The sequence below is a fragment of the Martes martes genome (assembly GCF_963455335.1).
Source record: "Martes martes genome assembly, chromosome: 3".
Lineage (NCBI taxonomy): Eukaryota > Metazoa > Chordata > Mammalia > Carnivora > Mustelidae > Martes > Martes martes.
This window is the reverse complement of record NC_137890.1, coordinates 168,002,997-168,147,175: the sequence shown is the minus strand read 5'-3', so window position 1 is coordinate 168,147,175 and position 144,179 is coordinate 168,002,997. Positions and strand designations below refer to the sequence as shown.

The 144,179-nt window shown below is 41.9% G+C and overlaps 3 protein-coding genes across 5 annotated transcripts; 2 read left to right on the top strand and 1 right to left on the bottom strand.

The window, feature by feature from the left end:
- Positions 1 to 5,423: 5,423 nt before the first annotated feature.
- On the top strand, positions 5,424 to 24,980 carry VIL1 (villin 1; the record flags this gene model as incomplete). Its single annotated transcript, XM_080799311.1, has 19 exons — positions 5,424 to 5,498; positions 5,818 to 5,892; positions 6,733 to 6,929; positions 8,245 to 8,353; positions 8,531 to 8,641; positions 10,033 to 10,235; positions 10,342 to 10,420; positions 10,593 to 10,691; positions 11,359 to 11,512; positions 12,063 to 12,163; positions 12,252 to 12,389; positions 12,987 to 13,145; positions 14,085 to 14,264; positions 14,767 to 14,912; positions 15,593 to 15,737; positions 16,206 to 16,394; positions 18,801 to 18,869; positions 19,937 to 20,077; positions 24,048 to 24,980. The coding sequence occupies 19 exons, from the start codon at positions 5,424 to 5,426 to the stop codon at positions 24,159 to 24,161; spliced, it is 2,484 nt and encodes an 827-aa protein (XP_080655437.1). The 3' UTR covers positions 24,162 to 24,980.
- Positions 24,981 to 28,781: 3,801 nt separating this feature from the next.
- USP37 (ubiquitin specific peptidase 37) lies at positions 28,782 to 105,189 on the bottom strand. Its single transcript, XM_080799310.1, has 24 exons — positions 105,049 to 105,189; positions 100,277 to 100,500; positions 96,764 to 96,935; positions 94,711 to 94,811; positions 91,741 to 91,919; positions 91,090 to 91,164; positions 82,448 to 82,545; positions 81,063 to 81,147; positions 73,919 to 74,080; positions 67,581 to 67,712; positions 67,297 to 67,420; positions 66,441 to 66,631; positions 60,107 to 60,224; positions 58,740 to 58,819; positions 55,754 to 55,918; positions 54,057 to 54,122; positions 51,202 to 51,343; positions 48,159 to 48,414; positions 37,618 to 37,784; positions 34,830 to 34,890; positions 32,689 to 32,804; positions 30,576 to 30,645; positions 30,177 to 30,315; positions 28,782 to 29,651 (listed from the first exon to the last, which is right to left on the bottom strand). Exons 2-24 carry the CDS (start codon positions 100,430 to 100,432, stop codon positions 29,564 to 29,566), a joined length of 2,943 nt encoding a protein of 980 aa, XP_080655436.1. The 5' UTR covers positions 100,433 to 100,500; positions 105,049 to 105,189; the 3' UTR covers positions 28,782 to 29,563.
- A 5,144-nt stretch (positions 105,190 to 110,333) lies between these two features.
- CNOT9 (CCR4-NOT transcription complex subunit 9) lies at positions 110,334 to 141,660 on the top strand. Of its 3 annotated transcripts, none has more exons than XM_080798932.1 (8): positions 110,334 to 110,757; positions 122,515 to 122,694; positions 124,258 to 124,373; positions 126,591 to 126,700; positions 131,907 to 132,016; positions 138,898 to 138,996; positions 139,186 to 139,277; positions 140,886 to 141,660. In XM_080798932.1, the coding sequence occupies exons 1-8, from the start codon at positions 110,734 to 110,736 to the stop codon at positions 141,052 to 141,054; spliced, it is 900 nt and encodes a 299-aa protein (XP_080655058.1). In that variant the 5' UTR covers positions 110,334 to 110,733; the 3' UTR covers positions 141,055 to 141,660. The 3 variants fall into 3 exon arrangements, with proteins under 3 accessions (XP_080655058.1, XP_080655060.1, XP_080655059.1); XM_080798934.1 differs by lacking the exon at positions 140,886 to 141,660 and adding an exon at positions 139,964 to 140,627 and having other exon boundaries at positions 110,350 to 110,757; XM_080798933.1 differs by lacking the exon at positions 138,898 to 138,996 and having other exon boundaries at positions 110,364 to 110,757.
- The last annotated feature ends 2,519 nt before the right edge of the window (positions 141,661 to 144,179 follow it).

Sequence of the window (144,179 nt, the reverse complement as noted above, 5' to 3'; positions counted from 1 at the left end):
GCGTTTGGAGGGGACAGGAGGATTTCTGCACAGGTGAGGGTTGGGGGCCGCTGCTCAAGGTGCCGATTTGTCGGCTTTTGTGGACTTCAGAGAAAAGACCCACCCCTGAAAGACTGCCCTGGTTTCCGCTCTTCAGTAAGGATCAGGGCTTGGAAATGGAAGCCTTGGCTTCTGGGAGAAAGTGGCAGAGTCCAAAGGCACTGATTTATGGCAGCTAATAAACACGCCAGGTGGAGTCAGTGCCCCGGAAGGGGGTGGGCAAGAAGAGCACCCATGCCCCCGTTGAGTAAGTGGCACGCCGAGTGAAGGAGACCTGTACCAGCGCCAGGGTCCCTTCCATCTCGGAGGGGTGGCAGGTGTGAATCCCTGGGCCTTCCTCCCTAAGTCCTGCCCTAGGAGCCTTTCTCCCAGGGAATGAGGGAGGACTGCCGAGCCAACTCATCTGCGCTGGGAGGAGGAAGGGTCCAGGCTCCCCTGCCTTCCCTGGCCACTCGTGCCAGCCACGCGCAGTGAGGCCATGAGCCTTGGGCAGAAATGTACCCTATTCCTGGCAGCTTGCTCACGCCCAGCCAAGGGTGGGGCCTGTTGGCTCTGGCTGTCAGGCTGTCGCTGGGCTCCACCAGCTCCCAGGGACCTGGCTGGCACCTGTCTCCCCACCCCCTCACCCATTCTCTCTCTCTCTCTCTCTCTCTCTCTGGGGCCCTATCTTCCCTTATATGGTGAAGGCAGTTCCTGGGGGTGGGGGTGGGGACAAAGGTCGCTCTCCTGCAGCCAGCTTGCCACAACTCCCTGAGACCTCCCAGGTGGCAGCTGCCTCCCCTGGACAGGTAAGGCAACCCTGTGGGACACTGGGACAGCAGGCTGTGGGAGACGACAGGACAGGGGTCCTGGCTTCTCCCTGGCAATGTAGGGCCTCCTTAGCACCTTGGAGCGGAGGTGAGGGAGGGGCTTGGCTTTCTGGAGCGTCTGGAAAGAGCAGGAAGCAGTGAGGCTTCCTGGGCCTCCAATGAAAGAATTTTTCAGTTTCCACTCTAGACAACTGCTCATTCAGAGGCGCACCTGATGCTAGCTTCACCTCAGGTGTCCAGCCATCCCGATTGCTCTGAATGGGGACAATCTGGAGACACAGGACTTTGAGACTTAAAATTTGGACACTCCTGGGCAAACTAGGACCAGTCACCCCGACCTCACTCTGCCTCCCTTTCCCCTGCCCCACCCCGTTTCTCTGCCCATTTGTTCTTTATCTGAAACCATTTATTTCTTTGTGCTGCCATTCCCTGTGATACTGCTGGGGCCTTGGCACCCTTGGGTCCTCAGGTGTGAGCAGCAGCCATCAGGAATTGAATGGACAAAGGCAGAGAGAGGCAGGGGGCTGGTGACTGGCAGGGCCCTTCTGGCCCTGATCCATGCCTGGCCCCCCAGGCATGCACTTCTGTCCCATCTCCCCTCCACCAGGACCCGCCATCTGGCCTTGCCAGCCACGGTGGCCGAAATGGGTGGGTGGGTGGGGGAGGTAGGAGCTAAGTCCAGACCAGAATCCTGGGACATCTGGTCCACCCCTTCCCAGAAAGCCTGTGAAGGCATCCCAGGTCTGCGAGGGACAGAGTCTGCAGGCTGGGATGCTGGGATGTGTCCTCTCTCCCCGCTCTCCTGGGCTTGGGGAAGCAGGAGGCTGTCCTGGGTTTTAGGGCCTGCCGCATCCCTGTCTAGCTCATAAGAGCATGACTGGGGACTGAGAGCAGTGACAGCTCCCCACAGGCCTCTGAAGCTGGAACACTGAAGACAACGGGGCAGCAGTTAAGCAAGGAAAGATGGGACCTGGGGGAGCAGGAGCCCTATCTCCCGATGGTCCACCCCTTCCGTTCCACCGTTCTGACTTTAAGCTCTGGGAACCTTTGTTGAGCATCTACTATGTGCTAAGAGCTGGGGAACTACACAGATGACACTGTTTAGGTCCTTGACCTTGGAGACCTCAGACTTAGAAACAGATCCTTTCATCACCATGTGGTCAAGGGGTCAAGAGAGGCATGGGTCCAGGGTGCCTTGGAGCCCGCGGGAGGGGCCCTTGGTCTAGCCTGAGGATTCTGGGAAGGTCTCCTGGAAGAAATAAGAACTAAACTGAGTCTAGAGGAGCATGTAGCATTTAGCCATGTGAGGAAAGGTGGGGAGGGCATTTGGTAAAGGGAAGAGCAGGGGTAAGGACATGGGGGCGGGCAGCCTGGGAGGACAAAGGCCAGCAAGCTGTCCAGCACCAGTAGAAGGCAGCGAGTGAGCAGAGAGAGGCAGGGGGTGTGACGGGGGCAGGCTGGAGAAACATTGAGGTGGACAGAGGGGCAGGAGAGGAAGGGGTCCAGGGTGTTGCACAGGTAACTGACTTTGGGGCCTGGGAGGAATGGTGCCTTTCCTCAAGTAGAAGGCAGAGAATAATGGGGACCAGAAGGGAGGGGGGCAGCCAGCAAACTCCAGTTGAGGGACCAGGCAGTGCATACCCAAACCTGGGGCCATGCTGTGGGCATGGGGGACGTGAGGAGCCCATAATCCTCCTACCAGATCAGAAGCAACAGCCTCTCAGGGGAGGGCTCACCCGGGGTGGGGTGCAGGGGCATCTGCTCGGACCAACACGGATGAAAGCAGGAGCTGTTGGAGAGTATCTGGGAGGGTACCTTTGGAGTATGAGCTCACCTCTCAGGGCCGCCCCCCTCAGGATCCCCTTGCCCCCTGCCCCAGTGGACGCTCCCCCTTCCCAGTCCAGGTTGCGGGAGGTCCCGAATCCTGATTTTCCTCTAGGGAGGGAGGCTTATCCAAGTCCCTGCTCCCCCAAATCTCCACTCATCTGATGGGTGAGAAGTGCCTCCTCTTGTCTACTGTCCGTTCCTCTTGCTGCTCACTCCCAGGATCAGAGCGTGTCCCTAGGGGTCATCTAGTTAACCTGACCCTCCCCCCCACCCCTAGATGAAGAACTGGGACTCATGTTCATTCAGCCAGGGAGTGCCAAAGAGTCTGTCTCGGAGAAAGGAAGATGTAGACCAAAGTGGAAAATGAAGTAACACAGAAAACTTTTTTCTCCTTTGTACCCAAACTGGTCCTACTGGCCCAGGAGTCCTGGGAACCTGCGGTCTCTGTGGGTTGAGAAATGCCTCAGAGAGGGGCCATGGCCCACAGTGGCATTGGACAGGACCCAGGCACCAGGGGTTCCAATAAACACAGTGCTGGTGACTGGACTTGGCCCCCTGAGCTGCCAGAGGGGGTACTAAGCAGAGGCTGGGCAGGGAGACCTTGCCCCAAACTCCAGAATGCCAGGGAGAGAGGTCACCCCTCAGGACTCAGAAGAGGGTGTTTCCCAGCAGTAAAGGACCAGGTCATTGTTCTGAGAGGTGACTCAGAGTCAAGGTGCCATGAGAGATTAGATAGGGAAGTTCCAGGCTGTCAGCACGTGAAGCCTGACCCTTGGGGCCCCATGACCTTTCATTTGCTGGTCATCAATCCAAGGAGCATTCAAGGAGTCTTCTTGGAGGGCAAGAAGGCTGGGAGGTGGGCTTGGTGGGGAGTGGGAGTGACCTTCAGCTTGATAGGGAAAGGCAGGAAACCAGGGATGAGAGTAATGGGGGACAAGCGGATCTCCACCTTGGCTAATATCAGAGTCTCTGGGAAGTCTTTGTTTTAAAGATTTTACTGTATATTTTAAAGAGAGACCAACCAAGCAGGAGGGTTAGGGGAGAGGGGGAGAGAGAAAGAGAGAGAGAATCTCAAGCAGACTTTGCACTGAGCATGGAGCCCAACATGGGGGAGATCATGACCTGGGCCCAACCAAGGTTGGACCCTTAACCGACTGAGCCACCCAGGCACCCCTCTCTGGGAAGTTTTGAAAACACCCATGACCCGCTTCCCAAAAGGCAGAAAATAAAGTACCCGTGCCTGGGCCCCACCCAGCCTAATTAAATCAGAGTCCCTGGGGATAGACCCAAGCATCATCAAAGCACTGATATTGTTTAAAAGCTCTGTAGGTGATTCTGGCGAGTTCCCGCAGCAGGGCACAGAGCCACAGGTGAAAACAGAATGAGCCGTAAAAGATACCATAAAAGAAGCTTGGGGAGGAAGGTTTCTTTCAGCTCAGTGGGTGAAGGCTGGTTCACACAGGGAGAGTTCACTCTGTCAACCACCCATCCATCCATCATCCATCCACCCATCCATCCATCATCCATCCATCCAACCATCCATCCATCCATCCATCCACCCATCCATCCATCATCCATCCATCCAACCATCCATCATCCATCCATCCATCCATCCATCCATCCATTTACCTACTCTGCAAAGTGCCCACATGGTGTTAGATGCTGGGGGTTCAGTACTGAGCAATATGGTCTCTACCTTGTGGGGCACAACCACAACAGTGACTGAGGGGTGTTTGGGGATAGCTAGGAAGGAACATGAAACTGCTACACTTTTTCCTATCATGGTAAAATACACATAAGATTCATCATTTTGACCATCTTAATGGACACAGTCCAGGGGCATTCAAGACATTCACGATGTAAGATACAACCAGCACCACTGTCTAGTTCCAGAATTTTTTCATCATTCCGAATGGAAACTCTATGCCCACTAGCAGGCCCTCCTCTGCCCCTCCCTCCAGCCCCTGACAGCCACTGATCCACTCGCTGTGGGCATGGATTTGCCTGTGCTGGATCATTCATATAAAGGGACTCATACAACACATGGCCTTTTGTGTCCATTTTCTTTCATGAAGCCTAATGTTCCCAAGGGTCATTAGTGTTGCAGCCTATATTAGCGCTTCGTTCCTTTTTATGACAGAATAATATTCCATTGTGGGAGCACCATATATATATATATATATATATATATATATATATATACATATACACCACCTTTTGTTGATGGATATTTGCGTGTTTCTACCTTTTGGTTATTGTAAACAGAGCTGCTATGAATCCCAAGTACAAGTTTTGTTTGAACACCTGTTTTTTCTTTTGGGTGAATATCCTTTTGGGCCCTTATTTATTTATTCTTTGCTTTCCTTTTCTTTAAGCCTGCATGATTTTTCTTCCCCCCAGTCAAAGGATTAGAAAAACTGTTTGGGGCTAAAGAAGGGCCTTGAACGGCAGGCTGAAGAGTGGGGGTTTAATCAGTTAGGCAATAGGGAGTCAGATAGGGGTTTGAGCAAAAGAGTGACAAGATCAGAGTGTGGTGGGGGGAAGACTGGAGGCTCTGCCCTCACCCAGCTGGGGGCCGGGGTGGAGCACCAAGCCCTCGCCTCCCCAAGTCCCTGAGCCCTGGCCTCCCGCTGGAGCTGTCGGGAGCTCTCCAGGCCTGGGCTGGAAGGGCAGCGCCAGACGCACCGACGCACCAGAACCACTCCCGGCTTCTCAGCCCTTGCTCCCCGTCCCCTAGGCTCCTCCGCCATGACCAAACTGAGTGCCCAGGTCAAAGGCTCCCTCAACGTCACCACCCCGGGGGTGCAGATATGGAGGATCGAGGTAAGCCCTGCCTGGGTGCTGGGGGCTCTGCGGGCTGGGGTGGACCGAGGGAAGGAAGGAGTCTGAGGTTACTCTGCCTTCCTGAGGTGCAAGCCCCTGGTGCCTATCCCCAAGGCTGTCTTCCTCTCTTCTCAGACGTCCTCCTACTGTCCTCCTTTTCCTCCTCCCATTGTCACATCCATTCTTCGGGTCAGCTTCCTCAGGCCCCCCTCCTGCTGGTTCTCTGCCTCTCCCAGCTCTCCCTGGGGTCAAGGGCAGCAGGGCAGCTGGGGGTTCTGGGGTGCCAAGATGGCCCCTCTGAGCTCCCTCCTCTCCCTAGGCCATGAAGATGGTGCCTGTTCCTTCCAGCACCTTCGGTAGCTTCTACGATGGCGACTGCTACATAGTCCTGGCTGTGAGTAGGGGAGGGCGGGCACGGGAGAAGCTGAGCCGAGAGCAAAGGCCTCTGTGGCATCAGGGAGGAGATTTGAGGCTGGGGGTGGGGGGAGAGGAGGGCTGACTGGGCTTTACCCCTCGCCAGCATTCCCCGGGTGTGCCCAGGGGCCCCGGCCTTTGGTAGTCCTGCAGGGTCAGAAATGGAAGAGGGTCTCCCTGCCCTTGGTTCCCTGAGCTCCCACCAGAGGTGAACTTCTTTGAATTTATAGCCCTGGGGACCGTCTGAGCCAGTAGGACGTCACCCTGCCACATTTCCCACATCCACAGTCCCCTTCGTCTCACCTTCTGGGTTTTTGCCACAACCTATACTATTGAAGGCATTTCTATTTGTCCTTATATTGCCTCACTTTTCACATTTAAATCCATTTGTTCAAAAATGTAACTCCCCATCATGATCCTGATGAGTGAAAGGCAGGGTCCCAGGTCACAAACGGAAAGTAGCTCTAGAATATTTACTTAATCCTTTCCTATGTGCATTTGTACGCCCCCCAAATCGCCTCACAGGCCTCTGACCCCCCACGCACCTCACCTTGGGAAATGCTGCTCCATGAAACCAACTTATTTCCAAGATGAGAGGAGCAAGACCTTGAGGGTCTCAGAGAGTCTGTGGCGGGGCGGGGGGCGGTCGTTCAGGTTCCTGACCACCAGCGCCCCCCCCACCCAGCTTCCCCGCCTGCCAAGCTCACCCCTGCCCCTGGGACCCATGTATGTGCGAAACCTGTCAGAGCAGGGAGGCGGCGAGCGGGCGGGCGTGTGAGCCCAGGGCCTCGGGCACACCGTGCATCCCCTCTCCTCCCAGATCCACAAGACGGGCAGCAGCCTGTCCTATGACATCCACTACTGGATCGGTCAGGCCTCGTCCCAGGATGAGCAAGGGGCAGCTGCCATCTACACCACACAGATGGACGACTTCCTGAAGGGCCGGGCTGTCCAGCACCGCGAGGTCCAGGGCAACGAGAGCGAGGCCTTCCGAGGCTACTTCAAACAGGGCCTGGTGTACGGATGGGCGGGGAGGGGCCAGGGCGCGGGAGGGGACCAGCTGGGGCCTTTGGGGAGCCTCTGAGGGAGACCTACCATGGGCCTTTGGAGACTTCTGCTCTGCCTGCTTCCCCACTCCCATTTCTGCTGCTGCCTCGTCCTGGGTCTATCCCTCTGAGTGTCTTTAGCTGCCCCAGAGGTTGTTGTGAGTCTGTGCACCATGAATTTTTGCAAAAACCCCTATTTGAACATTCTGGAGAGCTCAGTGCCGAAGGAGGCCTTCCAGGGCATCACAGCAAGTCTCGCTTCTGGCCCATGGGCAGTTGACCTGCTCCTCCATTCCCTAAAGCAGCACTTTCCACTAAACACTCCAATTGCTAGCTTTTCTTGAAAAGCCTAAAGTTCTGGACTCTGGGCTTTTCCTGTGGAAACACACAGTCAAGATCAAGTTGCTACTGACCAGTAGGATAGGCCAGAAGCTCTCTGCTGAGCCACAGTCCCCACTCCTCCCTTTTATCTTACTCCTCTTCTTCCCATACTTGGAGCAACAGCCCACCCCTTCAGGCAGTGGAGCAGACAGCTCTCTTGTCTGCTTGGGCTGCCCTAACAAAATACCACAGAATAAGTAGTTTAAACAACAGAAATTAATGTTCTCACAGTTCTGGAGGTTGGGAGATCCAAGATCAAGGTGGTCAGGTAATTGGGTTGCTGGTGAGAGCCCCTTGCTGGCTTGCAGACGGCCACCTTCTCGCTGTGTCCTCCCATGGTGAAGACAGTGAGCAAACTCTCCGGTGTCTCTTCCCATAAAGGCACTAACCTCATCACGGAGACCGCACCCTCAGGACCCCTACTAAACTTCATCAAAATCTACCCCCTCCCAAGGGCCCCATCCCCGAATACCACCACACTGGGGTTAAGGCTTCAACAAAGGAGTTTGGGAGGAGACACAACTCAGTCCGCAGCAAGCACGCACACACACACACACACACACACACACACACACACACCCGCCTCTGAATTCTGTCCTGTCCTTCCACAAATCCACATCACCATTTGCCTTTCTTTTCGGGCCCTCTCAGCAGGGCAGGGACTCCATAGGATGGGGAGCGAGGCATCTAGGATACAAACTTTAAGGAGGCACGCACAGGCAGGCGGAACACTGACCTTGCACTCTCATGACCCAGAGAGCGAGAGCCTCAGAGCAGGCAACATAGGCACCTGTGCCCCTCATCCTAATCTGGGGCCCTGCCCTCAGCTGGGCTGAGCCCCAGCACCTGGGCTCTCTCACGCCTCCCAGCCACTCCCTCCCTTAGGTCAACTCCTCTCTTCTCAGGATCCGGAAGGGGGGTGTGGCTTCTGGCATGAAGCACGTGGAGACCAACTCCTACGAGATCCGGAGGCTGCTGCACGTCAAGGGCAAGAGGAATGTGGTGGCCGGAGAGGTGGGCATCGCCCAGGGCCCTGGGGCAGGGCCTCCTGTCTCCCCTCTCAGCCTGGGCGGAGGGCACAGGCCAAGGAGGGGTGTAGGCAGGGAGGAGGAGGGGAGGATGGGAGGTGGGAGTGGGAAGAGACGTGGACTGGGGCAAGTATCTGAGTGGAGGGGTCCTGTGGCCCTGCAGGTGGAGGTGTCTTGGAACAGTTTCAACTGCGGGGATGTTTTTCTCCTGGACCTGGGGAGGATTATCATCCAATGGAATGGGCCGGAGAGCAACCGCATGGAGAGACTCAGGGTGAGCCCCAGCACTAGCCCTCTCCCTAGCCGAGCTCTGCCCTCGCAGGGTCCCACACACCCGCACCTCTCCTGCCGGCCACACTCGCCAGACTTCTGCCACCCCCACATACCCCAGGCCCCTCGCGGCTGACTGCCCTGGACAGTGTGTTCAAAGGTAGATCTGAGTCTCCGTGGGGGTTCGCATGCGTTCCCGTGGCTCACCCAGGAGGTGTAACACGGCCCTGCTGCGGGGTGGGCCCCGTGCCAAGCGTGAATGAGGTAGGCAGAGCCCTGGCGCTGGCCTCCAGCCGGCCCTTGAGTGGGGAGAGGAGCTGAGAAGTGAGGGGTGGGTGTGCAGCTCTGGGGCTTCTAGGAAGGCTTTCAGGAGAAGGTGGGGTGGGGCGGAGAAGGCCCTAAGGCAGGGGAGAAGTGGCTGGGGTGGGGAGGGCGCAGGATGGCGATTGCAGGGAGCTGGGAGAAGAGAGAGGTCTCGCTCTGGCTCTTGGGGCGTGCTCTGTGGCCAGAAGGCCGTAGGAGAGGGCTGGGGTCGTCCTGACTTCTGAGGAGAGAAGGGGTATGGAGGGGCTGCAGGCAGCAGGGAGCCGGCAGCCACCTGTGTTGGGAGAGGATGGGAGAGGTGGCAGGGCCCCTGGGACAGTAAGCGGGGATCTGCTGGCCTTACCTGTGGGGCCGATGGGGCCGAAGAGAGAGAGGCCTTGTGCTTGAGTCCCATGGAGGGGACCCAGTCCCATTTCCCGAAATGGGAAAGGAGACACAGATTGGGGCAGGTGGGGGCAGGGGCGGAGGGGGGGAATCAAGTTCATTCTGGGGCATCTTACAACGGGTTATCATGGAAGTTGGGAAAATGAGAGGAGAGCAAAGACCTGCGCTGGGGACAGAAATAGGAGGAAGCCCCGGGAGGGGGGCTGGGGACTGAAATGCCAGTCCCCAGAGCGGAGGCCATCGGACTGAGAAGGGGGAGCCAGGGTGTGAGTGTGTGTGTGTGTGTGTGCACATGCGTGTGAGCACACTTGAGGCCGTGTAGATGCACGTGTGTGTGTGCCCGTGCACATGCGAGCTCATGCTGGGGCAAAGAGACTGAGACCCCTGAGATCCAGGCTTCCGCTTTAGTCCCCAGCTGTGAAGTAAAATCACAAATTTCAATGTCAAAATGGAAGGCCCAGCAAGTACACCCCAAACAACCACCTGCCAACAAGAAGCCCACTTTCCCCAATGGGGTTCACTTGGTGCCCTTACGGGGGGTGTGCAGGCAGGACAGATGCTTCATCCCTGGGGTGCTGGAGTGGGGGCTGGGCTCTGCAGGCGCGGCTGGCAGGGGGGCAGCCACGGCCCTCCCGCCTGCCTCCCCACCAACCGGGGCCTTCACGGGTCACTGGGCCCTCCCTGCAGGGCATGACCTTGGCCAAGGAGATCCGAGACCAGGAGCGGGGTGGGCGGACTTACGTGGGCGTGGTGGATGGGGAGAATGAGAAGGAGTCACCGAAGCTGATGGAGATCATGAACCATGTGCTGGGCCAGCGGGGGTCCCTGAAGGCGGCGGTGCGCGACGACGTGGTGGAGCCCGCGGTCAAGGCCGCCCTCAAGTTGTACCAGTGAGTGTGTGCCCAACTGGGCTCTTCGTGGCCATGGGGCATCCCTCTGGGGGGCTGGGCTGTAGGACCCCCACACCCCCAACCCTGCTGTGCCTTTGTCCTGCAGCGTGTCTGACTCAGAAGGAAAGCTGGTGGTTAGAGAAGTTGCCACAAGGCCACTCACCCAGGACCTGCTCAGTCATGAGGTGAGAGAATGTGGGGACCCCCAGCCCCAGCTCCCCTCCCACTGCACGCGGCCTGGAATCCCCCCAGCAGGATCACGGCTGGGGGCTGGAGCCACTTTGGTCCCAGCAGCTCTGTGGTTGGACACCGCCCGCAGGCTCGGGCTCCCACACGGCGTCTCTCTCTCCCCCCCAGGACTGTTACATTCTGGACCAGGGGGGACTGAAGATCTACGTGTGGAAGGGGAAGAATGCCAATGCCCAGGAGAGGACGGGAGCCATGAACCAAGCCTTGGTGGGCATGGGGGTCTGGGAGGGGAAGGGAGAGAAGCAGACGCAGCAGGGAGGGGGAAGTGGGGTCAGACTGGGTGTAGCACCAGGCAGAGGCCTTGGAAAGCTCTGGGCCTGACCCAGCTGGGGTGCTAAGGGTCAGTTCCATAGCTGTCTTGAGGGTTCTCTGTATGCCGGGGGTGGAGGGGAAGGCTCCAGGCAACCCGGGGGCCCCCCCTCAGGACATGAGCTCCCACCTCAATTTGGTTCAGAGAAAGGAGGGAGAAATGGCGGCTGGCCTTCCTGCAAGAGGGGACTGGGTTGGCCAGGGGGCTGGGGCCAAGTCAGAGTTTGGGGTCATTATTAGGACTAGACTCAGTAACCCTAGCTGGCTTGGGCTCAGCGTTAGAATGGGGGTTGGGCTCAAGGTTGGAGATGGCAGCTGGGGATTGGGGTTAGAATTGAGGTAGGGTCAAGTTTGGGATCTCTTTGGGGCTTTCGTGTTGGGACCAGAGCAGGGTTTAGCTTTGGGGTCAGCACTGGGACTGGGGCCAGGTTCAAGTTTGGGCTTGGGAACCAGGGGTAGGTTTGCGATTAGGTCTGGTTGGGTTTGAGCTAGGCTGGGCTTGCTTTTGGGGGCCTGTAGGGGTTAAGAGAGGGACACAGCCCCAGCTAGCCCTTTTCCCTCCCAGAACTTCATCAAGGCGAAGCAGTACCCGCCCAGCACGCAGGTGGAGGTGCAGAATGATGGGGCCGAGTCGGCTGTCTTTCAGCAGCTCTTCCAGAAGTGGACTCTGCCGAACCAGACTTCAGGCCTGGGCAAAACCCACACCTTGGGCTCCGTGGGTGAGGACCGGCCCAAGGCAGGAGTGGGGCTCAGAGGGTGCCTGCACCTGCCTCCTCGCCTGCTTTCCAGACACACCCTTTCCATGTGCTTCCCCCCACCCCTGGCTCTGGGCTCCCCCGATAGGGTGGGGACACGAGGGAACACGAGTAAACTCAGCTGTCCCAAAAAGGGAGCTGAGAAGCACCTGTCTGTCCTTTGGAATGGGGTTGTCTCCCTGGAAACCAGACAGCGTCGGTGTCTCACCAGACAATATTTGCTGAAGGCAAGCTCATGGCCAGGCCCCTGGAGGAAGATAAAAGGGCTGTTTCTCTCCTGGCTCCTCAGGGAGGCCATGGTGAAGCCCAAGTCTCAGGGGTGGGAGACGGGGGTTCGCATTGTAACTGCCACTCTCTAGCTCTGTGACCTTGGGAGGACCTCCGATCTCTCTAGCCTCGGCTTCCCCATCTGTGAAATGGATCTAAGAATTGTAGCCATCACTCAGGGCTGTTGTGAGGACCCTGGGGACCTCAGCTGCTGACAGCTGGTGTCCTGATGCCCCTCCCCCTCCAGCCAAAGTGGAGCAGGTGAAGTTTGATGCCACATCCATGCACGTGCAGCCTCAGGTGGCTGCCCAGCAGAAGATGGTGGACGATGGGAGCGGAGAGGTGGAGGTATGGAGAGGGCGGGAGGCCGCGGCTGGGTGGGGTGAGGTTGGCAGAACCCATCCCTGCCCTCTTACCGGCCTGGTAATGGCCCCAGGTGTGGCGCATTGAGGACCTAGAGCTGGTGCCGGTGGATTCCAAGTGGCTAGGCCACTTCTACGGGGGTGACTGCTACCTGCTCCTCTACACCTACCTGATTGGCGAGAAGAAGCACTACCTGCTCTACATTTGGCAGGTAGGGCCTACCCTTCCCTGTCCGGACCAGGGCCAGCTCGGCTCCCACTCCAAGCGGCCCTCACCTTTGAGTTGAATACCTCTGGTGACGGGGAGTTCACCCCTTTCCCATCTTGGAGTGCTTTGGCTATGAGATCCCATGGGCACAGGGTACCCCCATTCACGACCCTTGCCCCTTCTCTGAGTTCTTGGAGTCTCCCTTCCGATTTCCTTGGCTTCCAGAAATTCCCTTCCTCTGCTCAAAGCACTGTGGGTTTCTGGGTCCAGATGTGAGTGCACAGGGAGATGCTTGGGTGCTGGAGGGAGTGGTATGGTAGCCTTGGTGTTCCCCACCAAGGGGAGGAGGTCTGGGGTTAAGGGCCGGGTAGCAGGTGAGCTAGGGTTGGCGGGGGGCTGGGAAAGGATTAGGTGTGGGGCTGGGATCAAACCGGTCTGGGTTACGTTGGGTTTGGGCTATGTCCAGGGCACTCTTTGGTGGGGCAGACTGTTGGGTTTGGGGCCAGGTGAGAATCAGGGATGGAGTTGTAGCTGCAGCCGCGGACGGGCTCAGGGCTAGGGACGACTGCATCTCCCCAACTTCCCTCGTGCTTGTCCCCAGGGTAGCCAGGCCAGCCAGGATGAAATAGCAGCTTCTGCCTATCAAGCCGTCATCCTGGACCAGAAGTACAACAATGAACCGGTCCAGATCCGGGTCCCGATGGGCAAGGAGCCACCGCACCTCTTGGCCATCTTCAAGGGACGAATGGTGGTCTACCAGGTGTGGCTGCTGGCCCGCGGCGCCTGGGAGGACCCACGATTGCGGCGTGGTGGGCATCAGGAGATGGGGAAGGAGGCCTGGGACGGGGGCAGGGGGTGCCCAGGGGTGAAGCGCATCCTCCACAGGCAGGACTGTGTGAGGCCCCATCCCCCATGTGGAACTGGCGGTAGAAACCACCACACCATAGGAACCAGTATGCAGCAGGAACGCCCATCATGGGCAGGTCCCGTTTCTGTCTACACCCCCCTCCACCCACACCCAGTCCTCTGCATGACCAAGGCAGTTCTTTCAGCTAGATTTGCCCAGAGTGAGCCTGTCCCAAGGGCATTGGTGCCTTCCAACATAATGGAGCAGACATCTGCACTCATTTAAGAAATCAGCTGTTTCTCGAATACCCAGGAGCCTGCAGCCCTCTGCAAGGTGCTGGGGCTGGGGAAGGCCTGTGTTCCTGTTGCCAGTCTTGTTGGGAGAGTGGGGGACAGCCAGAGGCACCATGTGGTTCGATGCGGAGTGTAAATACAATAATCTGGGGCAGGCAGGGAGTTTGAGCCCGAGCCTGAGGTGGGATTTGGAGGGGTCTTGACATGAGGGTCAGAGTTGAGGCGCTCGGCAGAGGTAAAATGAGGGCCCACAGGAGGGGATCCACGACACGGAGCAGGGAGAAGCCCAGCTGAGCTAAACAGGAGGGTCTGGAGAGAGCAGAGTGAGTCTGGGAGGGCAGTGTTGAGCTGGTTCTAGCCTATAAGCAATGGGGAGCCATTGAAGGTTTCTGAACAGGGGAGTGCCGTGACCATTTGGAAAGACTAGTCTGGGGATGATGTGGCAGAGGATCTGGGTGCAACCACACCCCACCCAGCCTCTCCTCCACTCTGTTCTCCGTGCCTCTCTCCAGAATCTTCCATGGTCTGTACTAAGTTGCTCCCACTGCTCTCTCTGCAGGGAGGCACCTCCCGGGCCAACCAGCCGGAGCCAGTGCCCTCCACCCGGCTGTTCCAGGTGCAGGGAACCAGCGCCAACAACACCAAGGCCTTTGAGATCCAACCCCGGGCCAGCTCCCTCAACTCCAACGACGTCTTCATCCTTAAGACCCAGTCCTGCTGCTACCTGTGGTGCGGGAAGGTGCGTGCAGGGCCTGGGGGCCTCCCCTCACCAAGTGGGTCTTAGGGGGTCCCCAGGCCTCAGGGGAGCCCCTGGCCCGTAGAACCTTCTGGCTCATTTCCCAGCTGCCCTGAGCCAGTCTCCATCCCCCCTCACATTCACTGCCTCTACGCCTGGTTCAGTCTCTCTCATTCTGTTTGTCTCAGCCACCCCTGTCTGTCCCATTGTTGGTCTCTCTCTGTGTCTGGGGCTCTCTCCATTATCCCCGTACCTGTCACTGCATCTCCGTCCATCTCAGCTTCTTGGATGTCTTCTCTTGCCCTGTAGGGAGAGCACAGACTCCTGTCCCCTCTGCCGTGCTATGGAGTGTCAAGGACAGAGGAAGGATGTGCTTGGGGTCCTGATCCGGGCAGGAGGGGCCCTCTTGGACCCAGGAGCTCTGGGCCAGTAAACATGGTGGAAGTGGGGGTAGCCATGGCCGTAGAGATGGTCTCCCCCAACACAGATGACCCCCTTTCCCCAGGGCTGTAGCGGGGACGAGCGCGAGATGGCCAAGATGGTTTCGGACAACATCTCCAGGACAGAGAAGCAAGTGGTGGTGGAAGGACAGGAGCCGGCCAGCTTCTGGGTAGCCCTGGGGGGAAAGGCTCCCTACGCCAGCACCAAGAGGTAACTATGGGGTGTCTCTGCCTCCAGCTTGCCTTCTGAGGCCGGGGAGCCTCCCAGCACCTCCATGCCTTGGCCCAGAGCCTGCAGTGGGCATGGACTGAGGACTCTGTGTACCAGGTCCCCAGGGCTACAAGATGAAGGAAGAAGGGACAGCCCACTGCGCCCTCAGACCCTTTGAGCCCAGGGACTGCGTCTGTGCTGGGGTGCCTGGGGCCCGGTGCAGGGGCAGGGAGGGCAGTTTCTCAGCAAATGGTGTTCACCAGCTAGGAAGCAACTCAAAGGGCGGGCCGGGGCTTGCCCTTGCAGGAATCTGCCAGAACCCCACTCTTTAGTCCTGACACAGGACCTGGATGCTGTGAAGCCCCAGCCAGAAACACTCTTTCCAGGGGTTTTTCTGGAGAATACGCAGGGTCCACTCTTCCCCCCCTTGGAAGCAAAAGGGCATTCCTGCAGTGGTAGGAGGAGGCCTAGAAGGAAGATAGCAGGATTTCCCAACAGTCCTGCAGAAAGCCCCGGGAACGCCCCTCCTGGAAAGGCAGCGGGATTTCTCCCTCGAAGAGGGGGCCGCTTTTCACGTGATCAGAAAAAAGAGCATTTTCCTAGAAGCTGGGCGGTTTGCATTGGAGTTCTGTGTCCTCCGTTCTTCCTCCTGCCGCCACAATTTTCTCTGCATCCTGTAGGCTGAAGGAGGAGACTCTTGCCATCACCCCCCGACTCTTTGAATGTTCCAACCAGACCGGGCGCTTCCTGGCCACGGAAATCCCTGACTTCAATCAGGATGACTTGGAAGAGGATGATGTGTTCCTGCTCGATGTCTGGGACCAGGTATGGTCGAGGCCTGGGGCCCTCCCTTCCCACCAGCTCAAGCCCCAGGGCCAAGAAATAGTGACTTTATGGACAGGTAAGGTTTGGCCTTCTCTTGGCTCCCTCATTCTTCCTGGGAGTAGTATCCTGGACAAAAAAGCCTAAGGAAGAAGGAGGCAGGTAGAGAGGAATTGTAATTGGCTTTATGTGCAGCGTGTTTTCCCAAAGCCCTGTTTCTTTCACGTGGCAGAAGCATGTTTTTAAGGGTCTGAGGCTCTAGAGAGGTCAGGAGTCCCGCACTGGTGGCGTCTCCAAGTAGAGGGCATCTGTCCAACCTCTTCATGTCCCAAATGCAAAGTCAAGGCCAGATGGGGTCTGCCCAAGGTCACTAAGCTTCACTGTCGGTCACTGGAGCCTGGCGGAACCGAGGTGGAGCGTGGTGGGCCAGGGAGCACGGGAAGGCCTGCCGGAACTCTGGATTCCCCACAGGTCTTCTTCTGGATTGGGAAGCACGCCAACGAGGAGGAGAAGAAAGCCGCAGCCATCACGGCCCAGGAGTACCTCAAGACCCACCCCAGCGGCCGTGACCCCGAGACCCCCATCATTGTGGTGAAGCAGGGACACGAACCCCCCACCTTCACAGGCTGGTTCCTGGCGTGGGATCCCTTCAAGTGGAATGTGAGTGGCTACCCCCCAACCCCAAATCCTTCTAGCCCAGCAGGATCTTCTCCAGGAGGCTGCTCACGGCACACCCCAAGGGCAGGGCAGACTTCCGGGCTCTTCTATTCGTTGTGATAGACGACCAGTGATAGATTTTTTAAAGGAGTCTGAGGGGGCCTCAAATAAAAAGGCAGACTGTGTTAAGACCATGAAGCCCTCTGGTGAGGGAAGAGGGAAGGAAGTCGATCAAAAACCCAGGCTCTGGACGCCTGGGTGGCTCAGTTGGTTAAGCCTTCAGCTCAGGTCATGATCCCAGCATCCTGGGATCGAGTCCGACATCAGGCTCCTTGCTCTGCAGGGAGCCTGCTTCTCCCTCTGCCTCTGCTGCCACTCTGCCTGCCTGTGCTCTCTCTTTCTCTCTCTGACAAATAAATAAAACCTTTTAAAAAAAATGTACCAAACTTAAATAAAAGTTGTAATCAAACTTCATAATCCTTTAAAAAACAAAACAAAACAAAACAAAAAACCCAGGCTCCTGGGTGCCTGGGCGGCTCAGGGGGTTAAAGCCTCTGCCTTGGGTCCCAGTCATGATCCCAGGGTCCTGGGATCGAGCCCCACATAGGGATCTCTGCTCAGCAGGGAGCCTGCTTCCTTCTCTCAATCTCTGCCTGCTTCTCCACCTACTTGTGATCGCTCGCTCTCTGCCAAATAAATAAATATTTATTTTATAAAATAAATAAATAAACAAACATTTATTTATAAATATTTATAAATAAATAAATATTCAAATAAATAATTATTTTATAAAAATTTATTTAAAAAAAGGTCCATCAAAAACCCAGGCTCAGGGCGCCTGGGTGGCTCAGTGGGCTGAGGCCTCTGCCTTCGGCTCAGGTCATGATCTCGGGGTCCTGGGATCGAGCCCCACATCGGGCTCTCTGCACAGCGGGGAGCCTGCTTCCCCCTCTCTCTCTGCCTCTCTGCCTACTTGTGATCTCTCTCTGTTACATAAAGAAATAAAAAAATCTTAAAAAAAAAACCAACAAAAACAAAACAAAAAAACCCCCAGGCTCATGACCGTGCCTTTCTTGAGCACTGGATGTGTCTCAAAGCTGATGGATATTCTTGCTAAGAGCTGTACTGACCACTTGAACTTAAATTAACTAGAGTTAAACAAAATGGGGCACCTGGATGGCTCAGTCGTTAAGCATCTGCCTTTGGCTCAGGTCATGATCCCAGGGTCCTGGGGTGGAGCCCTGCATCAGGCTCCCTGCTCGGCGGGAAGCCTGCTTCTCCCTCTCCCACTCCCCCTGCTTGTGCTCCCTCTCTCACTGTCTCTCTGCCAAATAAATAAATAAAACCTTTCAAATAAATAAAGCTAAAATTAAAGATTCAATTTCTCACAAGCCCCAAGCTAAGTACATCGTACTTCCCTATGGCTAGTGGCCCCAGGTCAGAGAAAGAACATTTCTACCGTTGTAGAAATTTCTTCGGGACAGTGTTGGTGGATCCTCAAGCCAGATGGGGATGACACACGTCAGTTCTAAAGGACAAATGAGTGTCTCTCTGGCACCTGCTTCTAAGCAAAGTGGGTCATACATGTGGACCTTACCTGAGGGACAGTGAGTAAGACTTCCACACGGTTCTCCTGAACTGGCCCTGGACAGAAGCAGAAGGCTGGTCGTCAAGGCGGAAGCCCATGCAAGTTTTCGGAAGGCCAAAGGTGGCTTTGGGTGCACGAAAGTACATAACAGATGATTTGAGGAACTAGAGCTTAGATGAATTTCCTCAAATGCATTTTTTGAAAGCATTTGTTCAGGGCTTGAGGGGCTGGATTAAGTCTTGAGTATAGATTAAACAAGTCTCCAGGCTGCAAATCTGACTGCCAGAACTTCTTAAATTCCTCTCAGGGTCACTGGGCCCAAGCTCTGGTGGCCCTTCCGCCCCTCCAGTCTGTGCTGGCTTCCCTTGCTGGCCGAGCACCATGCTTGGGGCCAGGCCCTGGACATATAGGGACATGCGGTTCCTCATGGAACCAGGGTCCCTCCGACTCCCTTCAGCCCTCTGCGGCAGGGACTCCTCCAGGCTCTGGGAGGAGCCCCCCATTCTCCAGGCCGCCCCTGTGCTCCCCGGAGCCTCCTCGGGGGAGGCAGCGTCTCCAGGCTGCACGGGCCTCTGAAGGTGGATTCCGTCCTCGCGCGGGGCTGAGCGGGGTCTTCCTTACTCTCAGCCCCGTGGGTCCCCACCCTCACCATTCAGCCTCCTTTCTCAGGGTCCCTGCCCCAGCCCCCACCTGAGGCCCCCTCCACCCCTTCCCATCCCCAGGCCTGAGGCCAACCTTCTTTCAACCCCCTGAAAGGAAGAAAATTCTTCCATGCCCTCTGCTGAGAGCCGGGTCTGACTTGTAATTGGGTTTATGTGCAGAACACCAAATCCTATGAGGACTTGAAGGCGGAGCTTGGAAACTCCAAGGACTGGGGTGAGATCACTGTGGTGAGTACGGGGCAGGCGGCTAACTGACACAACCCTGTGGGAGCTGAGAAAGTTCCAGAAAAGACAGCTGGGCCCTGGGCTTCCCTTTCCACGGGGGTCCCCCCGCCCCCACCGGCTCATAGAAGTGCTTCTCCCTGTTGAACTTCAAGGCCTCCAGCTGTTTCTTCTCCGTGTGCTAGTCTGAGCATACATAAGGCCTCTGTCCGGGTGATGGGAGCCAGGAGCAAGGTGGGGACAGCCGGTTAAAACGCGGATCCCAAAGTCCCGCTCAGTCCCCCCAATTCTGGTGCGTGGAATCAGGCTGAGCCCGGGAATATACCTGTTTTAAACGAAGAGCTAGGGGATTTGACACAGTTCGTCCACTTCGAGAAAGAATGATTTGTCTGCTGTGGTCACCCCTGGGGTCCTTTCTCCAGGGGTAAACTGCGGTCTCTCAGTTAGTGACTAGAATGGCACTGAGCCCATGGGCGCAGGATTATGGGACTCTGAAAGCAAAGCCTTTCCTTCAGGAAGTTCACAGGCTTGCAGGGGAGGGAGCCCCAAGCAGACTCTGTGGAAATGTGTCCAGAACACAGTTTCACAAGCACGCGGGGTCATCAGCCGATAAGGCCGCTTCCTCGGCCCCACCCGCAGGCTGAGTACCCCATGTGGCCAATAAACCCTTCTTGCTGGGCAAGGGTGCAGGCAGGAAAGCATGGACGGAAAGGGCAAGGCTGGAGGAATTTACTGATGACAGTGTCATAACAGATAAGAGAAAGAGGGTCATAAATGTCCAAGGTGGACCTTGAACATCTGTGGGAAGCCATGGAGAGAAGTTCATAAGTCATAGAACAAAATAATCATCTCGGGCCCACTGGCTCTGGTTGGATACAAACCACCAAGTTGTAGCTCACAGGTCAAGCAGGTGTTGTGTTCTGAGGAGTATGTGTATGGGCAGGTGGGGGCGGGTATGGAAGGCTTCTCGAAGGAGATGCCCTAGAATCAGTGCTGATTCTGGAGAAAAAAGGCAGCCTGGGAGGGAGCCTGAAACCCGCAGAACGAACCAGTGGTTTCCTTTTCTTTCCTAGGAGATCACCAGCTCTAAGCTGGACACGTTCGATATGAACAGCAACCTCGTTTCTGGGCCTTTACCCATCTTTCCCCTGGAGCAGCTGGTGAACAAGCCTGTGGAGGAGCTCCCCGAGGGGGTGGACCCCAGCAGGAAGGAGGTAGGTCAGCCTCTAGGGGGAGGGTGGAGAGACCTGGCGGGCCGTGGGCTGGACAATACTGCTGTTGGTTAGGTGAGTAGGTGCTGGGGATGTGCTGGGAAACAGAACACATCTGGTCTCCTCCTTCCCGTGAGGGGACCTCTCAGTGGGGACAGAGGGTTCAAAGGACCCCGATTGCACTATGATTTCATTTCAGTGATGATAAGTGCCACAAAGGTGAAGTACAGGTGCAGTGAAGGGTCTTCCAGGAAGGAAGCTGACTCAGTCAGAGGTTTCCTTCTGGAAGGTGACCAGGAACTATTCAGGCAAAATGGATTATTCCCAGAGAAGGGGACAGCATGCGTGGAGCCCGGAGGCAGGGAATGAGCACAGAGGCCAGCATGGCTGTGGCGTGCGGAGCCGGAGAGCAGCAGGCTGAGGGGCTGGGGGCCTAATGGAGCAGGGCCTGCTACGCCCTGTTAGGGAACGAGGTGTCTGTCCTGAAAGTGGACAGGAGCCATCATGGTCGAAGCAGGGGTGCGGGGGAAGCGGCAGTCAGGTTTATGCCTTTAAAAGACCACGATAGGGGCCCCTGGCTGGCTCCATTGGTAGGACGTGTGACCCTTGGATCTTGGGGTTGTCAGTTCGAGCCCCATGTTGGGTGCTGAGATTACTTTTAAAAAGTTTTAAAAACTTAACAAAAAAATAATAAAGATTTTATTTTTTTATTTTATTTTTTAAAAGATTTTATTTCTTTATTTGACAGAGGGAGAGATCACAAGTAGGCAGAGAGGCAGGCAGAGAGAGGGGGAAGCAGGCTCCCTCTTGAGCAGAGAGCCCGATGCGGGACTCGATCCCAGGATCCTGGGATCATGACCTGAGCTGAAGGCAGAGGCTTTAACCCCCTGAGCCACCCAGGTGCCCCATAAAGATTTTATTTTTAAGTAATCTAGAATAGGTAGGTGGTGGCTGGGGGAGTAGAGGAAGGGGGGTGGTTTAGAGGAATTTTAGGGGGTCAAGTCAATGACACTGGAAGAGAAGGGTGTGTGGGTGGGGGAGGAGGTAAGGGCGCCTGGAGATTAAAAAGACCTGGGGTCAGACTGAGCTTAGAGGGGGACGACTGTGAGTTTGGCGGTAGCCATGCCATTTGAGGTACCCGGGGACATCTGGGGTGAGGCATATTTGGTGCCCAGGCTACTCAGAGACCTGCCGGGGCAGAGACCGCCAGCGTGCAGTCCTCCTCGTGGCTGCAGCTGCAGACCCATGTGTGTCACTCGTGCAGAGAGAGTGTGGCAAGAAGAGAGCTTGTGAAACACCCATTTCCAATATTCACTCCCACTACAGGAAAATCCAAAATGGGTGGCAAATCTAGCTTCATGGGGGATGGAGAGACAATGTGCTCTGGGTATGATAAACCATAAACAAATCTTGCTAATGAATTAAGGAATCTGTAGAGGAGAGATGCCCAATTTCTCCAACAAGTCTGTTACGTGTTTGGGCTCCATATATGTTTAAGTGTATTGTTCCCAGAGCATCTGTGTCCTGCCCTTCACCTTGGCGGCCATGTTCATGCATTCTCTCCCTGATGGACCATCCGTGTCCTCACCGGAATGTGGGGATGATCCCAACATATTTTTTGTAACAGTGATGCTATGAATATTGCTTGCCCAGCACCTCGTACGTGGAAGTGCTCCGTAAATGTAAGCTGTTACGACTGCCTGGAAAAACTGGAGGGAGGGCGAGTGACTGGCCTGATGCAACTGACATAGCTACGGGGCAGCCGAGGCAGAGCCAGAGCCCGGTCCTCAGAGTCCTGCCGCTCCCATCGTGTCACGTGGCATGATGTGTTTCTAAAAGGCGGTACAGCCAGTGTCATTGAACCAGGTGACTGAGAGGAGGCTGAACGGATGGTGAATTCTGACCAGGACCAACAGAATCGAGACAACCCCATCATGGTAGACACAGTCTACAAAATCTAAGATCCTTTTTAAGAAGTCAGTAGTCTGTTGCTGATTTTTTTTTTTTTTTAAAGAGATTCATTATTTGAGAGAGAGAAAGAGAGCGAGTGAGTACAGGTGCAAGGAGGGGGAGGGGCAGAGGGTAAGGGAAGGGAATCCCGAGACTCCTCTTCTAGAGCGAAGCCCAAGGAGTGGGACTTGATCTCCAGACCCTGAGATCATGTCCTGAGCCAGAACCAAGAGTTGGATGCTGAACCGACTGCACCACCCAGGCGCCCCAGTACGTTCTTGTGGAAGAGCTGTCGGTCAATGTTAAGTGGAGAGAGTAGGAGGGGTCTTCAGACTTCTCTAGTGCTCCAGACTTGGAAGGGGAGCCAGCGACAGGGGACGGTGGGGTGCTGGGTCTGGCTGCAGGCAGTAGCAAGAGGACAAACTGGGTGTTTGAGCAAACCACAGAGAGGCGGATGTGGGTATGGGTGAGGTCAGTAATCAGCTGGCAGGACCACAGAGTCCAAGAGCAGGACAAGAGGAAAGATACAAGTCCACTGGGATGGGCAGTTCCTGCTATCCACCTTTGGGGTCAGAGTCCAGGAGTCTTAGCCAAGCTGTGGAGCCAGCCTGGCGGGGGCCAGAGACGGACCGCGGCCTCAGCTGTGAGGGACCTGGGCCCGGGCTCTGCTACAAACTGGTTTGGGGCAGTCAGCTCTTCCCCACCCACTGATGCCCAAACCCCTCCCCCTTCTTCTCTTCCCCTCTGCCTGGGGCAGGGCTCTCAGTGGACTTGAGGACAGAATTGGTGGGGGGGGGGGTGTGTGGGAGGCAAACCTAAAGACGGAGCTTGAAGTCCACCTACAGAGGTTGTCTGAGCTGTTCAGTTACGGGCTCTCTGCAGGGCTGGATCAAACACTGTCCTGGGGCGGTGGGAGTGGGGGCTCGCATTGAAAAGAAACCCATGGCTCTAACCACATTCCTGGTGCCTGGGGAGCAGAGATGAAGGCTGGGAGATGCTCTTGGGTGCAGTTTCAGTTTGGGGTTCTCACGTTGAGTGTGCCTTGAGGATACCTGGCTTGCCTGAAGCAGTATCACCTGTTGGGGGGCTAAGGTCATTTCAGGCACTCCCCTGATCTTATGGAGAAAGATACAGATGCCTGGGTTAGAAAGCTGTCCTCCAGTCCTGATCTCTAAGTCAAGAGTAAAAAGGTAGAATTGTGCTAGCTAAGCTTCTGTATCATTCATAGGATGGGAGAAGCTGGTAGAAGTCACCCAAATATTTTGTTTCCTGCTCAGAATGGCCAGGGGTTTTTGCAAGTGCCACAGCTGTACCTGCATGCTAGCTAGGCTGCTGCTTGCTGGGCCCACGGTGCTGGGGCAGGTGCTGGGGTGGCCAGCCTGCTCCCGAGATCCCCAGCAAGGCAGGGCCCAGGAGGGCCAGCCCCTCCCAAGGGTCATGGTTCTCGCTAGCAGAGCTGGGTTCCTTCCTGTGGTGACAGCAACTGGGTCTCAAACATTCAGACCTGGGCAGATTCCCTTCCTGGCTCATCTGCTTACCCTGTGGGCCAGACTTAAAGGAAGAAGGATCCTCTCGCTTAGGGTCACTGTTTACTGAGTAAAGACAGATGAACAAGACACCTTGTTTCCAGTACCCTTTCATGAGTCATACTGTTTTCATCCCCGTAAAAGCATTACAGAGAAGCAAACACTGGCCTTTAAGATTTTTCTCAAAGAGAGGAAAACTAAGACGTTCTCAAAGCTAGCGAATTCCCCAGCCAAGCGAAGCCAAGTGTCCCAATTCCCTTTGCAGAGCTAGGGTGCTCTTGGAGCTCAGTCTATTTTATGCTGACCATGTTCCACATTCAGGGATCACACTTCTTGGACCTCAGCATGCCACCTGGCTCCTCCCCGTCTCTTCCCGGGGTCTCCTGACATTACCCACCCTGTCCTCCATGTGATTGCTGGGCCACACCTACAGGACTCCCTGTAAACTCTGAGGTGGGGAATGTGACCGTTGCCCTCTGGTTCCTCTCTTCTTCTAGGCACACCTGTCCATCGAGGATTTCACCAAAGCCTTTGGGATGACACCCACTGCCTTCTCTGCCCTCCCTCGATGGAAGCAACAAAACCTCAAGAAAGAAAAAGGCCTGTTTTGAGAAGCGGGAGCAGTTGTGGTTGGCGAGCATTTCCCTACCTTGCTTGCAGTTTTGTTGTTTTCATGACTGGTATATTCGTCCTATACTAATTTTGAAGTGAAATTTTACCTGTGAGCAACCTCTCTACTCTTCCAGAGTGGCACCTCCATAAAGAGACTGTTGTCCCAATTTCAGCTCTTGAACAGGTGGTCGCATTGTTTCGACTCTGGCGTGCTAATGTCACTCTTGACCATCCTGTTCTAGAGCCTCCCTTCTTAGAGAAGAGCGAACACGCCACAGGACATCCTAATTCTGAGTCCTCCTCCCTAGGTTTCCCTCCTGTACCTGATGTTTAGCCATGAGAGTGGAAGGAAGCATTTTGCGGTTTCACATCTTTCCCCGAGTAATGGCTTTTCTTTTTCACATACTCTCCTCACTGACTTAGATGAGAAGTTAAAGGGCACTCCTTTGCAAGAGCTGAATGGCCTGGGAAAGGGCCCTGTTAGGAAGTTTCACAACACTAACTGGTCCCCAGCGAGAGCAGCACACCCACTGGGTCTAGAATGGAGATCATTTCACCCCCAGTCTGGTACTAATAAGGCAAAGAGCTTAGCTAAGGCCGATGCCGAGTTTACAAGCTGTTATCCAGAACCTCTGCCACACTCCCCGAAGGGCCATTTGTCGCTTTGCCCTTCCATTTCCTTGAAGGTGGAATGGTGCTGCATGGAAGTCCGAGTCAGAAAGCCAACTGGAAGTGATTTCACAACCTCAACACACGGTGGTTAAGTGTCTGAGAGGATAAGTCCTTTCCAGAAATAACAGTCAAACCAACGCAAGGTTAATAAAGGCTTTAATTTCACACACACAAAAAACTCTATGCATAATTTAAAAAGGAAAACAAAAACAAGGAAAAACCGTAAAGGATACAGAGGAACAGTTCTGCTAAAACACAGATAAAGTGCCGCTCCATACGAACAACATAAAGAATCAGAATCAAGTCACTCTGAACACAAAGAAAGAAAATCACCTCACAAATAATGTGGCCAAAGCTGCCAGCAAATCTGGTAGTGGCTCAATTAGGCAAAGCGTAGGACCTTTCCTTCTGTTTTCCTCTCTATAGCATAAGTGAACAACACTGACAACAGGCCAGAGGAACCGGGATGGAAGGACAAGGTCCGAGAGGGAGGGAAGCCTGGGGACAGGAGGTGTGCGGTCTCACTCCCCGTATCACCTCTGTTCTTGAAACCGGCCAGGTCAGTGGATTGCTCTTGTTTTGGCATCTGACCTTCCGAACCTGGGTCTTGATCCAGACCTGCATCCCCTCTACTGTTTCACCAGTGAACATGCCTATACTTTGAACCTCTTAATGTATTTTAAGAAAAGTTCAATGTTACTAAAATCAACTGCTTTATACTTATACTGGCACACTTTTTATTAAAAACTTCAAAACCTCAGACATATAGCACACATGGAAAGAAAAACTTAACTGTGTATAAATATGCTACAACGTAAGAGACGGCCAGAAGTCCAGTAATCAAGCATGCCCTAAAGGAGTCAATGAGTGCGGTGACAACAGCAAAAGAACGGTCACAAAACTCTCAAGGCCTACCGAACTGTAGTTTTCCAATAAAATATGTATGTTTTCCAGATGTTAATAAGACATACCAACAGAGACAAAATTAGGATTTTGAAGTACTGCATTCAAAAGACATCAGAAGGCAGAAACCCATTAGCTTCTGTACTACTTAGAGAGCATTACTCAGTGGCAAAGCAAGATGGGGAGAAGGAAGAGGACACGCCTGTTTCGTGGGGGATACTCAACGGGACTTGCCCGGTGTACTGGGTTGTTGATTTTTCTAAAAATCTCCAGATATATACAAGATCCAAATGTACTTGGGAGATCTAGCTCTGTTTCCCTGATTTAAAACAAAACTCCACCTATGGGGGTGTCGGGTGGGGGGCTGCCAATTAAAGCAAAGAGAAAAAAAAAGGAAATCTGGATGACTAAGAGCATCCACTGCAGTCATTTCGAGGACAAAGAGTAATATTTTTATTTGTTTTAACATAAAGTCTTTTCATATCAGGAATGAGTTTACAAATTTCTTTCTGTATGTTTCCAAGCCTCACCCCCAAGCTTGCTCTATACTCATAACACTCAACTATATAGACGCTGCCAAAAATCTCTCAGGTGTTTCCAAATAAGTTTTATGACTGTGTCTGTAGCTGTACACGTGCAGAGCTCTGTTTATAGAGTTACATAACGGTAACTGCACTATGAAAGAGTAAGTAAATTCATGAATTCACTTGCTGAGGTTTAAATTCTTAAAGTTTCTCTTTTGGAAGAATTCTACACTTGAACAAGAAAAGAAGTATAGAAATGTAGTCTAGTATTTGCCTCCCAGAGTTAATCAGCTGTTCTGTAAGTATCACTGTATAATTCTAAAAATGTAACCACATTTACATTTATTACATCTGTTACTGAGCCATTAAGTTAGGCCTGAAATTAACAGCCCATGGCAAGTAAACAAATAGCTTTTGGAATCAAAATATAAATAGAAGAACAATTCATGGACTTGCTTCTTCCTATTCTATCCTGCTGAGACAAAGCGCACAAGTGTGCACACACCTGTAAATACATTCCCTGCAAAACAGAGTCTGTCTTCTCACGGGCCTAAATTACAGTCATGGCTACTAATTAGGGACGGCAGCCACCTGGCCACATGCAGCTTCCAATTCTCCATAATACTAGGTGGTAAGAATCAGTAAGTTTGAATTTTAGCTTAGTTTTCCCTTCCAAAAAATTTCAATTAAGATCAGTTGTCTGCACAAGTAAGTGCTGTCAAGTTCCAATTTAATGTCAATTAAAGTAATGTAACCATTTTTGGTATTTTCAGTAGAAAGGTGACTGGGTAGGCTGCCTGGGACTGAAGCACTCTGTCCCTCTCTGACTTGTCCCTTCCCGGCGCCAACACAATCAAATGCCCCATTCCCCCGATTCTGAGCAAACTGATCATACTGTGCAAAAAAATAATATATTATCTACTTACAATTTTTAAATATATACAACCAGCTCAAAAAAACAATAAACCCTTTTAATGCGGTCAGCTAAAACGTCCACCTGTAGTCATGAACCCAAATGAGAACTAAAGCCTAATGAAAGGGGGGATAAAGGAGCACGGGAGGCAGGGACGCTGACACACGCACAACAATGCACGGCTACCAAGAAAAAGTCAAGCTCCAAATTTGCAAGCATATTAGCAGTTAAGATAATTCATCTACCTCAGTAACCTATTTTCAACTAGCAAGTCCAGCCCAAGAAATGAAGATCAAATCCAACCAGGTTTCTGAGCCATGAGTACTTCTAAACCAGACACACACACACACAGGCTACAAAAAGCTCAAATGAGGGCACTTCATGGGCATGGAGCTTATGGCATCATTTCTATTTTTTTTTAATGCCCTAACGCATCCCCACTTCAAAATGTTTCCAGTCATTTTAAGAGCACCTTTCAAAGCTCTCAAATGCAAACACGCAGGAGAAAAGTCCTAACTAGCTATTGAATTTGATCACCACTTCACTCATCTGGGAGAAAACCAGTTATTTTCAAGCAAAAGCTATTGTTTTTAAATCAAGTATCTTCCTCTGCTCTGTACTGCTCACGTGCAGCCAACCAGCACACCCTTTTGCAACATTCACTGTGGTAGTGTATAGGTACACAGCGGGAAGCAGAACATTCATCTGTAGTTAAGCAATGTGCTGGGGCCATTTACAATTTAAAAACCAAGAATTTTAGAACAAGTTACTATGTCAGAACATGTCCAAGTGTGGGGTCTGGAGCTCTCTTAAGGTAATCTTCTAGAAAAGACGTTGCAACCTTCTGTGATGATGGACTTTAACATGTTTCTTCCCCTTGAAAAACTGAGGTGGTTTTTGTCCCTACCTCAGAACTGAACCAAGAATTCCCTCCTTGTTGATAAAAAAAAGTAAAAATGAAAGAAAATACTGAAGGTTTCATTTTGCTACACTTAACTGTGCGAACCTAACGATTCCCGGGCTTACAAAGTTATTCTGTGGACAGAATTTGCCCCTCGAACTCATTCTTTTTGTGGCTTCTCCAGCTCCCCAATATCCACGCTGGTCATGCCAGCTGAGTGACTACTGCGGCACGGACTGCTGCACCGCTGCTTAGCCTCAACTCAGAGCACCTGAAAAGATAAAATATATTATGCACCGTTGTTATCTGTTGGTTCTTGGGATTACCTAAACCAATCTCGTTCTCATTCTCATCCTGTTTTCAAGGGGAAAGACAGACAGCAAATGATTAAATGCTCAAGCTTCATCCTAAGCTCACGTACTTCATTTCCCACTTGCAGAAGGGCTTCTCGTGGTCCCGAGTGTTTAGCTTTCACACAAGAATCCTCCGCCTGACCTCTCCATGTATGAGAGACAGATGCCAGCATTCTTCCTTATCCCCAAGTGTCCTTGCTGGGGAATCCCAACTGGGATATTATTTTCTTACCTCTTAAAATTTTGGTTGCAATCTTTTAGGGCAATGCTTGCTCCATGGAAGAATGACACAGAAGAAAAGGAAAAGATTCTATCTTCACTACCATAATAATATAGATGACATACAATGAATATACTGTGTGAAGGAGATCTCTTTTAAAGAAAATACAAAGTGTACAATGAATACCAAACAGGGGACCATAACCCATTCCAGAGCACCAACAATCCATTTCTTGGGACTGCATGTAAACAGCAAAAGCGTTACAAATCCATGAAGTAATTTTATACAAAAAAAGCTCCTCACGTCAGGTGGCAGAAATGCCTCTCCTTTGCAAGGAGGACAAACTGTCATTAGTGTAACATGGAGAGCTGGCTTTCCAGTGAACTTTACTAATAAGAAACACACATGAAAGATTATAGACTTGAGTGAAACTACTCAAGGAACAGAAAAGCTAAATGCCAACTGATATGTACATCTTTCCACCTCTCGCAGGTGAATAGACTCTGACACCTTCATGTCTTCTCCAAACTGCTGTGCTATTCGTTCTGAGCAGGCATACTGCGGTGGCTCATCCCAACTCTTTAAGGCTCCATTCATTCCACATGTATGTGTGCGCATACGTATGTACATATATATATATATATTTACAACATGTATTCCTAAGACAAAAGGAAGTGCCACTCTTGTAGGAGAAAGAGAGGGTATCAGCTACAGATGTGAGACCAAAGTTTCCATAAAACAATTAGCATGGAGCGTTCCACATAACTGCAATTTTCGTCTTTTGGTTTGGCCCTGAGCTGTTTGTTGCTCCCGCATCAAGTAGAATTCCGAATTCTCCTCCTGCAGAGGTGAGGTGAGGTGGGCAGCAGTAAGAAGGAATACGCAGTGCACACTGCCGACCCAGGAGTCTGTTCCTCACAAGGCCTGACGAGTGGTCTTCCCCACTTCCATGCTAAGTGCCTGAGAATTCTTTTCTGTTTCCAGCAGCTCATCAAAGATCTCCCTTAAAAAAACAAACAAGAAACAAAACAGGATATTCAGTGAGCAAAACCAAAGGACAGACAGAAGATAATGATAAAGCCTGCACAATCCCACTTGGTGCCTAAATTTTATTAAATAAGCAGCTCATTCATTTGATCACTATCTTAACCCCAAGTGCAGACTTTTGAGAACACTGGGGGCACAACGGCACTGGCTACCCCTGGTAACAATGCTATGTAGTTCCCAGCCATCCATGGAACTCAGATCTTCTAGCTGCTGTAACTGGAAGACCAGAAAGGTTTACGAGAGGACAGCTTTATTATAGAACAGTCTCAAGTTCCACACCTCAACACTACTGTGAGATAAGTAATTAACATGGAGTTAAGACATCAACATACAAGCCCTAAGCAAAGATAACAAAAGTCAAAAATTGTCAACTAATAACTGATGGGAAGAATTTGTCCTTACAGGGGGGGAAAAGAAAAAAAGGAAAAAGAAGAGTTTGGGAGATGTTTAGCCCACAGCTCCAGACCTGGCAGTGTCTTACTTGTGCATATAAAAGAAGATATAACCACTCCGGTCCCGATCGCTCTGCACAGAAGCCTCTTGGATTTTAGACACCTCGAGATCATTGTAAGTAAACCACGCCTGCTTCTTAATGTCGTACACATCACTAATGTAGTGACCTAAAATAAATAAAATCAAACTTGTGGTTTTTAAAACACACTGCATTTTTCTCGGGTACGGGAAGTTTTGGAGACAGAGAGAAACAGCCACCCATCCACCCTATCCCCAACAACATTTCTAAGAACCAGTCAGAAAAAATATAAACTTTTTCTTGATGCATTCAACTTCTAGCTCATGGAGACAGGCACAGAGCAAACTAACAGGGAGGAAATGCTGGCTACCTCATTTGTAAAATGCTGAAATCATAATGTCCATTTACCTGAAGAAGAGGTGCTGCCAATGTGACTGACGACACTAATGAGTCGGTAAGAATGAGGAAGATTTCCTGTCTGGAAAACACAAGTGGGCACAACCTTTAACTCTTCATTTGAATAAAAGCAAAACACTAAATTTAAATTTATTATCAAAGCTAACATGGCCGAGTTTGTGTGTGTGTAGTCAAACTCAAAAAAAAATCCAGTGCTTATATTTTTCAAACCTTTTGACCCAAGAATTCTACTTCCAACTAAGAATTCATCCTAGGAAAATAATTCCAAAGGAGAAAAGAGTACATGTATAAAATCATTCACTGTAGCATTATCTCTAATAATGAAAAGTTGGAACTAACTACAGGCCCAAGAGCAGTGGAGTGGTCAGTGGTATATCAACGCAATGCAGTATTATTTAGTGGGTCAGCAACGCGTTCACTTGTTTTTCAAACCCACATGAATGCACACAGTAACCACAGCTCTAGAAAAGCAGGTATGTTAATGATTAAGTACTGGGAAACACAATGAACAAACTGAAAAGAGCTGCAGTGGTGCTGCAGTGGTGCTGCAGGGATTACGGATAAACTTGTACATTCTAAATATTTTTTAAAATGCTATTAAAATACTGTTAGTAGAAAAATTGTAAAAACCTGGAAAGTGACATTCATGCACTGCAGGCAGCACTATAAGGTACAAATTTTGGGAAGGAATATAGATATATGTAAACCAGAAACCATTAAAATGTTTCTCAACTTCGAAGCAGTAATTTACTTTTGAGAGTTTACTCAAAGAAGAAAATCCTAAATACAGAAAATATTACAATCATCCACAGTTCCTCAATGTATTTTTTAAAGATTTTTCTTTTTAAAGTAATCTCTACACTTAACATGGGTCTTGAACCTACAACCCTGAGATCAAAAGTTGCGTGCTCTACTGACTGAGCCAGCCAAGTACCTCCCAATGTACTCTTTATTACAGCAGAACAACAGAAACTTAAATATTTGTGGTTGAAAATTAAATGAAATAAACAGTATGTTGATTTGAGGCAATACAGTACATACAGCCATTAAAAATAAAATGCTTATAAGTAATCTTTTACATCTAAGCAGAATAAAACTGTGCTTATGACGTTCTATTTTTTATTTTTTTAAGATTTATTTATTTGACAGAGAGAGAAACAGCGAGAGAGGGAACACAAGCTGGGGGAGTGGCAGAGGGAGAAGCAGGCTTCCCGCTGAGCAGGGAGCCCGATGTGGGGCTTGATCCCAGGACCCTGGGATCATAACCTGAGCCAAAGGCAGATGCTTAATCACTGAGCCACCCAGGCGTCCCTGTACTTACGACGTTTTAAAAGCACACTTGGAGGTAGGGCTAACAAAATAATATGTAAAAATGCTAACCGTAGTTGCGTTAGGATAGTGGAGTTCTATGTAATTAAAATTATTAAAAAAATTGGTAAATGGTAAAAAAGCAATTTTTCAGGAAAAAGAAGGGCAAAAAAAGTTTATAATGTATTCTAGTTTAATGTCATTAATCCAATAGTTTTTACTAAGTAACAACCAACTAGTTCTGTTATTTCACTTTAAAATACAGTTCTGGCAGAACTATGGGTGAATTCATATATATATATGACATCAAGAGCCATGTTACTCAGTTACTACCTAACACACACAAGAGGGAGTCAGGATATCTTTCTAGTTTTGTTTCACTTTATTTTGAATCTTGTGTATAAGAAATAAGGAGCAGGGCACCTGGCTGGCTCAGCTGGTTAAGTGTCCAATTCTTGGTTTTGGCTCAGGTCATGGTCTCAGGGTCCTGGGATCAAGCCTTGCAGTGGGCTCTGGGTACAGCAAGGAATCTGCTTGGGATTCTCTCTCCCTCTCCCTTTGCCCCTCCCCTCATCCACAGGTTCTTTCTCTCTCTTAAATAAATAAGTAAATAAGTAAATAAAATCTTAAGTGTAAAAAAAAAAAAAAAAAAGGAGGAAATGAGCAAAGGACAAGAGAAAGTGAAGAGCATCTGATGACCGCCACAGCGGACACTGCCAGTGGGGCCTTGGAAGAAAAACAGCAGAAGTAATGCCGGCAGCCTGAGCAATCCTCCTTAGGGAGTTAAGCAGCCTACCTCTGCATTTCTTTTCAGTTCCTCCGCCTCGGCTTCTGTATACTCCATGTCTAAAATATCCTCATTGCCAGAGTCCTCATCGGAACCCAATGAATCCAGAAAAGAGTTGTTAAATTCTGCAGAATACAAAGTATTATGAAAGTTCTTAGAATAGACACAAATGATATGATTAGAAAGAAAAAAAAAAAACCAAACAGCTTGCGCTACTTATTTTATCATCCTAAGGAAACCTAAAACATTATTAGGGTTTCAATTCACCCAGCCTGCTCTGGGGAGTAACAATTCAGGTGCCAAGTATCTAAAACAGAAATGTCCCTTTTCTTTTAAAGAAATTTATATGAAAGGGATATAATGCTAATAAGAAAGGAATACAACTGAAAAAAGGATTATGATTTCACAGATAACCCAATTTCACTAAATGTCACATTATATAAACTGTGTGTTAGATTTCAAGTACTTGGTGTATGTTGTAGGTGCTCCCGGCAAATACAAATGATACAGAAAAGTGACCCTGAAAAAAATCAGTATCTTTTCATGTTCTTCAATATTACATCTCTTGAAACTTAACAAATACAATGGAAATTTAACCTTTTAAAAAAAGATTTTATTTATTTCTTTGAGTGGGGGTAGAGAGAGAGAGGGAGAGAGCACAAGCAGGGGGAGGTAGAAGCGGGCTCCCCTGAGGTCCGGCTCGATCCTAGGATACTGGGATCACAACCCCAGTGGAAGGCAGACACTCAACCGACTAAGCCACCCAGGTCCCCCTGGAAATTTAATCTTTAACTTAAGTTTCACTAAAACACACTACACTAACAACTAAATCCAAGACCTGCTTTTTTCTTTAATAAAGTGTTTCCACTGGCAGAATCCATCTTTATGAATGGCTTTAAATAAAGAATCACGGGGGTGGGAGGGTTGGGTGTGCATTAGGTGGCTCAGTTGGTTAAGAGGCTGACTTCAGCTCAGGTCATGATCTCACAGTCCTGGCATCAAGCCCCACTTTGGGCTTCTTGCTCAGTGGGGAGTCTGCTTGTCCCTCTGCCCCTCCTCCTGCTCATGTTCTAATAAATAAATAAAATCTTAAAACAAACAGAAAAACCCCAGAATCATTTGTACTTAAGTGTCTCTTTGCTTTAAAATACAATTAATTCCACTCAAATCACAGTACAGAGTTATTTATAAGACATGAACACCTAAGAATGGGAAGAACAGAAAAAGAGACTGTAACATCAGAACTCTGGAAGCTGGAAAGTGGATGGTGCCTGACTTAGCAGACCTAGGAAAGCCAAAGCCAAATCCTAAGCCAGTAACAGAAAAGTTGAGAACCAATCCAATTTACATCTCGTTCAAAAGACATACAATTTCGAAGTACCAGGTACCCTTGAAACTGGAGGCTAAGGAGGAGACAAAAATAAGGATTTGATGAAAAGTATTTGAGAAACACACTCCCAGGATCCCCACTTCATGCTGCTGAGCAATGAGAGAAGTTTGAAGTTTTAACCTCTGGAGAGGATGAAATAGTCTCTGGATTAGGGGATGTCAGGCACATACTGAAAACAGCAGAGGCGGCCACAGTTTGCATATGGCAAGATGAATGTGACCTCCAGCCCTAATGCTCTCTTTGGCTCCCAAACTTTGGCAGCCACATTTTTTACCTTTAGGCAAAGGCAAGAGATTAGAAAGCTCTTTTTTACGAATCCGACCAGCCCAAGAGAAAGGCCTAAATAACATTAACATCATCCCCAAAACAGTTCCGCCTTGTAAAAACTCAGAGTTGACAAGCTCTAGCTATCCATGTGCTCAGGGCTTCCAACCAACCTTTTAGTCTCCTTTTCTTAATCATGAACCTACAGCCAAGGACTACTAGGTATCTGAGGAAAGTCTCTAATAAGAAATATAAAGAAAATAACCACACAGGACAGAGCAGCTGGAGGAAACAATCTATTCAGGGAGAAGAAAACTTCAAATAAACAAGCAAAGGAACTATACTTAATATCCTGGATATTTGAGATGGTACTGCTTCTACGATAACCCCCCAAACACTTTAAAAAAATTAAATCATTAAAAATAATATTTCACATGCTTTTCTGAGTGTGATACATTTCACCATTAAAACAATGTAATTAAAATAATTTCCACACCTTGAAGACTTAACTCTGTTGCTCTTTTGAGGTCATCATCTTCTTTCTGTTCCCAAGCTTCCTAAAGAGATAAGAACACAACTAAGGTTTTAAAAGTGTATTGAATAAACTTGTTTAAGGAGTATAAAACCAGCTATTCTGGAAGTATTTTCTAATAATGTTTTCCATAACCTAACGAATGTTTGGAATATGACCTTTTGAGGGGTGTAGAGAAATTCTCTGCTTTTTTCAATGCTGCCCTCTAAAACATAATCTTGGGGGTTAAAAAGGCTTACATGCTATCTTCTCTAGTCAGTGACATTTGACTTGCTAATAACCAAAAGCCATTAACTGTGACGCTGTGATGTAATTCCCGTTCTCCTTCCATGTCTGAAATACCCGTCACACAGCAGGATCTACTTGGCAAATGGCTCTGCCTTCTTTCCTGTAATTTACAGCCTTTGCCAGTTTTCATGGTGTAAACACTCCCACTACATATGGCCAGTCTGAAGCTACCGACCGGATGCTGAGCGTGCAGCTGGGAGGTGGCGCGTATGCTTGAGCTGACGGTGAGCGGGCTCTAGCATGTCACTGGCCCCAAGTCTGGGACAGCATGACAAACAGTATTTCCACAAGACCATTATTCAAACACTTCTATTTTGTTCTTGCTAAAAAAACCAAACAGGCAAAACAGAACAAAACAAAAACGAAAAACAAAAAAACACAAAAGATACATACTAGATACATGGTGAAAACGAAATGAATTTGTTGTCTGTGGACTGTTATTTCTCTAATACATCTGAGGTTCTCTTAGGAAAACAAGTACCTTTGAAAATGTCTCAACTGGATGACTAATTGTGAAAATAAGGAAATGTTGTCTGTAAAAAATTTTTCCCTCTCATCTGCAGAGAAAATATAATTTACAAACTTCATGCATAAATGAAGAAACAATGTAATTTAGGCAGAATACTTTTCTCAAGTCTAGACTTGTTTTTAAAGTTACTAAAGTATATAAGAAGCTTAGAATGAGCTATTCTGCCTTAAAGTCCTGGGAGCAAGAACATTGTATTCAAAAAAGAAACAGATATTCTCTAAGAAGAAATATGATTAAACTTATCCAGCTCTCAAGTCTATGTGGAAACCCAGGTGGTGAAAGAGTCTTCCAGCTGTTAAGAGAATGACGCAGGTATACCAAACTAAAGAAACTTCATCTTATATTTCTCAGCTGTGGAAATAGGTTTATAATTTTAACTGGGTCAGCTGACAAAAAATAGGATCCCCGTCTTTTGTATATGAAGAAGAGGGGTGCTGAATTTTGTCTTTTCTCCACTATAAGGAACTACTGTTAAGAAATCAGACCTTGGTCTTTTAGACTAAAGATAAGTTTTCTAAAACAAATGATCACTATCCATTATTTATAAAATGGGTGACATGAATGCAACTTGATGGCTAGGAGGCTAAGGAGGTACTTCTTGTAAATAAAAGGATACAGAACAGCTGGTTCTGAAATCATTTTAAAGCAGCAGTTCTCAACCTTGCCTGAACACTAGAATCACTGCGGGAAGTTTTAAAAAATGAGGGAAGCAAGTAAGGAGGGAGGGGGGAGTGGGAGAGACAAAGGAAGCAAGAAGGAAGGAGGAAAGTGAGGGACAGGGGAGTGAGGAGAAAGAGAAAGAAAAAAGGAAGGAAATCTAGATGCCCAGAGCACATCCTAGGATCAATTCTATCAGAATTCCTGAGGGGAAGAACAACCCAGGCATCAGTATTTTTTAAAGCTCCCCAGATAATTTTAATGTGTAGTTAAGGTTGAACCCCACCGTTCTAGACAAACTAGATTTTTTTAAAAGATTTTATTTTTCAGTGATCTTTACATCCAACAAGGGGCTCGAACTCACAACTCCAAGATCAAGAGTCACATGTTGACCAACTGAGCCAGGCAGGGGTCCTAAGTCAAAAGCGATTTCTTGACCTGGTTATTTGTAAACATTAAAAATGTGTGTTTATTCTAAGGAGTTCTAGTGAACTTTTCCTACTAACATGACTTGCATTACATTGGATTAGACAACCGTGAAGACATCACCTTTCAGTCAGATACCTCAGGCAAATGCAACCAACCAGGTCTGGCAAATATAAGCGTGAAGAACTAAACGTTTCAGAATAGGTTATTATATGGGGTGCACAGCTGGCTCCGGTGGAGCATGCGACTCTTGATCTCAGGGTTGTGAGTTAGAGCCCCATTTTGGGTGTAGAAACTACTTACAAATAAAATCTTACAAAAAATAGATTACTGTATAAGAACAGATAAATGTTAGTCAATGGCTGAAATATGAAATTTCAGATAATATTCCTGAGAATTTTATGTTCAAATAATTCACAGGAAAGGATTCACATTGTGAGAAAGTGATGAGAACACTTCAATGACTTAAAATATTAGTGACAAAATCATGGTGGTACGCTGGCTGTTTCTATAGCTTGCAAAACAAACTTGGACTGGGGAATGATCTTTATTAACCCACCTTGCTTTTAGCCAGGAATGAACTATAGTAATGGGAGGTTATCAACAATACACTTTATTGCATTTGGATTTTCAAACAAAACCCACAAAACCCAAAAAAACTATCCCTGTTTCTATTTCACACCCAAGGCAAAGCTCCGAACAAAGTTTGTTTGTTTTGATGTATCAATGATTTACTGTATGCAAATCACCTGGAATAATGCTTGGCACACAGTAAGTGCTTAATACACATTAGCTGTTGTTATTACTGGGGAAGACAGGTACGGAGAAAATAGCAGTATAATCATCTCTTACTTGCTCTTGAAGGCTCTGAGCCAGTGCCTGCTGAAGCTCCTGCTCTTCCCTTTCACGCTCCATATCATACTGCTGGAGCCAATCGACCTCTCCTTGAGATCCTTCTGGAGTTTTGTTTTCTTTATTCTCATCACAGTCTTTGGTTATCTCAGTAAAACTGGCAGAATCTGAGGAAGCAGAACAGGACATCACTGGGAAATCCTGGCTAATACACTGAAATCTCTGGACTACAGTGACATCTACTGTTCAGAGAGTAATTTACCTGAGCCTCATACATAACTTGCTTGGGACATACTACTTCATCTTACTACATTTGAATCATGGTTTCTCAGTCTCAGCACTACTGACATTCTGTCTGAGGGGGCTATCGTATGCACTGCAGAATGTTTGGCAACATCCTGGCCTCCATCTACGAGATGCCAGTAGCACCCCTATCCCCGAGTAGTGAGAACCAAAAATGACAGACACTGTCAAATGTTCCTTGGGGGACAAAACTGTTCTTGGATGAGGATCACTGATCTACCACAATGGTTCTGAAATTTAACCAATCAGAAGCATTATCGTTAAGGATGGAGAGAATGAATAGCCATATTCACAGCCAGTCATAAATGTCACATGACCAAGTACTAGGAACAAAGTATTGTTTAGAGTAAATGAAATAAGAATTAGGCTACAATGATTATATTAATACTGAGATTTTTTCCATCATTAAACTGTATGTCAAAAGAGTGCATATTTTCACATTAATAATCAAATAAGCCTTGTACATATTCTAAAGCAAAAAAACTACATGAAATATGTAATAAACACCTTATGTACTGCACAAATATAGGACACAGTATATATGTTTAAAACATTCTTCCAAGCAGGTAAGAAAAAAATTAATCTTTCATTTCTTCTTGTTCCTTCTCAATCTCTAGAACACAGCTAGCTAGGATAAACAGTATAGTCATGATTTTGTTCTGGTGAAACAGATTTTGTTCTGTGAGAACAGCAACATTTCATTATAATTTTAATACAGACAAGAGTGGATAGATATGGGCTTTCTCTTTCTCTAACATTTCACAGAAGCAAAAATTCGCATCTTAATAAGGAAATTCTCATAAAAAGAATTTAATTTATCAACAAGAATTACCTTTACAGATTCATTTTATATGGACTGCTTTAAAATCAATATATGCTTGGGGTGCCTGGATGGCTCAGTCAAACGCTGGGCTCTTGATTTCAGCTTAGGTCATGATCTCAGGGTCTTAAGATCAAGCCCCACATTGGGCTCAACACTGGGCGGGGAGCCTGCCTAGGATTCTCTCTCCCTCTCTTCCTTACTTGTACTCTAAAATAAATAAATATGAAAAAAATAATAAAATTAAAAATAAAAATAAATATGTAAGTAAATAAAATCAGTTTATGTGCTTTACCTGCCCTAATACTGCATTTTAACTACTTAAATGATAGACACTTTTCCACAGCACAGACTATAAAGTCTGAAGTTTACAGCATCTTTTTTTTTTTTTTAAAGATTTTATTTGTCAGAGAGAGCGCGCACAAGCAGGGGGAGCTGCAGGAGACGCAGAGGGAGAAGCAGGCTCCACAATGCACAAGGAGCCCAACAGGGGACTTGATCCCATGGTCCTGAGGTCATGACCTAAGCTGAAGGCAGACACCTAAGTAACAGAGCAACCCAGGCATCCCTGAAGTTTACAGTATCTTGATTTTAGACTCTAAGTAAGTAGTTCATCATTTTTAAATTACATTGAATTGCTGACTGAATATTTACCATTAAAACCAACTCTGAATATTCATTAAAAGAGAAAAACCCTCAGGATATATTAAGGGAAAGAGCAATATGATCCCAATTCTAAAAAATTAATATAGAAGATGTCAGTAATTTCTTTGTTCCTCCATTCTTAGAGAAACAGTCATTTCCATAGTCTGGAAGGGACAGCTCTGAAGTCTATTTGACCCTGCCTGTCCCTCTGGCCTTAGCTTACTGCCCCAGGAATGGATATTTGAGTCAACCAATCAGATTATTTCTGGAAATCTGGAACTGAGGCATTCAAAGTTAGCTGATGTTGAACATTTCAAGTGGAAGAAAGATCTGGGAGTTAAGGCTGCTATTTTAGGGCCCAAGATAAATATTACTTTTATTACCAAAATATACGCAATTAAAAAAAGGTGACAGAGGTAGAATTTTTCTTAATCAATAATTCTCAGCATTCCATTTATCAATGTGCCCCCACACAATCCTAAATTATACTATCCATGTGACAGAGAACCAACAGGAACGTTTCCATTAAAAAAAAAAAAGACTTTATTTATGTGTGTGTGTGAGAGAGATAGAGAGAGAGAACACAAGAGAACACAAGCAGGGCAGAGGGGTAAAGGGAGAAGCAGACTCCCCGCGGAGCAGGGAGCCCAATGTGGGGATCGGGGCTCCATCCCAGGACTCCAGGATCATGACCCGATCTGAAGGCAGACACTTACTTAACCAACTGCGCTACTCAGCACCCCAAGGAAGTTTACTTTGAGATAAACAAGACAGATTTATCTTCAGGACAAGATTATCAGATGTATACAAACATTACTTAAGATCTATGGGAACAAATATAACCATGGAATAATAACACAGCTTTAATACTGGATAGAAGGAAAACCATGTGTTAAAACTCAACATTCTTACACTGAATACAGATTATCTGCCTCTTCCCCTAACCCAAATGAAACCTCCTTTCTTACAGTCTTTATTTCAGTGAATGGGATCACTGCACACATTTTTCTTTTTAAGACAGAAAGCTGGTGTCATTTTTTACTTACCCCCTCATATCAGGTAAGTCATTATTTCCTATCTCTTAAATCCATCAACTTCTTTCAAATGCCAAAACCTTGGCTTAAGGCACCATTAGCTTTTGGTCTAGACACTGCAGTAACTTCCTAACAGGTCTCAAAGGATTACTTTGGGTTCTTTAATTTATGTGCTACATTGCAGCCAGAATCATCTTTTACAAACACAAATCTTTATCAAACACTTGTTTGCTTCAAAATATGCAATAACTTCCTAATGCTTTTGAAATAGAAGTCCAAACTTCTAAACATGGCTTCAGGCCACATAAAAGCTAAAGAATACATATCTTTCTTTTGCTTTTCTTCCTCAACACCACGCTCCAGCCATGCAGATCATTCTGAATTCTTTTTGTTGTGCACTAACTTGCTAGTCTTTCTCACATCTGGGCCTTTGCAAACACTCTTCCTTCCAGTGTCTGGAGACAGCGAAACCTTACTTGGCCAGTTTTCCTGCCCCTCCTGAGTTGATTCACAAGACAATCTGTTGGGCCCCAAATATTTACTGAAAATCTACTATGCACTGGGCATGTTGTAGAAGGTGAGCATATAATGATAATTAAAGGAAGATGGCCCTTGTCCTCAAGGAGTTTAAGTACAAAGGCTCTGAGATGAGAATGAACTTAGCATATTTTGAGGGACAGAGAGAGACAAAGCCACTATGGCTAAGTAGAGTGAAAGAGGGGGAGAGTGGACATAGGTCATGTTGTTTGAGGGGGCTGTTGTATGCACTGCACAATGTTTGGTAACATCCTGGCCTCTATCTATGAGATGCCAGTAGCACTCCTCTTCCTGAGTGGTGAGAACCAAAAATGACAGACACTGTTAAATGTTCCCTGGGGGACAAAAATGTCCTTGGATGAGAATCACTGATCTACTGCAATGGTTCTGAAACTTAACCAATCAGAAGCATTATCGTTAAGGATGGAAAAGAATGAATAGCCATATTCACAGCCAGTCATAATGTCACATCCAAGAAGCTTGGATGAAGTGTAGTGGCAAGTCAAATAAATTTTAAGCAGAACAGTGTGATTTATGCTTCAAAAAGATTACTTTGGCTGCTTTGTTCATCAAAGAAGGTCTGGAGGGACCTGGGTGGCTCAGATGGTTAAACATCTGCCTTCAGCTTAGGTCACGATCTCCAGTTCCTGGGATCAAGCCCCACGTAGGGCCCCTACCTCAACAGGAACTCTGCTTCTCCCTCTCCCTCTGCTTCCCTCCCTGCCTATACTCTCTCAAAGGAATAAATAACATCTTAAAAAAAAAAAAAAAGGTCTGTAGGGGGGCGCAAGAATGGTGGAAGAGGCGTTAGGAATCATTTATAGTGGCCCAGGTGAGAGACAGAAGACTAGAGTTGTAGCTATTAAGATAATAAATGGGTGGATTTAGGACATATTTTGTAGGTACATCTGACCAGATGGACTGAATGTAAGGTGTGAAGTAAAACAGAAAAAATTAAGGGAGATGTGTTTTTTGGCTTGAGTAACTGGTTTTATGATGGTGACATAGGGAAGGCGTATTTGGCTGGAGAGTGGGGAATGAAAAATTAGTCAAATGGACATTTTAAGTAGGCATCTCAATAAAAAATTTAAAGCTCATGAGAGAGATCTGGATTAGAGGTACGAATTTGGTTATGTGAGGCTGTGGTAAAACAAGAGATCACTCAAGGAGAAGCTTCAGCAGAGAAGATAGCTAAGGGTGGTGTCCTGGGAATACTCGAACAGAGTTCTGAGGCGGGGAGGAGTGGATAACCGAAGTGGGTAGCTGGTTTAGCAGGGAGAAAACCCCCTGCCAAGTGTGGTATCATGGAAGCTCAGAGAAAAAAAGCTTATAAAAGTTTTAAATGTTAAGAAGGGAGTGGTGAATTATGTGAAATACTACTAATGTAAACTTGACAAACACCACTTCAGTGGAGTGATGGGGAAGAAAACTCACTTGGAGAGGGTTGACAAGAGAATGGGGAGGTGGTGAGAAAACAAAGAGAATGAATAAAACAACCTTTCAATATTTTGTTGTGAGCAAAGGGGGCAGTAGCAGTAGGGGAATGGAAGGTCACAAGAGGGTTTTTTAAAGATGGTTTTTTTTTTTTTTTTAAGATTTTATTTATTTATTTGACAGACAGAGATCACAAGCAGGCAGAGAGGCAGGCAGGGGCAGGGGGTGGGAAGCAGGCTCCTTGCAGAGCAGAGAGCCCGATGGGCTAGATGCCAGGACCCTGGGATCATGACTTGAGCTGAAGGCAGAGGCTTTAACCCACTGAGCCATCTAGGTGCCCCTAAAGATTTTTTTTTTTTTTAAGATTTTATTTATTCATTTGACAGACAGAGATTACAAGTAGGCAGAGAAGCAGGTGCAGGGTGGGCAGAAGCAGGCTTCCTGCTGAGCAGAGAGCCCGATGTGGGACTCAATCCCAGGACCCTGGGATCATGACCTGAGCCGAAGGCAGCGGCTCAACCGACTGAGCCACCCAGGTGCCCCTAAAGATGGGGTTTTAATCACTTTAAAATTAAGGCAGACAAAGGGTGCCTGGGTCTGGGATCTGGCTCTCTGCTCAGCCCAGAGCCTGCTTCCCCCTCCCCCTCTGCCTGCTTCCCCCTCCCCCTCTGCCCGCTTCTCTGCCTACTTGTGATCTCTCTCTCTCTCTGTGTCAAATAAATTTAAAAAATCTTTTTTTTTCTTTTAAATTAAGACGGACACGAATTATTTATTTATTTGAGAGAGAGAGAGACAGCGAGAGAGGAAACAAAGCAGGGGGAGTGAGAGAGGGTGAAGCGGGCTTCCCACCAAGCAGGGAGCTCCATGCAGGGCTCAATCCCAGAACCCTGGGATCATGATCTGAGCCTAAAGCAGACACTTAATGACTGAGCCACCCAGGTGCCCCAAACAAGAATAACTTAAAAGAGAGGGAAGACCAGATGCAGGAGAGAGTAAAATTTCAAGAGAAAAGGTCTTTAGAAGGCACAGTGGGTAAAATTCTGAATATGAATAGAGGGACTGGCCTTACATAAGAGCCAGGATAGTTCCTCCATAACAAAAGTGAAGGCAGACTTTTCATCTGACTACATCTCTCTTCTTTGAAAAGTACACAGCTTAGCTATAAAGCTAGAGTGTGTGTGGAAAGAGAAATGGAGATTTGAGGAAGACATAACAGAGAATGAGAAAATAAATTTACTAAGGAAGTATGACAGAACTGACTAGTCACATTTAGTACCCACTTAAGAGTGCAGTCATGAATAAGAGGGAAGTCTAGTCAGCACGAAATTGTGATTTTCACCAGTAATCTTCAGCTGCTTGGGTGTAGGTATGGAATACGAAACTAAATGAGCTGGGAGCTAGGCTGTGTCAGGTGACTGTGACAAAAGAAAAGAGAGGAAGGAGAGGAGAGTACCAAGATCCGGCCCACAGGATGGGAAAGTGACAAGAGGTGATCAACAGCAAAAAAGAATTTTTTTTTTTTTTTTTTAAAGTAGGCTCCACACCCAGCATGGAGCCCAACATGGGGCCTGAACTCACAAGCCTGAGATCAACACCTCAGCCAAGATCAAGAGTCACTCAACTGACTGAGTGACTCAAGAGTACACTCAACTGACTGAGCCACCCAGGCAGCCCCCGACTGGAAATTTTAATGAGATCAAATTATCACTGAAAACAGAACATAACACTAAGTAAGCTGGAAGGAGAGAAGGATATATGAAATCAAGATTTCAAAGGCAGCACAGTTACTGATGAAGACAAAGTCAAGGGGATCAGTTCTCTAACTACCATGCATCAGAATCATTTGGAATCAAAACACCAAACGCCGACTCTTACATCCAGAGTTTCTTATTCAGTAAGTCTGGGGTGGGGCCACAGATGCATTTCCAGCAAGTTCCCACATGATACTGATGATCTAGGGACATACTATGAGAACCACTAATTTAGGATAGGACTTCTGTCAGTGATCAAGATGGGGTAGGAAAAAAGATTTAGAATTAAGATCAGGAATTAAGAAACCAGGCTATTGAAAGGACCATTTATGAAGATGCTGAATGCCCTAAGAATGTTGGTAAGAGAGAATGAAAGGTAAAAGACAGCTATAGAAAGAGAAAATAGGAGGCAAAGTTTGAGGTCTTATACTTCAAGGAGCTGGGATTTTTGCAGGATAAAAGGAGACCAAACGGTTGGAGATGGAAGAGGGCAACAAGGAGAAAACCTATCCCATCTCCAGGCTCTGAAGTATCAGGGTATGGGGGAAAAAACAACTTATACTTAAAGAACAGTGGGGCAATCCATAATGGGAGTCTTTCAAAGAAAAACTGGCCTTGACTAAATACTAACGGGACCTAACTACTAAATGCAGTGGGTAAGCTTTGGGTACACACACACACACACACACACACACACACACGAATGAGACAATTGGGGAAATGCATATAGACTTCATACTAGAATTATATATGGAAATACTGTTAGTATTGTTAGGGGCAATAACTTATGTAGGAAAATTTCCATATATTTGGAGATTCAGGCTGAAGTGTTTTAGGGCAAAATATGATACCTGCAATTTCAAACAGTTGCTTTAAAAAAGAAAAGTGCATGTGTCCATGTGTGTAGTCTGCAAAGATGGCTTCCAGTGAACTACAGAGTATTGTCACTGTCGGTATTTGTACTCTTGTGTAGTCACCCCAGAGTGAATCTGGGTAGACTCTCACTGTGAGTGCTTTAAGAACAAAATGTGGTGGAACTGATTCCCTAACTCTGAGCCTAAACATTACATTAAGGAGGCCAGGCAGCTTCATCCCCTTTTATGTTCTGGGAGCCCTGAGCTGTCATGTAAGAAGCTGGCTACCTTGCTGGAAAGATCATGTGGAGAGGGACAGGCCCTGAGATTACGTGGAGATGAAAAGATGAAGAGAAGAGGGGGAAGGGAAGGAAAGAATGGGGAGGATATCCAGCCACCCCAATGGACCTGTCTAGCCAACATCACCAAGGTGCCTAGCTGAGCCATCTTGCATGTTACAACCTAGTCACAACCAGACAATCCAGAGTTACAAGAGATACTACAATGTTTTAAGATACTAATTTTGGGTAACTGCCGTACAACTACATACACAGACACACATACAGTGAGGGGAGAAAGCAAATGTGAAAAAATGTTAAATAATCAATCTATTTAATTTCTCTGTGGACTTGAACACTTTCAAAATAAAAGACTTACAGTGGATTTTGATATTTGATCATTCCTTGGTTTTATTGTTAATTTTTCAGAGTATGATAGTGGGATTGAGGCTATGTTTTTTAAAAAAGAGTTCTTTTAGAGACACCTGGGTGGTTCAATTGGTAAAGCATCTGCCTTCGGCTCAGGTCATGATTCCAGGGTCCTGGGATCAAGTCCTACATCAGGGTCCCTCCTCAGCAGGGAACCCGCTTCTCCCTCTGCCTGCTGCTCCCCCTGCTTGCGAACCCCACCTCTCTCTGACAAAAAAAAAAAAAAAAAAAAAGAATAAAATCTTAAAAAAAAAAGTTCTTTTAAAGATATTAAAATCTTGGGGCACCTGGGTAGCTCAGTGGGTTAAAGCCTCTGCCTTCGGCTCGGGTCATGATCCCAGGGTCCTGGGATCGAGCCCCACATCGGGCTCTCTGCTCGGCAGGGAGCCTGCTTCCTCCTCTCTCTCTGCCTGCCTCTCTGCCTACTTGTGATCTCTGTCTGTCAAATAAATAAATAAAAATCTTAAAAAAAAAAGATATTAAAATCTTTACTGATGAAATTATCTAATATCTGGGATTTACTTCTAAATAATCTAGGGGATGGGGTGAAGGAAGATGGGATATATATGAAACAAGACTGTCTTGTTTATGATAATTACTGTTAAAGTGTTTTAGGGTGAAATATGGTATCTGCAATTTCAAACAGTTGCTTTAAAAATGGACATTATTGTTGATAACGGATATAAGGGGGAAGATTCATTACACTCCTCTCTCTACTTTTGTCCTTGCTCCATATTTCCTGTAAGTTAAAAAAAGAAATGTTGCAGCAGAAGCAATGTCTTTGGGTTTCAGTTACAGTGAGGTGAATGGAACAGTGATATTAAAGAAACAAGAAACAAAAGAAGGCATGCATCCAATTGGGGAAGACAGTCGCTAGAGAACAGGATTTTATTTAAAAAGGCTATAAAGTACTTACTAATAAGTTTGTTCTCCCCAAAGCTGCTATATGGTTGTAAGCCACTGTGGTTATTAATGATTTTGATAACTCAGTGTTCTCCCCCACTGGCACAGAGAATCTAGAACTAACTATACATAAGAATAACTTCCTTTGTTAATTTTAGGGAGATGTAGGACTGGGCAAAGATGTGAAAGGAAGAGCTGAAAGTAGGAATTACTGGCAAAAGGCAAAAGCACTAATGTTAACCAACGATATCTAAGGGCAGTGACTGTAAGTTTAATAAGAGAACGGGATGTCCTAAGGATATTTGCATCAAAAAGGGAGGAAAAAAAGGAATATCTATATCCAAAAACCTTCAGCTCTTTGCATCCAATTAGACTGAGGATATACTAATTCTTACCTTTACTTGCACATAAAGTAATTCACAATTGATGAGGCTTAACCCCAAGAATACAGAAAATAATTGTGATTTACTACTATTCTCTTCACCTCCCAAATTCTAGGCTTGACATACTGAAACACATCAGCTACACAGACAGATAAACATACATATTAGGGATATCTGGAGAAAAATATTAGAGTTGGTTATAGGAAGAGGTAGTAAAAGTTTTCTACCTAAAAGATCTTAAAATACCCACAGTGTACAAGGCAAGGAGGCTCTGTTTTTCCCACTAACAGACTGAAAAATAACAAAACATGAATAATTACCACAAAATAAATTTTTATCTGTATAGCACTTTACACTATATATGTATATAGATGACCTAACATTCTACTCACAATCTTCTGAAGTATGACTGGTATATCCCCGTACAGAGATAAGAAAATGGAGTACCAAAGAGGTTAAATCGCCTGTTTAGAAAATTCACAGCTATGGGCCACCTGGGTGGCTCAGCTGGTTAGGCATCCAACTCTTGATTTCAGCTTAGGTCGTGATCTCAGGGTTGTGAGATCAAGCCCAGCATCAGGTCCATGCTTAGTTTAGTCTGTCTGTCCCTCCCCTGCCCCCTCTGCTCCTCCCCTTGCTCTCTCTCTCTCTATAAATGAATAAATAAAACCTTTAAAAGAAATTCAGAGGTAGTCAGTGGTACAGCCAAGATGAGGGGCTTTAAACCTAACCTCTTAGTTCAGGGGTCTTTCTACCATTATAAAGGGATGAATCCAAAGGAGAATGGAGAACTTGAATTATTTTATACACTAAAACCTGGTACAAATTCAGATACAGAAAAATGAGGAAATAATTACAGAGTTCTGAGAGTAGTGGGGAAAAAAAAAGATGACAAAAAAATGACACATTTACTTAACTGCACAAAAGAACCCTAACTTTTCTTTTGATGTACACTTAAAGGGATACAGCATACTTTACCAACAGCCTCTGGAAGCTACTCACAATATATACTTCTCATTTTTTAAACTGATTTTTTTAAAAAAGCATGAAAATATGATTAGTTCTATTACCCAGATCCATATTACCTCCCATTATTTACAAGCCACTTGTCCCTATAAGGCTTCAGAACACAGTTGTGCCTTAATAGATGTTTATTTTCATTAAACCTACCGGGCTCTGTGACTGTTTTGGGCTTCTCAGTCTCCACAGGGTCTTGATTTTCAGGCATTTCTTGAATATCATCTTCTGCAAATCCAGTATCTGGGCTGCTGGTTGGTTTATCATCATCTTCATGACTCAGAGTTGGTGAAGCTTCTCTCTTACTCATCTCTAAAACAGCTGCTAGAAGCTCTTCTTCGCTCATTCCATCAAATCCGGAGTTTTCCAATTCAGACTTATCAGGATCTACCCTACATGATCTTGAATCCTGAAAAAGAGAGTCGCTTTTAGAGGAAACCTGAATGCCTGAGAGTACAGCAATCTTAAAGTGAGTTTATTTATTTCTAACATTTATTTCTAAAATGTTTCCTCTCTTTGATGTTTTGAATTGACAATCAATAGCCAATATATGAACTCACTGGCAACCCTAACTTTCTTCTAATAAATATATAGGGACACATGTTTATTTTATTGATTACAGTAAGTGTTAAGTAAAGGATTTGGGAAATACATAAAAAATAAAATAAATTCACTCAAAATCCATCACTCAGAAATAATTACAGTAAGTATTTTTGGTGTATTTTCTTCCAGATATATGTGAGTCACACTATGGACACTGTCACCATACCTAGTTATTTTTCTGTTTTTAAAAATTATTTTATATTTTTAAATTTTTTACTTAAATTCGATTTAGTTAATATACAGTGTATTATTAGTTTCGGGGGTAGAATTTAGTGATTCATCAGTTGCATATAACACCCAGTGTTCATAACATCAAGGGTCCTCCTTAATGTCCAATTACCCCATCCCCCCCTTCACCTCTCCTCCAGCAACCCTGTTTGTTCCCTATCATCAAGAGTCTCTAGCAGTTTGCTCCCTGTTTTATTTTATTTTCCTTGCCTTTCCTTATGTTCATCTGTTTTGTTTCTTAAATTTCACCATACGAGTGAAATCATATGGTATGTCTTTCTCTGATTAACTTATTTCACTCAGCAAGATACCCTCTATTTCTATCCACATTATTATGAATGGCAAGATTTCACTCTTTTGATGGCTGAGTAATATTCCATTGTATGTATATACCACATTTTCTTTACCCATTCATCCGTTGATGGGCATCTGGGCACTTTCCATAATTTGGCTATTGTGGACACTGCTGCTGTAAACATTGGGGTGCAGTGCCCCTTCAGATCACTATGTTTGAATCCTTTGGATAAATAGTAGCGTAATTGTTGGGTCACAGGGTGGTTCTATTTTTAACTTTTTTGAGGCACCTCCATAATGTTTTCCAGAATGGCTGCACCAGTCTGCATTCCCACCAACAGTGTAAAAGGGTTCCCCTTTCACCACATCCTCATCAACATCTATTGTTTCCTGAGTTGTTAACTTTAGCCATTCTGACTGTACACCTAATATTTTTTCCCTAATATTTCTATTTAAATGTTGTGAGTCACCATGTTTTTCTTTTTTCCAAATAAATGAGAAAAATAAAAACATCAATATTATATAAATATTCAGAAGTTATTTTCTGATGAACTTTCTCTCGCTTCTGGGAGAACTTCTGACTTTCTACCATTTCTCACTCAAAGTGAACAGCCATAAACTATCTCCAGCTTTGAAATAAGATGGGAAACAAGACCAATAAAAATTAACTACTAAATTGTTATCTTAACAAAAGGGAGATTTATAATCAGTCACATGAAATGATGCAAACTCCTAGGGAAGCTTGTATCTTCAAAGTATTAACTATTGTTAGGTGTCAAGATAGAAAATGATGAAGTTATGCCTTCTCACATTCATTATTTAAACCTCTACATTACCTGCTTGACCTATTGATGTAAAACGTTTACTATAGTCCCCCATACATTAACAATTAGTATTAAATAAAGCAAATGATTACTTCAGGACCCACATGTAAAAGTAGCTCTGAAGATTAACAGGAGAAAGCAATTTACCTGTCACTGCTAAAGTCTCAATCATAGAAACAACCCAAGTGTCCATCAATGGATAAATTAAAATGTGGTATACATATACAATAGGATACTATTCTGCCACAAAAAGACAAAATCTTGCCATTTGCAACAAAATGGATGGACCTTGAAGGTATTAAGCTAAATGAAATAAGTCAGATAGAAAAAGACAAATACCATATAATCTTGCTTACATGTGGAGTCTAACAAAACAAAACAAAACAAAACCCCACCAAGCTCACAGATGTAGAGAACAGACTACTGGTAGTTAGGGGTGGAAGCTGTGTGTGTGTGCGTGTGTGTGTGTGTGTGTGAGAGAGAGAGAGAGACAGAGACAGAGACAGAGAGACAGACAGAAATGGGTAAAGCAGGCCAACTTCCAGTTATAAAATAAGTAAGTCATGAGGATAATGAGGATGTAATGTACAGAATTAGACTACTGTTAATATTTTATTGCAGATCTGAAAGTTGCTTAAGAGAACAGATCTCAGAAGTCCTTCCCACAAGAAAAGAATTTTTTTTTGCTAACTATGCATGGTAATGGCTGTTAACTAGACTTACTGAGGTAATCTTATTGCAAAACATACAAATACTGAATCAATATGCTGTGCATCTGAAACTAAAATGTCAATTATACCTCAATAAAAAAAAGTCCCAATCCATTTTTATTTTTTTAAAAGATTTTATTTATTTTTTTAACAGAGACATAGCAAGAGAGGGAACACAAGCAGGGGGAGTGGGAGAGGGAGAAGCAGGCTCCCTGCTGAGCAGGGAGCATGATGAGGGGCTGGATCCCAGGACTCTGGGATCATGACCTGAGCCGAAGGCAGATGCTTTACAACTAAGCCACCCAGACACCCCGTCCCAGTCCATTTTTTTAAACAGACTGGTTTTGTAGTTATAGAAAGTATACTCTTTAAAACTAGTGTTTCAGCAGACCCATTCAGTTTATGAATTTATGATCTATGCTATTTTATTAAGTTTGCTTAAAAAAAAAGTTTGCCAATTCTCGTTATAAAGGCATTTGTTTGAACAGTAAGAGCTATACAAATATTTGTCAAGTATTTTGATGAGAAATTACTTACTTTTTCCAGGTCTTCCGGCTGCTGTTCGCAGCCTGACATTTCACAGATTCTCTGGCTAAGGGCCACAGAGCGTTTCAGCTCATCCTCACTGTCTGAATCGAGGCATAAAGCCAAGGAGCTCTTGGATTTGAAGGGGAAATTCCTGTAATTTAAGAAAAAAAAAAAACCTCTATGAGTCTGATAAATTAACATTTGTCCTTGTTATTCCCTTGATGTGTAAATACCAAAATAAAAAACTTTTCCATTATGGAAAATGATTTACAGAGAAAAAAAGATATAGCAAAAGTGGTGTATTTAAGCATTACCTTTGCCCCACTCCAAAACAGCCATGCTTTGAAAATTTGACAATTGTTATGCTATAATAAAATCCATCTGTAAACCAATCACTTTGCGCCTTTTTTCTTTTAATGATCAACCCCAAAGAAGTTTTTGTTTTTATAAAGTTCTCTACTGAATGCATGCAAACATAGCAATGAATAAATGTTTTTGACAACACTGTGCATGAGGGCTAATTTTTGATCTTTTAAATTATGATCCATGTATTTTAAAATTAACAGTAACATTCCACTTATCCAATTATATGTAGGTCAGACTTCTGGCAACCTCTACTTTCCAGAACACAGGGATTCAAAAGTAAGAAAAAAGGCTTCGAGGAAAGCAGTAGTTTCAAAGCCAATGTACTTTACTCTTTAGACAGGGACCCTTTCTTTCCCAGGAAATGGTGTATAAAATAACATAGCAAGTTCATCAAGAAATGAGAGCTAGGAAATGAGAGAGAATAACCACAAAAAGGGCAATAAAGAACTATGAAGTCATTTAATACAAACTGTTTTGTAAGAATTAAAAGCCTCTGAGGGCATTATCATATCAAAACACAGGGCAGTAAGTGACACTCATAATGCTGATTCTAACTCATTAAAATATATTTAAATTATCTTCAGTGTTTTATTTAGGAATAGAAGGAATTCTGTAAGGTTACAGAGTATATAACCATCTAAAATGGCTAAGCATCTTAGAGATTAATACTTAAAAAAGCAATATTCAGCTATGTAAAAATTTGTATGTGGAATATCAAATATCATTCTTCAGTGATACCAGATAAGTAAGGTGTTACTGCATTGTCTTCTAAGTGAGCTGAAAATAAACTAAAAGAAAAAGTGGTAAAGGTCAAAGAGCACGAACTTTCTTTGATGGAGGTTAACATAAATTCTTATACTAAACTAAAAAAAAAGTAAAATGGAAAATTGGAAAAATGCAATTAATCTAAATGTAAAAACTGTAAATAAACATATACAATGATGGCACCAAGAAATAAGAGGCCACAATGGAAACCAGGAGGATTGCATAGCAATGTAGATCAAAGAAAAGAGGCAAGTGGTCAGTGATAAGCCCAAACATAGTCTGTGGCTGAGAGCATCCAGGTTATCACTGCACTCCAGCCTATACACTTAAATAGCCTCCCATTATGTGTTCAAAAGGGTTTTCAGTATAACTTAGAAATAGCCAATTAGCCATCTTAATTCCTCATTTCTGATTTCATGCTCACCAAGCAAAGCTGAATGTATTAATTTGTTTACCCATGTAAACACTTTGCTGAAGGACGGTGACACCTGGCTACAAATGTACCAGGGTCAAATGTGACAAAGGACATTGTAGAAGAACCAATGGTATTCTTGTTCGTAACTCAGCCTCTTTTAAGTTTGATCGGCATGACAGGTCTTCTAGGGCCTAATTATCCTTTATTGACCAACTCTCAAATTCTCATACCAGTAGACCCTGGAGAACAGATGACCATGCCAAATATAATGATGCCCAATGAAACCCTCTCCTTCTTGAAACTATAGTGATTTGGTACATAAAGAGTGCATTCCATTAATAATTACTATATTCACAGAAGGCAGCTTGCCTGTAGTAAGGAAAAATATTCATCCTGTAAATGCATCACTTGCTCACTTTCTAAGCAGCCAAGTGGTATTGCTCATTTGTATCTTGAGAACGGGCAAGAGTATTCATATCGGTACCATTTCAGATTTCTAGTCATGTTAGTCATCTGGTTTTAATTGCACTGAAAAATAATTAACAGGAGGAAAAGAAAATAGCAGTTCCCAAATATCATTTTATGGTTATATAAGCCCCCCAAAGCCCTTAAACAACAGAAGTGTCTCTTTTCTAAAAGTACTTTGGGACATCAAATTTTCAGAAAAACTAATTTTAAAGATAAATGACAACCAAGTCATTTAGAACTGTTTAATCAGGAACTGTGGTTCTAGTTAAATCATAGAGGAGCTGTATTTTTTTTAAAAAGTATCTGCTTCCCTTCTTGGACAAATTTTTCCATCTTAAGTAAAAAATATAGAACATTTGTAGAATAGCTACATTTCACTGTGTGTTTGTTTTCTTGTTCCCTTTCAGAATTGCTCCAATTCAGTGTCTAAGATAGGAAGTCCCAGACTGGCTAGCAACAGGTGAAAAGATATTTTGGGAACCCCATGTGCAGCTTTGAGGAACAGTGCTTTATACCAACAGTGGTTATTTATCCCTTCAGGCCTTAAAATCCCTTGTCATCAGCCAATTTCTATAGTTGTAGATTGAAAATATAATGGATTAACAGATGATTTAAGAAGTTTAAAAACAAAATTTTGAGAAGATCATCTGAATGTGCTTCATTCTGTTAAAGATTTGTTATATCCTAGGTTATACTTCAAAGCAGATTCAGGAAAATTACAAAGTATAGTAATACAGAGCAGTTATCATGCAAAGAAAAACAAAGAAAAGGGGAGGGGATAATCTTGGAAATTAGGGTAAGCCAAATCCTTAAAAATACAAATTTTGGGTACACAAGAAATATAACTCACTTTGAAGGTGTAGAAGGGCTGGTGATGCAGGAATTCACCATTTGAGAGGCTTTCAATGGTCTAGAACTATCAGAAAATTAGAAAATATATAATGTATATAATTACATTATTAAAAATATTTAACTTATAAACTGAATTATTCTATACTATAGCTCCTTATATATCCTTTTGAAAACCAAATAATTATAATACGTCTACTAGCAATAGAGGCCAAAAGAGAAAACAAAATACCATCTGTAGGCTCTTCCTGATCCAATGATCTAAAAAAACAGCATTGGAAATGAAGTCAAAGGTAATGCATATGAAAGAACAACTTGGGAAAAATTATCTTGCCTCAGTTCTTTACTTTTAAGCAATAAAATAATAATAGCTCTCATTTATTGAGGACTTACTGGCTCTCAGACACTGGAATAAGAGCTCATGTGTACTACCTCACTTAATGTTCACACCATCCTATTATTTCCCCATACACAGGTCAAAGAACTTGTCCCAAGTATTCAAGCCGTTCCACTGTGGAATCATAGAGCCTGGTTTCAGGCCTGTGATCATAAATCACCCACACTGATGGCCACAAAGAGTAACAGTTCTACCAGCAGAGGGCAGTTTGCATTAAGCAAAAACATCTATTTTGATGAAAGCCCGTAAGAGAAAACCCAGAAACACTTAAGACTCTGGGAAAATATCTTTATTAGTAAGAGTCTTTCAGTGTAAACTTACACACAATGTAGCATATATTTCAATTATTAATCCAAGGGAAATACATTTTATAAAACTGAATCAATTATCGTTAGCAAATATTCATTCAACGTTAGCCAAGAGACCTGGCTCTTCCAGTTACTAACTGCATCATGACCTTAGGAAAATCACTTACTCTCCTTGGATCTTCTCTGTAAAGCTAAAAATTTAGGCAAAATCTCTAAAATCCTTTTCACTTCTAAAGTTGGAGAACTTTGTGATTCTTCCAAATTAGAGTTCAAGTATAAAAAAAACCTACAATACATGGCTCCAAAGTAATGCAACAGAGTAATGCAAGAATGAGCCATGTTCAGAGAAGTCCTAAGGTCTTCCCAGCACACATGATGACGCAAAATCAAAAGTAAAGGTTACTTATTTTATCACAGAAAAATTTCTAGGAACTACAGAAGTTCTTCATTCACATCAGTGATAATACATTTATGAAAACACAATCAATCTGGGGGGGGCACTAAATAAAATTTAGTACACCATTTCTCAAACTTGCATATCCGAAAGAGTCAGCAAAGGCATTTTAAAAAATACTTATTCTCAAGCCCTATCTCAGATCTACTACAACAGAACTATTAGGAAAGAACACAAGAATTAGTATTTTTTAGTGTTCAGTGACTCTTCTGAACAAGCAAATTTGATTTATATTCCCCAAATGTACCAAACTTGTCTTCTAGTGATCTAAAAGATTAAGAGCACTCTCTAAAAAGGTTAACTTATTATGAAAGGCAATTAATGTACTCAGAAAAACTTTGTTTAAGCATTTTATTTAATTACTTTCATCAGGCAGTAATTTGACACAAAATCCCAAAATAAAGCAAAATTAAAAATCTCCTTCTTGGTCTGATTTTACCTGAGAGTCATGTTATCTAGTTCAGTCATTGTTTTGATCAGATACTAAAGCCCTTCTACTTCAAAAGGAATGGTAAAGAAATTCTCTCTCAAGGACTTACATTGCCATATGTGCATTCCAACCAAGGGTGAAGGGTGGTTTTGTATTTTCAGTGCAATGAGAGGATAGGGTCAGGTATCTTGGGATGATGACTTGCTGCCCAATCTTGTTGTTAAGTGAGAGAGTGACATTGAAGCTATATCGTTTCAAATGCAGAATGAGGATCCTGAAAAACAGGAGATGACACAACTAGTTCACACATAACAAAGCTAGCTCTCTTACTAGTAACTAACCATGTTAGACAGCTTTTGACTTAAAGAATACTTTTGGCTAAAGATCCTTCAAAGAATGTTTACTGAATAGCTGCCATGTGCTAGGCATTGTGCTAGGTACTAAGAATATAAATAAAGATAAAACATGGGCATTGGGTGGATAAATGAGGTTTGGGTAAAATATTTATAATGCTCACAGAAAAAAAAAAACACCAAATAAAACACATTTTATTTTAAAATGCTGGTATTGGGGGGCACCTGGGTGACAAAGTCAGTTGAGTATCTGACTCTCAGCTTTCGCTCAGGTCATGATCTCAGAGTCATGAGACTGAGCTCCGAAGTTGGGCTCCACACTCAGCATGGAGTCTGTGTAGTTTCTCTCTTCCTCTGAGCCCCTCCCCCCGATTCTCTCTCTAAAATAAATATATAAATCTTAAAAAAATTTTTTTTAAATTAATAAAATGTTGTTATTGGGTTAAATTCTTAAATTATTTACTTCAATGTTATATAGTTTACCAAAAAATAGGCATTATATAACCATTAATGGTAATTTAAAGTGTTAAATAGCCCTTATGTTTGACGGTGAACATTAAATTTTTCAAGATGATTTTTGACAAGAACTGTTTTGTTTTTTTTTAAAGTAGGCTCCATGCCCAGCATGGAGCCCAACATAGGGCTTGAACTCATGACCCCATAATTAAGACCTGAGCTGAGATCAAGAGTCAAACACTTAACTGACTGAGCAACCCAGGCACCCCTGACAAGAACTGCTCTTATTTCAATGTGTAGCACTTTCTCTGGAAAAAAACTAAGAAAGAAATAGGAAAGTTTTCTCAACTTACAAAAAGTTCTACAAAATTTACATGCCAAATCTGGGTTGCGGGTCTGAAAAGGCTTTTAGCTCTGTAGAAACACTTCTTTTTAGTTACTATTGTGCCAACCTTTTCACCTCTGATACAGACCATAATCTCTGCTTGATGGACTAAATATATTTCACAGCCCACAAGAACACTTTAAAATTTGAATTTCAGAACTCTTATGGCAATAAACCTCAATTCTAGGCAAAATAATGTCTGCATTATGGAGAACGGTTTCCCTTTTTACTGTATATATCTTTATCACAGAAGCCATAAACTAAAAAAATTATAAATTAAAGTTACTATGTTTTTCTTTAGAAAGTATGCTAGAACTCATAATCTTCAAATTCACAACTTGAGGATCTAAATGGTATGAAGAGATTAAAACTAATGTCAAATATTTCCACTAAATTTCCAAATAATCCTACCAAAATAAAAGGTAATATGAAACAGACAGATGATAGTCAAAATCACTTTTCTACAAAGATGAGGTGGACTAAAACTCAACATATTTGATAAAGATACCCGGCCTTTCAAGAATAAAAGTAAACTGGCTTTAATACTGAAATGCAAAAGTCTGACAATCAGGATTAATGATACAAAGGCTTCTAAAGTTTGGAATAAGTAGACCTGTAACACAAGCGACCTACCAGAAAAAAAGGAAAACCAAGGGAAAAAATTTCCCTTGGTTATTTTTTTTTTTTCACTAAAAGAACAAATAGCTAGACACTAGAAAAGGGAACTTGCCAGGTCAAACAAGTACTCCAAATTGTACATGCTTCCCTTAGTTAATGACAGCTGGTAACAATCAATCCTTTGCCTTAAGGTTTGTCTCCTCCATCTCCTGCCTCAAAAACACCCACCAATAGGAAAGAATAAGTCTCTCGAGTAAGAAATGGTCAATATAATACTGCTATGATTCAGAAAGTCATTTCTTTAAAAGAAATTCATTTTCTAGAAAAGAGATAATGGAATGTAAAAGAACTAGTCTCTAGCGGCTAGGTTCCAGAAACTCTACACTTACAGAAAAGTGAAGCTAATAAAAGAAAGTAAAGCACTTTGCAGGCAAAGTGCCACATAAATACTTAATAATAACAACCTTGTTTGTGGTTGAGATCTATTCTTGGAAAGAACTAAAAGCTGCACTATAATCACATCATATTTTGTCTAACTAGTTTGGTTTTATGTGTGTTTACACAGAGCTAATGTAAGTTAATTTCATTCCTAATTCTGAATTTTTTATTTTATTTATTTTTTTATTTTTTTAATTTATTTGACGACAGAGATCACAAGAAGGCAGAGAGGCAGGCACAGAGGAGGAAGAAGGCTCCCCGCTGAGCAGAGAGCCCGATGCGGGGCTCAATCCCAGGACCCTGGGATCATTGCCTGAGCCGAAGGCAGAGGCTTTAACCCACTGAGCCACCCAGGTGCCCCCTGGATTGTTTTGATTATAGGAAACTTACTAACTTACAAGATCCTTTGAATAAAGGAATCAAAAAAAAAAAAAAAAAACCCTGCAGAAAATTACTCTTCTTGTTTTATTTTCACGCACACATGTATGTATTTGTGGCAGATTTTTACTGAAGGTTTTGGAGAAGAGGAGACTAGCTCATAATCAAACTGCAAATTATAACTGAATGTCATACATTACCAAATTAAAAATCTACTACCTAGTCCCTACCATTGGTCCAAAGTCTCACCAGCTACGTCCTTACTGCCATCTTTCAAGGAATCTCAAGTGACTTCCCTTGTTCAGCATTCCAAATCATCTTCCTTTCTTACACAAGAGCACCCTAACTTTCCATCCTCTGCCTTCTCCTACCTCAGCTTTGCTTTCCCAATCCATTCTACTGAGCCACTAACCAGTACTATCTGTGAGTACTTTAAAGAAGAAAAACTGAAGAGCAATTCATTTTACCTGGGTAGCCTGTTAAATTTGTGCCTGACAAGAGCACACTTCCCACCACACTTCTCACAGGAATACTCAAGTTCTTCTGCCTGTAAAGAGACAAGAGGAAAAAATAAAGAAGCATGAAGTTGAATCTGCACTACCCCATTATATGCTAACACTCTTTTCTAGTCAACTAGTTTAGTGCAATGACAACTCCGACCAGTTTAAATTTTGTGTCTAGAGTCACAAGCCTTACTAAATTAAGACCTAATCCTCAAAATAGATATAATATCATGCCCTATTTCAGAACTCCTAATTTCCTTTTTTACCATGGAAACATCTCAATTTATGACAGCAACTAGACTCTACAGTAGCAGATTCTCAACCTTTTCCCCATGGATGCACAAGAACCACTGCCAAGAGTATATCCAGATTGTAACATTTGGCCATAGCAGAGATAAGATCACCTTTGGGTTAGGCGGAGTTCCTGGTCTGTTAGGTGTAACTCTACCCCTTTCTTATAATGGAACTCAATCTTCTGGTGACAGCCCACTAAGAACTGCTCTAAAAGGACCAAAGTTTGGGGTGGATATCATTACCTAGAGAAAACTGAAACAAGAAATCCTTAAAAAATGGGGGTAAAGATACACATTTGAAAAGCTTCAAATTCTATGATAATAACAGGAATAGTAAGGAATGATAAAACAAAAAGAAAAGCAGAGTATTTATATTTGGGTGGAGCTGAATGTTCATCATTTAAAGAACAGAATTTTTTTTTTAAACCTCAGGAAGACAACCCTGCCTATTTGCTACAACAAAACAAGACCCACTGTTAAAGAGACAAAGGCTGATCCTGGCAAATTTCCTCAGTTACAAAGGACTGCTACACAACAGGTCCAATTATGCCCCCAAAACTTGCTGAGTATCTGTGACAGTGTATCACAGAATCATATTTATCCACAGCTTTGACTAAACATGACTTTTCCCTTTTGTTTCTAATAGGTTACATACAACCTAAGGAAAAGAAAAGAGTATTTTTTCATTCCTCAGATCTTAGATACAAACTCATATAGCATCTCTAATTTTTACAAACACTACCAAATTTTAGCACATGCTTCAAGTTAATATTTGTTTACAAATAACTGCATCTAAGGTTGTCTAAAACACCTGCTATTGAATTCATGTATATTCTACTTAACCAATCAACAGTCTTCTTCAATGAGTTAACAATTAGATTTATCAAGCTCTTAAAATTAAATTTTATAAATATTTCTCATTTGTTTTTCCCTTCATGTAATTTGTTGAAATTCTGTCTTAAAGAAACCAATTTCAAATACAATTACCTATGCTATATAAAACTTAGGTATGTGAAGATACCAAAAGATATTACTTACCCTAAAGAAAAGATCAAGAGAATCTTGAATTGAACGAGGAGGGAGTGGCTTTTTCCTTCGAGGAAGGTCAATGGAGAGGTCATTAAACTGTTCTCTCTTGGGAATAATCTCTCCACATCTGTCCGAATAAAAGAAGACAAATGGAAGCATTTAGAAGTCTAACTGTGCAATACAAAATACAAATATACTTCAGAAACACTGTGCCTGCAGAGAGCTTCGCAGGTACTGACAAAGACTATCCTTAGTTGATAAGCAATATACAACACGTGAGTTTTGCAAATTTAAGTACTTTATCAGAATGCTAATTTTTTTTTTTAAAGCCCCAAAAGTTGGGGCCCCTGGGTGGCTCAGTGGGTTAAGCCTCTGCCTTCAGCTCAGGTCATGATCCCAGAGTCCTGGGATGGAGCCCCGCATCGGGCTCTCTGCTCAGCAGGGAGCCTGCTTCCCCCTCTCTCTCTGCCTGCCCCTCTGCCTACTTGTGATCTGTCAAATAAATAAATAAATAAATAAATAAAATCTTAAAAAAAAAAAAAAAGCCCCAAAAGTTAAAAACACTGAAGTACAACATACACATAGAAAAGTGAACCAAAGTTGGACAGTTTCACGAATTATCAGTACAGTTTCACAAATTATCAGTTAACACCACTTACTTAAATCAAGAAATAAAACATTATAAACTCCCTAGAAGCCCTCTCACGTGCCCCTTTCCAGTCACTATCCCTTTCTCCCAAAAGATAACTATTATCCTGACTTCTAACACAACAGACGAGTATTGCCTGTTTTTGAACCTTATATAAATGAAAGCATACAGTACGTTTTCTTCAGTATCTTTTGTTCAACATGCTTGTGAGATTCAAACATGCTTGCTGCATGTGGTTATAGTGCACCTTCAACTGGTGGCTCACATTAAGCTGCTCTGAGCACACCATAATTTATCTACACTACTACTGATGGACATTTGGATTGTTTCCAGTTTCTGATTATACAAACAATGCTTTAAAATTCTATGTGTTCAGCAACTCTTTCTGCTCACAGGTCCTGTACCCATGCTTTAATAATAAGAAACACCTTTTGCACTGAAAATAAAATAAAAATCCTGTGTGTTCTTAGGGTACCTGCGTGGCTTAGTTGGTTAAGCATCCAACTCTTGGTTCCAGCTCAGGTCATGATCTCAGGTCATGAGGTCAGGCTCCATGATCAGCACAAAGTCTGCTTAAGATTCTCTCTCTCCCTCTGCCCCTCCCCAAGCATGCACTCTAAAATAAAATAATCTTTAAAAAAAAATTCTAGGTGTTCTGGTGAATTTCTGTTAGCAGAACTGTTTGATCACTGGATATATTGCCACAGAATTTTAAAAAATGGCTCAGAGATCAAAACACTGTACTTATCTGGAAGCAAATTCACTTTTTTAAAAACAGTTTTAGTTGAGGATTTTCCTTCTCTCTGTATAGCAGCATTTTTTTAAAAAAAGATTTTATTTATTTATTTGACAGAGAGAGATCACAAGTAGGCAGAGGCAGGCAGAGAGAGAGGGGAAGCAGGTTCCCTGCTGAGCAGAGAGCCCGATGCAGGGCTCGATCCCAGGACCCTGAGATCATGACCTGAGCTGAAGGCAGAGGCTTAACCCACTGAGCCACCCAGGCGCCTCTGTATAGCAGCATTTTTAGTAATATTCAATCTCCTGCCCCAGTTGAAGACTGGAGATCTTAAAAATATATCCTTCATTCAACAAATATTTGAGTGCCTCTATCTGATAGGCCGAATTCTAAGATGACCCTTACCCTTTGTATAATTCCATCCCCTTTAAAATTTTTTTTTTTTTTAGATTTTTAAATGTTATTTATATTTTGACAGAGATCTCAAGTAGGCAGAGAGGCAGGCGAGAGAGAGAGGGGGAAGCAGTCTCTCCGCCGAACAGAGAGCCCAACATGGGGCTCGATCCTAGGACCCTGAGATCATGACCTGAGTGGAAAGCAGGTGCTTAACCCACTGAGCCACCCGGGTAACCCTAATTCCATCGCTTTAAAGAGAACTTGTGACCATGATGAGCTTTCACTCCCATGATCAAGTTGCTTTAAGACAAAGGGATTTTGCAGATATGATTAATGTTACTAATCTTGAGTTGATTTTAAAAAAAGGAGATTATCTGAGTGGTCAGACTTAATCACTTGAGCTCTTTAAATCTGGGTCTAGAGGTCTCAAACAGAGGAAGTCAGGGATTCAAACTCAGACATGTACTGCTGACCTGAAAGAAAACCAACAGCACTGCTGTGAACTGCCTCTGGAAGCCATAGAGCATGAACCTACAGGCAGCCTTTTGTAAATGAGTAGTTGCAGCTAACAGCCGGCAAGAAAATGAGGACTTCAGTACCACAATCATAAGGAACAAAATCCTGCCCACAACTTTAATGACTGTGGAGGGGGATCCAGATGAAAACAAGCAATACCTTGACTTCAGTCTTCTGACACCATGAGCAGAGAACTTGGCCACACCCTACCTAGACTTCTGACCTATGGAACTGAGTTAATAAATACTGTTTTGAGCTGATGAATTTGGGCGATTTCTTAGGCATCACTAAACATGCCTTCTATATGCCAGAAACTGTTCTAGTAGTACTGGGGTTACAGCAATGAACAAACTCAAGATAAAATACCTCACTGCACAAAGCTATATTGGAGGGAAAAGACAGTAAAAAACATGTAAGTAGGGGTGCCTGGGTGCCTCAGATGGTTAAGTGTCTGCCTTTGGCTAAGGGCACGATCTCAGGGTCCTGGGATAGAGCCCAGCGCCAGGCTTCCTGCTCAGCAAGGAGCCTGCTTCTCTGTCTCCTCCATGCTCCTGCTCCCGCCCCCCTGCCCCCACTATCTGTATCTCTCAAAATAAATAAATAAAATCTTTAAAAAAAAAACCCAACCACATAATAAATATGTATGGTATGTTAAAGTGACAGTGATAAGTGCTAAGGGAAAAAAATAGTGCAAGATCAGAGTAGATGGTTGGAATTTAAATAGGGTAAATGTCTAGAACATGCGTTACTGAGCAAATGGCTTTTATTTTTTTTATTTTTTTTTAAAAGATTTTATTTATTTATTTGACAAACAGAGATCACAAGTAGGCAGAGAGGCAGGCAGAGAGAGAGGAGGAAGCAGGCTCCCCGCTGAGCAGAAAGCCCGATGCGGGGCTCGATCCCAGGACCCTGGGATCATGACCTGAGCCGAAGGCAGAGGCTTTAACCCACTGAGCCATCCAGGCGCCCCAGCAAATGGCTTTTACATAAAGATATGGCGGGGAATATGGGGAAAGAGAATCTGACATAAAGAGACGACTAAGTTGAAAAGGTCATTAGGTACCAGGATCTGGCATTAAAAAAAAAAAATAAAGGAAGCTAATTTGGTAGGAACAGAATGAGGAAGGCAAAGAGTAGCAGCAGATGAAGTCAGAGTTAACTGGGGGAAGAGAAGCTGCTGAAAAACAGATCATACAGGATTTTGCATATTACAGTAAGAACTTCAGCTTTTATAGGTTAACGAGGAGAGGGCTAACATGATCTAACTTCCACTTTAAATGGATCACTTTGGCTAATGTGTTCAAAAAAGACTAAAGGGAGAGACAGGATAGAAACACAGAGACCAGTTTAGAAGGTATTCTAACAATCCAGCCAAGAGATGATGGTGGCTTTGATCAGAATGGTGGCAAGAGGTCAGATCCTGGGATATACTCTGAAGGATTCCCTGACATATGAGATGGAGGGATGCAAGATAAAGAGAAGAGTTAAACACACCACGTTTTTGGGCTGATAAACTCTGAGTACGGAACTGTTATTACAGAGATTTATTACTGAGATAGGGAAGACTGCAAAAGGTTTTATGGAGAATATCAAACACTTAGTTTTAGATAATTTAAGTTATTTGAATGGAGAATTCTTCATATTCAATAATATACTGCCATACCAAAATACCTTATTAATGTAATTGAAAACAATTTAAACTACAGCATTTAAACTACATTCCGGGGACGCCTGGGTGGCTCAGTTGGTTGAGCGGCTGCCTTCGGCTCAGGTCATGATCCCAGTGTCCTGGGATCGAGTCCCACATCGGGCTCCTTGCTGGGCAGGGAGCCTGCTTCTCCCTCTGCCTCCGTCTGCCAGTGCACGCTCTCTCTCTCTGACAAATAAATAAATAAAATCTTTAAAAAAAAAAAAATAAAAAAAAAATAAACTACATTCCGTTTAAACTACAACAGTTTAAAAAAATAAGTACATCTGGCAAATTGGCCAAACTAACCTATAGTGAGATGGGACAGAGGCTAAACAATGGAAATTACAATCTGAGGTATATGCGATCTTCTGAGAGCCAAAAACTATTTTGTGTTTAAGGAACTGTCTTAAAGAAAATTGCTAATGAAGCAACAAAAGCAAGGTCTTTAAGGAGGTGGTTGTACCACTGCTGCTGTGGCCTCACAGTGTCTTGCTGCCACCCAGACTCGCCACACTCTTGGGCTGCTGCTCAGTCTACCCGCCCGGCATATCTAACATCCCATGTGCTATGTCACTTCATGCACGGTGCACACACTTCAAACATCCACCCAATATCTGGGTGCTGCGTAAGGGGAGTGCCTGACTGATGCCGCTGGCACAGGACAGCAGCCACTACTTTGATATGGCCTTCTTGCTTCTTGTGCTGCCTATAGCCATTTCTGTCAGGGACCACTGAAATTTTCCTATTAAAAAAAATGTGGTTGGCACCCCCACAATTAAGTAACAATAATTAAAACTTTGCCTAACCTGAATAAATTTGTTGGTAAAGTATGTTAGAAGAAAAGGAAAAAATAACTAGCTACCATATTATTAACTGCTGGTGGGCTCTCCAGCTTTTAGGAGCTGGACTACATTTATAAGACGTGGACTTTTTGGGATGCCTGGGTGGCTCAGTTAGTTAAGCCGCTGCCTTCAGCTCGGGTCATGATCCCAGGGTGCTGGGATCGAGTCCCACATCGGGCTCCTTGCTCGGCAGGGAACCTGCTTCTCTGCCTATCACTCTGCCTGCTTGTGGGCGTGCTCTCTCTCTCTCTCATTCTCTTTGACAAATAAATAAGTAAAATCTTAAAAAAAAAAAAAAAAAGTAAAATCTGCCTTTAAAAAAACCAACAAAACCTGGACTTTTTCTTGTAAAAATAATTTATCCACTGGGGGAGCAAAACTGAAGAAATTGTGAAGATAAGAAATGTCACACATACTAGTGATACAACACTCTAGTGTCTATCTGAATGTTCAAACTTCTAGTCACAATTATTAAAATGTTATAGTTGGGAGAGACCTCATGACCAGTCTAAGAAAAACAGAAATATGGAAGACAGAATGGACAGCCAATATATGCGTTTTGAGTATTTCTAAAGAAAATTTCAAAACAAATGGAAGAGAAGTACTATTTACAGAACAGTTTTCTTGAGTGGAAGAAAATCCCGAATCTTTCAGAATGAGAAAGCTCCATCATGTCAAAGGCAAAATTAAACAAAATACTTAGATGCAAACTTGTGAAAATGTAAATTTCAAAATTAAAGAATACCACAGATTTTCAGGAAGAAAAAGATTACCCACAAAATCAGGTTTCTCCCAAATGGCACAGATAAGAAAACACAATGGGATAGTATATGTAAGATATTAAGAGGGAAAGGCTATGTGTGATTCAATAATTCTGTATTAACTCCTGTGTGAGAGCAACACAATTCTTACTTATACAGAAGGATTCCACTCTCTCTGAAAAAACATATTCGGAGATGTACTATCAATAACTGAAAGATAAATCAAAATAGCACCTTTTGATGTGAAATGCATGGTATAGAAGTCTTGGTGATGAGCATGGAAATTATGTAGAAAGTCTGAATAATCAAGAAAAATAAGGTTAAAAAGCACTGCAAAGGTTAAAAATAATTCAGATTTTGATCCTGTAAAAAAATAACAATTTTTAATAAAAATAATTAAGCTTAATAAAATAAGCAATAGGAGGGAGTCTTTTCAGGTAAAAAGAAAAGAACAAGTATTCCCAAAGATCTCGATATTCCACAGAGATTAAAAGAAAAAGCCACAAAAACAAATTCATAGATCAAAATTAAGTGTTTAGTCAGCACTACAGCACATGACAAAATAGTCAAGCTCTCCTTAGTTTTCACCCTACAAAGCATTTTTATAGAAGATATAGAAAAAAAGAGATGTTTGGAAGAATCTACGCATTTATGTGCCCTTATGACAAAGAAAGGAAGAATTAAAACCTTCTAGAAGAATTTTAATCACTTGCCATAAAGAATTAAAGAAGAGTTTTCTTAGAGGTTACTTACGCTTTACAGATGATGGAGTGCTGAACCTCAAACTCCAAGTTAGTAATAACAGGGCAGGTGTACACTCTGGTGGCCGAAATATCTGACGAATTTTCTTCTCCAGGAACAGGTTCGGTCTTCCAAGTTTTATTTAACTTTTCCATGTCCTCTTTCAGCTGGTCTAAGCACTGACTTAAAAATTCATGAGCATCCTAAGAAGGCACAATATCTTTAATCATAAGAGCAAAACATTTCCTATCACAATGATAGCTTGCTAACACTGTGACTTATATAACTAAAGCACCTGGAGGTCAGTACCATATGTGAAAAAGGTCAGATTTACTCTAACAATCTGGGGGTACATATTTTGTGAATAAGAACAAATGACACTGCAACTGGTGAATCACCTAATTTTACCTCTGAAACTAAGAATGCACTATATTATTGTATAGTGTTGTATGTTGTATTACACACACAACACATAGTGTCTTATTACATAGACAACACTATATGTTAACTGAACTGAATTCAAAGAAACATTAAAAAAAAGAATGACAGATTTTATATTCTTAACTACCAGTTGGATTAACATGAATGAATAAATGAATCACTCCTTTAAGATAAAGTGTTTTTTTCTAAAATAGCCTTTGTAGCTAAAAGAGCCTAAGTTCCTATTATGGCAAATGAGATTTTTATTTTTCAAATATAATAAAATACACAGAAGAGTCTTATTAAACCTTAACATAAGTCCTCAGGTCTTTCAACCTGTGATGAACACACGTACACAAATCTCATTTAAAAATGGAAATTAGATAATACACTGATATCATTTCAATTTCCCTTATCTCTAAAATGTTTAAAAACAATTAGTACTCACATTCTGCATATAACCAGAGAATCTCTCTGCCGTAGCGGAAATGGCATTTTTAACCTTCTTGAGTAAATCTTTTTTGGTCTCTGAATTACAGATATCTTTTTTAACAAGCAAGTGTGCAAAGCGTCTGTTAAAAGAAGAGACAAGTTTGGTGTTATTTTACAGAGGTTCAGTTAGCATATTTTAAAGACTGTTAGCAATGGCACATAAAACTTTTCAGCGTCTATAACTCTGCTATTCCATAATCAATAAGGTAAAAGGTTACTTAGTAAGAATGTAACAATTACCTGATAAGTGCATTGAGTGGAATTTTCTTCCATGGGATACCTTGCTTAAGCAAGTCATTTGCAAATGATTGAAGTGAAAAAAGAGATTGTAAGATAGCATTCATATAGCAGGTATTTCCCAAATTGGAGAAGCTGAAAATGAAAAAATAGTACTGTTGAAGATGACAGTAGTTCCTGACATATGTTCATTAAAGTACGGGGTTCTCCAGTACAGCACACATCAAAATCACATGGAGGGCTTGTTAAAATACATATTGCTCGGCCCCAAACAGAAACTGTAAATCTAGACAGAGAGGGTGCAAAACTGTGCATTTCTAACAGGACTCCAGTTGATACTGATGCTGTTGGTCTGGGGACCATACTACGAGAACCACTGGATTGTAAGATTATAACAAGGAAAATGATACATTTTCAAATGATGCTAAAAATAACTGGGGAATTATCCAAAGAGCTATTTGTTCATGTTTATAATTTTAATTTTTTCCCTGAGATATAATTTAACTCATTTCTCTTTTGTATATCCCCAGCTGGGTCATAGGATATATGTGTTTAGGTTTAATGGGTATTGCCAAACACTTTTCTAAAGCAAACTTTTAAAAAAACTTTTATTTAAAAATATTCCCTTGGGGCACCTGGGTGGCTCAGTGGGTTAAAGCCTCTGCCTTCGGCTCAGGTCATAATCCCAGGGTCCTCGGATCGAGCCCCGCATCGGGCTCTCTGCTCCGCAGGGAGCCTGCTTCCTCCTCTCTCTCTGCCTACGTCTCTGCCTACTTGTAATCTCTGTCTGTCAAATAAATAAATAAAATCTTTAAAAAAAATCCCAAACTCTCAAAAAAGTTGCACAAGAATAGTCTTTATCCATATTTACCAACAGTTAATCTTCTGTACTGTACACTTTACCATTTAATGCACCTCTCCCTGTATTCCTCCTGAACCACGTAAGAGTAAGTTACATAGATCACAGCCCTTCAGCCCTAAATACTTCACGGTGTATTTCACAAGAACAAGAAGATTCTCTTATATAATCAAAGCAGAGTTAGCAGCCTTATAAAATTTAATGCTGATATGCTCTTATCTAACATACATTGACATTTGTGAAGAATACAACCTCCCCACCCCTACCACTGGTTTTTAATGGACTGTTCCTCATGTTGTTTGCTATTTCTTCATGAAGAGATTCAGTTTAGGCTGGAAAAGCACATAGTGACACAGTAATACTGTGTCTTCCCAAGGGTATCACACTCAGAGGTACATGATACTCCTGTGCTGATCACTGGCGATGTCAATTTTGAATACCCTGGAGAACTTCCACTTCAGACTATGAGGAAGTATCAGGGTCTGGAATTATCTTACCATCATGGACAATGAAAAAAAACAGTGGACAAAACACTGAACAACAGGCAGCACCAAGACTGTGATCCTTAAGAGAAGGGAAACAAATGGTGTGCGTACATCCATTATGTAGCGTTTCTGGCTGCAGGCAATTTGTGAACTCTGTCCAAGAAGGGGTACCCAAACAGAGCCTAGAAATCATGCTGCACTGAGTTGAAAGAAACTGGAGTTTGATAGGCTAAGTCTGCTAAGATTTCTGGGACAGAGTACCTGAGAGGAGGGAGCTGTACAAAGAACTCCAGAAATACACAGTCTGTTTGTTGTTGAGTATTCGGCTGAATACCAGCCTGTGCATGCTTGCGGTAAAACCCCATGACACCAGTGAAGAACTTAAAGAAAAAGAATGATTACTGGGAAGCTATTAGCAGAATAATTCCCAGAGCTCATGCAGGACCCAAAATTGTTTGAGTTCCCACTGGAGTGGAGAGACCTAGGTGAACTCATAGGACATTACTAGAAATCCCAGAGGAGCTATAATTTAGAAAAGGAATTAAATTAGTCTTAGAATAAAGTCCACTCTAGATTTAACACTGAAGAGCTTAAACACATGTCTCAGAATAATCAAGCCCAACTGCAGATATTAAAACAGCTACTATAAATATGCTTCATGTGATGACAGGTGCAAAGGAAAACATTAAACCTAAAAGGAAAGAAACAGAAGATACAAAAGAGCCCCAAATTAATTTTAGAGATGGAAAACACAATAGATGAAAATATTGTTGAATGAGATTACCAGCAGATTAAACACTGAAGAAAATACCAGTGAACGTGGGGACACAGCAACTTAAAATATAAAAAGTGAAGTATCTACATATTTTATGTAATACACAAAATTCAAGTATTATAATTCAAAAACATAAAATATTAAATATAACATTACACTTTAACATATTCCATTTTATATATTTAAAAATTTATACATATAAGCAAACATGTATTTTATTATTTCTTTTTTTCATAAAAAACAAAAGATAGAATGCTATACAGTGTATACTCTTTAGTGACTTGTTTTTTTAACTAAACACATACTTTGTTATTTTCAGGTTTCTTTTTTAAAATTATAGCCATCTTAGTGAGTGTAAAATGGTATCTCATTTTGGCTTTGAGTTCATATACATTCTTCAACTTTTTTTTTAAATTTTTTTTAAAGATTTTTATTTATTTATTTGACAGAGATCACAAGCAGGCAGAGAGGCAGGCAGAGAGAGAGGAGGAAGCAGGCTCCCCGCCGAGCAGAGAGCCGGACGCGGAGCTCGATCCCAGGACCCTGAGACCATGACCTGAGCTGAAGGCAGAGGCTTAACCCACTGAGCCACCCAGGCGTCCCCCTTCTTCAACTTTTTACACTTTGTTTTTCAGAGCTGCACAATTTCCCCTTGTTTCTAGAAATCTGCCCATTTCATCTATTTATCTAATTTGGTGGTGAAATCATAGTATTGTCTTAAAATCCTTCTTATTTTGGTAAGGTTGGTGGTAATATACTCACTTCTGTTTCTTTTTTTTTTTTTTTAAGATTTTATTTATTTATTTATTTGACAGAGATCACAAGTAGGCAGAGAGGCAGGCAGAGAGAGAGAGGAGGAAGCAGGCTCCCTGCCGAGCAGAGAACCCGACACGGGGCTCAATCCCAGGACCCTGGGATCATGACCTGAGCCGAAGACAGAGGCTTTAACCCACTGAGACACCCAGGTGCCCCCTCACTTCTGTTTCTGATTTTAGTTATGCGAGTTTTCTCTTTTTATCAGTTTAGATAAAGGTTTGTTGATCTTTTCAAAGAATCAACTTCTGGTTTTGTTGATTTTTGTACTTCTCTTGTACTTCTAGTCTCTATTTTATTTCTCTCTAATCTTCCTTCTAATAGCTTTTGGGTTTAGTCTGGTCTTCTTGTTCTACTTCCTTAAGGTATAAAGTTAGGTTATTGATTTAAAAATCATGATAAAATACACATAAAATTTACCATTTAACCATTTTTATAAAAAATTTTTTAAGCAAACTCTATGCTGAATAGGGCTCAAACTTAGGACCCAGAGATCACGAGTCACATGCATGCCCTACTGAATGAGCCAGCCAGGCGCTCCACTATTTTAAGGTTCACAGTTTCAGACCCATCAAGTACACTCACAATATTGTACAGCTATCACCACTATCAACCTCCAGAACTGTTCTATTTTCTGGAATTGAAACTCTGTACCCAATTAACAATAATTCCCTATTGCCCTCTCCTTGGCAATCACCACTCTACTTTCTGACTCTATGAATCTGACTATTCTAGGTAATTAATATAAGTGAAATCATACAGTTTTTGTCCTTTGGTGACCAGCTTATTTCACTTAGCCTGTCCTAAGTTTCATCCATATTGTACCACGTGTCAGAATTTCTTCCCTATTTAAAGCTAAACAGGGGGCACCGTGGTGGCTCAGTCAGCTGATTGTCTGCCTATTGTGATCCCAGGGTCCTGGGATCGAGTCCAGAATCAGGATCCTTGCTGGTCAGGAAGCCTGCTTCTCCCTCTGCCTCTGCTGCTCCCCTGCTTGTGTTCTCTCTCTTTCAAATAAATAATTGAAATCTTTTTTTAAAAACTGGTTAAATAAAGCTAAATAGTATTCCCTTGTATGTATAAAACACATTTGGTTTATTTACTCATACACTGGACACTTGGGTTGCCTTCACCTTTAGGTGAAACATGGATGTATAAATATCTGTTCAAGTCACTGCTCTCAATTCTTTTGGATATATACCCAGAAACAGACTTGCTGGATCGTATGGTAATTCTACTTTTAATTCTTTGAGGAACTGCTACACTATTTTCCATAGCAGCTGCACCATTTTACATTCCCACCAGCAAAGTCCAAGGGTTCTATCTTCTTCACAGCCTCACCAACATTTCTTTTTTAATGTAGGTGTTTCCTACTACCGATATCCCTCTGAGCACTGCTTCTGCTGCATCCCATCAATTCTGGCATGCCGCTAGAGCTTTCATTCACCTCTAAGTATTTTTAAATTTCCCTTGTGATTTCTTCTTTGACATTACTGGTTAAGAGTGTGTTACTTAATTTCTATGTATTTCTAGTTTTCCATCTGTAACTGATTTCCAGCTTCACTTTATTGTGGTTCAAAAAGATACTCTAGATGATTTCAAACCTTTAAAATTGAAACTCATTTTGCGGCCTAACATATGGTCTCTCCTAGAGAATGTTTCATGTCCATTTGAGAAGAATGTGTATTGTGTTGTTGCAGGATGGAGTGTTCTATATAGATCCATAAGATCTAGGCAATTTATAGTGTTGCTCAAATCCTATATTTTCTTATTGATTTTTCTGCTTATATACTCTATCCATTATTGAAGGTGGAGTACTGATCATATTCAGCTATTATTTTACAACTGTTTTTCTCTCTGCAATTTATTTAAACGTTTTGTCTATTGTGGTGCCTGGGTGACTCAGTTGGTTAAACGTCTGACTCTTCATTTCTGCACAGGTGATGATCTCAGGGTCGTGAGATCGAGCCTCCTATCAGGCTTTGAGCCTGCTTATGATTCTCTCTCTACCTCTCCCCACTGCTTGCATGTGCATGCACTAAGTCTCTCTAAAAAAAAAAAAAAAAAAGAGCTCAGAGAAAAGAAACAGGTAAGCAGAGAATAAAGTGAAATACTTTCACTGCAAATTTTATGTTATTATCTGCTAAGACATTAAGCATATATATTACAATGGATAAGCCAAACTGGAAGATGTCACTCATTCAAGTAAAAAGATAACCTTAAAGCTGGTACAAAAACAGTAATTTGAGTAATAACTAAAAACAAGCTGATAGTTTGAGGAGAGCAATTTGGTAATAAAACATTTCAAAGTGCCTTCCTTTAATCTAAACGAAAATATACTTCCAAGAATTTATCCTATAGAAAAGTTTCAATAAATTTTAAAAAGATATGTATATGAGAACGTTCATTCTAGCCTGGATGGTAAAGGGAAATCTAAATGCATACTAATATGGTTGAAGGTTATGTATTAATATACGAGGAAGGGGGCACCTGGGTGGCTCAGTTTTTTTTTTTTTTTAAAGATTTTATTTATTTATTTGACAGAGAGAGAGAGATCACAAGTAGGCAGAGAGGCAGGCAGAGAGAGAGGAGGAAGCAGGCTCCCCGCTGAGCAAAGAGCCGGATGCGGGGCTTGATCCCAGGACCCTGAGATCACGACCCGAGCCAAAGCAGAGGCTTAACCCACTGAGGCACCCACTGGGATTTTAAAGATTATTTTAAAAATCTTTAAAAAAATTAAATAAATAAATAAATAAATAAATAAATAAATAAAAATAAACCTTAGCACACAGTATTTGTCATATAACAAACACTTTAGGTAAAACTGCTACTATTATTATTATAGTTATTAATTATGAACTTTTTATGTATTTAATAAAATTTTAGCATGAAGGGGATGGGGAGGTTATACATAAAATAGTGTTGAAGTATCTCAGAAGTATGACGAAGTGTATGTGATTGGAGAATACGCATTTTCTACTTAATGATTAGTATGGTCTATACAAGCACTTTTTTTTGAAGTTCAAAAACTGGAGATTAGATAATGGAGTTATCATTACTTATGGGTGTGATAAATCTTTAATAAGTGAGTGCATATTTGAGAACTATAATTAATATGACTCCTTTTGTCATTTTTTTAAAAAAAGATTTTATTTATTTGACAGACAGAGATTACAAGTAGGCAGTGAGGCAGGCAGAGAGAGGAGGAAGCAAGCTACCTACTAAGCAGAGAGCCTGATGCGGGGCTCAATCCCGGGACCCTGAGATCATGACCTGAGCCGAAGGCAGAGGCTTTAACCCACTGAGCCACCCAGGCGCCCCTCCTTTCATCATTTTTTTGACATCAAGCAGAATATAGTTCACTTAATGACTTAATAAAAAGAAAGCAAACTATAAAGAATTTACCTACCCCTGCAGTTGCTGCTGTTGGTGAGAGGAAAGGGGCACTCTTGGTTTGTTCCAGCCAGTGTAATCCTGGTTACACCTCAGTTTTTTAACAGAAAGAGGAGCTGGTTGAGGAAGAAATCCCAAACTTCTTTTGGCAGAGGGAGTTTGGCTTGAAACATTAGTCCTATAAAAAAGAACAGATAGTGCATAAGCAAAACAATTTTGCATGCTATTTTTTCCCCTAGCAGATTCAGATAAGTCAGTATCTGGAAAAAAAAAAAAATCCTAACCTTGAAGAAATATCAGTAATAATGATCACCTCTGGAAAAACTCAAGTGTAAATTAGCAAGTCTGTCAATTGACAGCTGAAGAGGCATATGATACGATACCTACTTAACCTATCATTATTCATGACATGAGAAAAACTATAATATAGTTTTACTTTGCTATTTACTTTTATTCACTTAATGGATATGATACATCAGTTTTCCTAGTCTTAAAAACATTTAGGCAGTTATTTTTTTCCTATCACAAATAACGACACAAAAATACTCTTTTACATCATCTCCTGGAGAACTTCCTTTAGTTTATATGCTTAGAAGTGAAACGTTAGGAATAAGCATTTTTTTTTTTTAAGATTTTATTTATTTGACAGAGATCACAAGTAGGCAGAGAGGCAGGCAGAGAGAGAGGAAGGGAAACAGGCTCCCCGCTGAGCAGAGAGCCCGATGCGGGGCTTGATCCCAGGACCCTGAGATCACGACCTGAGCCGAAGGCAGAGGCTTTAACCCACTGAGCCACCCAGACACCCCAGGAATAAGCATTTTTAATTTTTACTTTTCTGAGACCCTGTAATTGTTTTCCAAAAACACTGTACCAATTTTCATTTCCACTAACAATGAATTGCCATTTCACATGGTTTCCATTAATGAGTGAAACTGATATCACTGTTTTTCTATTTTGCATATTCCTGATTACTGCTGAAGTTGAATGTATTATTACAACTGTTTGTTATTCTCTGAACTGCTTCTGTGTACCCTTAGTTTTATATTGGGTTCTTAATGATTTGTAGTTTTCCATGTATTTCATATTCTAATCCTTTGTCTATTATATATTCTAAGGTGTTTTTTTTTTTTAAGATTTTATTTATTTGACAGAGAGCACAATCAAGGGGAGTGGCAGGCAGAGGAAAAGGGAGAAGTAGGCTCCCTTGCTGAGCAGGGAGCCGGCTATGGGGCTTGATCCCAGGACACTGGCATCACCATCTGAGCTGAAGGCAACGCTTATCCAACTAAGCCACGCAGGAGCCCTGTATATGTTTTAAGTTTTAAGCCTTTACACAGTTTTTAGTCAACATTTTATTTTTTTTCTTTCAGAATTCAGTTTTTACTGGTTGTTCTGAGGATCAGTAGACATTTCAACTTGTACACAATTCTTAGTGTATGTACCAAAAATCTAAAAAATTATGTAGTTGTTAATTCTTTTCTAAAATTTCTTCCAGTGACCTTCCAGCTTAAAATCTGAAGGCAAATTTTCCTTAATCAAGTACCAATTTATGATAATACCCGATCATTTTTCTTACCAAGAACCAATATCTTCAAAAGTTGACATGCTGTTACACTGTTAAGTCCCACTAATTTGCAATTTAATATCATATACACTATAAACTCAAATTTTCAATCTTGCACAGCACATTAACAAGGTTACTGGGAAAACTGGACTGCCAGGACCAAGATGTTACAGAGTGTACAAAATTCTGACACGGGGAGCCAGGATCAAAAAGTGGTTTTCTTTAGGAAAAAATTCTACCAAAAAAAACATGGGAAAAGAGTAATTTAAAATGTTCATGACCTATTAAATGCATGAGTGACTCCAAACTGCCATTTAGTACGCTTGGTATTATGGGTTAGAAAAAGTATCCCTTCTAGGGAATGTTAAACTGACACCCAAGACAATCAAAGCTTCCCATATTTGATATCCCACTATTTCTGGCTGTACCAAGAAACAATTAGCAAATGATTTAACCTCTCAAAAAAAATTACACTTAAAAAGATGGGATGTGGTGGGATTCCCTCCTTAAATATGTTTCTAGAGCTACTAAAAAACTTGCATTTATAATATAATTGATAAAAATCTTTCTCTAGATTATACAAGAAGGGAGAAAGGGACCACTGATAAGACATGGTTTATGGTTATTAATCAGATGTGGCTTTCTCTCCTGCTTCATCTGAGGCTGGACGCTCCTCATTTTTACCTTCTCCATTTTCTTTCTTTTTAAAAAAGCTTTTAATTATTTATTTGACACAGAGAGAGAGAGAGAGAGCTCGAGCGAGCGCATGCACCCAAGCAGAGGGAGCTACAAAGAGGGAGAAGGAGGACCCCCACTGAGCAGGGAGCCCAATATAGGGCTCAATCCCAGAACCCTGGGCTCACAACCAGAGCCAAAGGTGATGTTTAACTAAATGAGCCACCCAGAGGCCCCTGTTTCTGTTTTCTGCAGGTTAAGTCTTTTGTTTACTGGTTAGCCACTTTAGCCTGTTTCACTTTGCTCCCCTTTTCTCCCTCTGTTTCGACTTTTTTTTTTTCTGAAGATTTATCCTGTCCTGCTGCCTTTTTCTGGCTTTGTTTAGCAGGTTTCCCCTCCTCCGCTGCCTCTTTGCCCCTCCCCACCCCCACCACAGAGCTGACCTCCCTCTTGGGCATCCTGGTGGCAGGCCACAGTGCAACTAGAGCCTCTTTGCAAAGCTGGGCTGCCTGGCCACTGCCTTATGGTTTCAATTTTTGTGTCTTAAGAATTAATTCTATAATTCTGTAATGTAAAGTCACAGAATATTTTCCTATTATTTTCTCCTAAAAGTTTTTTTTTAAAGATTTTTATTTATTTTTTTGACAGAGAGCACAAGCAGGGAGCAGCAGAGGGAGAGGGAGAAACAGGCTCCCTGCTGGTAGGGAGCCCAATGCAGGACTTGATTCCAGGACCTTGAGATCATAAGCTGAGCCAAAGGCAGACACTTATCTGAACAACCCAGGAGCCCCTCTCCTAAAACTTTTAATTCTCATCTTCCTCCTACTTAGGTCTTTAATCTCCTTAGACTTTCTTTTTTTAAGATTTTATTTCTAAGTAATCTCTACGCTCAATGCAGGTCTGGAACTCACAAATCCAAGACTGAGGGTCACATGCTCTACTGACTGAACCAGCTAGGCGCCCTTACCCTAAAATTTATCATTAGCTTTCTATTAGTTTTTTTTTTTTTTAAAGATTTTATTTATTTGACAGAGAGAGATCACAAGCAGGCAGAGAGGCAGGCAGAGAGAGAGGGGGGAGGAAGCAGGCTCCCTGCAGAGCAGAGAGCCTGATGCAGGGCTCGATCCCAGGACTCTGGGATCATGACCTGAGCCAAAGGCAGAGGCTTTAACCCACTGAGCCACCCAGGTGCCCCAGCTTTCTATTAGTTTTATCTCTTACTGTGCACTACTACACACTGCAAGGTGTATTTGCTTCCATCTTTTTTCATCTTTATATTGTAATTGTTTCTTTTAAATAGCATATAGATTATTTTTCTTCCTTTAAAATCCAGTCTTTCTCTCCCCCCCCCGCCCCGCCCCAATCTTTCTCTTTAACTGGAACATTTTGTATTTATATTTAACGTCATGACTGATTTGGACTAGTAACCTTTTTTTTTTTTTGGATTAGTAACTTTAAATATCCGTGTACTAATTCTATCACCTGTGTCATTTCTGAGTATTTATTAATTTTTCTCCTCCATATGAGTTGTATTTTTCTGCTTGTTTGTCTGCCTAGTATGTTTTCTTGGATGTCAAACATTGAAAATTTTATATTATTGGGTGCTAGATATTTTTGATTTCTATAAACATTCTGGAATTTTGCTCTGAGATGTGGTTAGGTTACCTGGAAACAGTATGATATTTTGGGGTCTTGCTTTTAAGGTTTCTTATATGGGAACAGAGCAGCAGTTAGTCCAGGGATAGATTTCCTTGCCAACGAGGCAAGACCTTTCTTAGCACGCAAACTCCTGCTATCAGGAAAAGGAACGATGTCTGGCTTTATGTGAGCTTCAAGTATTATTCCCTTAGATCCTGTGGGTGATTCCTTCCCAGGCCTTGGCTAGTTTTCTCACCTGTATAAGCTGATCAGCAGTCAACTACTCAAAGGGGACCCTCTGCAGATCTCTGCCGTTCTTGCTCTGTGCAGTTATCCCCTCTAGTCTCTGTTCTGTGAATTCCAGATGCCTTGGCCTCCCACAACTCCTAGTTCCATTTCCTCAACTCAGGAAGAGCACAGGGCTCTGCTTGGTTCCCCCTTCTTACATGGCAGCCTGGGAAATTTCTCCAAGAAGCAACGTGGGGCAGTCATAAGGCTAATTTCATTTGTTTCCCATCTCTCATGGATTACTGTCCTTCATTGCCTCACGTCCAATGTCATGAGACCCATAATATTTCATGCATTTTGTCCAGGTCCTCCGTTGTTTCATGAAGGAGGGCAAATCTGGTCCCTCTTACTCCATCCTGGCCAGAAATGGAAGTTACCTTTAACTTTTTAATATGTGTAACTTGAGTTCTCAAAAGTAACTTAAAATGTATTAATTGCCCTACACTCTACCCCACTCCTATACTTCTCCTTATTGTCTAATATTTTATTAATTTTTTTGCTTTCAAGCCTATTGTATCCTCGTTTTATAAAAACTATCAAACTATTTGGATGTATAAAATAATCCCTAATGGATATTAGTAATAGTAGTTGCCTCTGGAAAAATAAACGACTAGGAATTAGAATAGAAAGGGAGATTTACTTTCCACTGTACGTACCCTGCAACTTCTAAAGTTTCTACCATATGCACTTATTAATTATACAAAAGAATTTTAAAAGTATTTAGACATTTAAATATGCTTTTATAATTTTTTTGCTCACTGATATTTTCATTCCTTCCTTTGTTCAGTTTGCTTCTTGCAGAATAAACTATCTCTGTATCTAAAAACAGCATTATTTGTCTGCACTCTTGAATTTTAGTTTAGCTGGGTACAGAATTCTTTTATGCTATTACTCCAGTGTCTCCCGTTTCTGTTGTTGCTAATGTCAATCTCCTTTCCCTTTATAAATGATGTATTTTCCTTCAAGGAGCTTTTAAAATTTCATCTACAATGTGGATTTTTTTTTTTTTTTAAGTATCTGCCGTTTGGTATTTGTTAACGTTTTTCACTGTGTGGACTTTCATCATTTTCATCCATTGTTTCTCTGACAAATTCCTTGTCTTTATAGTTCCTTGGCCTTATTTTCTCCAAAATGCTATTAAGACATGGAAGACAGGGGTGCCTGGGTGGCTTAGTTGGCTAAGCCTCTGACTCTAGGTTTCAGCTCAGGTCATCATCTCATGGTTGTCAGATAGAGCCCTACATCCAGCTCTGTGCTCAGTGATGAATCTGCTTAAGAGTCTCTCTCTCCTTCTGACCTCCCTCCCCCCCACCTGGCTCATGCGCTTTCTCTAAAATAAATCTTAAAAAAAAAAAAAAAAAAAAAAAAGACATGGAGGATACACCACGGAGCCCAACATAACTCTCCTCATTTCACTGCACACTTAACACTTTCTCTCTGTGTTGCATTCCACAATCAGGCACTCCTGACTTATTTAGTAGTTGCCACAGTGTGGACCTCTAAGCTGCATGGGACTTTAGAGATTCAGAATTCCTGCCCCTATGCAGGTAACACAAATGCCAGTTACTGAAATTCCCATTTCCGTGTATTTGCACTTTGCTTAGGGAGCATTAGGCAAGCAGCACATTTATGGTTCCAAACCCAAAGTGTTTTGCCTTGGCTTATTAGCACAGAGAGCAGTTCTGAATTTGTAGCTTTATATAAGAAACCAAATTCTGGCCTGGGGTCATGTTCAGTTCCCAATCTCATGCTGGTTTTCTAAACACTTGACTCTAGTCTGTCTTCCACATGCCCTATGACTTCAGTCATAGGGCATTTACTTTACTCAGTACCAGTTTTTTTCTCATTGATTTGGAAATTTTCACCTCATCTTTGAACAAAGCTTTGCATTAAAAAAAAATTTCTTTTCCTTAGCCAACCTGATGTGCAGTGAATTCTATTATTTTGAAAGGAAATTTGTACATTTAATTATTTACAAACTAAATTTGGGTTTTTATAAAAACTTGGATTCCTTTAAGATTTATTTATTTATTTTTAATTTAATTTTTTAAAAAAATTTTTATTTATTTATTTGACAGAGAGGTAGTGAGAGAACACAAGTAGACAGAGCCACAGGCGACACCCAGGCACCACTAAGAATCTTCTAATAAGCAGATATACCTCTTTCTCTTAAATCCAAATAACTTAGTTGCCAGTGCAGTTATAAAGTGAAATACCACCCAAGACTGAATATACCTAAAAACACAGTATCAAATTCGTTACTTCACCTCAATCATTTTTTTTAAACTACTTTGAATGAAATGCTACTAAAAAACAAAGTATCCATAGGTCATTATATAGCCTATCTATTATACATCACCAATACACTTACCTTTTTATATTTACCACTGCCCCTCTGGACTACATTCCAAGATCACGCCTTCTTCACAAGTACTCAGCAGTTGTCTTGTATATTTATATTCAGTGAGTCTCAAAAAAAAATTAACCTTTATCTATAGGATCAGCAATTAAATTTCTGAGCAGCCTTTTTCAGTAAAAGATACTAATTGTAAAGATGTGTACAAGTTGTTGTTTTAAAGAAAATGTCTCAACTTTTGGTAGTAGCTTAACAAATAAATACACAGGCAACAAAGGCAGTTCAAAAATGCCTCAGGAGAGATCTTAGTATGTTCATCGTTTGGCATGATGGAAAATACACTGGTCTAGAATGTGATCACTTTGCCAGTCACAACCTGTGGCCTCAGTACAAATCTCCCTAGACCTTAGTTTATTCATTTGTTGATAAACATAAAAAAAAAATTTAAAAAGAAACATATGAAAATTAAAACATTTCCAGAGTACTGTCTAACTAAAATGTCATGAGTCTCTGATTCTCATCAATTTTGTTATTTTAAAGTATTCACTTAGACCATAATGGACAGCCTACCCCCTCAATTCAATATTCTGAAGAAGAGAGCACTTCAAGTTCTTCACAAGGTATATAACCAACACATACCTGTCTAAATTAGTGCTACCAGAGGTGTAGTCCTTGGATCCAGTTCTGCTACCATAAAAGGATGATGACTGTAAAGGTAAAAGCCCTTAAAAAAAAAAAGGAAAAATTTAATTCCTGAATCATCCATTCAAGTTCACTTAGTCGTAAAATTATGCATTAGGCCTGTTCATATTTAACTCTTTTCTCCCCTTTTTCTTCATCAAAGTAATATAGATGCATGTTAAAAGATCAACACTGTGGAAATGTTATTAACAGCAAAGAACACTCTCCTGCCCCAAAACTCTACAAATTATGCTTCTAAATTCTAACCATTTTTTAAAACTTAAGTTTTCCTCATTTCTTTCATAAAGGTAGATAGTTTCTACTATTTAATTTACTCATTATGAAAAATTAGAATTTCTCATTTACATCACCCCATTCTTGTTCTCTTCTCTCCTTATTCTCATTAGTTTCACTAATTACCTTTGTAACTTTAACACACTTAAAGCTTCTACATTTTGTTCTATGAACCTTCTTATCACATGACCACTTACTTCCTTCTCCCTCCTCTTCCACATCAACTTTTGAAAGACATACCTTAACTTCAACATTATTAAGGCTTATTACATCTTTAAGCATTCTGTTTTCTAATTATAGGTTGATTATAAAAGCTGAAAACCCGTAAGTGGAGTTAACGTGATGTATTATTATTTCAGAGGTAAGAATTATATTAGATCCTTCTTTCTGGAGGAGTCTGATCTCACAATCCTATACCACTAGAAGAAGAATGTTCCTAGAGTTCTAATCAAATGAATTCTCTTAAACTCTCAAAATCATGCCACATTTTAATCTGCTTCAATTTAATTTCCAGCTGACATATAACATTCAAATGAATGCCGCACGGATGAGTCTCTAAGGAGTTCAGAGGATCAGAGAGATATGTTAAATGTGGGAAACACTGACATCAATTTGTGGACAGTCTAACTTTTAGTTTTTGTAAAAACAGGGTACAAGGTGAACTTAACAACTGATTTAGGCCATAAGTCCAAGATCTTCTGGAACTTCTAACGTGTAACACCACTGATAAGATTCAGTTTCAGCCCCTTTAATTCCTTGGATTCACTCTATGATCCAGGTACTTTGATAATGAAAGAGTTTAATTTTAGGCAGTTAAATAGGGAAGAAGATAAAGGTTAGATTCTTCGTTAAAAGAATAAAAATTCCCTTATATTTCTAATACTTTAGCCAAGTACTAGATACAAATTTGGCACCCAATAACTAGTACTGAATCAAGCAGTACTCCTGAATAATGTAGAGAGGTATGTCTCAGTTTAGGTTTTTATTTCTAGTCTAATACAATACATCATATAATAAATGAGGATGTTATATTAAGACCAAATACTTACCTGATGTCCTATTCTCTTCTGACTGTTTCAAACTCAGCTGCTTCTCTCTACTGCTGGTTAAATACTTTCTGGAAGGATCTGTCATAGCCTTGTTGTTCCTACAGTTAATGATTTAATTCAATATATATATACACACACATACACACACACACACACACACACATACACACACGGGTGTATAAAGACATAGTTATCATTTCAGAATATTTACATTTCACATACAGTTAAAAATTTCTTAAGTCGCATTTCCCCCATCTATTATTCCCAAATACCTGAACCTATGCAAGTGGAATGGGACCAGTCAGAGATATGCTCATGCTTTGATTAAAAGTGCTAATTTTAGGAGCACCATCGTGCATAAAGCCTGTGGCACATAATGCAGATACTCTACCCAGATTCCCTCTTACCCCATTTTTGTGTCCTCTCTTCCACGCCAATTTAGGTATGTATTTGATAGCGAGAAATTAGGGTTCTTTTTCACGGATTGTCCTCAAGCTACTAGAGATCCTTTGCCTACACTCTGAGAGAATCACAGGTAAGGTCAAAGAGCCCAGCTCTCTTGCCTTGGATTAGAAAAAGTTAAAGTGAAAAAATAATTTTTTTTAAGGTGAAATTTATATAACAGATTTTCTCTCTGGAATTAGATCAACCTCTTTTTTTTTTTTTTTTAAGATTTTATTCATTTATTTGACAGAGAGAGAGATCACAAGTAGGCAAAGAGGCAGGCAGAGAGGGAGGGGGAAGCAGGCTCCCTGCTGAGCAGAGAGCCCGATGCGGGGCTCGATCCCAGAACCCTGAGATTATGACCTGAGCCAAAGGCAGAGGTTTTAACCCACTGAGCCACCCAGGCACCCCATAGATCAACCTCTGTTAATATAAACCTCTGCTTGATTTTCGTGTGAGAACACACACAGGCTTAATTCTGACTTGCTTTCCCCACTCCCTTCCTGGTATCCCCTGAGAGTACTTTCTTAATAAAATCTCCATTTCAGGGTCTGCTTCTGGAGAACTTGATCTACAACAACTGGTTCTAGAAATGGGCCTAGGAAGCACACGTCTAAGGAGAGTATTTTGGAATTGGACTACTTATTTGGTGATAGCAACAGAAATCCCACTGCTCGTGGTAACAGCTTTGGGACCTTATAGTTTACAATTAATGAGATTTTTCATCTGTAGTGAATTGGAATGGGATAAACGCAAAGAGAATATGGCTCATGCAGTATCTCTAGCATTCAAGAAATGTGGTAGATCACACAATGGAGATTATTGGGGTTATAGAAATGTTCTAAAACTAGATTATGGTGACAGTTGCACAACTCAATAAATTTACCCAAAATTACTGAACTGTACGTTTTAAACAAGTACATTTTATTTTTAAAATATTAAAATAAATATTAATATTAAATTTTAAAATTTAAAAATACATCCCAAATTATTCCTTTCCTTGACCCCAAACCCCCATCAAGAAACGCAGTCTAGTCTATTTTCCTATCCCTTAATGGGGCTGGCCTTGTGATTTCCTTTCCCCAAAAGACTCCAACAGACATAACAGTGTATAAGTCCTGATTGTAAGGCTGAAGGCATCTTGCAAATTTACATTCACTCTCTTGGAACCCTGACATTGCTATGTGAATAGCTCTAGGCAAATGCACCAGATGATGAAAGACACATGGCCCAATCACCCTCATCACCCAACCAATAGGCAGCCAATGGCCAGTCATATGGGTAAGGCCATTGTGTACCAACCAGCGACTAGCCAAACCAACAACTGACCATGTGCATGAGAAAATGAGAGAACCCAGCCACAATCAGCCAATTCTGGCCCTGATAAGCAGAACCACTCAAGTCGTCATCAACTCATAGGCAATAATAGTTACTATTTTCTTTTAAAATTTTTATTTATTTATTTGACAGAGGGAAACAGCAAGAGAGGGAACACAAGCAGTGGGAGTGGAAGAGGGAGAAGCAGGCCTCCCGCTGAGCAGGGATCCTGAGGCGGGGCTCGATCCCAGGACCCCGGGATCATGACCTAAGCCAAAGGCAGAATCCTAACGACTGAGCCACCCATGCACCCCAACAGTTACTATTTTAAGTCACTAAGTTTTGGAGTGGTCTGTTATACACCCACAGATAACTGATACATGTTATATGGAATAATAACCATAAAGACTACAGAACTGGTTGGGTGTTGCTATGAGTACTGATCTGCTCAACAGAGATAATGATAGATTCAGTTGAGCCAACTACCAACTTAAAGACAAAACACCATGAAGAATTGCTCATCCAAAGACAGTTGCAGCCCAGATCTTTAGGATTTGAGAATAAGACCAGGCTGTTTCCAGCAAAGAAAGTACACACTCCTTAACGCTACTCCTGGCATAGGACTAAGGCCTGGAAGAGAATGAATATGACTATGGGTCATCAGTCAGAGCTAGGCATCATGAACTGGGTGCTAATATCTCTTAAGAGCCGTAAGACCAGGAAGTTACAAAAGTAATGCAGCATTAATATGGAAGTGATATATCTGGGATGAGTTCTAAGTAAGCAGGAATATGAAATAAGAACAGGCTTTATAAGTACTCCCTATAACCAACTGAAAGAGAAGAAAAACTTGGCCTAATTCATGGATACATCATCTTGCTGTCTTGCTAGAGGATAAAAATGAACTGCTGCTATATTAGACCCATTAGGGGGCTGCCCAAAAAGAGCGGTGAAAGGAAAGCCTCCAGTGTGCAGACTTTGAGAGGTACACTTCATTATCCACTTTGTGTGGAGAAAAGAGTGGGCCATGGATTCCTGGTAGGGATTCCTGGATACGGGATGGATAGACAGAAAAATGTGCATGGATAGTCAGTGGCCTGCAAGTAGCAAGCCTGGAAGATGAGAGAGAAATGATTTATGGAAGAGGTATATGAATAGCCATATGGAAATGTGTACACTTCATATTAGCCAAAAGGCCGAGAAGGGATTGGAAATGTGTACAAAGGGTGAGGATCTTTTTCACATACTAATGCTCATCAGAGAACTCCACTAAAGAGACATTGAACAATCAGGTCCTGGTTCCCAGAGGGGGAACTTTTTTTCACCTGAAGGGACAGTAAGAATCCCATTTAATCTATAGCTATGGCTGCTACTCATTTTGGGCTCCTAATGTTGGTAGAGCATCAGGCAAAGAAAGGAACTGCCATACTATCAGAAGTAACTGACTTTGATTATTATAAGGAGGTACATGGCTGATGCTAGATAACGAGGGCAGGAGGAATACGGAGTAATGGGGTCTTACTAGGGAATCTCTTAGTGTTTATCATGTTCAGTTTTAACTACAAATGGGCAATTTCAGCAACCATGGCCAGCAGAAGCACATAGTGATCAGGGGCTCATCCCCACAAGGATGAAGATCTTAGTTATATCACTAGGCAAATCACCAAGACCAGCAGAAGTATTAATGGAGAATGCAGCAAATCTAGAATAAATGGTAGAAGAAAAAGATAATATCTGTTACAACCTCAAGGCTATCTATACCAATAAGGACAAAAAGGACTATAGCTCATCCCTCTAATCCTCCTTTTTTAAGATTTTCATGCAGAAATTGGGCAGCATCAATGTGAAGAATCTGTGATAACATGGAATGAACTTACTACTTATGCTCTATCAGAGCCCTTCGGACCCCTTTTTATAGTGTTCACACCTCCAGGCTATGTGTTTCAACACACCTGCAGTTCTCTAGAGGACTGCCTTTGGGCTACTTAAAATACTTTGTCCAATGGGCAGAGCCACAGAACCAAAGACCGTACAGTATGAGAACATGAAAGCCCCCTTCCTCACTTCAAGTTGGAACAGGCCCAGCGCCCCCTGCTGGATCAAGATGAAGCCTACTATCCCTGAGAGAGACCCTCGAAGGCTTCCAGCTTCCTGTCCTACTTTCCTCACTTTGATCTCTCCTATGAGCACTTTCTTAACAAGTCACTTGTACAAGTATATTAATCTGGAGTCTTCTAGGAAACTCAAACTTCAAAAAATCCAACTGTAATATTGTGAGAAGTGTTATTAGCCCAGAACAAAGATCAGAAATGCAGGGCTCACGGGACAGAATCCTAAGCGGATAAAGTGGAATGATCCCAAAGTGTGGTGAATGTGGTGAACTGGCAGGCAACACGCTACTACAACTACCTTTTGGTGCATCTGTCCCATGAAACCCAGAAAGCTAAAACACTCCACTTCCTAGTTATTGTTCAAGATGTTACTGAAGTAAGAGAAGATATGTGTTCAAGATGTGAATTAAGATAATTACATATAACTGAGTAATAATTGGAAAGTGGAAGTAAGGCAGAGGTCATGTGTTCTCTCTGTGATGACAAAAATCATTTTGGAGGTGTCCGATTTCTCTGTAGAGATTTCTCATCTTGGTAGTGGAAGCATGGCTCCAAGATGACAGTTTGAACTCAGCTATTCACTTTGATGAGAGCCAGCAGCATCTTTGGTGACCTGATCTGGGGCACAGCTCTCAAAATCATTCTGAAAGTTTAACCCACAGGCTCTCTTTTCAGCTTTCCTAATGATTCTGTAAGTCACTTCATAGTCTCTAAAGGCAAACACCTTTGTGTGTAAACTAGATAACTGAATTTTGTTTCCTACAACTAGACCCTGAATCCACAAATGCTGTTACTAGAAGGGGGTGCTACCATAACAAGCCTGAACTACACAGCACTAGCCACAGTAGGAAGGTGGAGAGTAAGGACATAGATATTACAGACTGGAAAGCCAATGAGGACTGTTATATTGCAGCAAAATATTTATAAAACTGTTATCTGTAAGGGCCCCTGGGTGGCTCAGTCGGTTAAGTGTCTGACTCTTGGTTTCAACTCAGGTCATGATCTCAGGGTTGTGAGATCAAGGCCCATGTCCGGCTCTGCACTCAGCAGGGAGTCTGCTTAAGATTCTCTCTCCCCCTCTTCCTCTGCCCCTCCCACAACTCACATACGTGCATGCATGCACACTCTAATAAATATTTTTAAAAAACCAAAACAACCCTGCTATCTGCAGTCCTGAGAAGCAGACTGCATACTTACTGAACCTATAGCTCTAAAAGTGAACCAATAAGAACACTGGTGTGTAGTTTCAGCAAGGTCCTTTTCAAGACAGATAAATTCGGGTAAGGGCTAGCCACCTTACAATCAAGGAATGTAAGGCCCAGAATTGAAATTGTCTGGTAATTTGAGACCATATGGGATCAAAAAAATCCAATTGCTTCTGATTCTCAAACTGAGGCAATGACAGGAGGTAACTGAGGAAGTGGTTTGTGGAAACAAAAAACCAAAAAACAACTTGATGTTAATATTACGGGAAACACGATGAAGGGTATACAGCAACATTCTATACTGTCTTCACACGTTTTCTGTAAAACTAAATTTTTTTCAAAACTTAAGAGTTTATTAAAACAAAAAATCCAAAAAACAAAAATTTTGGCCCCATTCTTTCTCAAGCCTATAAAATCCTGTTTGCTCTACCTTTAAAGAAACTTCTAGCTTTCCAGAACTCCTAGATTTCTGGATACTTCCAAACTCCCAGAACTGCATCAGCATGAAGCAGGCTACAAAAGCTCCAAGGCCCCAAGGAAGAACAGTCTTCAAGATCCACTTCAGCTATGGCCTTGAAAGATAACAGACAAAGGAAATCTACCAGAAGACAAAGTTAGGAGTCAAATGAAGTACAATGAGGGAGTTTCTCCCAGAGGATAGAACAGAGACTGCTACAAGGACTAATCAAGAACTTACTCTGCTACTTTCACTGTCTTCACAACCTCTGCCTACCAAGATTTTATTGCTGCTACAGAACAGCAATTAAAGTTTCCTGTTCTTATCTTTTCTAAATGGAAATTTTTTACTGTGGTTATCCTACGCCTATGGCAGTAATGCATAATGATATATGTATGGAGATGGGAGTGGGGAATACAGATGAACTTGGCTTTTAGAGTTTTTTTTAGGGAACAGACCATAAGGCACATGGTTGAAGGCACATTTAGACCTATGGAGAGAACTGCACATCACCCAGAGATCCTGCCTCTGAACTGGATACAGTGACTAAACCTATGGGAAGAACGATTAACAGATCTATTTCTATGGCCACAGGGGTAAACTACAGCAGACTGTCAGTTGTTCCCAAATAACAACTGTATCCTTCTGCCATAACAGAATTTGGGCTAGGCTAGGTATATTTTCCAGAGTTTCTCCTAATTTGATATAACCATATGACCAAATTCTGGCCAATGTGCACTGAAGTGGTATGTACAATTTCCAGCATAAAGGAAAGCAGTATGCCCTGCCTTTGTTTCTTTCCCCATTCCCACCAACAGGCATGCAGAAATGAAAGTGGATGCTGAAGCAGCTATCTTGATTCACAAAGTGGACGTTAGTTATTAAGAATTATAGATCAGTAAGATAGAAGGAATCTGAGTCCATGGTGACTGTAGTTTCAGATGTCACACCAGTCCTATCACCTATTCAGTTTTACATCTGCTATAGCAGCAGAACAAAAATTCCCATAAATACATAAAATTTCCTTAGCTTTTTCCCAACTTCCTTCTGGTGACCTTTAACCTAGAATACCAGTTCCTTGACTATCAACTGATTTTTGTTATGGTACTAATTGACCATTTGCAATGATGTGCATGGAGCCAGAGAGTATTATGCTAAGCAAAATAAGTCAGTCAGAGAGATAAATACCATATGATTTTACTCATATGTGTAATTTAAGAAACGATCTAGAGAACAAAGAGGAAAATCAAAAAACAGGCTACAGTCTCTTAACTACAGAGAACAAACTGATAGTTACAAGAGGAGAGGTGGGTGGGAGGATGGGTTAAAAAGGGGTTGGGGATTAAGGAGAACATGTGTTGTGATGAGTAGTGGGTGTTATATGTGAGTGCTGAATCACTAAATTGTACACGTAAGTATCACACTGTATGTTAACTGGAAATTAAATAAAAACTTAAAAAAAAAAGGTATTAACTGAGGTATTTCATAACAGTGTAGTAAATATTCTCCCCCAAACAGTTAAAACCAAACCAAACCAAACCCTCTCATGATGAGGAAGAGACCAAGTTGGTGACTGTCCTGCTGTAGGTCTATCCTCTTTTGTTCAACCAGAAAATAACTCTAAAAGATTGATGTTCCTCACCTAGAAGCTACGTCTGGTTTACAGCACCCGCCCCCTGGCTTTTTTTTTTTAAGAGAGAGAGCATGCTCATGTGCCGGGGGGTAGGGGTGTGGGGATGGTGCGGGAAGGAGAGAGAATCTTAAGCAGGCTTCACATCCAGTATGGAGCCTGACATGGGGCTCAATTTCACAACCCTGAGATCATGACCTGAGCTGAAATCACGAGTTGCATCCTTAACTGACTGAGCCACCCAAGCACCCTGGGTTCACATCCTTTTACTCCTAGGCTAACTTTTAACGGGTTGAGGGGGATCACAAAGGGAAGGAAAGAATTCACAACAGAAGAGCAGCCAACGAGAAATATCTGTCCAAGGGCACCTGGGTGGCTCAGTTGGTTAAGCATCTGACTCTTGGTTTAAGCTCAGGTCATGACTTTAGGGTCATGAAATAGAGCCCCACATGGGGCTCTCTGCCCAGTGGAGAATCTGCTTCCCCCCTTCTCTCTCCCTTTGCCCTCCCCTCATTCATGTACATTCTCTCAAATAAATAAACCTTTAAAAGATTTTTAAAAATTAAAAAAAAAAATCTGCTTAGCGTTCTTTAATTCTATTCTTCCTCTAAGTATTGCAGATTAAAAAAAGCTAGGATGGGGGCGCCTGGGTGGCTCAGTGGGTTAAAGCCTCTGCCTTCGGCTCAGGTCATGATCTCGGGGTCCTAGGATCGAGCCCTGCATCGGGCTCTCTGCTCAGCAGGGAGCCTGCTTCCCTTCCTCTCTCTCTCTGCCTACTTGTGATCTCTGTCAAATAAATAAAATCTTTAAAAAAAAAAAAAAAGCGCTAGGATGAGAGAAGGGCAATGAAATAAGCAAAGCAACACCAATGGCCAAATACTGTATGGAGCCTGTAATCTACCATCACCAAAATACTTTAAATTCTTTTTTAAAAATTTTATTTATTTGAGACAGAGTAAGCGAGCATGAGGGGGGGTGGAGGGGCAGAAGGAGACGGAGAAGGAGCAGACTCCCTGGTGAGCAGGGAGGCCAATGCAGGGCCCCATCCCAGGACCCCAAAATCATGACCCAAGCTAAAGGCAGACCCCTTAAGCAACTGAGTCACCAAAGTGCCCCCAAAATACTTTAAATTCTATTCTATCTTTAGAATTCTCATAAACTGAACCCCTCTCCCCACCGCCAATTTTCCATAATGAGTGTACTTTCTAATATAAGAAACACTGACCTAGTGCCATAAAGGTTTTGTTTGTTTGTTTTTTAAGGATTTTATTTATTTGAGAGAGAGAAAGAGCACAGTGCAAGGAGCGGGCAGAGGGCAGACAGGGAGAGGGAGAAGCAGACTCCCTGCTGAGCAAGGACCCTGACTCAGGGTTCGAATCTCAGGACCCTGAGATCATGACCTTTGCTAAAGGCAGACACTTAACAGACTGAGCCACCCAGGCACCCCTAGTGCCAAAGGGGTTCTTAAAGCAACTTACGATGATGAATCATTTTCCTTAGGGTAATCTTCATTCAGTTCTGAGCCAGATAACATTCTTTTCCTCTTTTCAGTCCTGTAGAGGACAAAGAAAAAGTTATTTAAAAAAGTCATAACTCATACCATTAAAAAGTATAAACCAACATACTCAAGGACAGGAACTGTGATCACTGCTGCTTAGTTCTCTAAACCATATTTTGATTAATATACCATATACCTGGGGCACTTGGGTGGCTCAGATGGTTAACCGTCTGCCTTCAGCTCAGGTCATGATCTCCAGGTTCTGTGATCGAGCCCCTTGTCAGGCTCCCAGCAGAACAGAGAGTTTGCTTTGCTGCTTCTCCCTCTCCCTCTGCCTCTCCCCCACTTGTGCATTCTCTCTCTCTCTCTCAAATGAATAAATAAAATCTTTAAAAGATATATACTGTATACCTGCATGCTCAGTATATGTCACTGACATAAATCATAAAAAACCCATTACTAATTACCTACTAAAAATATGTATTTTTAATAAAATGTAGTTTCTTCTAACATACTTTATGAACTGGACAATCTCCTTTTTCTCAAAGTATCTGCCTTTCAAAAAGGCCTAAAAGACATTTATAAATAGCCACAGCTAATGACTAAGAAAAAGAAAGTAAGTCTTCCATACCTATTTTCTAACAACCCTGACCTAAGAGGGGTTGATGTAGATGTCAAAGAGGGAATTGTCCGGGTGACAGTTATTCCACTTCCTGTCGCAGTCTTAATTGATCCTCTACCTGGATTACCAAGAACTTTTCGAAATGGAATATCATCTTTAGTTTCCAAACTTCCTCTTTTTGAAGATGCCTGTAAGAGTAAAGTTTAACATAGCTAAATATTCAAATTAATTGGCATGCTTTTAGATCACTGATTCTCACGTGGACTCAATTTTAAAAAATATAACTGAAAACCCATCTCCAGACATTCTAGCCTAATTGGCCTGGGGTGAAGCCCATTCATAAGTAGTTTTTTTTTAAAGCACTCTCACTGATTGTAATGTACAATCTGTATCAGAAATTGAACTTGACACTTATTTTCTCCTAGCATGCCTATAAATTTAAAATTTTCACAATATGACTAGAGGCAGAAAGGAACTTACTTTAAATACCTGACTTATTAAGAAAAGACTCAGATACCCACTATGTGATTCTAGTGATGAGGATGAAAACAAATCTTCAGAGAAAGAAAATCCAATTATGCTTTTGATAAAGTGACATAGTGTGGGAAAAAGGAGCAACGATGACATTTGTTGCAGCAACTTAAATGCAAAGTTATAAATACCTCATATAACTTTTGATGGGGAGAATGAATGTAAGAGAGAGTCCCCTGGCAGATACTGAATCAAAGAATCTACCTTAAAGACACAGCAAGAACATTAAGAGTGAATACAGCAATTTAAACATATTAGTTGGGAAACAGTGCTTTTGACCAGCGTTCTGTCAGTAAATTTCATAACTAGATTGAAAGCTATGTGATTTGTCTATGGAATAAATTTCCAATTTCTTTCTTTCTACAGAATTACATACGTTAGCATAGAAAAGAAAAAATCTCTGAGATCACCTGAATGAACAGTTTTAAAAAGTCAGAATTTATTTTCAAATGGGTGATACAGTCTCAAGATTCAAAAATCAAAATACTATTATCAAAGGCATTTCCTGAGATGTGTCATTTTCACCTACTGCCATATATTCAATTATTTCCCATTCTCTTGTCCCTTTTTATGCAAATGTAAAGCAATTTTATCCTTTTTGTTATACATGTGGTAGAATACTATATGTATGCTGTTTTGCATTTTTTAACCTTTTTGACCATGAGCTCTACTTAGTAGAAATATTTCACATCACAACTACTATATGTACATATAAATAACCAAAAGTTTCAGAAATCAATACTTACCCTTACTATGTACAATACCTCCTCAATTATTTTCTATTCTGTTCCTTTTTTATTTAATCCCAGTTATGACCCATAATATTGATTTTACAATCCCACTGATAAGAATCATTACTTGTGAGTGTATAAGTATTTGCTGGTCATATATGATAACATCTATACATTTAAATATTCTAACAGTTCAAATTTCTACCCATAGATGAATCTCAAAGTAATTAAAATGAGTGAAAAACCTAGACAAAAAAAAAAATTACACAATGATTCCATTTATATGAAACTCTAGAAAATGCAAACTAATCTATAACAACAGAAAGCAAACCAGTTGCGGTTTAGGGATGGGGCCAGAGAGAAAGCAGGAAGGAAGAATTACAAAGAGGGAGGAGGAAACTTTTAAGGAGTATGGTTCTATTCTCTTGGTTGATTATGGTGATGATTTTACAGGTATACACATAAGTCAAAATGTATAAAAGTGTACACTTCAAGTATGTGCAATTTAGAGCATGTCAATTATACCTCAATTAAAATGTAAAAAAAAAAACCCACAACATATTTAAAAAACTAACAAAAATAAAATCTTATTCATTGCATAGCAAATGAACTAAGTAATCACCTCTCTGCACATCCAAATAAGAACTCATCAGTTTACTTACAGGATAGTTTCCAAGTTTTTCTTAGTTTATGCCTGGTTTCTCTTTATAGAATAAATTTTCAAAGACATAGGTCTGCTGAATTGCAATAGTACAAAGGAAGTCTTATGACTGTCTGAATATTTATCAAAGAGAAACTATTTAAAAAACAAACCGAAGACCTCAATAAAACAGTCTGTTATCATATAGTGTAGGGGTAAAGTTCATAATGCACAACAGACGCAAAGGACATCACAGAAATAATAGTAGCAAACATTTATAGCATTGTTAGTATATGGTATTGTAAGCTAATAAACACTATTACATGCATTATCTCATAGCAACCCTTAAAATACTACTGCTGCCCCAATTTTACAGATGGAGAGTAAGGCCAGGATACTTAAGGAATGTCTTCAAAGACCCACAACTACTAAGTATCAGCACCAAATTTCCAACCCACATCTAACTCTAAGTGTAGTTTAAAAACTACACTTTACTGTGGTTCATAATGATGACCATGAGACACAGAGCATAAATTATATGTTCAGTAAAACTACATTTAAGAAGGGTAGGATGCGATAAATTTTGAAAAGATGTTCATAATAGAGGCACCTGGATGGTTCAGTCGTTAAGCATCTGCCTTCGGCTCAGGTCATGATCTCAGGGTCCTGGGATCAAGCCCCACAATAGGCTCCCTGCTTGGTGGGAAGCCTACTTCTCCTTCTCCCTCTCCCACTCCCAATGCTTGTAATCCCTCTCTCACTTTCTCTTTCTCTCTCTCTCTCAAATAAAATCTTAAAAAAAAAAAAAAAGATGTTCATAATAATAGTTGATTATAACTTTTATTTTTTTTTTAGATTTTATTGATTTATTTGACAGAGATTACAAGTAGGCAGAGAGGCAGGCAGAGAGAGAGGAGGAAGCAGGCTCCCTGCTGAGCAGAGAGCCCGATGCAGGGCTCGATCCCAGGACCCTGGAATCTCGACCTGAGCCGAAGGCAGAGGCTTTAACCCACTGAGCCACCCAGGCGCCCCGATTATAACTTTTCCTAAAAGCTAGAAAGATTCAAATGAACATACCTGATTGTCTGAGTAAGAAAGCTGCCTGTTGGTTTCCTTCTGTGACGTCCTGCTGCCCAGAATAGCTCCAAAACTACCAGACCCCTGAGAAGGTTTCATGGCTGATAGGGGGAAAATAAACAAATAATCCCACATCATTTACTTTAATAAAGAGATTAATCATCATTATAGAATACTGAAAAAACAGAAGCATAAAAAAATGAAAGTGCTTAACAACCAATTCTTTCTGAAAGTATACCTGATATAAATAGTAATTAAAATTCAGAGCTAGATTCTCAAGCAAAAAATGAAATAACACGCACAAATTTGGGAAGATGGAACAGAAAAATAAAATTTTAAATGCAAAATGAAAATGCCAGAAATTCTCCTATATAAATACCTGGTAATTAACACTACAGAAAATTCAGTGACTATGTGTTTATGGCATCAACACTGACAATAGATACCAAGGAACCATGTAACACATGAGTTGGTACTAAATGGCAAGCAACCATAATTTTTTTAAAATTTTACAAGGAGGGGAGCCTGGGTGGCTCAGCGGGTTAAAGCCTCTGCCTTCAGCTCAGGTCATGATCCCAAGGTCCTGGGATCGAGCCCCACATCGGGCTCTCTGCTCAGCGGGGAGCCTGCTTCCCCTCCTCTCTCTCTCTACCTACTTGTGATCTCTGCCTGTCAAATAAGTCAATAAAATCTTAAAAAAAAAAAAAAAAAAAACAACCTAGGAGTGATCCTTGAAAAATAAATAAATAAATAAATAAATAAATTTTACAAGGAAAAGTAGTGTATCAAATACATATTAAATACAAGCAAAGTAGCACTGCTACCTCTTCATTTTCTAGTATTTTTATTATATTTAAGTTAAAAAGCTCAATTAAAAGTCTGTCAACTCTAAAATATTAGTAATAAAGTTCTGCTAATAAGAGAGCTGGAAATTAACAGTAATAGTGGAAAACTCATTTTAAACACTAGATTATTGCTTTTTGTTGTTGTTGTTGTTAAGGATTTATTTACCTGACAGAGAGAGAGTAAGCAGAAACTGGGGAAACAGGAGAGAGAGACACAGGCTCCCCACTGAGCAGGGAGCCCGATGCAGGACATGATCCCAGACCCTGCGATCAGGACCTGAGCGGAAGGCAGATGCTTAACCATCTGAGCCACTCAGATGCCCAGTACTACATTATTTCTTAAGAAAAGGTCTATTAAGGGGCACCCAGGTGGCTCAGTCATTAAGTATTAGTATTATATTGGATAGTAGGGGAGAGGGTATCCTTGCCTTGTTCCTTATCTTACAGGAAAATCTTTCAGTTTTTCATTGTTGAGTATGTTAGCTGTGGGCTTTTCATATACGGCCTTTATTAGGTTAAGGTAGTTTCCTTCTTTTCCTGGTTGGTTGAATGTTTCTATCATGAAAGGGTTTTGAGGGGTACCTGGTTGGCTCAGTTGGTTAAGCCTCTGCCTTCAGCTCATGTCATGATCTCAGGGTTCTGGGATCAAGCCCCGCATCAGCTCTCTGCTCAGCAGGGAGCCTGCTTCTCCCTCTCTCTCTGTCTACTTGTGATCTCTCTCTCAAGTAAGTAAGTAAAATCTTTAAAAAAAAAAAAAAAGTGTTTTGAATTTTATCATATGCTTTTTCTGCATGAAAAGAATCACATGGCTTTTGTCCTTCATTCACTCATCTGGTACATCACATTGATTTTTCATATCTCGGACCATTCTTGCATTCCAGAAATAAATCCCACTTAGAGAGAGAGAGAGTATGCATACGGGGGCAGAGGGACAAGCAGACTCCTTGCTGAATTCAGAGCCTGATGTGAGAGGGAGACTTAATCCCCTGACACTGAGATCATGACTTGAGCCAAAACCAAGAGTGGGATACTTAACTGACTGAGCCACACAGGTGCCCCAGTATATAATCCTTTTCATATATTGTTGAATTCATGGCTAGTATTTTGTTGGGGATTTTGTGTCAATATTCATCAGTGATACTGATCTACTACCTAATAATATTCTTTTGTAACTGTTAATGGCAAACTCTGGGAAGATCAGTGCTCACCCGCATGAAGTCTGTTTTGATGGACTGCATCTAGAAACAACCTCATTTCCTCTGCATCCTTACTTGGTACTTTGTCAATAGACAAGAAGCTGTTATCCTGTAGAGTTAACATTAGGCGGCTTTGTTTCGCTCCACTGGGTCGAAGCACCACATTTTTAATGTTATGACTTAGCTAATCAACAGAAAAAGAAAATTGTTATTGTAAAAAATGGAAGAAAGTATAGTAAGTTGTATAAGCCATACTAAATTTTGTATTTTCTAAATTACATTTCTTAGTCTTTCCTGTATTAATTTAGGTTTTTCCTCCAACCAGAAAGAGTTCCCATTTCTTGATACACTTAAAGATTTCACGTTTAGGAAAGGCAAACACCTACTATTAAAACTTATTTTACAAAGTAACCCTAGCACTATTGATTTTATGGTAGGGAATTGGGTATTTTCAGCCATAGTTATAAAACTAAAAAACAAGTGAGTTAACAATTTACAGAGCCTAGATGGTTACACTAGCACTAGTTTAGAAAGCCATATTGTGTTAGAGGCTTTTTCTTTCTTCCCCTTTAAAAGACAAAACAAAACAAAAAACACAACACCTGTAAAATATCTGGCAATTGGTGTAGGTAGCTGTAATTTAAAAGGATTTATTAATCTAAACTATAACCTGCAAAAGAATTCCACCTCTCAAAAACAAATCAAAACAAACCTTTATCACTGTGAAAAGACATCTTCTATCATCTATCTATCTATGTATGTATTTTTTAAAAAAGACTATTTTTAAGTAATCTCTATACCCAAATGGACTCAAACTTACAACCTTGAGATCAAGAGTTCCATGCTTTACCCACTGAGCCAGCCAGGCACCCCCATCTCTTCCTTTTTTAATTGTGTAAGCAGGCTCATTTAACTTTCATTCAATCATGAAGATCATGAGCACTCTGAACTCTTAGCTCACTTCTTCCATTCCCTAGAACTGGCTCAATAATTTGTCCTATACTTTTCCAGATTCTGGCTATGTGCCATGAAGTAATAACTTTCATTTTCTCTTGGCTGAAATTTCTCCAAGACCAAATTAAATCTTGAAGTTTACCACCTAAATAATTCTTGCCAACTAGGCATCTTTATTCTCTAATGTTCTCCCTCAGCAGGCATATACAAAGGTTTCAAAAGCTGCCTTTTGCTGAAGACATACCTCTTGAATAACATAGAGAAATAAGTAATAGTATTTTATATTTTTTAAACTGGAACTGATCTTTGTCAATTTTTAGGTAAGAATGGAAATTTTATCAGACTTAATTTATATTCAAATTTCAAATGATATATACATATTCAAAGTAGGTTTTAAATTCATGTCCTTCAGTAAAAGTTCTATCATAAAGCACAATAGTTTCAATGGTTTTAACTCTGAAATGTTTAAACAAGAAGTTTAACATACAAAAGGAAAAGAGATCACATAAAACAACTATTTCAGATCAATATACCACTTTTTAAAAATGAAAAATATATAAGGGAAAAAATTTATGAACAAACAAGATGAGAGAATAATCTTGAATTGGAAGTCTTCAACAACTGAAAATCCTATGAAGCCCATAATTTTATTAACTACCATACGGTGAGGCCTTCCATCTTTTCTCTAAGTCCAGACCTCTCTGCTGGAGTTCCAGTGCTATTTACCTAACGCCCACTAGATACCAACATCTGAATGCTGACACCTCAAACAAATCATTTCTCTTAATCCTCCCACCCCAATTCTTTCCCTCTGCTCCCTACCAAGACATGAAAGGCATGGCCATCCATTCAGAAATTTGGGAATCTTCCCAGTCTTTTCTTTCTCACTCCCTAAATCTAATGAGTCAAGTCATCTTGAAATCTCTTCAAATCCATTCTTTCCTCCTCCTGTTTCTTCCTGCTGTCTTACCCTTTAATTAGGACTTTTATTCCTCATGGGAACTCCCACAATAACCTCCTTTATGTCCCTATTCTTCCACTATCTCTTGAAATAGTCATCTGCCTAGCCTCTAAATGAAAGTGAACTTGAGATTCTTGACTCCTTAGAATCTACGGTCCTCTTATTATGACTAGTAAGATACTTCAAGATCTGGTTCAAATCTAGCTCTTCAGCCTCTACTTCTGCCATAAACTCCCCACTGTCCATTTATTTTTAAAAAAAATTTTCTGGTTCCCTAAGGGTTGATTCACACTTGCGTGTGTTTGTCCATGGATAGAAATCACCTCTGCCCTACCTCCACTGTTTGGCAAACTCCTATTTACCCTCTAAATGCTCAGGCACAAACCATTCTCTTCTTTGCATTACTTCAGTGTCTCTGAAATATTTTTACATCTGAAAATCCTTCTGATTACACTTAAGTTTGAGAAGAAAAGCATCTCGTTCAGCTCCGTATTCTTAGCCCTTAGTACAGTACCCACCACAGTAATCTGTAGATGGTTAGCAAAATAAATGTTGAACGAAAACTGATCTAGAACTGCAATGAGGCTGGAATCACAGGCAGAATCCTCACGCTCCTAAAGAACCATGTTTGCTTAGATATTTAAATATTTACTGACTGCTACTTTGGGCTAAGGACTGAGAAACCGAATCTCTATTTGAGAAGGAATCTTTCTTTCACTGAGATGACCAATTAGTAGATACATGTACGTGGCGGAAAGGACTGTTGTTTCTACTTCCCATGTCACCACCTCCAATCTATTTAAGAGTATCTTTGATACACAAAATCATAAGCAATTTATTTTCACAGTTCAAATGCAAAGAGAAATGGAAATTTCACCCCAGCTCTAGGGTTCTCAAGCATAAAATTTCATAAATTGTTACTCAACAGAGTACTTCAGTTTAGAACGAATATTATACTTTTGTAGTATCAAATTAACAAATACAGAATTTTAAAGTACAGAAAAATATGATATTGCTTTCTTCAAATCTTATCAAGATGAGTAGCTCTTAGCTATACAGAATAAACAGTATAGAAGTAAAAATAAAATTAACTATTTTCTGCAATGATAAAACTATGAAATTCTTCAAAAGTTTATAGTTAGAAGAAAACACCAGTAAGAATGACCTTGAATAATCATCCTTGAAAGGTCCATACCACAACCTTTGGCAGGATTATTTAGGAAGGAGGCATTAGTTTTAGAAGACACTAGTAAGTGCTATTAAAAGCTAATACTACACAGTGAAGAATCTATTATATATACTAAGGAAAAACAAGGAATAACTAAAGTTATCCTATTTTGTTTTTTAAAACAGCTTGATAGAAAAAGTTCTCTCAGCTTCCTCCTCGTTTTCTTTTCAATAATGGTGACTACTTCCTGCTCTTTATTTTACACCATCAATGATGCTATTCAAAAATTCGTAAAATATGCACACAAAACTATTAGTGTCCCAGAAATAAGAAGAAACGTTAATCTAGGAGGAGAGTTACCATTACACTTACTATGGTACAGAGAAGGTATTCACTAAAGGGTGTGATTCAAGATCTATTCCACATCAAAATACAGTAATACCTGAAATATCCTTGGAATTCCTCCAGTATTGTAGTGAACTACTAGGCTGACTTTATTCTCTTTTTCCACAATTTCAAAGGACCCTTCTTTCCATTTCGTAATTCCAGTCTGCATACTTCGAATTCTGATAGGACCGTGTATCTTCAGAGGAGACATACTTTCTTTAAAAATAAATTGCTTCTAGCCAAATTAAAAAGCAAAAATACACCTTCACCTGACAGATTCTATGGAAGAAAAATAAAATAGTAAGTTACAATTCACTAAGATAAGAGTGATTAAGAGTTTGAAAGAGCATATAATAAACCATGTTATGTCGTTCTATTTCAATAAACCACTTTTTCTTAAGCATTCTTAAAAGGCCTTGATTAGCTGATAGGCACAAGAAAGACAAATTATCACAAATGTCAGTGACTAAATCCACCCACCTTTCTTTCTTTACATGTTCCCTTCTTTGCATATGTCCAGTATCTATGCCCCAATAGTGCTTAAATTTTGCATTTTGCACTATCAGTAACTAGATTGGTGCCACTAAAGGCATGTCAATCAGAAAAACAAAAGATTCCACAAAGATTCCAAAGTGATTGCCCACAGCAGTATAACTAAATTTTATCTTCCTTCATGAATGCTGAAGGGTCTTCAATTTCAAATCTAAGTTAAAAAATATTTTCAGTCAGCTGACCCCATTTCTTAGAATGGAGTTCCTTTCAAAATACCAAAATCATATCATAAAACAATTCCTTCTACCAGTCAGTAGGGTAATCACATCCACACGTATTGAAAACACTAAGCGAATAAAAAAATTTTAAGAATAATCAAATTAGTTTAACTTCCAGAATTATATTGAGAAAGTAATTTATTCTCTAGGCAAAACAAACAAAAAAAACTCTCTTCCTAAGAACCAACCTAGCACTTATGCTTAATATTACCATAAAGTGGAAAGAATCTTTACCAATTTTATCTTTGACAAATACTCAAATTTCTGAATGAACTTCTAAATACTTAAAAATTACTTACAGCAATAAAAGAATATCTAAGACCTTCAAACTAGCTTACCAAATATCAGCAAGTAACTACAACTATAATAGCAAAGAACATTAAGTAGTATTATGTGTTACATATGTGTACATACCTAAACATATGCACAATCATCTAAAATTATTAAGACATTTTATTTATACTCTTTCCAAATCTCTAAAAACAATGCTAATACAGGGGTGACTGGGTGGCTCGGTCAGTTGCATGTCTGCCTTTGGCTCAGGTCGTGATCCCAGGGACCTGGGTTTGAGCCCCTACATAGTTGTTGAGCGTGAGCTCCCTGCTCAGTGGGGAGCCTGCTTCTCCCCCAACCCCACGCCCCCTCCCTGCCATCCCCTTCTCAAATAAGTAAAATCTTTAAAAAAAACTTTTTTTAAACATTGCTAATACAGACTCTTGCTTATAATTTAGGAAATTAAGAATCATCATACTTTGTCCCTGAACAACTAGAAAAGCTTAAAAAAAGTAGTATACAAAAGAAAAACACAGGAGACCTAGCTATTAGGAGCCAGCTGTCCCTAATTTATAACTTCCCTTTCTAACTATTAGTCTTCTCAACTGCAAATAGGAATAGCAAATGCCATAGTGTTGCATAACTAAATGAAATAACACACATTTGCCACCCAACAGATAAAAGCTTTAATATGAATGAAATCAGTATTCACTTTCTGAATTTATTCCTTGCCTGCAACACCCTTCTCTAAAGACCTCCAATAAATAAGCTGTTAACAGGGGGTCAAACTCAACTGCCTAGAAGGGCCATGCAGGTGACATGACTGAGGTAGGCAAACTATAAAAACTACTAGTGAAATCTAACTAATTTTACCAGGTAGAATTAGTCAACTCAGTTATTGCCGCATCAGCAAACTTTCCAAGAACATGAATTCCAAATATTTATGCAAAACTTCCCATTTTAAATTGTGGGCAATGAATTCAAATTTATTTTTATAAAAGCTACAAATCAAACAAAACCCCTATACACAGGATACAGCCTGGGGCCCCCTAGTTTGAGGCCTCTAGGTACTGTAATATCAAATAACTGGGAGTAAAATTTAAAAAAAAGATGTGAAAACACTTTGAATAGTTAAAAGATGTTATGCATTTTAAGTCCTCCATGACTATTCACTTATATCATCAAATTTCTTGAATGCCTACTTTGGCCAGATTTAGACAGGATAATTTGCGAGATATATAAATCCTTCAAAGTAACAAAGTCCACTACTGTTTAAAGACATGTTAACACGGCACTGCTCAAACTAGTAACTACAGAATTTGGACCAGCAATGCATGTTTATAATACTTTTTTTGCAATTAATAATTTGGAGCTTCATTGTCTGGATGTGTCCTTAGACTTCTTTCCACTCTGCTCTCAACACTGTCAAGAATATGTTACCCTTCTCCTACCCCAGTTGTCCATCAAGAAACATAGGAGTTAACTTTGATTTCTCTTGATGATTACTGGTATTGAATTGGAAATGGAAGATCACAGTAGAGTCCCATCAATTCTACCTCCATACACCTTTCAGACAACTTCATTATAATGAACTGTAGATCAAATCACATCACTCTCCTCCTTAACATCATTCAACAGTTCCCCACTGCCCTCATAAATAAACAATAAAATCTAGACTCAATAAAATCATGACATAAACACCCTTTATGATCCAGGGGCCTACTTAACCTCTCTATCCCCCACAAGCCCTCCAAAGCCAGCCATCTGAACCATATAATTTCCCCCCAAAAATCTTAATGTTCTCATACCACTATACTTTGGCATGCACTATGGTTTTCCTCTGGAGAATTTGTATGGACTCTCCCCATCCCCCAAAAAACCCCCGTGATTTGTTCTCTTGGCTATAAAATCAAGGCTCAGCTTAGATGTTCTCTTCTTTAAGAAGCCTTTCCTAGCTACCTTTCACTTTTTCTCTCAATCCCATATTCATACTGAGACTATTTCAAGCTTCTGTATTCTCCTGCTGTACCCTGTGCTTACTTCTAGTATAACATTGTATCATAAACTGTTTACTTCTTTGTCTCTATCTACACTTCGCTATTTGAAGACAGTGAATATATTCTTTAAACTCTGAGTCCCCATTATGGCAGTGTCTGACACACAAGAAACAAACTTATTATTCAAGAATAATGAAGTCAGTACTATCAATTCTAGTCAATTTACTGTTAAAATACACAAGAGCAGATACTGAAGCCATAAATCCCTCTTAAATGGCCAATATAGGGTTGTATTTACTAAGCTCTTTATAAAAGTACCATTAGACACTGTACTTCATATAACTCATCTTTTGAACACTGCATCTAAGCCTTTTCTATGTGCATCTGAACTTTTCCACTAAATGCAAAGCTGTCTTCATATCTTAATCAAAATTCAATAAGAAAAGGGCTCGGTTGGTTAAGCATCTATCTGCCTTCAGCTCAGGTCATGATCCCAGAGTCCTGGGATCGAGTCCCACATTGGGCTCTCTGGTCAGTGGGGAGACTGCTTCTCCCTCTCCCTCTGCTGCTCCCTCTGCTTGTGTTCTCTCTTGCTCTGTCAAATAAATAATAAAATCTTAAAAAAAAAATTCAATGAGACAAAAATCATTTGTGGAAGAACAAGAATTAATAGGCAGTTACAGAATGCATTAAAGCAAAAACATTAGTAAACCTGCTTAAACTGGGATTCATACTATTCATTGCTCAATGAAGAAACTCCATTTTAAGAGTTCTGCCAAATTCCCTCACCTTTCCTGAAATGTCATTAGGGGTCAGGGTACCAATTAAAAGAGAATACAAAACCCCATTACCTTAGTGTTTTCTTTATAAACCAAAAGTAAGTAAAGGTCAATGACCTTAAATTCCTCTAACAAAACATATTTTTAAAAATTACATTATTTAACAAAATTGGAGGTGAAGATTTCCAAGTTCACTAAAGCACATGAGAAAAAACTTTATTGCTTACTTCTGTTTCTATATATAATTTCTCTGTACAATTCTCAAAACATTTTGATGCAAAGTTTTAAGTATATGAAATTTTACTTCAGATACTGAACACTTCCTTGACCATTTCTACTAGCAACCATTCTTTCCTCTAAGGAAAAAAAGAAGACCCTAAAAAGTACAGGACATAAAATTTGTAGAACCAACAAAACTTTTTCTTAGTCCCTTAATGTAGTCCACTCCTGGCTCTTGCACTAAATGAATTAACTACATCTACTTTTATACATTCATTATACTATCAAGGTTTGCCCTATTCTATTAAGAGAAAAAAAAAAAAAACAACAACTAAGTTTCTTTTTCAGTATGCAGTATGATCCAGTAGTAACAATTAAGCTTTCTATGAACCTAGGCCAATGAGGTTTCTTTGAACTCTATGATGCTAATTCCATATCAAAGCAACATTACTAAGACAAGGTGTAACAAGATCAAATTATTCTTTAAGTAGGTCCAAAGAGAGTCCTCTTTCCCTAACTTTTCTCACAATTATTAGAATTACTGTTTAACTCTGAGCATTCTATGAAAGCTCAATAATATTGACAAAAATGTTTCCGTACCCTGTACAGTTATTTAAATGCACATATTTTAAGTACTACTCTGAAAACATCCTTATGTAGGGGGTGTTCTGTGGTAGACCAAGCATGCTAAAATAAAACCATTACTACAAAATATAAGAAAGAAAACTGTTAATTCTCGCCAATTTGCATACTCTTGGAAACATACATCCAAATAAAAACATTACTTACTTTTCAGTGACTTTTACTGAAAAACCCTATGCAATAACAATTCACCTTTATTCTGATCCTTGTGCCAAAGGCAATGCACTCTTCTTGGGGAACTACTCATATTTTGCAGCTATGCCAGTTCTCCGGAAGCCATCAACTCAGCTAAAGAAAATATAAGTGTGCCTTTTTAAAAGAATCCAATTTACCAAAATTAAAATTAAAAAAAAATCAATCATTTTATACAACAAAGATGAACTCTTTTTTATTATTTAAAATCTACAAGCTACCTTACTAAAAACATTTAAAATATAATGCTTAAGATACACACATATACACACCACCGACTTCAGGGATTTATCTGCTGTGCAAAATGAGGGACTCCAGGCCTGTACCTTATCCATCTGTGTTCTTGGTGTATTTATCCCTGCTACATTTTGAAACTAAGAAGGCAGTGAAAAAGAGTATATTCTTTGTTGACTTTATAAACATTGTTACATAATGATGTCTTAAGTCTGAAGATACCCTTTCCATGATGTGCTGCTACAAATTTCAAAAGGTGAGTAAATTTGGTTTTTACTTTTCTTTATGGGTTTGTCCCTCAAATTTAGGCTCTCTAAGCCTCAACTATCCCTGAAGTTCTAACCAAACATCTTTCACTGCCCTCTTGAATGCTATAATATCAACTTTACACTCATTTGTTCACTTAGTAAAAAAATGACTGAGCTACTTTAATTTGATAGCACTGTGGAAAGAATACAAATGTGAAGAGGATACAGTCCATGCCCTCATTATCAGAGGCTCCCAGACTTCTCTACATTTTCCTTCCACCATCATTCCGGAAAAAAAAAAAAAAAAAAAAAAAAAATTAACATCAGCTTTTCCCTCTTTCTCATTCATCTAAAACCCAGCCTTTTCATAGCTGCTACCCTGATTCGGAAACTCCTCATTTTGCCATCACTCCCACCTAATATTTATTATGCAATTACTGACTCAGCATAGTGTTAAGCATCATGCATGCATTATCTCATTTAATTTTCCCAATAATCTTAAAAGACAGGGATTATTATCTCTATTTCACAGATGAGGAAAGAGACTTAAGTTAATTTATCCGGTTATGGATTCATTAAAAGACAAAACTAAGTCTAACACCAGAACCCACATTTTTAACCACTACCATAGTGCATCCTCATCAATGATTTGCAGCAACAATCACTTTCCAGTCTCCACTCTCTCAGGATGTTTCTATCCAATGAATCCTGCGCCCTACAATGCCCTTTCTAAAGAACTACTCTCTCTTACCAAGTAAAGAGTTCACTATTTGTCTCCTTAACTTTCTCCTAAGTGATTGGGGGCGGGGGCAGAAACCTACCTTATTTCTTTTGTACTACAAAAAAATAAGCACTTAGTAAGTGCTAACTACTTGTTACTGAAGCCAATTCTCTCCCAAACATTTTTTTAAATTTTATTTTACTATGGTAAAAATATTTAATATGAGATCTATCCTCTTAACAAAACCTTAAGTGTACAATACGATACTGTTAACTAGAGGTACAAGGCTGTACAGCATATCTCTAGAATGTTCTCATCTTGCTTAACTGAAACATTCTCCCTGACTGAAACATTTTTAACAGCTCATCACTACACATAAAATTAACCCAAATGCCTTTCTGTGTTTGGCACTCATACACTTCCTATATTTATTTCCATTTTTTCAACACAAATCCTGTTCTACATACACAAATTATTAAATTTTAATACTTTCCACATCCACCAACAATAACTTACTTAAATATGGAACTTTCCTTTATTTTTTGAAATCTCATCCTCGCTATGCTCATAGTTTAACCTGTTGGTAAAATATAAAAACCACTGTTCTGATTTCTAAGAGCTTTCTTTCTTAAAAAGATCTATAAAACAAATGCAGAGATAAAATTAGTGTATGACTAAAAGGGAGAAATCGACCTAGATAAAGTTTATCTTCAATTCAGAGCCTAAAATCTGAATGATTTTTATGCCCTAAGCATGCGTAAAATCATCCATAGCTGGAAAACTCTTGGGTTATTCTCTTTTGCATCTTTTAATTTGTCAGAAGAGTGAAAAGGTTCTTGTCATCAGATGACATCAGTAAACTAGTACTTCCGAAAGACATGATGGTTCCTAAAACAAGCTCCAGTTTACTTATTCACTTAACAAATTCTTGAGAAATAAAAATGAAATAGCTACTAGCATATATTCCAATAGGATACATGCTTTAAATAATCACACAATATATAATTACAAGTTCTAAAAAATAATACAAATATAAAGTACAGAGCATGACAAGACATTATAATAGAGTACCTGATTTAAGACTTGGGGGGTAGAAGGAAGAGGCAAAGGCTAAGCTAGTATTAAAAAATGAGTTAGGGAACCTGGGTGGCTCAGTGGGTTAAAGCCTCTGCTTTCGGCTCAGGTCATGATCCCAGGGTCCTGGGATTGAGTCCCACATCGGGCTCTCTACTCGGCAGGGAGCCTGCTTCCTCCTCTCCCTCTGCCTGCCTCTCTGCCTACTTGTGATCTCTGTCTGTCAAATAAATAAATAAAATCTTAAAAAAAAAATGAGTTAAACGGGGATGGTCGTGCTGGAACAATCAGCATGTGCAAAGGCCCAGTAGTTGGAAAATAACCTGGTGTGACTAAGGAAATGAAAAGCAGTGCAGCTAGAGTTTAGTGAGCAAGAAGGGGCTGGAGCAAGATGAAGCTAGTGAAGCCAGGAAGAATCAAGTTATGTAGAATCCTGTAGACCACAGTAAGAATTTTGAATTTTACCCTAAATATAATAAACAGTTTAGTGATGGGAAACCCACTGAAGCAGAGAAATAACATGTTACTGTTGAATGGAGAAGTGATTGTTTGGGTTTGGGGAGGAGAGTAAAAGGAGGAAGAATGAAAGAAAATAGGGCAGAGGAGAATACTGAAGTGTTGCAGCTTATAACAATTACAATAACAACAGTCATTGGCTATTTACTGTGCCATGTGCCATTTAATCCTCATAACAATCAAATAAGGTGATTATTATTCCCATTTTTACAGATGAGAATATAAGGAACCAGTAACTAAATCTGGGTGAAAGATTTGTGGCTTCAGCTCAAAAAGTGATACTGAAGATGTATAGAAATTGTATAGAAATGTATAGAAATTCAGACATACAGATGACCCTTGAAAAACATGGGTTTGAAATGTATGTGGTTACATATACACAATTTTTTTTCAATAAATACAGTACTGTAAATGTATTTTCTTTAAGATTTTCTTAACACTTCTTTTGTCTAACTTACTTTATTCTAAGAGTACAACGTAAAATATATATAGCATACAGCGTATGTATTAAGTGACTGCTTATGCTATTGGCATTCCAGTTAACAGTAGGCTGTTAGTAGCTAGGTTTGAGGGGAGTCAAAAGTTACATGTGGATTTTCAATTCGAAGGGGTCCATGCCCCTAACCCTTGTGCTATTCAAGGGCCAACTGTGTTGGATATAGAATAAACAGAACTTAAAAATACATGGGATGAAGTAGAAGTCAAGAATGGACTTCAAAAAAAAATGGACTTCAAGTTTCTAGCTTATGTTAGTTGATAAATGAATATGCCACTTAATGAAATAGAATACTGAAGGACAAAGAATTTGGGATACAGAGAGAAAAATTAAGACTTTGGTTTTAGATGTATCATAGTTGAAATTCCTAAGGAAAAAAAAATCAAGTGGAGATGTCAAGCAGACAACTGAACTGGTTATTTAATCTTGAGCTGAAAATAAAGGGAAAAGCCTGGAAATTAAAGTTCTTAAGTCTTCAACATACAGGTGGAATTTAAAGCTTAGGACAGAAGAGTAAAAGGTGAACAAGACCCTCACACTAAACCCAGATACTCCATTTCACTTCATCAAATATCTCTCGCCGTGATCATCGATTACTTTGATGTCACCAGGCTTTACAATCCTCATTCAACTTTACCTTTCAACAGAATTCAACACTATTGATTACTTCTTTCATCTCTTTTTACAAAAGACTCGCCCTCCTCTATACAGTTATTAAACACCAAGAATCCCTCCGTGCTCCATCCTGGGTCCGTTTTTTCTAGTACTACACTCTCCTTAGGCAATTTCCTCCACATGCATAACTTCACTTACTATCAACATGGCAGATGATATACACACATTAGTTTATACAGCCTGCCCAGAACTCTCCCCTGAGCTCCAACTGCCTCCTTGACAGCCTGTCTCAGGCATCTTTTCCAATTAGAGACTTGTTAGATACTGCCTACCCGCTCCCCACAAAAGGCATTTAAATAGAGCCGAAATTTTGAAAACGATTACCACAAAACCACTACAGGCCAACTCTCCAGAACACAGGATTTTATCATCAGTGATCATTCCTTTCATGGATCATGACCTAAAATAGGTAAACCTGACAACCTGGTCTGATAGCTAGAAGACGGGGAACAACCAAATGCACGACAAAAATACAATTCATGCGTTTCAGTGATAAATGGTTCGGAAAGGGAAGATGCAGAATGGTCAAGAGTGAATGTCCAAGGCCCGATGGGTGCGCGGCAAGACACCTGAAGAGACAGCAGGCCTTGCTAAGGGGCGAGTGGCGGACGACGACAGCCCCCCGCGTAAAGGGGCCAGGTTTAGATTGCGGAGGAAGAGCGTGACAGTAAAGACCAGGTCAAAGGAGAGGGAAAGCCTGGGGAGGAACCCAAGAGGAGTACCTGTGAGGCCCTGGGAGCGTCGTGGGAGTAGGGGTGAGCTAAGCAGCAGCGGGGCGAACTCCAGAAGAGTGAACACCGAGTGGGCGGACCGCAAGCGGAGGGGGGGGGGAGTGGGGGGGAGGGGGACCTGGGGAAAACGGCTCAGTTGAGAAGCTCGTCCGCCGGGCGCGCCTTACCTGTGCCTGCGGGTCCGGAGCCCGGCACTGGCCTGCCGGAAGCACAGAGTCCGAGCGGAGGGGGAGGAGCCGGGGGTAAGGAAGGAAGGGACACCGGGCACGAAAAAGAGGGGCCGCTCACTCCCCCTAGTCAGGGAGAGCGGCTGATGGCGGGAACTGTGACCACACGCAAACACGCACGCACGCACGCACACTCGACGCGACCAGACGAAGCGCGTGCGCGCAAGCCTACAAACTCCGCCCCTCCTGGCCCTTCGTCCCGCCCCAGGACGGAGCGAAGTCTGGACGAGACAGCCCCGCCCCCGCCGTGCAATAGTACGCATGCGCACTCTCCACTTCGCGCCCTGTGGACCTCCCACCATTTCCCTCCTACACAGCCCAGTCGGGCATGCGCACTACTTGTCCTCCGAGACTGCTCGGCTTTTCCCGCCCTTCACTGGCCTCTGGAGGAGAGTCAGAGTTCACGCCCCTCTTTGGGGTTACCTGCTCGAAGCCAGAGGATGCGGGGACTAGTAGGTGGCGGATGTCCTTCTGGCCCAGAATCTTAAGGGGAAAAGGACAGACTTTGGGATTGTAAACTCCGCCGGGAGCTGGGAGGCGGGAAGAGGTGTGTGGGCGGGGTCAGGGGTGAAAGGTCATAGGGCTGCGAAGGGGGCGGAGCGAGCCGGAGGCGGATGGCGACTGCCGCGGCTCTTCATCTTTGGCGGCAGAGTCACTGAAACGGGGACGCGGGTGCGACGCGTCCGGCAGTGGGAGAAGAGCGGCGGCCGCTCCCAACATGCACAGCCTGGCGACGGCTGCGGTGAGTAACTGGGCGTTCCGGCCTGAGCCCAGACCCCCTCTAGCCCCGCGTTTCGGCCTGCTCTCCCAGGTCCCCGTGTGGGGCCCGGAGTCCAGCTCCTTCTGCCCTCAATCTGCGAGGCCCCGGCCCTCCTCCTCGTCGCGCCTTGACTGTGGAGGAGCCGGCCCCCACTTTCCTCTGTTGGCTCTCGCGGCCTCCGGAGCCGCGTATCGCGTTCTTTTCCGGCCCCGGGGCCTGGGCCCGCGCCGGAGCGCCTCCCTCGCGGCCGGGACAGGCCATTCATTGATTCATTGCGCTGACCGACGGTTTCAGGGTGCCGGTTGCGTGCTGGGCGCCGGCGGGGATGAAGGGGAATTCCATGGTCAGTCTGACACGGCCCTTGCTCTCGGAACTCACTGCCCGGGCACTTCGCAGCGGGAAGGAAATGGCTTCTAACTCACACCACTTGCTTTACAGGTGGAAAATAGGAGACCGGGAGAAATGAGTAATTATCATGCCCGACTTAGATCCTCTGCGCTTAAAGCCTTTTTCCCACATCTCATTTTACCAGGGCGATCTCTGGACAAGAAAAACAGATCGTGTAATACACCTGTCTGAACTAATTTTTTGGCTTTCCATTGCATTTAGAGAAAATCCAGACTCCTTGCTGTGGCCTACAAGGCCCTCCCAGTACCATACGTACCATACGGTCCTTACCCACGTTTACGGTCTAGTCTTATGTCACTTGCTCCGTAAGCTCCAGCCACACTGGCCTCCTGCCCATCTCTTATACCTGTGCTTTTACACTCCACTCCCACTTTCCGATCTCTATTCCTGGGACGCTTTTCTTACCACGTACCCCACCCCCCCAGTTGCAGACGCACATACACGCTCAGCATATGGGTGTAACTGCCTCTTCTTACATGGTTACCCCAAGTGCCAGGACAGTTCCTGGCACAAAGTAAGGGCACAAACACTTTGCTGGATGAAAAAGTGTGTATGAGGGAGATGACTACTGAGGGCACACACCCATAATGGGAAAACGAGATTGTATGATTGGAGTGCACTCCTCTGAATAGTGGTGGCATTTATCAGTTACACTAAGATGAAGTGACTGAAGGGGGTAGTATACTGACATTGCATTATCAGGCAAATGACTTAGGTATTAAATAGAGGACCAAAAGAATTGCTTTTACTTTATAGAAAGTGAAAAAGTATGCTGAATATGACCCGACTATAGAATACGTTGTCATTTCCAGGGCCAGTGGCATCTCTGCCCCTGTCGCCATGTTTCTAAGTATTTGTAAGTACTCAGAGTGGATACCTTTCCATCTTTCAGTTAGGTGATTGCAACTTCCCCAGCTTTTTTGTTTCTTCTCCCAAATTATACATGTAATTTGGGAAGAAGCAAGTCAGATGATGAGGTTGCTGAGGGACACCTGGGTGGCTCAGTCGGTTAAGCCTCAACCTTTGGCTTAGGTGGTGATCTCAGGGTTCTGGAATCCAGTGCTGCATCGGGCTCCCTATTCAGCAAGGAGCCCGCTTCTCCCTCTACCTGCTGCTCCTCCTCCTGTTTGTGCAGGCGTGTGGGCGCTCACTCTCTCTGACAAATAAAAATCTTTGGGAGGAAAAAGAAAGATGAGGTTTCTGCTGGTAGGGGAGGGGCAATTTACACAAGGGATTCTTCTAAGCTTGGCTTGTCTAGTTCCTGGACATCTGATTATGTCTTCTTAGGCTTTGATACTAAACTGCTCTTTTCCCTGTGACTCTCTAAACTCTATTTCTATTCACTTCCTTTTCTTTTCACTTGTTCCCTAATGCATCTTTTTCTTTCTTTTTTTTTTTTTTCCATTTATTCATTTATTTTGAGAGAGTGGCATGGGGCCAGGGGAGGGGGAGGGCGGGGCAGAGAGAGAGAGAATCTCAAGCAGACTCCCTGCTGAGTGTGGTGCTCCACCCAGGGCTCAGTCCCACAACCCTGAGATCATGACCTGAAATCAAGATGTTGGATGTTTAACCGACTAAACCACGCTGGTGCCCCAACCTAATGCATCTTTTGAACAGCCATTAGAGCTGTGGTTCATTACTTGTGATAAATATGCAATACTTATTTCTTCAATTACATTTACAGTGCTTTACATTGATTTAAAATTTAAGCTTTTAGATAGATCTTCATCTGTTAATGCTATTGGGCTCCCGCAGAAGCTCTGAGAAGTTCCTTTGTACCACTTATTCACTAGACTATTTGGTCACTGGGGAAATGGAAGCATAGAAAAGTTGAGCCATCTCTTTCCTAATCCTTCATGCATTCTTATAGACTAAACTGCCTGTATTACTCTGATCTACGTAAAGGACAGTAGTGGTATATATTACTGGAAACTGAGAAGAGTTAATGATAACATGCAACAGTTCCTACAATAATTTAAGTTACTTGAGAAGATTTTTTTTTTGTTTAATGATGACAAGTTTTATACTTGTGTGTACCTTTATTTTTCTCTTTTTTAAAATAGCAGGTAAGGGACGCCTGTGTGGCTCAGTCAGTTAAGTGTCTGCCTTTGGCTCAGGTCATGATCCCAACGTCCCAGGATCAAGTCCCACACTGGGCTCCCTGTTTAGCGGGGAGCCTGCTTCTCTCTCTCCCTGCTGCTCTGTCAATCTCTCTGACAAATAAAAAAATAAATAAATTTTAAAAAATAAAATAACAGGTAAATCATCACTTCAGCTAGGGAGATAGTACTATCAAAGGAGAATGTGATCACATGAACATAGGATTTTATTCACTAAAAGGAAGAACTGAGAATTTGGCAAGTATCTTAAATTTTGACCCTTGAATAGTATTTTATTAGGCTAGAAATACACAACGTATGCTTGTCATACTTTATAGCATACATTTTAATGTTGCCATTATTGCCACCACACAATATAATTTCTCACATCGGTGAAGTAGGGACAGAAATACCATGCAGGATTATCCTAAAGATGAAATAAGAATATCAGAGTATTTGGTGGTTGGCTGGGTATAGTCCTTGTTTATGTGACTTGCTCCCATACTTGAGCCTTGGGACTATAATTCCTACCTCAACAAAGTAACATATCACTTTGTTGTGGACCTTGGAGGTTGTTTCAGAGTAGTAGAACTACAAATCTTCCTATACTATGTGGGTCTTTAATGAATGTTATGCTAGGTGGCTAAAATAGTCAAAGGTAAGCCTTTAAGAGATTCATTGGCTATGCATTTTTTAAAAAATTTCCCCACTAGGAGACCCTGGGTGGCTCAGTCAGTTAAGCGTCTGCCTTTGGCTCAGGTCATGATCCCAGTGTCCTGGGATCAAGTCCCGTGTGAGGCTCCCTGCTCCTTGGGGAGCCTGCCTCTTCCTCTCCCTCTTCCTGCCACTCCTCCTGCTTGTTCATGTGTGCTCGCACTCACTCTCACTCGCTCGCTCACTCTCTGTCAAATAAATAATTTCCCCGCTAATTTGCACTGGCAGTTTTAACATCCTTATCTACATGTTTTCCTCTCATTTTCCACCTAACCAGTAGCATCATCAGTACATCTTTTTGTGGGAGCTGTGCCAGACTCCCAGATGCTCTCCTCTTTGGCAAGTAAAAAGAACATTGTGCACTCTGAGGGATCTGATTTATTTTTTTAAAAAAGATTTTATTTATGTGAGAGAGAACAAGCAGGGCGAGGTGCAGAAGGGGAGAGAGGGGGGGAGAAGCAGACTCCCCACCGAGCAGGGGACCCGACGTGGGGCTCAATCCCAGGACCCCAAGACCATGACCTGAGCCGAAGGCAGACACTGAACCAACTGAACCACCCAGGTACCCCGTGAGGGATCTGATTTAAACACTGTCTCCTCCCATGTCTTCTGTTGAAGCTTCAAGCAAATTGCCTAATCTTTTTGGTTGTTCATTTTCATTTCTGTAAATTTTTTTAAATTTATTTATTTGAGAGAGAATGGGAGAGAAGTCAGTGGGAGAAGCAGACTTCCTCCTGAGCTGGGAGCCTGATGTGGGACTTGATCCCGGAACTCCAGGATCATGACCTCTGAGCTGAAGTTGCTTGACCAACTGAGCCACCCAGGCACCCCAACATTTCCATTTTTAAAAAGATATCTTGAAGAATATTCTGGCCCTTACAAAGATATGAGGATAATGAAGCTAATGTAATATTTCCCTTTGGCATTATTTAGAAAGTGTGTTTTCTTGGATTATCATCATTATGTAGACACCAAAGCCACATGTTGAGTCATTTCCAGACTTAGGAAAATAATTTCTCATTCAGTCTTATGCCATTCCTTCTTTTTTTTTTTTTTTTAAAGATTTTATTTATTTATTTGACAGAGATCACAAGTAGGCAGAGAGGCAGGCAGAGAGAGAGAGGGGAGGAAGCAGGCTCCCTGCTGAGCAGAGAGCCCGATGCGGGGCTTGATCCCAAGACCCTGAGATCATGACCTGAGCTGAAGGCAGAGGCCTCAACCCACTGAGCCACCCAGGCACCCCTGCCATTCCTTCTTTATTCGCTGTCACATATTTATTGGTAGGAAAACCAACAGGTATTTTGACCCTTGAATATAAAGTTATATTGAGAGATTTGGTTATTTTCTGTTTAAAAAAGCCATCAACATCATTTTTTAAATTTACTTGATGGGGGGTATGTCATATTTTGTTCCCATTTATGGATAATGTGGGTCTTCTTTTTTTTTTTTTTTAAAGTTCTAAATATCTTGCTTCTTTTCATTTGGAGTCCAGATCTTTCAGAGATAGAAGACCAACTGTCAGTACCCTATGTTTGTGACACTTAGAGTCAACCATTAATGATTGACTTTGGCAAATGTCTTGCCAGTGTTAAGCTTTGTTGAAACAAAAGTTACTTGAAATACATTTTTCAGATCCAAACCATTAAACAGAAAAGAGGAGAGTGAGTCCCTCCTAAATTTTGATAATATAAACATTTTTTAAACATATCTGTTACAAGGAAAGGACCACTAACTTTAAGGAGGGTATACCTAAAAATATATAGTTATATATGATTTCTAATATTAGAAATAAACATTGAGGATTATAACTAATAGTCCAAATCATACTTCTCATAAATGACTTTCTGGTTTCTGCGTGTGTAATTGAGCCCACTGTTTACCCAAGTCCAACCATTAATGAGCTGTATTAGAATATTAAACTTAGAGTTCTGTATTAAGTTCTTAAAAAATAATTTCTTCAATTTGGATCATTGTGATTGCAGTCCTGTAGACCATGTAGGGCTCACTGATTGTAGAAAGAGGTAGACAACAGTTCGAATCTAATTCTGCCATATACTCAACGGTGTGAATTTGAGTCTGCTAAACCTCCCTGAATCTGTTTGCTCTTGCAATTTTGAGAATAAGGGGAGGTAATAATCCACAGTGATTGGTACATTGACATAAGCATGGTATGTTTAATACATGTCACCGCCTATAAATAATTTCTAGAAAAGACAAACAGTCTAGTGCCGGAATGCTTATCCGTGGTTGCCTAGGACTGGATGTGGGGTTTACTGAAAGAAGTGCTAGAGAACTTTTAAGAATGGTGGAAGAGGTCTATCTCTTGGTTGTGGTGGTGGCTAGTCAAGTGTGTAGATTTCTCAAAATCAAAATATACACATAAAATGGGTATGCTTAAAACTTTATACAAATTAACCTTGATAAAATTAACTTTTTTAAAAAGATTTTATTTATTTATTTATTTGAGAGGTGGAGAAAGGGGCAGAGGGAGAGGAAGAAGTAGTGGGGGCTCAGTCCCAGGACCCTGGGATCACGACCTGAGCCAAAGACAGATGCTTAACCGACTGAACCACCCAGGCGCCCCTAAAATTAACTTTTTAAAAAGATCTCTTAGATTAGTCTCTCAGTTACAACTAAGAGCTAAATAAAATAATTTCCAAGATTTTAGAGCCGCTGGGACTTTAATAATCATAGTTCCCTTATTTTACCTAATTATAAAATTGAGGCTTGGGTTAGTAAGTGACTTATTCTAGGTCACACAGTTATAGAAATGGCAAAACTGTTTTGAAACCATTTCTGGCTCCAGTCCAGGGTGTGTTCCACTTACTGTCCTTGTGTAGTTAGTTACATGTAAACCAGGTCTTTTCTGTTCTTTAACTTAATAAACAGGTTTTTAATTCTGGATCATGTATAGGTTTCATAGGGTCTATGAATTCTTTGAAATTATGTGTAAATTTTGTGGAAAAGAAATTATGTGCAAAACCATTTACACTGGGGCACCTGGTGGCTCAGTGGGTTAAGTCTCTGCCTTCCGCTCAGGTCATGATCCCAGGGTCCTGGGATCGAGCCCCACATCGGGCTCTCTGCCTCTGCCTACTTGTGATCTCTGCCAAATAAATAAATAAATAAAATCTTAAAAAAAAAAAAAAACCCATTTGGGCTTGTCTGATTCAAGAAGTGTTAACCTCTGCTCTTGTGGTATTATCCTGTTATTTTTAATACGTTTATGTTAAATAGTCTCCAATAGAGAATTCATAGATGAATTGCTTATCAGCCACTGAACAGTTTGTGCTACTAGCTGGAGTTCCATATCAGCCACAGTCTCAGAAAGTATTAGTAAATCATAAGTTAAAAGAATTTTAGCAATTGGCTTAGGAATATTTAGAGGTGATCTTTAAATAGAGAATGGAAGGAGGAGGAAAACTGCCATGGTTTACTCATAGTTTCACCAGTTATAAAATGAGGATAACAACCAGGTTGTTCTGACCATTAGATGAAACCATGTTTTAAAAAGTGTACCGGGGTGCCTGGGTGGCTCAGTCGGTTAAGTGTCTGACTCTTGGTTTTGGCTCAGGTCATGATAGGGTTGTGAGATCAAGCTCTGCATTGGGCTCCACGTTGGGTATGTGAATTGTCACCCTCAGGGTGCCTGGGTGGCTCAGTTGGTTAAGCATATGTCTTTGGCTCAGGTCGTGATCCCAGGGTCCTGGGATCGAGCCCTTTGTGGGGCTCCTGGCTCAGTGGGGAGCCTGCTTCTCCCACTCCCCCCTGCTCATGCGCACGCGCACGCTCTCTCTTTCTCTCTCTCTCTCAAATAAATAAATAAGTCTTTAAAAATAAACACATCTCCCTCTGCCCTGCTTGTGTGCACATGCTTTCTCTTTCTCTCTCAAAAATACATATCTGTGTAAATAAAGTGTACAGTATAGGTCTGTTTCGTCTCTCATTCACCCCACTCCCTCTTTCACTTCTCACACCCTTTTAGGATGACCTCGATTTCTAGATTCTCATGTTTTTGTGAAAGGTGTGCCTAAATGATCCTTGGGATTTAGAAGGAAAGTAAGATACATTTGGGGGTTTTATTACCATGAAGATCTAGTGAGATGCTGGAGTTATGCTTCAGAATTTTATTTAAGGATGATGTCCAAAGTATTTCATCAGTTGTTAATATTAGTACAGGTGACCCTTGAACAAGGTGGGGGTTAGGGGTGCTGACCCCAATCCCCACACACAGTCAAAAATCTGAATATGCAACTTTTTTTTTTAAGATTTTATTTATTTTTTGACAGAGAGAGATCACAAGTAGGCAGAGAGGCAGGCGGGGGGGAGGGGGGAAGCAGGCTCCCCGCTGAGCAGAGAGCCCGATGTGGGACTCGATCCCAGGACCCCGAGATCATGACCTGAGCCGAAGGCAGCGGCTCAACCCACTGAGCCACCCAGGCACCCTGAACATGCAACTTTTGACTGCCCCAAAACTTACCTCCTAATCGCCTACTAGTGACTACTAACTTTATTGATAACAGTTGATTAACACCTATTTTGTAGGTTATAAATATTATATACCATATTCTTATTAAAGTAAAAGAAAATGTTAAGGCAAATCGTAAGGAAGAGAAAATATACTTAGAGTACTGTACTGTATCGAAGAAATCTGCATATGAGTGGACATATGCAGTTCAAACCCATGTTCAAGAGTCATCTGTACTTATCAATATGTAACTGAAAATGTAAATATATTTTCCTTTTTGTTTTCCAAAATAACTAAACTTCTGCATGTGTTATAAAATTACCTGTTGATATATGTGGGGGAGGTGTGTGTGTGTTAGTGTGCGTTAGTGGCTGTCACTAGCTAGATTATTCCCATGTGAACCATGATTTGACATAGGCAATTATGTCAAATGGTCTCACTGACTTTCTTATTAAAATGATGATTATCAAGTATTTTGTAATCTCAATTAAGTTGAGAATTTCTCTTCACCTCAATGGTATCATTCATGGTGCTGATTGTTTTTCAGATTCTGTTGAACTCATAGCAGTGACATTTCAATTTTTGTCTGAGATGTTTACATATTCCCTGTCTCTTGTCTAGGTCACAGGAAATAGTTGTTTGTTTGTTTTTTGAAAGTCATCTTTAGATCAGACCTAATCTTTCAGGCAGGTGAGAAGCAACCTTAGCAAAGCAGTTAAGAGAACAGACTCTGTTGCCAGGCTGCCTGGGTTCAAATTTTGACTTTGGCACTTAAGTGTTAAATAAGTTCTCTGGTCCTCTATAAAGTGAGGGTGGTGACAAGTATTTATTTGGGACGGTGCCTGACAGAGTAAACACTACATGTTAGCTCCCATTTTTATTTTCAGAAAAAATTGTATTTATCTCATAACAAATTGGTATTCGGTGGGTTTAAACTAAGTCCTGCTATTAAGTTGGGAGCAAAATTCACCAGGGATGATGTAAAGGAGGGTTCTTATCCCAAGTATTTCCTGGCATCAAACTGCCCTCACTGCCTTCCCATTGCTAGAATGGCTACAGAGCCCCCAGCTCTCTTGGAAGCAAAGCCCCCAGGGAGGCTGCAGTTCCCGTAAGTAGCCTCAAAAGTTTGAGTATTTAAAAAAAAAAAAAAAGTTGCAGTGTTGTTGGCAGCAGGTGGCCATGACCTTAGGTACCCAAGTTGTCACCAGGCATTGGCCCTTTAGGGTGTTCACATCACTCCAGGGGCACCATCCCTTTGCTGGAGTCAGGCGGGCTTTGGGAATGGAGTGTGTAGGAGCAGGGCCTGGTGTCCAGAAGCAATGATATGCTGGAGTGGGGGCTACAGGTCCATCCTGCTGTTCACTTGGGGCTCCCCAGGGCAGCATGAGGATAGGAATTCCAGATACAAGTCCCAGGCTGGCTCTAGTGGGGGCAATAGAGCTTACTGCTGGTGGTGTCCAGGTGACAGGACTTTAGGGAGAGTTGAATGAGTAATGACTAATCAAGACAGATGCTGTATTGCTGGAGGAGTGTCTGAAGCCTCTTTAGTTACTGGATTGTGGGTCATCCAAGGGACTGGGCAGGAAACCGAAAGCTAAAATTTTAGCCCTTGTTTCCACTGAGCTTTTAAGGTGATGTAATACTCTAAATAAACATACCCTGTCTTCTGGTGGGAATTACATTTCCAAAAATAATTTTAAGTTGAGGGCCTATGTGGAGCAGCCTGGAAAGTGCATGTGGTGGGTCAGTCCTGCTTTTGCTGTTGGGGGATGGGAAGGACTGCCCTGTTCATATTGTTGCTGTGGGAGCCTGTGTTTCCTTGAGGAGCATCACTGGAGGAAGCTACAAAGCACCTTCTGACAGATTACTCTAAGGCACTTAAGGAAGACTTGAGCTGCATGGTACTTCAGTCCATTTAGCAAAACGCCTTGTGGTTCATTCTGTCAAGCAAGTGAAATGATAAACATTAAGCTAAAAGCTTATCATCAAGCTTCCATTTAGAGAAGGTTGCTGTTCAGCTTGGGTAGAGTGATTGTGAGTACACCTCATAGTCTGTCTTAACTTTTGTTCTTCAGCAAAGACAGTTGTCCTCTCAGTTCCTCATCTTTTCGTATGGACGATGGTAAGGTCATCATTCTGTCACACTAAGGTGTAGTGGGAACGTGTAAATGCCATGGGAAGCTGTGTGATGCAGTTCAAGAAGGCACTGGAATATGCAACTGCATACTTGGTGAATTGAGCAGGTTAATTCCTCTGAATGTTAGCTATCTCATCTACAAGTGTAGTTGCCTTTTTTCTATCAATTCACCCTGTCTACCTATCTATTCCCCTTGGTTGGGGGAATTAAGTGAGAAGATATTGGGCATAGAGCTAGAAATCATGAATTTGTTAGGACATTAGAACTAGAAATAGCAATGGTAGTCATTTTTCTAGTCTATTATCTTATTTTCCAGAAGAGTAATTAAGGAACTTAACCAAGGTCGCAAGGCTGTTTGACAAGTATGGAGAATTATAGAAATGCTCAGGTTTTTTTGGAATGGTGTGATGCTTTAGTACAATAATGAAAGAATGTTCTCTCTGTGGCCCCTGCATGAGTAAGTAATGAGTGATTCTCAAAGGGGCTGAGTTAGAGTATGTATAAGAATCATTAGAAGGGGAGCATTTCCAAATTACATAGGTTTTCTGCTCCATGGAGGAGGATACTGGAATTACTGCAGAAGGACCAGCAATGGGTGGAGAGGGTATAAATTGCTTTCTTTCAGGAACTATTATAGGTTTATATGCTTTAAAAAAGTTTAATGTAGGTTTATATGCTTTATAAAAATTTAAGCTATGCAGTAGATTTTATTGTATACAACAAAAAGTAAATTAGGGCACCTGGGTGGCTCAGTTGGTTGAGCCTCCAGCTCTTGGTTTTGGCTCAGGTCATGACCTCAGTGTCTTGAGACTGGGTCTTGAGATTGAGCTCTGCATTAGGGTCTTCCTCCAGAGTCAGCTTGGATACTTCCCCTCTCCCTCCCCCTCTGTTCCCTCCACCCCTCACTCCATGTGCTCACATGCTCTCTTATGCGCTCTCGCTCTCAAATAAATAAGTCTTTAAAAAAAAAAAAAGTAAATCTCTCATATAGGTTCCTATCTCAGCAGTAATTACAGTTTTTTGTTATAGTTGTTACTATTATGTGTCATTCTAGAAACATTGTATATGATTATATAAGAACACAGTTGTGTATATTAATGGATTATATGTAAGGTTCTGTACCTTTTGTGTTTTTTTTATTTTGTATGAGTACATATAGAGCTATTTTTTAAAAAGGGCTACATAGTATTACAAATATAGATGTACCCATACATATTTAAAATTTCCCTTGATAGAAATTTACTATTTCAAGTTTTTGCTTTTAAAACAATGCAGCTGGGATGCCTGGGTGGCTCAGTGGGTTAAGCCGCTGCCTTCGGCTCAGGTCATGATCCCAGGGTCCTAGGATCAGAGTCCCACATCGGGCTTCTTGCTCAGCAGGGAGCCTGCTTCTCTCTCTGACTCTGCCTGCTTGTGCTCTCTCTGTCTCTCTCTCTTTTAAATAAGTAAAATCTTTAAAAAAACAAAACAATGCAACAGTAAACATCCTGGTGTATCTTCAGTACAGCCCAAGTATACTTGGATAAATTCCTAAACATGGAATTACTAAGGATGTATGCATTTTAGATTTTATTTTTTAAAGATTTTATTTATTTATTTGACAGAGCAAGAGCACAAGCAGGGTGAGTGGTAAGCAGCAGGAGAGGGAGAAGCAGGCTCCCCGCAGAGCAAAGGGAGCCCGATGTAGGACTCGATCCCAGGACCCTGGGGTCATGACCTGAGCCAAAGGCAGTTGCTTAACAAACAGAGCCATAGGCACCCTGCATTTTAGATTTTGATAGATTGGCTTAAGTGTATATATCTAGAAAAGCTCTCCTGGTATTTAGAAAAAAATATATTCCTTCTAAAGAAGAGTAAGACTTGGTTTGATTCTAATGAAATTCACATGTTTACTTTCTTGTTTTCACTTAAAGCCTGTGCCTACTGCACTGGCTCAGGTAGATAGAGAAAAAATCTATCAGTGGATCAATGAGCTGTCCAGTCCTGAGACGAGGGAAAACGCTTTGCTGGAGCTGAGTAAGAAGCGAGAATCTGTTCCTGATCTTGCACCCATGCTGTGGCATTCTTTTGGTACTATTGCAGCACTTTTACAGGTGGGTATATATCCGGGAGTTGCAGGTCAGTCCTGTTCACCACACTGTCTCTCTGCCTTGGCTCAAATGATTTTGAAGTCTTGAGTAGAATGATTCTTTAAATGTTAGCATTTTAAGAATCTGTTTTAGAAAAGTGTAAGGTGCTTGTTGCAATGAAGGTTAATAGATCTCACCCAAAAGATTTATTTAATCTGAGATTAAAAATCTGCATTTTTAACAAGCAGCTGCCCTGTTCTTAAGTCATTCTGATGCAGGCAGTCTGAGAACCACACTTTGAGAAACACAGCTTTAGGAATACTACAAGACATTTCTAGGTGACATAGGAGAAAAGGTGGAAGGCAGAGGGTAAGAACTGCAGAGTATATTCTGGTGAACAGAGCTGTTAAGATATAACAGCTATAGGATTAGAGGTAGGTATGCTTGTACATTAAAGAATAAATCCCTGAAATGTGGTTCTGACTGTAACGGTCATTGATGAGGAATAAGTTGATACAGTATAATCCTAAAATATCAAGATAATGGCATAATCATCCTTTAAAGTATTGTCTAAAATTCCCAATAATTAATTTTTCAAATCTGTTATGTAAATTTGCATTCAGTTCCTACTTTATGTAGCCAAGAAACTAATCTTTTTAAAATTTACTTTTTATTTTTTAAAGATTTTATTTATTTATTTGAGAGAGAGTGAGAGAGAACATGAGAGGGCAGAGGGTCAGAGGGGGAAGCAGACTCCCCCCTGAGCAGGGAGCCCAATGTAGGACTCAGTACCAGGACTCTGGGATCATGACCTGAGCCGAAAGCAGTCACTTAACCCAACTAAGCCACCCAGGTGCCTGAAACTAATCTCTTTTTTAACTAAAGTATAGTTAGCATACGATGTTCTATTAGTTTCAGGTGTTCAACATAATGATTCAACAGTTGAACAATTCTGTACTCACTGCTTATCACAATAGGTATATTCTTAATCCCCAAAACTAATCTTTTTTATAGGAACATTTTCAATAACAGTTTTACAGTTAAAGTAAAAGGAATTGTAATACAGCAAATCATCCCCTTTGGATAAAGATTATACATATTCACTGCTATTTGTATCTATCCCCCTGCATATATTCCTATTCTTATCTCTCCCTTTTTGTAGTTGCTACCTGACCAAACTCAGACTGCTTTCTAAGTCACTGTGGCTGATTTACTGACACTTACTATCTGACCAGTTATCTAACCATGGTAACTTAAAACAGGGTGTTAACAAAAAGAAGGGATTATAACAGCCACAGCCCCTCAAGCAAAGGCCTCCACAGATGCTGGATGTCAGAGGAAATATAGGTGACCACAGTTTCCTCCAGAGGAATCTTCTAGAGACCTATGTAGAAATGTCACATAGTCTCAGGTGTTTTTGTGATGAAAAGATAGGAGCATTATTTATTTTTGCTTGGACTTTGATGATTCAGCTACAGGATATATGGAATTAAGGGTTGGAGTTTGTAGGGCTTTGCTTTAATACCATCAAAATTAATTGTGAAATAGTTATTCTTTATTCATCTGGTGCTGGTTTCCATTTTTTAGGAAATTGTAAATATTTATCCATCTATCAACCCACCCACCTTGACAGCACACCAGTCTAATAGAGTTTGCAATGCTCTGGCATTACTACAATGTGTGGCGTCACACCCAGAAACCAGGTGAGTGCTTGGATGAGTCTGGCAGTGGAAGTTTGTATCAAATATGGTCTCTTTCTGATTGATGAGCGGAAGGACATGCAATAGGAGTAGGAAGCACGTGTGTACATGTGGATCTTCAGGATTCTCGTCTGCTTTTTTTTTTTTTCCTGAAGAATTTCTCTTCTCTAATTCACCAAGTTTTCATGTAGTAACAGTATAGTATTGTTTGATAGTTCTAAGTTTTTTTTATTAAGGTAAAATATATATGACATAAACTAACCATTTCAGCCATCTTTAAGCATAGAGTTCAGTAGTATTAAATATATTTATAATGGGCAACTATCCCCACCATACATCTCCATAACTCTTTTCATAGTGTAAAACTAAAACGGTACCCATTAAACCGTAATTGCCCCTTCCCGCAGCCCCCTGTAACCATCATTCTACTTTGTGTCTCTTTGATTTTGACTACTCTACTACCTTAGTTAAATGGAATCGTTCAGTATTTGTCTTTTTGTGCTTGGCTTATCTCATTTAGTGTAACATCCATATTGTAGCAGATGTCGGAATTTCCTTCCTTGTTAAGGCTGAATAATAATCCATTGTCTCATTTACTTTTTACCCATCCATTCATAGCAATGAACTATTAAGGAGTGTTCACAGAGTCTGTGGCCGGCTCAGTCAGTAGAGCGTGTGATTCTTGATCTCAGGGGTCATAAGTTTGAGCCCCACATTGGGGGTAGAGTTTACTATTAAAAAAATTAAAGTAAGAGTGATGTTCACATCTCAAGAAAGATCAGGCATGTAGATATTTCTTCCTCCTGAATCCGTGGTAGGCATCCCTATGTAAGGCACAGTGCATGGCATTTACTACCAGTTCAGTAAGTATTTGACCCCAGTATTTTTTTTCCCACTGAACCTAGTTTGACTTCGTAATCTTTCTTAACACAGGATCCTAGGCAATCTGGTAACAGATCAGAATTGGCATACCAGTTGGCCTGCTACATCTGATAAGAAAAGGGAAATCCTGTTCAGTAATCCTGTTTTGTGACCTTTATGGTTCTAAGGCATTTAACAGTCATCTTATTAAAGTCTTTTGTCTCTTTATCAATCATAAAATCTGAGTGCTAGGTTGGCACTGACATCACAGAATTTCAGAGAAGTTACTGTGAAAATTATTCTTAAGCACTTAAGGAAAATGCAAGAGTACTTTGAGTGTTAAAAATTTAAAGAGTTTGTTCTCCCACAAGATTAGTTATCTATAAATAATACAAAGTAATAGTTTGGTTCCATATTAGTTGCCTGAGATACTAGCTTCAGATTACAGTGTTTTTAGAGGGGCACCTGTGTGGCTCAGTTGGTTAGGCCTCTAATTCTTGGTTTCAGCTCAGGTCTTGATCTCAGGGTCATGAGATCGAGCCCCAAGTTGGGTTCCACACTCAGCATGGAATCTGCTTGGGATTCTTTCCCTTCCCTCTCCCTCCCCTTCTGTTCCTCCCCACCCCTTGCATGTGTGCTCTCTTTCTCCAAGAAAGTAAATCTTTAAAATGTTTTTAGAATACTTAGTATATCAGAACTACTCTAACAAAAAACGAACAGTGTGCATTGGAACATAGCAGATAAATCTCATAATGGTTGCTTTGTTTCTTCATCTTGGTTTATAATGTTTTGTCTGACTTTACCTGTGAATATTATTATTCAGTCATAAATTAGGTGAGGGAAGACACCTAGGAGATTCTCCTGGGCAGTTAATAGCATTTTTATGACCTATTTTTTAAAATCCACAGTTGGATATTTTATCAGTTTTTTAGGAACTTGGTACTAATTACAGGGAAAATTGTGTATTCTCTTAACCATAAACCTGGAGTAGATTTTTTTAACCGTGACATTGCCATTTTGAGCTAGATTTTGTGGTGGGAGGAGGGGGATGAAAGGGGGCTCTCCTGTGCACTGTTGGATGTTTAGCAGCATTCCTGGCCTCTGCTCACTGGACACCAGTAGCACCCCATTGGTTGTGACAACCAAAAATATCTCCAGACATTGTCACATGTACCCTAATGAGCAGAATCACCCCAGCTAAGAACCGCTGGTCTAACTAATGACCAACAACTCTTTTCTAGAGATTCCTTGGTTAGGTGACATTACAGGCCCTAACAAAATAAACTGCCTGGAAATTGAATGTTCAGAATCCTTAGAAATGAACTCTGAGCTCTGATTGGGATTATGTTTTTCTTCCAGGTCAGCATTTCTTGCAGCACACATCCCACTTTTTTTGTACCCCTTTTTGCACACTGTCAGCAAAACGCGGCCCTTTGAGTATCTTCGGCTAACCAGTCTTGGAGTTATTGGTAAGTTATTGAGGTGGTTTTGCAAGTCTGAAATCTTTGGTGTTTTATTTTTTATAGCTTTTGTTCCCCAATTGTTCATTTTTGTCTTCGAGGTTGAGTCTATTTTCAATAATGAGGGCATAATAATAAATAGTAATAAATAAATATTTATTAAGTAATAAGTAAGTAAGTAATACAGTGGTTCTTACCAAGTACCATTCTGGGTGTTGTTAATAAGGGTATGAAGACCCAGCATTTGGGATTAAATTCAGCATATGTGTAGAAACAATTACCGGAATCATAGGGAGAATAAAGAACATGCTGAAGTCAACAAAGAGTATTATTGCAGAAATAAGAATTCGAGTTGGGTTTTTTTGGAGGGGGACTGCCTGGGTGGCTCAGTCTGTTAAGTGTGCAACTCTTGATTTCAGCTCAGGTCATCATCTCAGGGTTGTGAGACTGAGCCCCTATTGGGCTCTGTTCTGAGTGTGGTGCCTGCTTGGGTTTCTCTCTTTCCCTCTCCCTCTGACTTGAGCCCATGCACTCCCTCCCCCCCGCCCCCCCCAAAAAAAAAAAAAGAATTTGCATTGGTTGTTTTGTTTTGTTTCTTTCTAACCTCGAAGGTTTTGTCCTATAACTACAGATGTTCGTCCTCTATTTCACCTACTTGAATTTTTGCATGCCAAAGGTAATGTTTCCATGTATATTTACTATAGGAATTGTGTCTAAAGTACATTTTACTCAACAAAATAATATATTAGCTATTTCAGATCTCAGACTCCCAGATAATAAAGAACTGTCTTTGGATTTATGAAAAATAAATACACTCAAGAAGGGTTTCTTTTTAAATTCCCTTCAGTGTCTTTTTCTCATAGTTTTTGCTCACATGCTGGCCAAACAATAAGAACATCGATTGTATAAACTTTGGTTGTTGTGTTTATGTTCAACCTGTGTTCATATCCCTATAATTATAAACCATAGGTCAGGAAGTATACTGTAAGAGTTTAATACTTCTGTCGCTTCTCGATCTTTTGGTTAAGATCAAGTGTAGTGTCTGTTCTTACCAGTTGAAAAGTTTAGTATTTCTGAGACATATTTCTCAGAAACATTTTATTGTACATTTAAGGAGTAGATGCTATCTCATGTACTCCACATGAATGTTACTGTTTTTTACATCCCCTCCAAAGTAGTACTCTTAGTTAGAAACATTTTCCCCAATATATTTTATAATTTTCAGCTATAAAAATTTCTCATGTAGGATTTAAAACATGAACAAGCCAAAGAAAACAGTTCTATCATTAATTCCGATTTAAATTGTCCTACTTCTGCTGGTTTTTTTGACCACAGTCAGATGATGCATTAGGAGATGTTAGGGTAAAGTTAACTGTAGGGAGATAAAAAAGATATTTGTATATATTAGAGAATGATGACTGCATTAACATCCATCACCACACATGGGCTGGCTCAGTTGATGGAGCATGGGACTCCTGATCTCGGGGCTGAGTTCACGTCCCACATTGGGCGTAGAGATTACTTAAAATCTTTAAAAAATCCAGCACCACACATAGTTATAAATTTTTTTTTCTTGTGATGAGAACCTTTAAGATTTATCATCTTAACAACTTTCAAATATGCAATAAAATATTTTTACTATAGTCACTGTACATTACATCTGCAGGGCTTTTTTATAACTGAAGGTTTTATACTTTTTGTCCACCCTTACCCATTCACCCATCCCCAGTTTTTTACTGAAAAAAATTCAGTGGAATTAATAAACCTCTAACCAGATAGACTGGGAGAAAAAAAGAAAACACAAATTACAGGTTCCAGGAATGAAAGGGTATATGTTATAACAGACTGTATAGACGTTAGAAGAATAATAAGGAGTACTGCTAATAACTCTAAGCCCGTAAATTTGACGACTTAGGTGAAATGGACAAATTTTATGAAAGATTCAGTCTGCCGGACTATACTCAAGCGAAAATAGATAATCTGAATAGTTTTACATCTATTAATTTGTTTTTGTAGTTAAAAACCTTCCATCATAGAAAACTCCGGGGCCAAGTGATTTCACTGATGAAGTCTAACAAAAATTTAAAGCGGAAATAATACCAATTCCACAAAACTTTTCCAGAACATAGAGACTTCTAAACTCTTGATGAGGCCAGCATTAATTACTCTGAAATAAACCCAGAAAAAGACATTATAAGAAAACTATACGCCTCTATCCCTCAAAAACATAGATACAGAAATTCTCAACAAAATGTTAACAAATCAAGTCTAACAATATGTAAAAAGGATCATCATGATGAAGTGGGTTTATCCCAGGAACGCATGATGGTTTAACTTTCAAAAGTCAGTCAATACAGGGGTGTCTGGTTGACTCTGTTGCTAAAATATGCAACTCTTGATCTCAGGGTTGTGAATTCAAGACCTACAGTGAATATAGAGATTACTTAAAAATAACATCTGGGGCGCCTGGGTGGCTCAGTGGGTTAAAGCCTCTGCTTTCAGCTCAGGTCATGATCCCAGGGTCGTGGTATCGAGTCCCACATCAGGCTCTCTGCTCAGTGGGGAGCCTGCTTCCCCCTCTCTCTCTGTCTGCCTCTCTGCCTACTTGTAATCTCTCTGTCAAATAAATAATCTTTAAAAAAATAAAATCTTAAAAAAAAATCAGTCAATATAGTTGGCCATATAAACAGACTAAAGAAGAAACATTGTATAACCATTTCTTTAGTTTAAAAAATAAAAAGCCTTTGATAGTACTCAGCATCCATTTATGATAAAAACTCCAGCAAAGTAGAAATAGAGGGAACTTTCTCAACCCAGATAAGTTTAAAAAAATAAATCCTACAGTTAAGATCACAGTTAATGTGAAAAACCAAGCGTTTTCCCCCCAAAATTGAGAACAAGGCAAAGATATTTATTCTCACCACTCCCGTTCAGTATCATCCTGGAAATCCTACCTGTTGCAATAAGGCAAGAGAAAAAAATAAAAGGCATACAAATTAGAAAAAATTAGATTGTCTATTCATTTTTATGTGCTAGCTAAAACAGTCAGAAATTGAAAATTTAAAAACCTACCATTTGTAATAGCACCAAAACATGATGTAAGTCTTACAAAAGATGTGCAAGATCTATAGCTAAAAAACTACAAGGCAATGATAAAAGAAGTTAAAGAAAACCTAAATAAATGCAGAGATATACCATGTTCATTGATTGGTATATCAGTGGTTCAGTATTGTTGAGATGTCAGTTCTCCCTAAACTGGTTGTATAGGTTTAGGGCAATTCCAACAAAATCCCATGAAACTTTTTTTTCATGGAAACTGACAGGCTCTTTCTGAAATTTATGTGGAGAGGCAAATGAACTAGAATATCCAGGGTTTCTTTTGTTTTGTTTTAAAGATTTATTTATTTATTTTAGAGAGCGTATGTGTGAGCCCGGGGAGGGGCAGAGGAAGAGGGGAAGCAGAGCCCAACATGGGGCTCAATCCCAGGACCCTGAGATCGTGACCTGAGCTAAAACCAAGAGTTGGTCATTCAACAAACTGAGCCACCCCGGCGCCCCTAGAATATCAGTTTTAAAAAGAAGGACAAAGCTGGAAGATGTATACTACCTAATTTCAAGACCTACTGGAAAACCAGTTGTCAAGACAGCATAGTATTGGAGAAAAGCTAGACTTATAGATCAATGGAGCAGAACTGGGGAGTCCAGAAGTTGACCCATACAGATATGGTTAATTGATTTTTTTTTAAATTTTATTTATTTATTTGACAGAGATCACAGGCAGGCAGAGAGAGAGGAAGGGAAGCAGACTCCCTGCCGAGCAGAGAGCCCGATGTGGGGCTCGATCCCAGGACCCTGGAATCATGACCTGAGCCAAAGGCAGAGGCTTTAACCCACTGAGCCACCCAGGCGCCCGGTTAATTGATTTTTGACAGAGGTACAAAGACAGTTTAGTGGAGAAAGGATAGTCTTTTCAGTAAATGTTGCTGGAACAATTAGATATCCATATGTAAAACAAGGAACCATGATCTATACCTTGTACTGTATATAAAATTAGAATGGGGGCACTTGGGTGGCTCAGTCATTAAGCGGTTGCCTTCGGCTCAGATCATGATCCCAGGGTCCTGGGTTCGAGCCCTGCATCAGGCTCCCTGCTCGGCGGGAAGCCTGCTTCTCCTTCTCCCATTCCCTCTGCTTGTGTTCCCTCTCTCGCTGTTTCTCTCTGTCAAATAAATAAAATCTTTAAAAAAAATTAACTCAGAATGGATTTTAGACCTACATGTAAAGTTAAAATGAAATAGTAATTGGACATCTGCTTTAGGGCATATTAGTGAATTATGGTATATGCTGTTTGCTGTGGTGTTTAAAGATGTAGCATTTGTAGATTGCCAGTTCTTGTTAAATGATACTCCTTTCTCTTCTAAAGTGATTGATTTTGGTTATTACAGATCTGATTAATCTAGGCCTTTTTGTATAAAAGCTAGGTGATACATTGGGCAGCTTGGGAACCAGTCATTTGTTTAATGGGGCTCTGCTTCCTTATGTACAGAATGGAAAGATTAACACTGAACTGTGTCTGTTGCCTGGTCAGTGGTGTCAGGTTAAAACTCAACAGAATAGAATTGGAATGAATTTTTAAAATCATTTGTTCCAATTCTTATTTTATAAACAGAGGCCTGTAAAGAGATGGTAACTCTTACAAATTTAGGCAAACTAGTTGTGGAACTAGGATTAGAGTGTGTGTGTGTGTTATTTGGGTATACCCTTCCATGTGTGCACTTCTTCAAGAAAGTGACAGTTAAACAACGAAGAAGCAGTGTTTGTTTATGTCCGAATATCCTTTTCTACTGATACAAAATTCTTCTCTCTTACCTAAAATAATTGGAGAATAGATGGTGATAATATTGTGTGGTTGTCTACCAAGAGTGATAGAAAAATGATTTAGAGGGCTGACCTGCTGCTAACTATGTGATGGACCAAACTTGGTACCTGATCTTTGAAATGCTGACCGATACATTTCAGTCAATGTGTGCTTTCTCTTCCTTTTCTTTCTTTCTTTTTTTTTTTAATATCAGTTTGAATCAGATTCTCTGGCATGAACCCCAGTTTGTGTTCTCTGTTATTTAAGTTCCACAACTAGCTGGATGAACCCTACAAAGTTCATTTTCATTAAAAACCCTGACTTTGAAACAATTTTGTTTGTCCATATTTTCTTTAGGGGCCCTAGTGAAAACAGATGAGCAGGAAGTAATCAACTTTTTATTGACAACAGAAATTATCCCTTTGTGTTTGCGCATTATGGAATCTGGAAGTGAACTTTCCAAAACGGTATGTGCTTTTCAACTTAGGTTCTGTATTGTGTTGGCTCTTGGACTGCTTCATGGTCCTAGGATCATTTTCTGTGTCCCTTGGGCTTTTTGAAACTTCTCTGTATTTATTTTCTTTTAGATAAAAATTGTTTTAAAATGATCATTTAAAAACCCCAACCCTTAAGAGGAATATAAAGTTAAACACTGAATTTCTCCCTTTTCTCTGAACCCACTTTTCCAAAGGTGTATTATTCTGGACATTTTTTTAAAAATTTCTTTATTTGAGAGAGAGAGTGCACACACGTGTGAGAGAGCATGAGCAGCGGGGTAGAGGGAGAAGCAGCTCCCCACTGAGCAGAGAGCCTGACATAGGACTTGATCGCAGGACTCTAGAATCATAACCTGAGCCGAAGGCAGACACTTATCAGACTGAACCACCCAGGCGCTCATTATTCCAGACATTTTTTAATGCACACTCAAGTGTATGCATATTTGAGCTTCTGCTTACTTTGCTTTTTAACCATGAATGACAACGTGACTGGGTATAAAATTCTTACATAATTTTCTCTGTCAGAACTCTGTTGCCATAGCTCTGTTGTCTTCTGATATTGGATATATAGTGAAATCTTGGGGCAACCTAAGTTTTTCCTTTTCTTGGTGAATTTGCCTTTTTTGTGTGGATGTCTGTAAGCTTTTATTTTATTATTTTATGTTCATTTGATAATCTTACATCAAATTTTTTCCAGAAGAGCATACTCTTCATGTCTCTTGTTAATTTTCATAGTATTTTTCATTTGTTTTGGCCTCTCACTTCAGCAACATCAGTTATGCTATGTATATATATTTTTTATTTATTTATTTATTTATTTAAAGATTCCATTTATTCACCTGACAGATCACAAGTAGGCAGAGAGGCAGGCAGAGAGAGAAGGGAGGAAGCAGGCTCCCCGCTGAGCAGAGAGCCCGATGCGGGGCTCGATCCCAGGACGCTGGGATCATGACCTGAGCCGAAGGCAGCGGCTTTAACCCACTGAGCCACCCAGGCGCACCTATGTATATATATTTTTTAAAGATTTTATTTGTTTGACAGAGAGATCACAAGTAGGCAGAGAGGCAGGCAGAGAGGGGGGGAAGCAGGCTTCCTGCTGAGCAGGGAGCCCAACGCAGGACTTGTTCCCAGGACCCTGGGATCATGACCCGAGCCAAGGGCAGACACTTAACCAACTGAGTCCCACCCAGGCGTCCCTCAGTCATGCTATATTATATATCTTTTCTATTTTTTTTCCCCTCTAATAGATTTCTACTTTATTTTATGTCATGTTTTTTTTTCTCAAAGCTGCTTTTCCATGTTGCTATTTTTAGCAATATCCAACCTCTGCTTCTATAGTATGTGCAGTCACATTGAATTAATATTTAATGCTGAGTTGGATGTAAGCAGATGTAATGATTTTTAAAATTTTGTATTTTTAACATGCAATACAGGGGCACCTGGTAATCAGAAGAGCACGTGGCTCTTGATCTCAGGTTTGTGAGTTCAAGTCCCATGTTAGGTGTAGATATTACTTAAAAAAATAAACTTTAAACGTGTTACAGATATAAAGTAGAAAATTCAAGTAGTACAAATAAAAGTAAGTCTCCTACCTCAGCCTCTCAATTCTCCCTGAAAGTAACCAGCATTACCACTTTCTTGTATCTTTCTAGAAGTAGTTTATACGTGTGTGTGTTACAGCTTAATTTTGTATTCATATTTTCCTTAGTGTTTGCCCTCTCACTTCTTGTGTCTTTTCAGCTCTTCATCAAAATTTTTATCCTTTTTGAATTGTTTTTTGATATTTTTTAAAATCCATGTTTTCTTCAACTCCTTTGAAAATGTAGATAATTATTACTTGTTACCTCTTCTCCAGGTATGTCTGTGCAAAAGTCTTCAGTTGGGAGCAGTTCTACCCAAGATAGCTATTTGTTTAAAAATAATGGATGGAAAGCAAGGTGGTAGGAGCTCACACTGGCATACTTTTAAATCAAGTGTTTTACCTCTGAATATTTTCTGCCCACTCTACCTGTCTGGGGTATATGTGTTAGGGAGGTATCTATACCTCTGTATTCATTTTTCTGCTTAAACACATAAAGGGTAAGTGATGGTTGGATCTATATGTGTGTTTCATTTCTTCCTTAATTTTAGGGGGTTTTGTTAATTTCAGTGGGTTTCTGGGGCAGGATCAGAATGGATACAACTGTACTCTGTCATCTTATATTAGTGGTTGCCTGTGAATAGGTTTTTCAAGTTGGCTTCTTATAGATGGGGTAGACAAAGACCCCTTTCTTTTGTGGCATCTCTCCTTTTTTCAGGAGCCCCATTCTAATGATCACTGTTTACCTTCTTTGTGCATTACTGGAGTTAATCCATTCTGAGTGCATATAGGTTCCCATTAGCTTATATGGCATATCCTGCTTGGTATGGTGAATAGCTCCTGGCTTGTCTTCCTTTGCTCCATGCAGGCAGAGACCTTACCACGTTTGCTTTTATGTACAATACTTAGTCTAACACCTTGCTCTAGTAGGCGCTCCCTAAAGCAGAGGGTCTCAATTAGGGATGTGTGGAATGATCACCTGTGAAGTGGTTTTTGTTTTTTGAGGGGAGAGTGGGTACGGGGGTGGTGGGGAGCAGGGGGAAAGAATCTTAAGCAGGGGGCACCTGGGTGGCTCATATGGTTAAGCGACTGCCTTCAGCTCGGGTCATGATCCTGGAGTTCCGGGATCAAGTCCCGCATCAGGCTTTCTACTTGGCAGAGAGTCTGCTTCTCCCTCTGACCTTCCCCCTTCTCATGCTCACGCGCTCTCTCTCTCCCTCTCTCTCTCTCTCTCTCTCATTCTCTCAAATAATAAAAATCTTAAAAAAAAGAATCTTAAGCAGGCTCCATGCCCAGTGCAGAGCTCAACATGGGACTTGATCTCACAACCCTGTGATCATGACCTGAGCTGAAATCAAGAGTCTGACACTCAACTGGCTAAGCCACCCTGGCACCCCAGTGAAGGGTTTTAAAACTGGACATGCCCAGGCCCCACCTCTGACCTACTGAGTCATTCTCTATGGTGATAAAGTCTGGACATAGGTGTTTTTTTTTTTTTTTAAAGATTTTATTATTTATTTGATAGAAATCACAAGTAGGCAGAGAGAGAGGGGAAACAGGCTCCCTGCTGAGCAGAGAGCCTGATGCGGGGCTCGATCCCAGGACCCTGAAATCTTGTCCTGAGCCGTAGGCAGAGGCTTAACCAACTGAGCCACCCAGGCACCCCTGGACATTGGTGTCTTTTAAAAACTTCCCCCAGGTGAGAGTATGATATGACCATTGTATCTACCATCAGCATAATCCTATGCTATGACCCAGCAGTCCCACTCTTGGGTGTATGGCCAAGAGAAAGGAGTTCTTTTTTTTTTTTTTTTTTTAAAGATTTTATTTTTTATTTATTTATTTGACAGAGATCACAAGTAGGCAGAGAGGCAGACAGAGAGAGAGAGGGAAGCAGACTCCCTGCCGAGCAGAGAGCCTGATGCGGGACTTGATCCCAGGACCCTGAGATCATGACCTGAGCCGAAGGCAGCGGCTTAACCCACTGAGCCACCCAGGCGCCCCGAGAAATGAGTTCTTATGTACATCACAGTATGTAGAAGAATGTTTATAACAGCATTATTCGTAAAAGATAAATTGTAGTATAGCCACAGAATAAACTCCACAGTAATTAGGAAGAATACTGATATAGGCAGGATGGTTGATGCTCATGGGGATGCTCATAGAGATAGTTGATGCTCATATATTGAGCAAGGGAAGCCAGCACATGCATGAATTCGTACTGTATGATTCCATTTAGGTGAAAGTCAAGAATGGGCAAAACCGCTCAGTGAGGATCAGTCTGAATAGTGTTTACTTCTCAGGGAAGGGTTTATGGTGGTTTTTTTGTTTTGGTTTGGTTTGGTTTAAGATTTATTTGAGAGAGAACATGCTCAAGCAGGGGAAGGGACAGAGGGAGAGGGCAAAGCAGACTCCCCACTCAGCGCAGAGCCTGATGTGGGGCACCATCCCAAGACCCTGAGATCATGACCTGAGCCAAATTTGGACACTTAACCAACTGAGTCACCTTGGCACCCTCTCAGGGAAGGGTATTGACTGAGAAAAGGCACAACGGAATCTCCTGGAGTGCTGGAAATCTTTTATATTTTAATCTGGTTGTGGTTCCTAAATGTGTACATAGGTAAAAGTGCATTAAGATACACTGAAGAGGGGTGCCTGGGTGGCTCAGTGGATTAAAGCCTCTGCCTTCGGCTTAGGTCATGATCCCAGGGTGCTGGGATCGGGCCCCACATCGGGCTCTCTGCTCAGAGGGAAGCCTGCTTCCCTTCCTCTCTCTCTGCCTGCCTCTCTGGCTACTTGTGATCTCTCTCTGTCTGTCAAATAAATAAATTAAATCTTTAAAAAAAAAATACACTGAAGACAGTGCACTTTGTGCACTGTACACATGTTACTGTGTGTATTTCCTCTCATTCCCATAACAAATGCCCAAGCTTGGTGGTTAAAACAACACAAATTTGTTCTCTTACAGTTCTGCAACTTAAAAATTATCAATCAGTTTCACCAAGCTAAAGTCAGAGTGTTGGTAGGGCAATATTCCTTCTGGAGCCTCTAGGAGAGCATCCCTTTCTTAGCTTTTTCCAGCTTCGAGAATTACATTCTTTGGCTCACGCTCTCCTCCTCCATCTTCAAAGCCAGCAGTGTAACGTGTTCAGATTTCTTTGTGCTCTGTCATATCGCTTTCTCCTATGTGATCAAATCTCCCTCCACCTTCCTCTTACAAGGACACTTGAAGTTCTGTTTAAGGCCCTCCTGGATAATTGAGAATGATTCATCTCCCCGAGATCTTTTTTTTTTTTTTTTTTTTTAAATAATCTCTACACTGAAGATAGGACTCAAACTTACAACCCTGGGATCAAAAGAGTCATGTGCTCTTCCAACTGAGCCAGCCAGGCACCCCTGTCCCCAAGATCCTTAATCACTTTTGCAGAGTCCCTTTTGCTATAGAAGGTAGCATTCACCGAGTTTGGTTATTGGGACCTGGATATCTCTGGGGGCCATTATTTAGCCCAACCACTATTTTATACCCTAGTAAAATAAAATAAACAGTTGCCACAGCTGGTTCTGATGAACAGCCGAGGAAGGGAGTCATTAAAATAATTGTTTGAGGGGCGCCTGGGTGGCTCAGTGGGTTAAGCCTCTGCCTTCAGCTCGGGTCATGATCTCAGGGTCCTGGGATTGAGCCCCACATCGGGCTCTCTGCTCAGCGGGGAGCCCGCTTCCCCCTTTCTCTCTGCCTGCCTCTGCCTACTTGTGATCCCTCTCTCTGTCAAATGAATAAATGGAAAATCTTTAAAAAAATAATAATAATAATAAAATAATTGTTTGACTTGAATTAAGCTAGTATTTTTTAGTCCCTTCTGTGCAAGAGTTAATTGAATTTAAATTGAGGGTATTCTTATGTGTGTGTATGTGTGTATACAGGTAATTTTTTAAAATCAACCTATAATGTTTGTTTCAGAGGCATGGGACTGTGATTCATCAGTCTTACACAATTCACAGCACTCACTATAGCACATACCCTCCCCAGTGCCCATCACCCAGCCACTCCATCCCTCCCACCCTCTCCCCTCCAGCCACCCTTAGTTTTTGTTTCCTGAGATAAAGAATGTCATATGGTTTGTCTCCCTCTCTGATTTTGTCTTGTTTCAATTTTTCCTCTCTTCCCCTGTGATCCTCTGCCTTGTTTCCCAAATTCCACCTATCAGTGAGATCATACGATAATTGTCTTTTTCTGACTTACTTCACTTAGCATAATACCCTCTAGTTCCATCCACGTCGTTGGAAAAGGCCAGATAAAATTGCGGATATTCTTTACTATTGTTGGAATAGTGTTAGAAGGGAGGCTTCAAAATCTTAATTTTTAAAGATCTTTTAAGAGTAGAAAAAGCTTGGAGCCCCCTGGGTGGCTCAATCAGTTAAGCATCTTGATCCCAGCTCAGGTCTCAATCTCCGAGTCACGAGTTCAGGCGCTGCACTGGGCTCTATACTGGGCATGGAGCCTACTTAAAAAAAAAAAAAAAGAGTAGGCAAAGCTCTGATTACCTCATTTGGAAGAGATGAGGCACAGCTGAATTTCTAAACTCATCTTTGCTCATGGAAAAAGAGAAAAAGCTCTGTATTCAGAGGAGGTTTGGACCTCAACTCTACAACTTAGAGGCTTTGTCACTTGGGACCTTAACCTGACAAGTTATTAATTAGCGCTTATGCCTGGCACACAGTGTTTGGTAACTGAAAAAGTACCTACATTTTTAAGAATTTCATAATTACCCAGAACCTACTCTTTTCTGTAAAAAGAGAGTAACAGTGATACCTACCTCATAGGTTTATTGTGAAAATGAGACAGGGGCACCTGGGTGGCTCAGTTGGTTAAGTGTCTGCCTTCAGCTCAGGTCATGATCCTAGGGTCCTGGGATCGAGTCCTGCATTGGGCTCCCTGCTCAACAAAAAGCCTGTTTCTCCCTTTCCCTCTGCCTGCTGCTCCCCCTGTTGTGATGTGCTTTGTCAAATAAATAAATAAAATCTTAAAAAAAAAAAAAAAAGAAGGCATGTTATACCTTTAGGAAATACTTTGGCACACAGTAAGTATTCACTATAGTCATGTGTTTATTATTAATTGTGTTTAAACTGTGCATATCTTGTTGACTAAGTTACACATATGGTTGGGGTCTCTGCTTAATTTTCTGCTTCACAATTCTTCCTGGACAATGAATCGACCATAGGAAGACAAGTCTGAGCAACGTTTTGGACTCCTTAATTTTTGTTTTTACTCCAGGTTGCCACATTTATCCTCCAGAAAATCCTCTTAGATGACACAGGTTTGGCATATATATGTCAGACATACGAGCGTTTCTCCCACGTTGCCATGATCCTGGTGAGTTCTTTCATCTAACCCCCTTAAAGTTACTTGTGATCACACAGCTTAGTCCCTTTGCAGCCGACACTGAACAGCTTCTTGGAACCTTGTGTGACGATTCTTAAAATATCTGATCTCTGATGTCAACTGGGATTATTTTGTGTTTGTGTGTTTTTTCCTACCCCAACCCTTTCTGGGGGAAAACAGGGTAAGATGGTCCTGCAGCTCTCCAAAGAGCCTTCCGCCCGTCTGCTGAAGCACGTAGTGAGGTGTTACCTGCGACTCTCAGATAACCCCAGGTAAACATTTACAGGATTTCTAGGACATTGGGGAAATGCCCTGATGAATAGTTGCCTCATCTCATGGCATAGCTCCTGTATCTTTAGGGTTGGGAAGGGATATAACGATAATTAGTCTGGCAGAACTTGATTAAATCCTTTTAAAATCTGAAGTGCTAAATTTAAAAATCCGTCAGAGTTTTGGGGATGCCTGGTTGGCCCAGTAGAGCATGTGACTCTTGATCTCAGAGTCGCGAGTTCAAGCTCCACGCTGGGCACAGAGCTTACTTTAAAAAAAGCCCATCAGAGTTTTCTCTCTGTAACTCTATACCCTCCTCTGGAATTCCAGAGAGTCCAGACAGTTCCCAGGGAACCTTATGACACATTACTCCTGTGGTTTGAGCTCTCTGTTGCTGCCCCAGGTGGTCAGGATGATAAGTATATTTTCAAAGATCTCGTAAGAAAGGAATGGAGCCCAGAGGGCACTTGAATTATATTTTCAGTTCTCTCTTTGATTCCTGTAAAGTCGTTGAGCTAATTATTTTATCTCTCTATGTTCATAATCTTTCTGTCAGAAATCATACATTGTAGATACAGTGCATTTTAGAAGTGTTTGACCTTTTGCTTTTTAAATCCATAATTCATGCTGAAAGCCACTTGCTTAGGTTCTGCTAAACCACATAATGGGGCAATTTCTGTGTTCCTAGGAGTGGGGATAACTCGATTTAATGTGAGCGCAGCCTTCTGCCCCTGAGGTTATTCAAGCCCGAGCTGTTTCTTCATCATTTTTTCCTGTTCTTCAGTGGCTCCTGTTTTCTTCAGTTTGAAAATATGTTTCTTTAAACTAGTCTGAGTACAAAAGCTATAACTATTTAGAACAGTTTTATAAACCATTAGCATTTATCTTTTGGAGGTTTTCAGATTTCACTTTCCACTGTTCATCTTTTAAAGAAACTGAAACATTTGAAAGTTCATCTGATAGTGTTGCCACCATAGATTTGTTTTTACATCTCATCTCTTATTAAGCATTTTAATTATAAAACTGAAGCAGGGGCGTCTGGTGGGCTCAGTCAGTAGAGCGTGTGATTCTTGATTTCGGAGTCATGCATTCAAGCCCCACATTGGACGTAGAACTTACTTTTTTAAAAAAGGAAAGAGAAAAAGAAACTGAGGCAGTTTTTAGAAAGACACAAAAATCATATTAATTTAGAATTAAAGTTCACTAATTTATCATACTGTGAGTTGGGTCATCTCCCCTGTTCATGTACTGATTTTGGAACTGTTTGATTACTATAACCCATCGATTTTTACCATGAGCATATTGACATTATTTACTGGAATAAATCAGTGAATTGAACTGTTGCACCATTTCATTCCATTTTGCTGTGTCTTGGAATTCCACATTGAGCCATCATCCTGAAAATGTTCGCAGGTGACAGACCCTGGAGATCTGAGCCCATAGCTAATACCAGTTGTTAAGGAATTTTAATGGATTCTTAAGATAACTTGACTGAACCTCATATTCCCGGGATTCTGTATATTTATGTCTAAGAAAGGGCTTCTTCCCTGTCCCCCAAATGTGGGTTTATTTGCTGGTCTCCCTGGTTGGCTTGTTTGTCTCTGATGTAGGGCACGTGAAGCGCTCAGGCAGTGCCTCCCTGACCAGCTGAAGGACACGACCTTCGCCCAGGTGCTAAAAGATGACACCACCACGAAACGCTGGCTTGCACAACTGGTGAAGAACCTGCAAGAGGGCCAGGTCACCGATCCCCGGGGCATCCCCCTGCCCCCTCAGTGATCCTCCCCCACCCCCTCCTACCACTCCCCCAAGTTGGGGAAGGGAGGGGGAACCCGCAAGGAAAACAGCTCAGGTTTTACCGCTGACCAGGAATAGACAACCTCAATGCTGAACTGCACTGGAGAAGAGGGGCGAGGTCACCCCGCTGGGGTGAACGGGCTGCCATCTCGGGCTGCCTCCGGGACCTGGGCTCCCTCCGCTACTCCCCGGAGATGGGCTCCTGACACAGCAGTCTGCCACCACAGCTCCAGGAGGGTGTCAACACCAGCAAATGCTGTGTCTGCAGCGTGCCCGCCATGGCCCTTCTCCCCAACCCGTACCAGCCACCGGCAGGGAGGGGGACGGGGCGGTGGTAGCACGCTAGGCATGCCGAACGCCTGGGACCAAGCCGTGTGGCGGTCTTCTATTTTGCCTTCCTGGAAGACTCAAGACGTGTCTCTTCATCCTCTCTCTCAGTATTTGTTTACTTTGGTCTCTTGTTTTTGATGTCAGAGAGAGGTGTGTTTAGTGGACACGAGCTGTAATACTCAGCAGAACTTTGTCAATTGGCACTGTTTACAAGTCTGTTAGCTGCATAAGCTTAATAAAAAATTGGTCTGGGCATTACATCCCCTCTAGCAGGCCAACAGCTGCATGAACTGTGGGGAGGAATGGGAGGCAAGGGAAGGATCAAGCCAAAGGACAGCAGGACCCCATCGCCTCTTTCCCTTCCCTTTCTGTCCTTCTGCCCCCGGTTCCAGACGCCACAAGGACCCTAACCTTGTTTCTGGCTCTAGCTGCTAGCTTTACCAAATCTCAGTGCTTTTCCCTTTTCCACATCCCTTCTATTAAACTTCCAACAGACGTCTTAATTCATCATGCTGTCCTGGAAGGGTATTGTACTGGGGGAGGAGAGGTGGCGTGGGCCTCACCTTCAATTCCAGCCCTCAGAGAGGTTTCCTGGGTGACTTTTAAAGGGAAAGGTGCCTGGGGACCAAGATGACAGGCTGCTTGATCCCATTCTTTAGTATGAATTTCTGCAGCTCCATCTGTGTTCATGATTGTACTTGAAGTGGGATTAGCTGAATGAGTTCATCTTACTCAGATTTAAGACGGAGGGCGGGACTCTGCTTCTTCACTGTCTTTTTTTTTTTTCTTTTTTTTTTTGACACATTCCCTATTGGTCTATGGGAATTACAGGGTTGCCACTAAAGTACTTCCACTTGTTCATATCGAGTCAGTGAACCCCCTTCCTTCTTTGGAGCTCCAGATGACTTCACAATCCAGAGACTTGAATCTGTAACGCAGTGTAAACTGCCTTGCTTTCCCCTAGTCCTTCCCTCTGCCAACACCTGCTCTCTCTCTCATCCCCACCTCCAGTCAAAGATGGGATTATTAATCCAACTCTAGAGAGAGACAAGGTATTTTCTGTCCACATCTCCCCAGTGAAGGTATCTCCAAACAAGTTTGGGGAGGGTCCGTTTGTAAGGAGCAAGCTCCGAGAACCCTCTGCGGAGGCAGTTCGGCCAACCCAAGGGCTCTTCAAGCCGACTTTCACAAGGGGAGCCGGCCTTATTAGTTGGCTTCTGTCTCTAGAGCTGAACAAGTAGTAATTGAGTAGCCTAGATATGGGAAGGGTAGAAGAAGCACTTACTCCCCTGCCTTCCAAAATGAAGAGGAGAACCAGGTGAGCTCTCAGTCTCAAGCCTGAAGAGAAGAGGTCTTGGAGGAAGCAGAGAACAGCATGGACTGGACAGACGTCCGGACTTCCCTCAGCCCATAGTTCCGTGAGCTGGAGAGGCCAGCTAAGGGATCTCTGATTTTTGCCAACTGCCTTCCTGCCAAGCCAAAGTTTTCTCATTCCCCCTTCACTGGGGAAGCAGCTAAGGCCCAGGGCCTTGCTCCCTGGGAAATTCTCTTCTCGCTCCATCTTCGGGTGCATTGGCCGTGTTACTGTGCCAGTAGTGTCTTAACTCATGTTCCATCTATTCTCAGCTGGCCTTGGACCCCACCTAGGAGTTGGGGGGGGGTGAAAATGGGTATTATTCCTTGTAGTTGATCCTGATGTCATGTGTGTATAAAGAGACCCCCTCCCTTCATTTTTTTTGTTTTCCATTCCTCTCACTCCCTAACAGGATTGAAATAAAACCTGTTTCTGTTTTTATAAAAATAATTTTCCTTTAAACTGGAGACTTGATTTTGTCAATATAGAGATCTCGAGGCACTCTGGTCACATGATCCTGGTCCCCCTGCCTCTGCCATCTGTTCGACACAAACACACTGTTCTGCCAAGAGGGCAGAGATGGTTCCCCTGTGGCTGGGTCCTTTGGGAAGAGCCCTGCTGCTGGGTGAAAGCTGTTGGGGAGGCTGGGGCGGCACCCTTTATCTGGTTCTGTTTGCTGAAACAGAACCTCACTCCTCACTGTCGTGGCCAGAGTTCAGTATGGTGCGGGAGAAACCTGAAGTGAAGAGGTAGCACTGGAAACATTTTATCACAAACTTTGATATACTTTTCCTCCCGAGTTTCAGGACTTGGCACACGTCCCCAGAGTTTCCATGCCTGCTTCGGACACTCAGCAGGACAGAGCCAACCTCTGCTTCCAGCTTTTTTCCAAGGCATCAGAGGGCTCATCACTGAGTGGTGGAACAGGGCATGGACAGGCACTGGTAGCCTTCAGAGCCTGCCTGCCTTCTTGTCTACATAGCATTCCTTTGCTCACTACTCCTGCCCCTCAAAGGCTGAGATAGGGTGGGGGAGGGGATATACAAAGGTATTGCTGTCAAAAGCCCAAGGGATAGAAAAGCATAGAACGAAATGAAATTCCTAAATGCTGTGAAATTTTAATTTTTTTAAAAACTTTTTTTTTAAAACGTTTTTAATGCATTTGTTTCAAAGGCTAATATAACAGATGAGTGGAACAACACAAGTAACAAGCCTAACTTAATTGATAAACAGAACACTGTACTCTAAGCCAACAGTGTGCATACTGTCTTCAGGCCAGAAGCATTTACTAAAATTGGTCATAGTGGGCCTCAAGCCTCAGAAAATTTTTAAAAATTAAAATAATGTTCTGTGAACACAGGGGATTAAGTCACGAAAAAGAGAACTGGAAATCTCTAACTTTAAAAATAAACAGGCAGGGGTG

What these genes read in the sequence shown, in the direction of transcription:
- USP37 (XM_080799310.1), bottom strand. Translation starts at nt 100,432, where the DNA reads ATGTCTCCTCTGAAGATACACGGTCCTATCAGAATTCGAAGTATGCAG. An exon ending in AGCCCTTCTACACCTTCAAA is followed by an intron (nt 51,344 to 54,056) that starts GTGAGTTATATT and finishes CTTAAATTACAG; the next exon opens with GAATTTCCCCTTCAAATCCA. An exon ending in AACTGAAAAGAAATGCAGAG is followed by an intron (nt 30,646 to 32,688) that starts GTAGGCTGCTTA and finishes TGTGTTTTCCAG; the next exon opens with ACAGGAAATCTTCCTCATTC.
- CNOT9 (XM_080798932.1), top strand. Translation starts at nt 110,734, where the DNA reads ATGCACAGCCTGGCGACGGCTGCG. An exon ending in CTATTGCAGCACTTTTACAG is followed by an intron (nt 122,695 to 124,257) that starts GTGGGTATATAT and finishes TCCATTTTTTAG; the next exon opens with GAAATTGTAAATATTTATCC. An exon ending in CGACTCTCAGATAACCCCAG is followed by an intron (nt 139,278 to 140,885) that starts GTAAACATTTAC and finishes TCTCTGATGTAG; the next exon opens with GGCACGTGAAGCGCTCAGGC.